Source organism: Dermacentor andersoni, chromosome 9, assembly GCF_023375885.2.
Source record: "Dermacentor andersoni chromosome 9, qqDerAnde1_hic_scaffold, whole genome shotgun sequence".
Classification (NCBI taxonomy): domain Eukaryota; kingdom Metazoa; phylum Arthropoda; class Arachnida; order Ixodida; family Ixodidae; genus Dermacentor; species Dermacentor andersoni.
The window spans coordinates 58,938,651-59,081,420 of NC_092822.1; the positions used below are offsets into that span (position 1 = coordinate 58,938,651).

The 142,770-nt window shown below is 47.4% G+C and overlaps 8 protein-coding genes across 12 annotated transcripts; all 8 read left to right on the forward strand.

The window, feature by feature from the left end:
• Positions 1 to 14,351: 14,351 nt before the first annotated feature.
• LOC126528068 (uncharacterized) lies at positions 14,352 to 27,341 on the forward strand. Its single transcript, XM_050175926.3, has 4 exons — positions 14,352 to 14,553; positions 15,348 to 15,541; positions 21,087 to 21,192; positions 24,275 to 27,341. The coding sequence occupies exons 1-4, from the start codon at positions 14,352 to 14,354 to the stop codon at positions 26,329 to 26,331; spliced, it is 2,559 nt and encodes an 852-aa protein (XP_050031883.1). The 3' UTR covers positions 26,332 to 27,341.
• Positions 27,342 to 40,091: 12,750 nt separating this feature from the next.
• Positions 40,092 to 41,799, forward strand: LOC126528076 (ATP-binding cassette sub-family A member 17-like). The gene is made up of 2 exons (XM_050175940.2): positions 40,092 to 40,320; positions 41,323 to 41,799. Exons 1-2 carry the CDS (start codon positions 40,095 to 40,097, stop codon positions 41,550 to 41,552), a joined length of 456 nt encoding a protein of 151 aa, XP_050031897.2. The 5' UTR covers positions 40,092 to 40,094; the 3' UTR covers positions 41,553 to 41,799.
• A 7,496-nt stretch (positions 41,800 to 49,295) lies between these two features.
• Positions 49,296 to 72,979, forward strand: LOC126528547 (phospholipid-transporting ATPase ABCA3-like). Its single transcript, XM_055069350.1, has 10 exons — positions 49,296 to 49,305; positions 50,555 to 50,709; positions 51,176 to 51,331; positions 52,624 to 52,796; positions 53,974 to 54,184; positions 58,822 to 58,987; positions 61,611 to 61,870; positions 67,000 to 67,199; positions 69,439 to 69,751; positions 72,971 to 72,979. Exons 1-10 carry the CDS (start codon positions 49,296 to 49,298, stop codon positions 72,977 to 72,979), a joined length of 1,653 nt encoding a protein of 550 aa, XP_054925325.1.
• On the forward strand, positions 72,854 to 80,183 carry LOC140213208 (uncharacterized). The gene is made up of 4 exons (XM_072284366.1): positions 72,854 to 73,525; positions 75,802 to 75,927; positions 77,331 to 77,588; positions 79,583 to 80,183. The coding sequence occupies exons 1-4, from the start codon at positions 73,387 to 73,389 to the stop codon at positions 80,002 to 80,004; spliced, it is 945 nt and encodes a 314-aa protein (XP_072140467.1). The 5' UTR covers positions 72,854 to 73,386; the 3' UTR covers positions 80,005 to 80,183.
• A 1,387-nt stretch (positions 80,184 to 81,570) lies between these two features.
• On the forward strand, positions 81,571 to 95,144 carry LOC126528079 (phospholipid-transporting ATPase ABCA3-like). Its single transcript, XM_072284537.1, has 7 exons — positions 81,571 to 81,684; positions 81,768 to 81,847; positions 82,853 to 83,069; positions 86,458 to 86,639; positions 87,365 to 87,538; positions 89,792 to 90,014; positions 94,435 to 95,144. Exons 1-7 carry the CDS (start codon positions 81,571 to 81,573, stop codon positions 94,675 to 94,677), a joined length of 1,233 nt encoding a protein of 410 aa, XP_072140638.1. The 3' UTR covers positions 94,678 to 95,144.
• A 2,491-nt stretch (positions 95,145 to 97,635) lies between these two features.
• On the forward strand, positions 97,636 to 100,566 carry LOC126528073 (neprilysin-2-like). Its single transcript, XM_050175936.3, has 2 exons — positions 97,636 to 98,162; positions 99,284 to 100,566. The coding sequence occupies exons 1-2, from the start codon at positions 97,917 to 97,919 to the stop codon at positions 99,893 to 99,895; spliced, it is 858 nt and encodes a 285-aa protein (XP_050031893.2). The 5' UTR covers positions 97,636 to 97,916; the 3' UTR covers positions 99,896 to 100,566.
• LOC129380158 (neprilysin-1-like) lies at positions 100,465 to 107,590 on the forward strand. Its single transcript, XM_055069357.2, has 4 exons — positions 100,465 to 100,488; positions 100,839 to 101,455; positions 105,060 to 105,375; positions 107,110 to 107,590. Exons 1-4 carry the CDS (start codon positions 100,465 to 100,467, stop codon positions 107,515 to 107,517), a joined length of 1,365 nt encoding a protein of 454 aa, XP_054925332.1. The 3' UTR covers positions 107,518 to 107,590.
• A 12,325-nt stretch (positions 107,591 to 119,915) lies between these two features.
• On the forward strand, positions 119,916 to 142,647 carry Strip (striatin interacting protein). Of its 5 annotated transcripts, none has more exons than XM_050175927.2 (17): positions 119,916 to 120,006; positions 120,365 to 120,455; positions 120,530 to 120,604; positions 121,246 to 121,501; positions 123,306 to 123,481; positions 124,531 to 124,658; positions 124,737 to 124,925; positions 127,243 to 127,353; positions 129,295 to 129,657; positions 131,161 to 131,232; positions 131,357 to 131,431; positions 134,027 to 134,124; positions 134,585 to 134,812; positions 135,981 to 136,047; positions 137,485 to 137,589; positions 140,057 to 140,261; positions 140,887 to 142,647. In XM_050175927.2, exons 1-17 carry the CDS (start codon positions 120,001 to 120,003, stop codon positions 141,183 to 141,185), a joined length of 2,544 nt encoding a protein of 847 aa, XP_050031884.1. In that variant the 5' UTR covers positions 119,916 to 120,000; the 3' UTR covers positions 141,186 to 142,647. The 5 variants fall into 5 exon arrangements, with proteins under 5 accessions (XP_050031884.1, XP_050031886.1, XP_050031885.1 ...); XM_050175929.2 differs by having other exon boundaries at positions 131,360 to 131,431; XM_050175928.2 differs by having other exon boundaries at positions 127,246 to 127,353.
• Positions 142,648 to 142,770: the final 123 nt, after the last annotated feature.

Consider the following 142,770-nt stretch of genomic DNA (forward strand, 5'->3'; position numbering starts at 1 on the left):
TTGGCGCCGTCAACCTTACGAAACTACGGTCGTTTAAATATACCTCCTTACAATCCTTTTGTGGAGGAGTGAGTACTCACCGCAGCACGAACATTTGATTCACCTTTTTGGTTTGAGCAACGACCACGATATCAATTAATGCATTGCTTATGCAAATATAAACAAAGTCACTCACCCGCAAGCCAAATGTTTACGGAAAAGGCAAGTAGCTTCATCTCGGGTTGATGCGTGCCACTTTTCTTGCTAAAATATATGGGCAACCACATGCAAGCTCACTTGCACCCGCCGTCGTTTACCTCAAGCTTGCGCGCTCGAATCTCCTAAATATATGCCGAGAAATAGTGGACCTGTGACGCCACCAACGTCAAAAATATGTCTGCTGTGATCACCTGTTTCACTACTTCAGATCACAAGTGTAGTGACAACTCGCTTCTGTCCTTGCCTGACCTTTATTCAAGAAAAAGTTTTAAGCTGTTCAACTTGTGTATTTTAAATGGAAAGGCTCTTTTTTTTCTGTGGTTCTGTCTTCTCGATGACAAGGTTGCTTCCTGAAAGACGTTTGCTTTAATTATTACACATACATTAAATTGTCCGATTGCAGGATTCAAACAGAGGACCCCTAGCACAGCAGCTCGTATTTACTTACTCAGCTTACGTTTACTTCATACTGCCATAACAGCTGTTACTTACTTAGTCCACGAGTCTTACGCTTCGCGTAATATACTAAGGTGTTGCTATCGTGTTCATTGCTTTGTCCTTATGGTGAAGCTGTGATCACGTTTATTAGACGTGTGACATCGCCCTTCTTACACTTCAGCTCTTTCTAATGGATATAAGGACATCGCCGTCATATCATTCAGCTACATGCTTCAAGTCGTGCGACATTTCACGGACACTCGGCATTTAGTCTATCAATCATCGTCACGTGACATGTCCTAGTTATGCGATACCTCTTATGCAGCACTTGCAACTTTCTGCGGTCGCTGAGAAAATGTCATATTTAGCGCAGCCTGCCACTGAAGGTTATGACAGTGCTAGAGACACTTTGCCTCACATCTAACGTTGCATGAAACGAATGTATCACTTGACCTTATAAAACACTGACCTTACAATTACTTGCCTGAAATGCTTGCCTAAAACACTTGTCAACACTCGTCAAATCTAATAAACTGTCACAGCAGGCTGTTCGAAGCACGCTCGGAGACAGAGAAATTCGCAAAAGCATAAAGGGTATTGCGCTCCGCTCACATGCTGTACTGATAATTAAAGTGAAAATTTGGGCGAGTTGCTGTGCATTCACAATGGTAACATCGAATGCATAGTAACATAACGGTGCTGTGTCCTTTCACTCCGTCGTCGTGCTGTTTGCGCTGTTACAATCATGACTGTATTGAGAACTTCCAGTACAATATGACTTTACTGTTGCATCCTCCTAGGTTGTCGCACGGGCATTAATATTGCAGAAAGATAAATTGATGGCGGCTGTTGTGAGAGTCTAGCACTGGATGCAACGGCCATGTCATGCGGGTAATAATATACTAGAAGCGACCTTACTCCGGATACACGTATACGTGGGTAAAATAAACGTCAACCCTTGCGTAACGCGAAGTCTAAGGTGTCTAGGATCCCTCTCGTCGGCGAAAAATTTACACCGGCCACACGGACCAACGTGTCAACGCTGCGCGCATAGTAACGCATTGTAGCGCATATAATCACTGAATAAAGAAATTGATGTAAAGGTAGAAAAACAGTTGCGAAAGTAGTCATCGTGAATTCGTCTTGCGCTATACGTCCATTTTGCAGACGCGTTAAAATGGACAAACATTCGTCCGTTCACAAACACGTGAACTGACCCGTTCCCATCTTTGATTTAACGAGGCGCACTCAGTACCGCCTAAGTGAACCTCACGTGACGCCATCCGATTGACGATTCTCCTTTTCTTAAACAACTTCCTTAGCCATCCATGTGCATTCATGTGCATCCTCTGCTTTGCGTCCCTATCTGTGGTCTCGTTGTCGTTGATAATGACGATGATGTGCCTTCAAAGTATGGCACGCACCCACAGCGGCAGATGGGACAAGAATTGGAGGGAGGGAGAGGATAAATAGATGGTTACAAATAAAAAAATTAACAAATTTAATCATAGCAACAGGGTTTCCTTAAGCATTTGTCTGATAGGATTTAGATGTACGTACAATAAGGACTAACGAAAACTGATCAGCATAATCACCATTTTGTAGCATGACTAACATAACAAAAGTCGTCAAATGCATCATTATGGCTATAACCCAGATCTGAAGCTACGATTGAGAGGAAGACCAAAGTAGTTAAATTTAATCCAATTTTACAATTTAAAGCGTCAAGTAATATTTTCTTTGTGTATTGACGCGACGCCAAAATAAAAAAAACGATCTATAGGTTCAATTTCTCCGCAAAACATGGCATGGCGGAGAGATAATTCGACCAGACCTATGTAAATATAAGTTTATAGAAGAGAGATGCGGCAAAGTTATTTTGTAGTTAACACCTCGAATTGTCGTGTTGGACAGAATTTTTTTTTTTCGCGAAAACCAGAGATGGTTGCAGTTTGTCAGCGGTGTTATTGATGTTTCGACAGAGACTCTATGGGCAGGAAATTTCAGATATCTTGTCGTCGTGGTATATATAAGCCAATACTGGAAGAGTAGAAATGAAAGGCCCATTCAGAGATTATCACGCCAACGAATCAGCCCATCTCATTTAAACATTATCCACTTTCACCTTGTACTCATTGTACTCTAACAACACTTTAGTGAACAAAACTAATTACAGGAACACTTTAAATACTGGTGATTTTTTTAGGGCAGTAGGAGAAGAACAAACTGAAAGACAATCTGTGGTAATAACAGCTGCGACTGCATTTAAAGGGAGCTTGCGCAGCGCAATAATCATCGCCAGCAGCTTAACTTCAAAAACAGGAATGAAATCCGGAAGTTATCAAGAAAATTACGATCTAAGGGAAGAGGAGAAAATACCTGCATCCCTCATTGAAACATCCGTTGCTATTATGTTAGCAGTTTGCACATGAGCAAGAGTATCTATCAACCAACTATATAATATTTATGTTTATTTATTTCACAATAACCCTAAAGGCCCTCTAGGGAGGGTATTACATAGCGTAAAGGTTAGATCGGTGAGGCAAAGAACAGTGCGTAAATGTAAATACAATATAAAAACAAACCTGGGACAAAATTAATCACAGTGCATCAACGTATAAACATAGAAAAAAAAACAAAAAATAAAAAATAAATATAGTTATCAGTACAGCAACATTAAAGGATTTGCACAACTATGAGAACGTCGAGGAGGCTTTGGTTATCGGCGCATGAAAAAGAAAATCAGTTTACGTACCAGAGAGTGATACGTTATATATTAGGTATGCAATGGCACTGCGTGGAGCGTATGTAAACTTCGAGGCTTTTGCTTCCGTGGCAATGTCCCCCCCCCGACGGCAGATTATTCCACTCTATCGCGGTGCGAGGTATAAATGACTGACTAAATGCGAGGGAACGACACATGATGCATTTGACTTTGCAAGAATGCTCCCGTCGCGGAAAAATGGCTGAGGGTTCACACATGAACTCGCTATGAAAAGATGCGTGATAGTAAAGCTTATGGAATAGTGTTAAACGAGATATATTACGATGAAGGGACAAGGCTTCAAGCTCGGCACAATTTTTTAATGTTGTTACACTGGTTTCATGTGAATAATCTGAAAAGATGAAGCGTACAGCACGGTTTGTAATATTGAAATTTACAAATTCTAGCCATGGAGTTTGCAAGGCGGATCCACTTGGAAAGGATTCTCAGGATGACACCAGTATCGAGATATTAATTCCCGAACTTTGCGGAGCAATACATTGGCATTCTAGTTAACTTGTTAACGAATGAACTAATGACTGGCGCATTGCTAAAATAATACCCATTTTCAAATCAGGTGATCATAATTCTCCGCTTAATTATCGACCCATCTCCTTAACCAGCACTATTTGTAAATTACTCGAACATATCATACACAGTCAAGTCATCAACTTCCTTGAAGACCATAACATTATTTTCAAGCATCAGCACGGTTTTCTCGCAAGGGTTACTCATGCGACACCCAACTTGCCGGATTTATTAACGACATCGACGCACTGATAGACGCTGGGTTTCAAGTGGACGCAATATTTTTAGATTTTTCTAAGGCATTCGATCGTGTTCCACACCATAGGTTGTTACTTAAGCTTTCACAGCTCACCATTCAAGCTACTATAATTGCATAGATCACCGATTTTCTCCCATCTGGAATTCAGTTTACATCAGTTAACAATTCCAACTCACGTTAAGCTGATATTACGTCTGGAGTTCCACAAGGCAGCGTACTTGGACCTTTACTCTTTCTAATTTATATTAATCATTTGCCCAGTTGCGTGTCATCCAAGATCAGACTATTTGCAGATGATTGTGTACTTTATCGATGTGTAACAAGTAACACCAATAGCCACTTACTACAAACTGACGTGGAGGCAGTAAGTGCATCGGGTTCTAATTGGTTAATGCCATTAACTATTTCCAAAACTAAACTCTTGTCTTTCACCGATCGGCCACGAATTCCAACCACCTACTCTCTTGATAACAACGCTGTGGAACTCGCCGCAACTTACAGGTACCTTGGCATCAATCTTCAGTCAACCTTCTCATAGATAATCATAGTAATCTTACCCTTGCTGCTTCAAACCGTGCTCTCGGACTTAATAAACATAACTTAAAAGAAGCCCCAATGCATGTTAAAAAGCTAGCGTACACAACATTAATCGGTCCTAAACTAGAATACGCGTCTGCCATTTGGGATCCCGAACAAACTTACATCCTCAGTAACATCAAAACCTTGAAAAACCGTGCTACGCGATTTATTTTTTCAGATTATTCACGTTACACGAGCGTCACCTTGTTAAAGAATAAAGCTGAGTTGGACAACTTAGCACTTCGTCGCAAAATTTCTTGCCTATCGATTTTCCATGAGCTTTATCACCATCCATCACTTCATGATGATTTCTTTTAGTCACCATTAGTTATCTTTCCACGTCGCGACCATCCATACAAAGTCAAGCTCATTAACTACCAGTCATCCCATTATGCATATTCGTTCTTACCGCGCACAATAACTGAATGAAACGCCTTACCATCAGATATTGCCACGGAACTAGACTTTACTAAGTTTCAAGATTCAGTTCGCTCACGACTTGTGAACCAATCTTATTATTATTATTTTGAGATTTTTACAGTGTTTTCTGTGTTTGTTGCTGTTTGCTTTTCATTGCAGTTGCCTTATGTTGTCCTAATATGCACTATATTTTCTCTGCAATAATTGTGACATCTTGTATATTACCTATGTTTCACTCTATTGTTACTTTTGTTATATTCTCCTTTTTTTTTAGTATTATGTGTAATCTATGACCAGTGCCTGTGATCGCCCCCGCATGTAGTACCCTCGAGGGCCCCTTGGGGGTATCGTTAAATAAATTTTCAATAGAAACGTCTTTATGCAGTGAAGAACGCAAGTAACTGGAAAGGCAATGCATTTCTCCGCAAAGTTTGGGAACTAATATCTCGAAACTGGTGTCGTCCTGAGAAACAGTTCCAAGTGGATCTGCCTCGCGGCTAGAGTTTGTAAATTGTAATATGTGTCTTAAGGTAATTAGATAAAAACTTAATTAGTGAATATCTGTTCATTAGTCGATCTTGCATTTCAATTTTTTTTTCTGCAAGCAGTATCCGCCTGTAAAACCTCTAAAATGTTCCGAAAGTGTTCGCTGAAACTCCCTGTATTACGGCCACCGCGGTGTAGCACGCAGCCCCAGATTATTTGCCTCTTTCTTCAGTTTCGGCTTCGTGTCTCGCCAAGTAGACGCTGCAAGTCATCTATCACGCATCTGCCACGCGCGCACGTAAGAATGGGGTGAAAAGAGATACACGCAGCTCGGCACTCAGAGGAACACTTGCATCGCCGAGCGTAAAGGGCGCCGAAATAAAAAAAAAAGCTGTGCTGTAGCGCGTCTGAAGAAAAGAAAAAGAAAGGAGTGAGATTAGAGCAGAGAAGCAGAGAAAGGAGGAGACGTCGGCCTGAAGAGCGTGTCTCTAGCCTACTACTCTGTACTGGGGCAAGGGGAAGTAGGAGATACAGGGAAAAGTAGGTGGCAGGTCATTAAGATATGGAACAACGAACTACTACATGCACGTTGTTCAATACGCGGAAGCGTGCTTTAGGCACAATACACGCAGGAGTAATCTTGTCCACACGAGACGTTATCGCGCAAACACATTTCTCACTGTCTTCACGTCTAACAGTTTCTAGAGACGACCATCCAAGCCAGTCTCACATAGAAAGTTAAAGAGTGATGTTATGGTTCGTTGGGCATGATGAACTCTTCTCCACGCGCCCACAATCTTTCGAAAAGGGGAGGCAGTCCAAGCAGTCGACACTAAACCTTAGTGTCCTTCGCTCCGCCGCCTATTGAGGGCACGCGCAAAGTATGTGAGCTATTGTCTCGGAAGTGTGACAGAGGCTAAAGTAAGGGCTCACTACTCGTCCAATCCTGTGAAGGCGTCGACAAGTCTACGCCACATCGAACCATATTCGATGGGTGATGCTTCCTGGCCTCTCCACAACCGAAGTGGAAGCCGGAATCTCAATACAGGGTCAAGTCCATGGAGGCACTATTCTCGATTTTCGGGGTTGTCCCATTGCCGTGCCATAGAGGTTTAGATGAAGTTATGGAACAGGGCGTCGATGTCATATCGGGAAAAATTAAGTCATAATCTTCCCGTCAGTGCGTGCTTTTCTTGCCTCTGTGTCAGCCTGTTCATTTCCAGCTATTCCACGATGGCTAGGAATCCACTACAGCACGATGGTACGCCCGCATTGAGACACCTCAGCAAGCAGATCCATGATGTCGTAAACCAGAGGACTATGTGTGGTTCTGTAAATCATATAATTCATATAGTTCTATGTCCTATCTTGAACCGTTGCGTTATCTCCATTCCAGGTACCATGTAAGCTGCCGCGGAAGGAGGAGTAGATTTTAATGAAGAGAAATGAGGAGAGGTTGGCCTGGAGAGCGTGTCTCTAGCCTGCTACTCCTCACTGGGGAAAGGGGATGTGGGAAATACAGGGAAAGTAGGTGGCGGGTGATTATGCTATTCTACAATGAGATACTATATACACGTTGTCCAATATGCGGATGCGCACTGTAGACGCAGTACACGCAGGAGTTCTCTTGTCCGCACAAAAAGTAATCTTGTCACAAAAAGTTATTGCGCAAACACATTTCGCACTAACTGCACGTCTCACAGGTTCTATAGGCGATCGTCTAAACCAGTCTCACTTAGAAAGTTCAAAAGTGATCTTATGGCCCCCCCACGTTGGGCACAGTCAACACTCCTCCATGCGCCCAAAAGCTTTTCTTCCTAAAATGGGCGGGAGTCGAAGCAGTCAACAGTATATTTGAGTGTCCTTCGTTCGGCCGCATATTGAGGGCCCACGCAAAGTACGAGAGATATTGTCTCGGGAGTGTGACAGATGCTACAGTCAGGGTCCCGTGCTTGTCCAATCTTGTGAAGGTATCGGTGGGTGTATTCCACACCCACCGGTACCTTCCGCGGAAGAGGTCTGTGTTACAAAATCACCTGCAAAAAACATGTCTGTTATATCCGTACATGTAAGCAATGTCGGGTAACGCGAAATGTTTGAGTCCAGCAAGCGGCATTTTCGACATCTTCGTTATTCCGGGCATTGACAGTCTGACCGTCGGCTTTGCCATCCTCCAGGAATTATGATAGGAAACACTAGTATAAGCGGCTCTGGTCTATGTGTCTCAGATTGCGTTCGTACCCAAACCCAAATGATGTATACCATTGGCTCAATTCGGGCATACAACTGATCACGTTGTTGCAAGGGGGTTCTGAAAGGTTAAACGTTCAGAGTTATGTTTTCTATTTCTCAGTACATGCACCTCTGCTCGCAGTTCTACACCTGCAACGCGACACCAACGACATCTAGGTATTCAGAGTGGGATCGAAGCTGTCGCGGTCATGTATATGATACAACGGGAAACAGTGACGATCATTCAATTCGTTAAGGGAATAAACAGGCGAACTTAATTCCTTCTCTTATATTTTTGTTCACCGCAAACAACGTCATGACACGCACATTAACAGTACCACTGCATAACGTAAACAATACTTCTAGACAGCGTAATACAGTTAGCATTAACGTAAGCATCTACACCAAAGAAATTTCGCGTCCCTATATTCCTACAGCGCAAGGGAACGGAATGTATTTTTTTTTTTACTTCTCTTATGCGTTACTGTCGTTGGCATCTAAACTCACCGTGTTTTCCGCCGTGGCTCTCAACGAAAGGACAGCAGCATGTAATTTCGTTATCGGAACCTAGTATCAACTCACTGTCAAAATGACAACGATACTTCAAAAAAAAGCACCGGTGTAGAAGCATATGCTGTGCAACGGGATGTGACCATTCATTTTTAAACTTCTCGGCCATGTTGAGAAAGTGTGAGCTACGATACAGCTTGGAAGACACACAAAAGACAATTGCCGAGCTTCTGGGCATCCAATCACGGATTGTCTTCCAGATCAAAAAAAAAAGGGAGGGACGGGTGGGTAAGACACAGACTGACGGAGTTTTACACTCGTGCATGAAGACTTCACACTATGTGCGCACCTTCTTTTGGCGCCGCTACACAGGCGAACAAGCAGCAAAAGTTAATGCTGTTTCGTGCCCACGAAAGCCTGTCTTCACTGCAACCGTGGTCTGTACGTTTTCTGCTATATAACATAGCTTTCTAAACAGGGGAAGGAAGCAGGTACTTGCTGCTTAACAGAGTGCGACGACATATTTAGTTGCCAGCAGAAGTACCTCTCAATCTGGCTTCTTACTGAGAAGGCACTCGAAAGGTGCGTTACCTTGACAGGACGTGGAAGTCGTCAAGAGACACTGTGTCGAACGTGCAGTTAAATACACCTGGTATACATGCGTGACATGACGTAGTCACACGTGACTTAACATGTTCGACTCAACCGTCGCAGAAAGGCCAGTGCGTGTTTGTGACCCGCTTTGGGAGCATCGACGGATGCGCTGGCGTATTGCCTGGCAAAAACAAAATCTGACTACGATGAAGAGCGGGACGGAAACCATTCTGAGACCGCACTCAAGCACGCTTTTCGGAAACTGCCGAAGGGTAATATTCTTGGCGCGGGCAATGCGCCGAGCATTGGCAAAATTTGAGCATCCTGCTAACAGTGGTGTGCGCGAGGAAGTTATCCAGCAGTGCGTGACATTAAAAAAACATTTTTAGCACTCTGGTGTCGGTAAAGGGACCTATCCTGTGCAATTGTACACACTCGGTGGCCAAGAGTTTCGGATGAAACAAGTATATGCCCCCTATACCTGCCACTGCGACAACTTTCAGTTCAACGCATTCGAGATCATCCGGGTACTCGACAAGAGCGACGTTGAAGCGAAGAAGACCAATTTCAAGACTGCTGACCTGGAGGCGCTAGTGAGGTGGCGAAATTCGTAACAAAAAAATTTCACCGACTACTACGATACTCCCTAATGCAAATTTTCAGCGCAGTTGTTTAGGTGCCTGGAATTCGCGATATACTGCCACAAATAATTTGATTCTGAATGGCAGGGTCCTTTCCGCGGCCGCAAGGTGAAATAGCGCATGCGCAGTGGGTCTGAAGCCCACGCCAGCGCTTTGTTTTCGCGCTGGCCTTATGCCTGGGCTAGGGTGCCTCGATGTAGCGCGCCGCCGTACAGGGTGGAGACACTGCCTTCGTGACCGCCATATTGGGGCGAGCCCAGATACGGCGGGCAATGGAGCGTCGGCAGATATTCTTGTTCAGCATGCGCTTGCGCCAGCAAATTCAGGTGCGTAAAGGTCTTGCACGTTTACTCGCAATCCTAGGCGCTTCTCGCACACAGAAACAAGATAGCGTGTGCTTGCATGCATAGATCTCAGAGGAAATGACTACTGTGCAGCTAGGTCCGCGTTGGCCAACTGGTATGCTCAAACCGATGAATTACCTGACTAGATTGACTGCTTTATAAAGGAATGCCTTTCGGTGCTGGCGGGCATGACAGTTTACAAGGTGCAAACATGCAGTAGGCCTCAATTGCATCTCTTGCTACAAATCAGCCATCAGTTGACGTTTAGTCGAGGCTCCTAAAAGAAACACTTTATTAGGCTGACTTGCGCCTACTAAAAACGGCACAACTTCGCGGCGGCGATAGCAGCAAACGTGCACGGCTGTTATCGATGAACAGGATGCCCGCCGCTCTCGGCCGAGCTCAATTTAAAGCTGGTAAGGAAACTTCTAGATACCATGCTAAAGACAACGACAAAATTCTGGAACCCGACATAGTCGCGCGTGGCTCGGATCAATCGAGATAAATCTGGTCGCATCTCTCGTCAAAGAAAAACTGATAATGCGGCGTGCCGGCCGCTTTGAGAATGATCAAACAAACAGAAGCAAGCTTCGCGACATTATTCTAACCACACAATGCTGGTACCTAAAACCGGACAGGTGCAACACTCTTATTAGAAGCAGCATAGGTGTTATGGCTTACCTCGCAGATCTTCGAGTTATCATTCGCATTCCAGTCTTCACGCTTCACTTTCGCCTCCCATACTTTTCTCCGTTCCTTAGCTCGTGGAAAGCGAAAACAGCGCATGCCTTTCGTTGTCGAGCCAGCACACAGCGGTACACAACACCCTGCCATTCTGGTTTTTGCGACTGAACGCAGTTCAATCGCCCAGCACCTTGGCGCACAACATAGCAGTTCCGCAAACTCTCCAACATTGCTGCTTTACCAACGCTGGAAGGAACCGGCGCAGCAAGTTACTCGCCCCAATATGGCGACTGCGAAGCAAAACGGCGGTGCGGCGCAGTCCAAAAGGTGTCGCCACTCTGTACGGCGGCGCGCTCCATCGAGGCACTCTAGCCTGGACACCGCCAGCGCTCCGCTTTTCTCCTCACCCTTGAGTCACATCCTCCTCCGCTTTCCGCCTCATGGTTCCGCTGTACCCTCCTCTCTGCTTTCCTCCTCGCGCCTCTTCCCCCTTGCCGCTCTTTTTATCCCCCGCTGCGCGCCACGTTCGCTCGGCTACAAGTGACGCCGATGCTCGCTGCAGGAACGGTCGCCTAAGAGCTGTGCCCTAAAGCTCGGTCAGTGCTGTGAAGTGTGTTGCCACCGAGAGCCAGCTCAGATTAGACACTGCCCGCTGCACCCATGCGTAGCCTATTATCATGCAAGACGAAGACACGACGAATGAGGAAATGTCTGCTATTGGGCCTCTCCACTAGAGATTGCGCTCAAACTCGGTCAAACTGAAGGTGCATGAAACTCGTGCATGATCACAATTCCACTTTCCAGAAACCGAAGCTGAAATCATTGCCCTCCTCAGGCTCACCTAAATATTACCGACTCATTCGCACATGCGACCCTCTGTAATAATGTTTCTGCACCTCTTGCATAGTTCTAAGCAATTAATTTTTACACAAGTTGCCAGAGCTAGGGTTCTATTTGGAGCGTGCAATGTCTTCCTTCGAATCACAAACATGAAAACAAGGCAGCATGCACTCGCATCACGAAATACTAATTTGATGCAGTGATATTTTAGGACAAGACAACGCTTCAAGTACTTGAGTCGTGAAAAGCACTACTGACGTCGTAAAAGGTGACACGTTCGCAGCACACTTAGAGAAAAAAAAAGCTACCGCTTTCCTAGCACTCTGTGAGATGCTTTGGCAAAGTTTCAACTCCTTCCAAGATATTTAGCCATGCGCTTTCGTCTTATTGTGTAGGTAAATGCAATAAAGAACTTGATAGTGCTACCAGTGAGGGTAGATCAGAACTGCGTAAAGGCAGCCCTAGATTACAAAATTCCATTTCCAAACATCGTTTTCATCGAGTGCAGAACCGCCAGCGCGATGGTAAAGAGAGATCAATTGATTCCGGCTGCTCATTGCAGAGGCAGCATAAAGGGGATACCGCCAGAGCACATTAGTGCAATTAAAAATTAAGTTGTGCAATACGGCAACGCAGCCTTGTAAATGAAACTTCGAATCGTCGAGGAGGACGCCATTGTCGGTTCCAAGAATAATTTAAATACATAAGGTCCGTATATTTCAGCCAATGAGTGGCTTTTTCTGTCTTCAAAGAAAGGTGCCTATATCTTGTCGCAGTGATGTGCGCAGTTGCCGAGAGCACAAATAAAACCGTTCCATTTAAAAAGGCCAGCGCTAGAGAATCAGTTATTTCATTCAGGAGAGTCTCTCGGTGGCCTTGTACCCATACTCAATGAACTACACTTAAGTGGAGTGGAGCTAACGCATAAGATGTGTTCAAAGCTACCGGAATGTGGACATGTTAGGGACGCTGCATACAGAAACAGAATGTGTGACAATAACTACCCTTGTAGCATGGAAGGCCAACTTTCTCAAAGTAGGGACCATTCCCAGGAGTTCAGCCTCAAAAACGGATGTGTAATCTGGCGCACAGTGAACAAGACGAGTTGAAGAATGGTGAGTAGATTCCCACGCCGGTCTTCTTTACCCAGGGAAGCATCAGTCGCTATAAGATTTATTGGTAAATGGACCAAATAGCCTTGCAAAAGAGCGTTCAAATATGATAGGGCAGAAATTTAGCGTTATCGGGAAAATTTTCTGCAAATTCAATTTTGAATGACGTCGTGTACCTATCGAGTGGAATGATCTCCCAGATACAAGCACATAAAGGGGTTAATTGTGCTTGCACGGGCACAAACTGCGTGGTTTGCGACCGTGGCCACGTGTTCTCAAAAAAATGAATTTGATTCACAAATAAATTGATATTTTTTGGGTATTAACCCACGTCCTTGTATGCAAAGACGTGCGTTTCTTTCCCACTGGCGGACAGTTGTTGTTTCAGCCACTTTCATTTCCGTGTACTTATTGTTACATTAATTCAATCAAGAAGTACGAGTAATTTCCCATATGCTGCCCTTGGTGTCATTGCTTCTTGGCTTCTTATGATTTGACTAGTAATAAAGGGGCCCCTCGGTTTCTTGTCTTCTGGATATTATGTATATAGCGAACCAACTCTTGCAAAAAAGATTTAAAGAATGATCTTGCAAAAAAGAAATAGTGGCTTTTACGAGGAGGATAGGTGTAGTTTTATTAAATGCATGAGAAAGGTCTATGCACAAATTACTCAAAAATTAGTGGCACTCGTAAGGGGAAGCGCTACGCTCTAATTAACGCATGACACGACCAGAGACAAACAAGAATTCCTATTCTAGCCACGTTTATCACGCGGGTAAATATATTATTTTATTTGTCGTTGGCTTGTATTCTTTCGCGACGAATCTATAAAAGAACACTAATCATCATCACCTTCGTCGTCAACCTATTTACGTTCGCTGCAAGATAAAGGCGTAACACAAAGTCAGGAACTCCTCACCCGATAGTGTTAATTACACGCTAGCCAGTTTAACTTCACATCATATTTTCAACAAATTAACATTCAAAGCCACCCTTACACATTGTTCATTCAATTCAATTCAATTATGGGGTTTTACGTGCCAAAACCACTTTCTGATTATGAGGCACGCCGTAGTGGATGACTCCGGAAATTTTGACCACCTGGGGATCTCTAACGTGCACCTAAATCTAAGTGCACGGGTGTGTTCGCATTTCGCCACCATCGAAATCCGGCCGCCGTGGCCGGTATTCGATCCCGCGAACTCGTGCTCAGCAGCCCAACACCATGGCCACTGAGCAACCACGGCGGGTAAACATTGTTTCTTCAAGCCCACCTTAGGTCACATTACATGCGAATGCGTTCAGAATCAACAATTCCTTCAAATAAAAGACCCGAGTGCGGAGCAGTGGGAGAGGGTGCTCGCCAGCAGCGACCCGAAAGTCCAGCATGGACTAGTAAGGCACGCTCGCCGAGTAGCCACCCTCAGTGGTGCCCTGGAATAGGGGCGTCGACCCTGCGCAGATGGGGAAGAAGACCGTGAAGACGGCCGACCGCATCTGCCACCGCTAATTTCTAACCAATTAGAGCAAATAAAGTTTTTCCTCCTCCTCAGGTAGCCCAGTTAAGAGGTATTCGTCTCCTCGTGACTTACAGAGAACGTGACCGAAGCGTAGCATGAGGCGCGTGCGCCCGTGCTCGCGCATAAGAAGAAGAAGCTACCGGCGATGGCGGCTCCACGAACCGACGGGCTCCGCCCAGATAGCGTCGCGAACTTGCCCTCGATGCCCCCGAATGCGACAGGCAGCGCGGATCAGGGCAAGCTGCACGCCAGCCACAAGAAGAAGCAGCAGCAGCACCAAAAGAAGAAGGCGAAGCCCGAGGACGCCAACAAGCCGGAGGCCGACGAAGAGCTCAGGCCCATACGGAAGGGGAGCAAAGCCCAAGTGCGAAGCCCATGGTCGCCCGACAAGCCTCCCCCCAAGGGTACGTGCGCTTTTTGTTTTTCACGCCTGCTGCATGCAGAACCAGCACTGGCCTTGAGATGATACGGCCGCTTGAGTCGTTGAGATTACAACAAAAAATTAATACACGGAATCAGATCGTGCAGGCTACCGTTAGAACGGTAGCTAGTACATGAGTTTGTTGAACATTGCAGTATTCAACAAACTCAGTATGAATCCATAAGCACCGTAGTGCTTATGGCTTTAACGTTACTGCGAGGTAGATCAATGCTCTGAAGTTCCAAGTGCTTATAGCTTTCCGTTTAAACACAAGACGAATCGTCTCAACACACGTACGTAACTACATTACGAATTCGCGTTGCGCCCTTGTCTACTGTACGTGTGCGTTGTACATTCACAAGAAATTGCTTTTAGCCTCTCCACAATGCTTTAACAAAGCCTTCTGTCTCACTTTGTGCGGGCATTCAATGAACACAAACTAGTGTCTGGACTCCTTCTGCACTCACACAAAGCTTCAGTGTAAGTAGATTCCAGCTCGTTGGATCTGCTGCTTTTTCTTTCTTTCTCTCTCTTGCTAGAGCGGCCCCTTGCACCCTTAACATGCATTTTCGGGTTCTTAACTTTTTTTCTATAGCCTTGTAAAACGCGCGACGCTTAGCACTAGTCTTCAACTACTGTAACTTATAACAAACGGAAGGAGCAGTCGCCGGGCTTGTGCGATGCCAATGCCACCTCTAACGCCAAAAACAAAAGAGTACGGCTGATAAAGGAAAATAATTTTTGCCGTCTTTCTTTTGACCGGGATGCTTGAAGCAGACGCAGAAAGAAATCAGGTGGCGTCCGACCCGCACAGCCCCGAAGAAGATGGCAATCAGGTGAACCGCCTCGCAGCAGTCACGGCCCCCAGGCGACCCTCGGCCCTCAGTCACGGAGCCAGGAAGCGGTCCATGTCCATGCCAGCCAACAAACAGCAAGCGCCATCCCACGTGACCATGGCAGCGACGTTCAACGTACGGCACCACCGCTATAGCCATGGCATATTCGAACGACTGGTTTCGTTATCTTTCTATTTGACAAATAGTGTAAGCCTTGCACAGGCTGTTACGTGGAAGTGGGTTATTAAGTGCACGCAGAAGGCACGTGTGGTACATATATTATTTATAAGCAGCGACAAACAACAGGTGCAGCAAACAAAGCATTAAGCCTCGTTAACCAAAAAACGCACGAGTAAAGCAATATGTAACGCTATTCTTACTATGTGAGAAACTACGACTCCACTTTCGACACAAAGTCATCTATAGACCAGATAGTCTCGAACCGGATGGGCTGAGCGCATACTCCGGTACACAGCGACCGGCCGCCATCTTCCCTGAGCTGCCAAGGCGCGTTCGCGTGCATGTAACGTGTGTGTGTTAAGGGGTGTTCAATGTGTAAATATGTCTGTGCCCGCAACATCCAAGTACAGAACATCATCGGGGCGTCACTGCGTCATATATGGAAGTGCAAATAACCAGCGAAAACGAAGCAGATTGCAGGGCACCGTTTGCGACGAACGCGATGTACGTCGAGAGCTGTGCTGATGTGGCATATTCAGCCGTGCATGTCCTTTTGTCTCTGTATGCGTGTATTTGTGCGTGTCTCTCTATGTGTATGTGTCTGTCTACGGACCTCGATTGCACAAAGGCCTCAGGTGGGCTTCGTACAGCGGCTCTCGCCATAGAACTCCGCACCTGATTCACAAGTAAATGCCGCGAAAGCGTTCGCACCGCTACAAAGTTCTGACACTCATGACAATCGAACTCATACACAACAGATTGAATTCCGTGCACTGGCGTTGCACAGTAGGTCCGACACTGTTGAACTAATGTTATTTCATCCTCCCCCCCCCCCCCCCCCCCGAGACAAAAACGCACACATCTGGGCATCCGCGGAAGTGCGATACGCTTACTCGAACCTACGGCATGCCGCCTGTTTTCAAGGTGCGGGCCGCGAGATTTTTCCAGGCACTACAGCGCGGAGGTAAAGTATATCGCGTACTGAAAGGGTTTTACTAGTTCATGACGTATTGTCAGACGTGCAAATGAAAGTGTAACAGCCGCAGAACCAATGTTTCCGCATGCAAAGGTAACGCGGACATAACCGAATGATCTGCTCCGTCTGGGGACGTTGCGCTTGCCACAGCCATACCGATTTGCAGCACAATCTTGCCGAGAATCTGAAGTTCAATAACCAAATTCGTTAGCTAAAATTCACCATCCCGTCCTTCGTGAGAACTTCAAAGAAATGTCAAAGCGCTAGCAGCGCAAGCACTGCTTCTACCTGCGGTCGCCTCGCTTGGCAGCTCGGAGCCGTTGGAGCAGCAGGTGGCGCCACCACGCTTTGAAAATGGCGCCACTCAATTTTTTTCTGTGTTCTGGTCTATACAGTCCGTTTCGACAGCTTCCTGCGGCAACTCATTCCATCTCTCTATACATCCGTGTGATGTATAGTTTCAGGTGCTTATTATGACAATTTCTACTATAACGACGATGAGGTGATTTCAAGTGCTCGTTTTATATATGCTTATATAATTCTCATACAGCACCAATAGAGACTATATTGGTTCCAGTCGTCATTGACAAGCAAGTGCAGGTATTTCTGCTGCATTCCGAAAAGCGTTACCGTGGTGAGAATAGGGAATAAATGAACCGTAGTTGTCTACTTTTGCATGCTTTCCAGCCAATCTACAAGATATACCTGATGAGAGTTCCAAAGTATACTACCATACTCGAGGATTGGTCGCACTGATCTTCTATAGGCCGTTAGCCTGACAGGAACAGGTGCCGAAGCCAACTTTCTTCGTAAAAAAACAAGTGTGTTCTGAATGTTTTCGCGCATACATTCTAGATGTGAACGTCCGTCCCACTTTAGCGTACGGGCGATGGTCACACCTAAATACGTTATAGCGTCTGTTCGCGTTATGTCAAATTGCATCCACTTATAACCTAATCTTACGAACGACTTCTTATGGCTTATGCTCCTGTACTTTGTTTTATTGGTGTTAATATCCGTACCCCACCTACTGCACCGATTTTGTCAAGTGACAAGTTCAGTTGCCTCTCGTCATCCGTACCGCGCCCACGTGGGTGCACCACGTGATGGCCGGCAAATAGCCGCACTATCACGCCGTCCTCGACCCAATGTAGCAAAGTCGTTAACATATGCAAGAAACCCTAACGGTCCTAACACTGGCCTCTCCTGATCCATGTGACACACATGAGTACAGGTCAAGCGAATCTGGTTTGATATTAATGGTGACAAATTGCGGACGATTCAAAGGATAGGCAGCAGTTCCTGCTATTAATTTTGGGTATATACCAACGTTATTGGAATGCATCATGTAACTGCACAAAAACAAGGGACAAAGAAGGAACACAAAGAAGGAACAAGTTTTTGTGCGGTTACATGATGTATTCCAATATCGACCACCAACTAACCTTCTTTGGCCCTTGTTTTTGTGCGGTTACATGATGCATTCCAATATCGACCACCAACTAGCCCGCCTATCCTTGTTAAATATATACCAACGTACCTAAGCTTTCTGAGTAGTTTGGAATGTACAGCGCGATCATCCGCATTCGAGAAAAAAAAATATAGCGGGACTTTGGAATCGAGAATTAATGAAGCGAAATCCTTTTTCATCTCTAAAAGTTGGCTTACTGCAGGGAGTCCTTTTCTAAAGCCATGTTGCATTGGACATAACAGATTATTTGTTCTAAACACGTCATGCTTGCTTTGCTAATGATGTTCTCCATCACTTTGTAACAGGACCTTGTTAGCGATATGGGCCGGTATTTTTCCACAAGCCTTTTGCTTCCTTCTGTATGAATGGGGGTCACTTTTGCGCATAACCAATCGGCAGCAACTGTAGCTGCCGATTGTAAAAATAATGTGCACGAAGAGAAGTTATTCGCTGTGCATATCGCCTCAGGAACATACTGTATACACTATCGAGCCCTGGCGTCTTTTTTTTTTTTTTCTATCTACTTGTAAAAATAGGTTCAACACACCTGCCTCTGTTACAACAATTGCTGGCATAGATACCGTGTCCTCCGCCAAAAGCATACTTTGCGGCAATGAGAGTGTGAGCGCTGATCGAAAATAATTGTTGAATGTATATTCGCTATAATGCGTTCATTTGTGACCACAGACCCCGCAATTTCTTAACAGCTAACACTATCCTCTGGTTTCAACAAGCATTTCCAAAACTTATGCGGTGGGTTCTTCATAAAGCTCGTTAAGGTATTCCAAAAGAAATTACTCCTTTCAATTTTATTTCCTTGCTTCAGATTTCGCGATAGCTCCAGTTATATATTCGCGGCAGTGCTTCTTCTTGCTTTACAGTTTCCGCTTAAGGTGAATTATACGGCGCATCATACAAGAGAACCATCGCCTAGTTCTCTAGAAGTTTAATGGTATAAAACTTTTTTCTTTGCAATGTATAAATCATTCTTTCAATTTCAACCATAGTTTGTTACCATTGCCACAAGGATAGAGTGAAAAAACACCTTCTCTAAATAGTCTATTATGCTCTCATCAGCAGCTCCGTTATAGCTTTTATTTAGGACACGCGAACGCTTATGGTTACGGTTAGTGCTCATATATAAGTTAAGAATTATCAGCGCTGAAATTTTATGATCTACGTTCTCCAGGCCACGAGAGCCATATCCTGCCCTGAAGAGGTGCTTCCCTGCACACGTGTTGGTTCTTTATCGATTTGGGCTAATCAAAAACTGAACATTATACTTAACAGTCGCTTACAGCCGTGGGTTTCCCTCGCACCAGCGGTGAGTTTTTCCCGGTTTATGTCAGATAAGGTAAAATCAACTGTTAAAAAGTATCTTATTAAAAGAATTCGGTCTACAGTGCAAGCAATAATGCACACGTAGTAGATTTATTCTTCAGGCGCTCCTGGGCATCTGTAAATAGCCTCTATTAAGAGCGAGCAGTGATTAAGCTAAGATGTACACCAGGCACACTTGAGGTTTGCTGTGCCAGTCCCTACCAGATAACCACTCCGCCTCCGCGCACGTTTCGATCAGCGCACAGCAATGTATACGACAGTGGCACTATTTATGAGTCATGATTTTCTGGATGGAGCCAAGTTTCAGCAACTACGTTAACATTCGAACAGTATACAGCAGTAAAATGTCTTCGAATTTATCAGTTTTATTAACAATGTGAAGGGGAATTAAAAGATTAACGATAGCGCTGCAGTATTTCAGTTACATCAGGCGGGTGAATGTTTGCTATATACAGGTAACAATGTCTCGCTGTACCTGTCCTATACTGTACCAGTCATCCATACGCACAGTTTCTTGTTCACCTTCAATTTGTCAAACACCAGGGTTACATTTCTTCGCATCGGACACGATCGTCTTATGGCTGACTGCCGCAGCTTTCTGCGCTTTTAACGAGCATCGTCCAAGTAATCTTCCCATATACGTACGTTTCTGTCTTTAAAGCTTTCCGCAAGACTGCCAACTTTTCTGCAAAATCGTAAAACTGTAACATCAAAGAATACTTTCGATTTCCTTCCTCAGGGCCAGCACGGTGAATACGCTCAACAGAACGTACTTCGGTGCCTGAAATGTCTATGATGAGGTCGTTTACGACTCTTTCTTCGATTGAACCCGTTATCTTCTGGACGAGTTTCCTTCAAACCATAGATAATGATACTATTTCTGGGACTGCGGTTATCTAAAGTAGGAATATCTTTTTAATTTGGTTAACCTCTGTATGCATTGCATTGACTTTTACTATGCACGCTCAGTTTTTTCGTGCTGCCGCCTTAACGTAGACAGTGCTGTGTCCACTTCCGGTAGCCTACGCCGCATACTGTGCAGTCCGTCTTCTAAAAACGTATGTCGTCTTAATAACAATGACTATTTCGATGATTTGGTCTCGCTTATCCTGATCTGGATCTCCTCGACATCACCGCTAATTTGCAATAGTAAGTGGCCAACTCGAAAGGACTCGCGAGAGGATAAAGGACACCGTGTGCTCGGCAGCACTATAAGGCCTACACAACTACTTTTTTACGCACTTGGCAAAGGATCATTTTTGGCTAACCTGGACAAAGAAGAGCACGAAGTTTAGCATCGTGCGCCGGACGGCGCCACCAAGCTTACTCACGATTCATTGATCGCTCGATAGAAAGTTTAATGTTTGAAATTTAAGTTTACTTAGCAGAACGTAGTCACGCATTTGCGAGGTAAGCACCTTGGGAATTAAACAAATTTGCTACAATGTATCTAAGCCACTCTGAGCTTCGAAGGCCGGCAAACGTTTGCTCGCTGGCCTATTCATCACATCCAGAACCGGTCGTCTAAGCATGCGCAAGGCGTCCGTCTGTGAGAGACAATGCGGCCTGAGCTCACTGCAACTATTCTGAAGGCGTAGGGATGAGCGATGGAAGCAGCGCAGCAAAAGTGCTTACGCGTGCAGCGCTGCAAGGAAACGTCGCATCGCGTGTCGTGCGGGCGATTGACGCAACCTCTTACTCGCGTCACGCAGGAAGCGAAATCGGGCGCCGACGCAGCGGCCGAGACCTCGGAGCCTTTGATACGGTCAAGTGAAATGGGACAGAAATCGCCGACGAGGAGGAAGTCATCAGTCCGCTGTGAGTACGCCACGCTCACGGCCATGTTTCTTCGGCAGTGAAGGCAAAGCTACGGGGCTGGAGCTTCTCCAGATGTGTTTGCGGCGTCAAGTATTCGGGCAGCGCTTGAGAGCGCTTTTTTTATTTCTTCGGACTGATGCTGGAAGGGAGGGGGGAGAGAGTTAGAATCAGTGCTGCTTCCACGTGCGACCGTTCTGCATTCGCCCAAGTAAGTAAGAGAAAAAAGCAGGGCCAATAAGTGAAATTAAACACTCGGTGCTGCATATGTAGTTTTTTTTTTTACTTTTTTGATATAAATTCGATGTTTTTCTCATCCTCAGCTTAAACTGCACGGCTGCAGCCATAGCAAGCGGTTGCCATGGGGTATTTCAATAGCAACTCCCTGTTTGTGCCCGGGCATTATGAACTCGTCACAAAAGTTCGTTATACCCGCGTTCGGTTTCAGCCGAACCCGGTTACAACGAGCAGGTTTTAATTCAACGTTCGACGAAAAGGCCTTAGGCGAGCGTGGCCCGTGATTAAAATTAAACGAGCATTATCCTAAGTTTCAAACAAAAACAAACGTATAACTGACGCTGTGGAGCCACCTGCGGGTCTTTTGTTCGAAATGAAGAGGCGTGCCAATGGGTAGGATTATTTATTTCTAAATAAATATGCTATAGTTGGTTCTAAATTAATAACTAGCAGTACTCCTAACTAAGTGAGCCCTCTCACGGTCTTGTTCATGTGAAGAGGGTAGCCACAGCGATCACGAAACTTCAGCTATATCTGGGTTTTCTTTCAACCCTAGGTGCGCGCTCCTTTTATTTGGATCAGCCAACAAAGTTATACGCTAAACATTTTCATGTATCGGGGATTCGATACTCCCAAAATCGCCTACAACAAATCTTGACGAACATCTGTGATGCGGTATATACGTATGCGTTATCGTCGGTGGGAAAAGAGGCAAGCAAAGATTGCTTGATTAGATGAACACTGACGAAAAGAAATGGGCGCCAGTGTGCACATATATAGGTAGCTCAAATGCGGGGGGACAAGGAATTGAGGAAGAGGTCAAGAAAGTTGGCAACCAAGCGCAGAGTAACTCAAAGCGTAAATATGCGGCCTCGAAGTCGTCGACGTGATAAGGAGAGAAGCAGAAACGGTAAATTGGGCCCAAATGGCGGAAACAAAGTCCACGGGGATGTAAAAACATTGCAAAAGAAAATCGCGAAGGAAAATCTGGACGATTGCAGAGAAAGCAGTGTCCTGCTATTTGCGGCCCCATCTGATGCCCAATAAAGCTACAACCGAGCGCGAAGGTCTCTTGGAGCAGGAAATTTCTGAAAAGGTTGAAATACCATCACGCATTTGGCATCACGTGCGGAATTTTGGTGAATTTGAATGTGATATGTGTCCGGGTGAGTACCTATTGCTTCCGCTTTAGATTCGGCAGCTATCGCTTTGGTTGAATCCATTCGTTTATTTTTTGTTTCGTGCTTCCTTTATTTTATTTTTGTGAGTCCCGCACTTCAAGAATTTCGGCGGTAGGAATTACTCTCTTTGGGACGCCTTGGAATTACTACTATCCGTTCAGTTGCACAACACGGCCATAGTTTTAGAGATTAGAATGCTTCGGTTGTGACAGCCGTGGCGCTGGTTCAGTCTCAGCTCGGATTTAATATTACTTGCGCAGGCAGGTTTACTGGGCTCACAATCATCCTGTTGACTGTGCGCAATTGAGTAACTAGTGTAGTTCTGTTTCGTGGTAGGGCAAGTTATCCGTTAGGACTATTCCGTCATCTCATGCACTACAACGTATTTCACCCACGCCGCAAGTCAACGTTACTCGGGTCCTTAAATCATTGTGGGATTTCCCACACGAAAAGGGAATCATGGGAAGTATGCAACTTTACCCGCTTTCCCATTCCGCATTTCCCTTAATCTACGTCATCAAGCCGTCAGCTCGCAGAATAAAGTTCTTCTATCGGTCCACCCGTTGTAGGCAGATCGGAGGCCAGTTAGTGTCTAGCAACTTGTCATCGCTCAGGTGAATTTGTTCACCTGAGTGATGGCATGGAGGACATCGTCCTCCATTTCCCTGTGCATTTGTGACGTCGGAAGGAGTTTGCAACAGTGGGTAGCACGAGCGTTGACAGTGACTCGGAGCAGCAGCAACGTATGGCGTACTTAAAAGCCAACTTCAACAAAATGTTGGACAACTTAATCAGCCTAGTTTCAAATGGCGTGCGTACAGAACTGCATCCATGCGAAATTGTGCGTTTAAATTACGATTGAGTGCGTTAAGATAAGCTCGCACAAAGACAAGTTTCTGCTGCGAAAATTGAAAAAAAAGGAAGGACGCCGCTATTACTTTTCGCCAGAAGGGACAACGATGTGTAAAATGTGTGCATCTTCGGCATGAACTCTGACATTTGGCTGCGCCCGTGGCTGCTAGAGGTGCGCTGAAAATTTTCGGAGGCGACGTTCTGGGACTTGACGCCATATCCGCTACCAGTTGTACCATTATCGGTCATGCGCATTTGCCAAGATTTATTCAATAGTTATAGGCTACTTATCAATAACTAACTTAGGTTAAAGTGAAATTTCGTTGCAGTTATCTTTTAGACACAATGGTGTCGGTTCACTCAGGGGTATCGATCGTCAAACTATAATATTTCTCTATCGCTATTGTACTCTTTCAGTTACTCTGTGTACAATTACGTCTCCTTGTTCTTAATCACGTCCTCTTTTTAATATCTTTACGACCACGTTTATTTCAAGTTTGCTCTCCTGTTTCTTTTCTGTAACCCTGCTCTTTTCTCTGGCCGCGATACGCTTTAGCGATCTGACGAAAAACGATGCAGTTCCCTGCATCGTTTTTCTGGCCTTTTCTTGTTTTCCATGAAATAGAATCTACTACTACTACTACTACTACTATCTACACAATACATTTCTATTACTGTGGAGTGTCAATGACAAGAGAACCTCATTACTGTTAAATTGCCACGCAATAATAAGATTAATTTCGAGGGACACGTTTCTCTTTCGTCTCATGCATTCCACTCATCTGGGACTCGGCGATCTTCTTCTTTCTTTGCAGTCGGCGCAACAATTCTTCAACCCATCACGCCCCAAAAGAGCGCCTCCAGGAGCCTGCCGCCCGAGGAGTACCGAAACTGGTGGCCGCTGGTCGCCGTCGGCGCCATCGTCGCGGCGGCTTCTTTCGGCGTCGTCATCACGTTTTACTTGCTACACTCTCGGAAGAACGTCATGGAACACTGCGCCAGCGTCGAGTGCAGGTTGGCCGCCGAAGACCTGGCGTCACTCGTCGACTCCCAGGTCAGCCCGTGCGACGACTTTCACACGCACGTGTGCGGCAGGGCGGCGGACAAGACCTTCGGCGGCGACGACCTGACCAAGAGGGCGCTCGACGACCTGCTCGTCTTAGTCCACCGCCACCTCCTGAACCGCAGCAACAAGAAAGACAAGAAGCATCCGGGTATCGTGCAGCTGGCCACCACGTTCAGCTCCTGCTACGCGTTCGCCGCGTTGGCCAAGCCGCTCGCCGAAGCGCCCCTCGCGGAAGCCGTAGCCGACGAGAGCGACATCCTGGCGGCCGCCGACGTCGAGTCGGTGCTGCGACGCGTCGTCCGGCTGTCCCTGCGCAGGGGAATCTCCACGCTGTTCAGCGCGAGCTTAGTCACCTACCTCGGCAGCGTGGCTCTGTACGTCTCGCGCGGGGAGTCGCTGAGCGAGAAACTGGGCGAGCAAGTCGACGGCCCGTCGCTGCAGGAATTCGTGGCCGGGCTTTTCGACGGCGCGTTCGCAGACGCGAAGAAGGTGCGGCGGCTCCGCGCCGCTGACGCCGTGATGCACCTACTGAAGTTCGACGAGAGTCTCCGCCCTCGAAGCGGTTATGCCGGAGACATGGAGTTGGCCGGTGCTTCCAGGCTCGAGTTCATGAGGCAGTACGTGGGTGGTCACGACTGGATGGGCTTCGTGAACTCGCTTTTGCCTGCCGAGTCGCAGCTGAAAGAATCGTCGCTCGTGCTCGTATCCGAAGCGGAGGCGATAAAAAAGCCCGTAGACGAGCTCCGCAAGGACATCGACTTGGGAGTCGTATACATCTTACTCCACGTTGCGATGGAGATCGGGCGCTTCTACGGCATTCCACTGCGGCAAGCGACGAAAACGTGCGTAGAGTTGGCGCAAGACGTTTTGCCACCGGTGTTGTCGAATGTCTTCAACAATTTGACGGCCAGCGCAATGTCGGACCCATCGAGGGCAGGCGCCATCTTCTTCAGAGTAGGGAAGGTCTTCGCCAGGCACCCGCTGAAGCAAGGCTTGAGCGAAGAAGACAGGAAGAGCGTGGTCTCTCTCCTCATCAACATCAACCTGCACGTCCACCGGACCACGCTCGGCGTCTGGCCAAACGGTTCCGGCTGGCAGCCGAGGGAAGTCGCCGAATTCGCTTCCGCAAACTTCCCCAAGATGTACGGCACTCTGAAGGTGCGCGAAGCCCTGAGACGTCTCAGCGCCCCGCCTTTGGTGGAACACGTGACCTTCAGGCGTCACCTGCTGGCCAGCGACGCGGCCTATTCGCCACTGCTGAACGAGATCTTCCTCCCGGCATCGCTCCGCCGAATGCCCGTGCTGTACTCGGGCGAGGTGCCCGCCGAATTCGACATGGCCACCGTCGGCGTCCTCCTGGCGATGCAGATGTTCCGCGCGGGCGAACCGTGGGAGAGTGGCGCCCAGGATTGGTACGACCAGAACGTCGGCGCCTTCGGACGCTGCGTGAAGCAGTCGAAAGCGATCGCCTCGCAAGTCGACGCGATGCCGCCGGACCGGCTCCTCGAACTGTTCGCGCGGACGTACTCGCTCAGGGTCGTCCACAGGGCGGTCAGCGATTACTACGACGGGTATCGTTACGCGAGCAACTTCGACGCCGTGTGGAGAGATGCCCAACGCACATTGTTCCGCAGGTTCTGCCTGCTGTCGTGCGGCGGTGGCGGCGGCAGCGGACGCAACAACACTACGGGCGAGTCTCAATTGGACTGCATCGTGCCGGTGTCCAGCATGGCCGAGTTCTACGAGGCCTTCGAATGCGTGGCAGACGAGGCACTGGGCGCGCGAAACTGCGCGAGCTTGTCCTAGACTGTACCGCGAGGTTCCGCATAATAAACAACACGAACGTCGATACCGTCACCACGGACGGTGCTGGTTCACGAACAGTTTAAGCCTTGGCGCCACCATCAAGTTTCTTTCGGAAATGGTTTTATCAACGACGCTTCATTTCGAACACTGAGCGGGTTTCGCACTGTGAAACATGACTATTTCTTTCTACTGTACAGTGACAACTGCAACACTGCCGGAAGCACTACTCTGCAAATGTTGTCTATCGGGTTTTACGGTGCCTATCGCGCATATTTTCTTTTAGTCACGGAGTTCCGCTTTGGTACAACTGTTCCACAGGCGTGACATTCCTGTTTGCTATCTATTGCTGCTCTTTTGCGCTATTTCAATTTATTTTCTTCAGTGTGTGTTAACGAACTGACCAGTACAATACCGGTTTCGACAGACTTTATTACTTGACTGATTACCGGTTATATTACTCGTATTTACTGATTTACCACTCCTACGTTGGTTGGTTGTACAGCTCGTTCTTTTACTAAGACTTGATTTTGAAATGAGACACACTTAAAAACAGTAAGCTTCAGGTATCGTAAAAGGCATACCAGCCTTCTACGAGCCGGCAAACATTGTGCGAAGCGTGAAAACGTATCGCTCCTAAGCTCTGCGCAGGATTCGCAGATCACACGTCGCCCTTGTTGCTAAGCCTGAAACATGGCATGGACGTAATACCGAGGTTTGCCAAGAAACTGGCCGAGCAAAAAAAAAAAGATAGAACTTAATAAATCCGTCAATAAAAAAAGTTTTAGTTTAGAAAACAAGCTATCTCTGTCATAATTTATTGCGCCAAAAATTTAGTATTCTTGTTTGCAAATAAACGCGAGTAGAGTAAGTGGTGCTAACATAGAGGTGCGTTCTTTATAAGCAGACATTGGAAAAACACTTCCCTGTTAGATGGCTTGCACGAACCGTTATCATTGCAGTTGAGTGCATTGTGTGTGTGCGCGCAGAATAATCAGCGTAGTTGTACACCATACAAGTGTGCAAACGTTTATGTGAGCTGAACACTGCATTAAACGTATGCATTTTTGTAAAAGAAACTTTCATTTTATACAAAAAGTGTTGTACAGCTTAGAGCACCCTAAATTACGAGCAAGTTTCAGTTGAAATGAATGAATGAATGAATGAATGAATGAATGAATGAATGAATGAATGAATGAATGAATGAATGAATGAATGAATGTTGAAATGAACTGAATGAAATTTATTCACTATCTTTCTCTTGTTGGTGCTCATTTAAGCTCGTTAAGAGGAGGGCGAATTTCCCTGTGGCTGCGGTCAATGTTTAAAGTTCCAAGCAGTTCCCTCTCATCGAAAATGAGAGGGAACGAAAAGGAACTCCCAGGAAAGGAGGTGAAAGCAGCAGGCGGTAATAAAGTAAACATTGCACACGCTTGTTTGAATTACCCGCTGGTCTCGGAGCTTCCAGCTACTGCTTGTACGCCTGGACAGAGGACAGTAGAAGTCACTAGTAAAATCTATAAAATGTCTGCACCTTCGTTACTGCTAAAACCACCATTAGTTTACTATCAAACTGTTGGGAGGTGGTGCCGTCCTATCCCGCGGCTTATTAATAACTTGCAGAGTCCCGGTCTGGCCGTATCTCCTATATGCTAGATCTAGAATGAGCTGGAATTTGTCGGTTACATTTTTTTATCGTACCGGGGGTTTTCCACGCAACGAAAACGACTTCTGGGATTCCGCTTAGTAATCTTAAGTTCAGCTTATTAACCACAGTTGCACTCTCACTTGGAACACCGGTGCTAGGCTACAAACAAACGAACGTTTACCCAAAGCTCAAAAAAAGCACAGGTCTTCACTTACAGACAGTCGCAGACTAGAACATACATCACACCAACGCAACTAAGCAGGACCAATCCAAACCTTTCTACTGAATGCCCACACTGCGGCCACAAATACAACAACTTCGAACACATGCTCTGGCTGTGCCCTGCCAATGCGGACACGGGCTTTACTGACCAGTCCTCCTGGGACTCAGCGCTCAGAAGCACAGAGCTCATCGCTCAGCTCAAGGCTGTCCAGAGGGCCTGGGCCATGGCCGAAGGACTCTGTCTACCGGCCCCGACCTGGGTGGAGCCGCCAGATTGATTTAATTCTTTCTCCTCAGGACCTAAATAAAGTTTGCACTCACTCACTTACTCACTCACCGAGCGATCTATGATTACATCTGCAAAGCAAAAGTCACTATGCTGATGTTTACCCTTTTATTATATTTATGCTATCTTGCCACGATTTATATCTGCTCTTAAAAATTGGGAAATTTAAATTCGAAAGAACAAATTCCAAACAAATTTAATTCAAAATGTTTACTGCACTCCTTTCCTTCCTTTTATATTACCGTTTTTTCAATTCTTTCAGTTTCCAAGGCTTACTGCTTAATTACGCAATACTTTATTCCATCACTAATCGGCTCTCTTATTTCTTTTTTTACTTTCGACTATATTTTGTCCTCATGATACCCCCTGGTTCATGCACTATCTGCCACGGTGCGGTTGTGCCATTCAAGGTATTTCTCTTTAGAACTGGTGTACCCACCGCACGTGTGCCGTAACGTAGCGGCTATGGCGTTCCACTTCTGAGGTCGGGGCTTCGATGCGACCGCATTTCGATGAGGGTCAAAGATGCAAGAACGCCAGGGATGCTCAGATATACGCGGACGTTAATGAACCCGTGCTGGTCGAAATCGAACCGGAGTTCCCCCGCCTCGGCGCACCCCATAATCGTACCGTGGTGCTCGCACGGTCGTAAAAACGCCAACCTAATTTTACTTCGTTTCATAAACTGCAGCGCAGCAAATAGACGTGCACAGCTTTCTTCTCTGTGCTTTTGCTCGTTTTACGCGCTTGTCCTTAGTTGAGCGTGAATGACAACTAACTAGCACGATTTTTAAAGCGAAAGCTTTACTCGCCGCGAAGTTGCCATTTCGCCGTGGCCGTGCTCCGAGAGGTACATGACGTCACACCGCGTTCCTCGTCGTTGCGCTTGCCTCCACTCGCTTCGCCAGCTGCGTCGCACGCCTGATAACACGTCGGAGGATTGAAAAGGAGAGCTCACGTGCGCCGCAACCACAATTGAGGCGGCAGTATGGACGGCGACAGTTCTGATAAGCAGGAGGAGGCCTGGAATCGACATCGGAACGAGACGAAGAGCAAACGAATCGCCCAGGAGACAGACGAACAGCGCGCCGAACGACTGGCTAAACGCCGCAACTTAGCTAGACAACCAGACTAACCTGGACTTGCAATCAATATTAACCAAGGCTAACGATGCCGTAGCTTTCGCTACGTATATCCTGGCATAGCCGAGCTAAGCCACTGCCATTTTTTTTTCTTGTGAACTTCATTCTTTGCTTGTAAGTACCATAACTGTGCATCACCATCGTCATCCTTCTTTATCGCGCGTTTCCCGCGCCCGTAACGGCCGAGAGCCCCGTCGACATTGCTCGTGACAATCGCGAGAGGAAGGATCCATGCGCTAAGCGCGCGACGGTCGGCTTCTAGATCGTTCTTCGTTACCAGCGCCGAGCAGTAGCACCGGCAACCGCAGCCCAGCCCGAAGATGCCGCCGCCAAGTGAGTGATCGCGTCTGTCTGTCTTTCTTTGTTTGCTTTTTCGTAGATCACTATAGCGCCGTTTGGCGTAGCTCAGGCAGATTTTCGACGCGTCCCAGGAAGCTCTGCGGCTTTGGCGTCGCTTTCGGGGGACACCTTACGAGTAGCGGTAACCGTTGCGGCTATGAGCCTCTCACGACCATTTGTTTGAAAGGATTCCACAGCAAGCAGCTCTTTTTTTCAACGATTCGGTTCCGCTGGGATTACTTCTGTGTAGTGTTTTACGCTAAACGGCAATGTTCTGACTGTTGCTGTATAAGTCGCGGGCCGCTTTTTCCGTCGCGACGATAGATTGATTTTTTTACACCCACGGCTCCAGAAGGTCACATGTAACCCGCAAGCGGAGGCCTCAGGAGAGCCCCTGATGTTATAATAAAGGAGGCGGCGCAGGATCTCCAGGGCCCCCAAGGGTTAGCGGGCGATCAAATCTGGAAGCAGGGTGGGCCATGGGTTGGGGCCGGGGAGGCCGCGTGGCAGGCGTGTATAAGATCGGCTGTCCGCTATCGCCGGCCGCCACTTTTTTATGAGAGCACCCCTTGGCACGCGCAGGCCTCGGCGAGCCCGAACCCACGGACCAGTCCGGGTTCCAGCTTTGGTGTCCCCGTTGCCGCTTTGGTGTTCTGGAGCCGCCGCCAATGCGAAATAACGACACGTCGTTTCAATTAGTACAAAACACGATTCAATAAGTATAATCACGTCCAGCCGCCAACCTGTGACGCTCTACCGCGCCCCGCGACTTCTGCAACACTAGTCTGAATTTGCCCGCTAAACTAAACTCGGGAAGTTATTCTTGCTGCACACTGTCCGTTGAGCCAGTTTCAGGATTATTAGGTTCGAGGAGAACAGCTGCCGGTACCGTAACTGAAGCTAACGTAGCGCCGCTCTTCGAGCCCTCGTATTCAGAGTCTTCAAAATTCGAGCTACAAGCTGCACGGACGGCGCAAATTGTGCTCGTACATGTGGTTTATTCGCTTTGACGGAAACGCTCGTTGCGAATAAGTAGTTAGCAAGTAGATCAATTATAAACATTACGAATTCTTGTTTTTTTTTTTATTTCGCGATTATGATAAGTCTATTTCAAACTTGGTTATCGTATTCTCGGACAACTCACTTTTATTACAAACTAATAAAGTGCGCGTTCCCAGATGTTCATCAAATTTAGGGCTCACATTTTCGCATTCAGTGCTGGGAGTTTCTATAAAACGGACCACCAAATGTGATAAGGACTACCAAATGTGATGCCGCCGATTGCGGAGGAACGGGCGAAACCCACTTTCTTTTTCTTTTTGCCTGCCCACATGAAGAACGCAGTCAGCCTGACGTGCTATGTGTAAGACGGGCTATATGGAATCAGCTAGGTTACGTGGGGAGACGGGTTTATCTTTGTGAAGGCACTCGCATCTCTTAGAACAATATTAGCGTAATTGATTAATATAAATTGATTATATAAATTGGCACAATCTACATTGTGCCAGTAGTTTGGCATGTTAGTGGACGCTGGCCTAACGTAATTGAACACCTACAACACGTGGTCATTGCCCCGACTACAGGCTGCCGCCGCTGCCGGGTGATAAAAAGCTAGAGCCGAATTAGTAATTTCTGTTTGTTATTGGTTAGTCGCCTTGACTGTCGCATCCAATGTCGTTATCGGTTGGCGTCTGCTCTCAGAAGCGATCGAACAGCTGGGTCCAAAGAGCAACGCACTTGTGACTAATTCCATTGAGGAAGTGATTAAAACGAAAAAAAAATCCGTTTGGGTGACGTGAAAACAAGATGAACCTTACCTGCAGAGGCAGAGGTGACAAGGATAAGACGAGCTCGTACAGGCCAGTTACACTTAAGTCGGTGGTATACAGAATGGCAACGCAAGCCACAAAATTACAGCTGCCGAATTGGGTAAAGAACAATGGTATACTGGGGGGAACTACGGAATGCGTTAAGACAAGGCAGGCGTTTAAAAGATATCTTTGTACTAACACAGCTAATAAAGATTTCAATAGCTCAAAATAGCTCCGTGGGTAGCATTTCTAGACATCAAGGGAGCTTACGACAACGCAGACGGGGAATTTCTATGGGATATTCTCAAGCACGAGGGCAAAGACCACGATTTCGCGGAGCTGCTCAGGGAAGATATATGGGGACAAGCGTATTCGTATGGGACAAGCGTTATTCGTATGGGAAAGCCGGAAATGCAATGAAGTTGTGGAAATTCACCGAGGACGGAAGCAAGGGTGTCCTCTGTCTCCTTTGTTGTTCACGCTTTATGTTACGGACATAGAAAGGCGACTGGAAGAAGTGAATCAGGTTTTGATCTAAATTACATCCGTAGTAGGCGAAAGCTGCAACAGAAGATGCCTGGACTGATTTATGCGGACGACATAGTGCTACTAGCAGACAATGTAAGGAATATACAGAGACGTCCAAATATAGGTGGCAAATATAGGTGGCAAATATAGGTGGCAAATCAGGAATATTGATTCTTATACAAGAGGCGACTCATAACGTGTTACCTTAACAGGAAGTCGTACCCATAATCACGCAATATGAATACCTGGGCTCATACATAAACGAAGAAAAGACTTACTCAAGCGTACACCAGTATAATCCAAAAAAATGAAATGGAAGCGGAATGCAGCAACAACGAAACATAGAGTAGTTTCGGGCCAAAATAAATATGAGGTGGTGCGAGGAAATTGGAAAAAGTGTAATTGCGACTGCTAACGTTCGCAAATTCAATTCTGTGCTTTATATCAGAAAGCTTCTCGAGGTTGTAGGTTAACGAGTAGTCGGTGGACCGAGTGGATTTGTGGGCTCATTGTGAAGCCACTAATGAGGCATTGCAAGGTGGCATTGGCTGCTTTTTATGAGGTAAGAGAAGCGCTGAGCAATATTACTTTTGAAGAAAGACGAACAAACATGAGTGAAAAGAAATAGGCGGATAAAGTGCACAAATATATGTACCCGAATCAACGAAGAGCTCAAGAAAGTTGTCAACCAAATACAGGGTAATTGGAAGTGTAAATAGACAACTAAGAGTCGCCAAAAAGAAAGTGAGAGTAACCGAAGGTAAATTGCATGCAAAGCATGGAAACAAAAGAAAACCATGGAGATTTACAAAATCGGCAAGAAATGAATGGGGTGGGAAAAGCTGTATGATAACGCCTAACTATTTGAGATCCGAGCTAACTGCCCGAGGACAATAATATACCGGAGCAAATATGCGCCACATGATAAAGTATGTGCGGGCTGCAAGAAAATCCCGAAAATGGCTCTGCGCATTGTAATAGAATGCTAAGATATCACCCAGCGAGACCTGCATAGAATGTCCATCTTCCAGAAGCCTCGGAATTCAAAGCAGATGGAAGGACTAACTGGGCAGCAGGCGAGATAAGTGAGACGATTAAACTGTCAGTGAAAAAAAAAACAGCAGATATTTATCGAAGCGGACTCGTTGCAAGCATAGGTAATGGTACAATACATGGATAGAGAAAGTAAGATCGAGATCAGATAGAGAAAAAACGCTAGATGGCGATAAATGCTGCAAAAGCTTGAATACCTCAAGCAGGCTTGGCAACCATTTGTCTCCACCCCGTTTCATCATTATCATCATCATCATCATCATCAGCCTGACTACGCCCACTGTAGGTCAAAGGCCCCTCCCATACTTCTCCAACTACCCCGGTCATGTGCTAATTGGGGCCATGTTGTCCCTGCAAACTTCTCATCCGCCCACCTAACTTTCTGCCGCCCCCTGCCACGCGTAGCGTAGCAGAAAGTTAGTAGTGGTAGTAGTGGTAGAATGTGTAGCAGGGGCGGCAGAATGTGTAGTGGTATCATGCCAGGTTCCCCGTTTCAAAGGGGATGTTTGAACTTTATTTTCTTCATTACAGAAAGAGGAAACAAGAGCTAAAGGCCATTTGGCCTGACAGGGGCTCTTGCTCCTAAGCGCGTTCGGCTTACATGATGATTCAATGTACGAGAAAAGCAAATATAGTAAGAAACAAGCAAGTACGATGTAGAAAATACAAATGAACAAGATAATGTGTACATTATACAATAACTTTGTGAAAAAGACATTTATGCTTCAATTTTTGTCTGAGCATTCACATTACAGCGCAGATTAAGGAATACATATACAGTGCATAAAAAATTTTATTGCGATAGCATTTTATATATAAATAATGTGATTGTCTATGAGAATGTTTTTTATACATTGCTTAAAGTTAGGCGCACAGAAATCAATTTTTTGCTCATCGATGTTCAGTAGCCTTGGTATTTGATAGTTTATATCCTGACGTCCGTAGTTACTACGCGTCAATGCAAAAGTCATCGTCGTTAAATCCGAGGCTTCCGACGCAGCCATCAGCCCCACCACCGGCCTAGATGGCCCCCTGGCCGGGTCGCGGTCCATGCGCGCCGTTCCCCTGCTGTGGTGCCGACAGCTGTACATCATCCTCTGGAAGAACGTGTACGTGAAGCGGATCAGCCGCCACTACCTGACCACGGTGCTCGAGGTGGCGCTCATGGTGACGCTGCTGCTGGGCATCCAGGAGGACTCGGTGGTCCGGGAGCCCATGCTGCGCCGGGGGGACACCGTGTTCGACCCGATCAAGACCGACGCCTTCTGGAACACGCAGCGGGACGTTGCCCACATAGACACGGTGAGCGCTGCACAGGATGTACATTCGCCCTTCGCGCTGCACGTCGGGTGTGGGGCCATATGGATTATTTTGAATGCACCGGTTCCCCGTAAAAAAAAAGAACACCGTATGCCCAAAATCTAGCAGCGCCGTGTGGACATCTAGGGATCCCTTATGTTCCCAGATACCACGTGGGACATGCTGCACATTATGCCCATTAGAACGAACATACTGGCATCCTATTTAAAAACCGGTATGTTACCGTATACCATATGGAGCATGTCTCATTTCAACCTGTGGAGGTCCTGCTTAAAAACCCGCGTGTTCCCCATATATCCCACCGGGGTATCTCATGCACGGAGCATGCACTATATGATATATGGCAACATACGGCATTTGATATGAAGTCCTTATACGTTGATATTGTACATACGTATTATTGGATGAAGGCGCATATAATTTTTTTTTCGATAGGTTTACCTCGAAGGCGGCGACAGTGAGCTCTAATAAACCAGAGGTGCTATAATGGACACTGTCAAATTCCGCCATGTTGTTAAATTCCGCCACGTTGGCACTTCGAAAAATTAGGAAGACCGCCGTAGTACCTCAGATCAATCACAATTGACGAGATGGGGAATACGATACCGCATCGCCATTTGAATATGTCCAGCAAAGCACCCCCCCTTTCCCGCCTCCCCACCCTTACCTTTTATGGTCTATAGCCCTGCAACTGGCACCCTCTCAGAACACCGACTGCTGATGTTTATAAACAGTTAGGATGTCCGCATTGTAGGAGCCATGTATGACGGCCATGACAAAGGGTCCTCCGTCCGTTCACTACAATCTCATCAACAACAAGTTTAACCTAGTGTAATATCCAAATCGACGCCATTCCGCCTCGCGCTTGTAATACACACTGTTGCCACCAGCGCGTCGACGATCATGATGCTGTGGTTCAGCATTGCCGCTCGTTCGGCAAGGACAGATGCGTTACATCGCCCGATCACAAAGATTGTGTGGCGCGCTTATTAAACAGAAATATGGCGGCGCTTTTCGGCCACTCTTGCTTCCGAAAACACGAAGGTGTTATCAGAACGGGCGACGTGTAATGACTTAAGTTCCGCGGCAACAGCGGTCGTTATCCTCTGGGTAAGTTCAATTCGCGAATAAAATGGAGCCGGTGTTCTAAGGCGAACCGCGCATTCGCTAACAAACCTCCAAGATGACCTGGTGGTAGCATGCACACTGAATTTAGGAGTCCGTCTCACAAGCGCCAGAACGTGGCCCAAAGCATAACGCTGGAGGCGCTGGAGACGCCAAGCGTGTGCTGATACCAGTGTCGCCGCACCTTTTCTCGGTAAAGGTATCTGGACCATTTCGCTCCAAGTCATGTCCAGCTGTCGCATTGCAGTCAGCCTGGACGTTGCCTTGTATTCCGCAGTGGGCTGGTGACCACTGCAGCACAAAGCTGTGATGCAGTTCGCAGTTATTGTGAGGAAGTTATTGCATAGACAGATGATGTCCATTACGAGTTCCACCGATGTGCCTGGCGACTTCAGGGACTGCCGGGCCGCTCTTGAGTCAAGGAAGATGGCCCAAGACTCAGCTGTCTGGTCTATAATGTGATTATAAAAGCTGGCCGCAGTGCTGCTAGTTCAGTGGCTGTAGCTGAAGTGCGCTGAGTGAGTGTGCCAGAGATGGTAACACTCGCTCACGGAATCCACACACCAATGGCATATGATGTAGACGTCACCAGTGTAATTATGACGGTGAGCCCTGTAGCTGGTGTTGACATGCTAGAGCAATATATGTCAGCGCTGGACCGGGTGTATTTCTTTGCTCTTGAACTCAGGCCCAGAACTGGCAATTGACTACGAACAAATTTTCCACGGTGGCTACGTCGGCATAGATGCTGTTTGATAATGAAACGGGAGCAAAGTCCGCACCACAGGACCGCTGTTTGAAGCAAACGGCCAACCCGGCACTCTGGTAGCAAATCGCATGTGGGCTCGGGGAAAGCACGTGCAAAGTACCTTGTCTTAAGAAATGAGCATTCTCTACACAATTCTGAAGCCAGAAAGCGAGTGTACGTTGTAAATAACGAAATATACTTCTTTCATTCCTTTGTTTATTCGATAAAGGCTATTGGCTAAAGCTGCCCTGTAGGTCTTCGCCCATACAATTACACAAGCGCATATATTTTCCTTCAGAAATTACTATACCAGGGAGAATTCTGGCGCTGTGGTCGTTAAATTATGATGGAAATGATGCGTAGTGCATAGGCTGGCTTAATCTGCCTGTTCGTGACTTCAGACCATATCAGCACCATACTGACCTATTACGCTTTTCGCTTTCTAAAATTCCAAATACTTAATACTTTCCTATGCACAGCGAGGCACCTAGTCTATGTAACACATGCAATGTCACTGCAACATGTTCCACTTAAAACGTAAGTATTTGCCCGCAAGGGATCAGCTTACAATCGCAAAGCGGTTCGAAGCCGTAAAGGACCGAGTTTCGGCCAAACTCACACACTGCATGCACTTCGTGGCCGATGCTAATTGAAAATGCCATGCTTCCAGCTCCCGCGGACATTAGCGCTCGAGTTCCTTCTCGTAATAGAGAGCTTTAGATCAGGGCACGCAAGCGGCTTGGGTACGCAACTAGGGGCCACGGTACTGCGTATGCGCGGACCCCTACGTCACGGTACTGCGCATGCGCAGACTCCTACGTCAGGGTCTGCGCATGCGCAGTGCCGTCACCCCTAGTTCTTGAGTACGCAAGCCGCTTGCGTTCCCTAAACTAAAGCTCTCCAATATTCGCGCGACACCGCGTGCGGCACAAACGGAACTCGTGCAAAGAGTGCCACCGCATCCGTTTGCCCCGCGCAGGTGTATTTCGCGCCGAAGAGCAAGTACCTCTCGGCGCTGACGCGCTCGGCTTTCGACACGCTCCGCGTGAGCAAGGTGATCGAGGTGCCGACGGAGCAGCAGCTGATCGAGCGCGCCCGCGAGGACGCCAACTACGCCAACGGCACGCTGCCGGCCACCAGCGTGCTCATCTTGTACACCAACCACGTGGGCGCGAACGACACGGTGGCGCCCGTGAGCCTGCACGTGCGCATGTACGCCGGACGCCTGCCGTTCGACCTGCAGGTGGGAAGGCGCCACGTCGCCACTTGCTTGCGCTCGATGACGACGCGCTGTGTGCGTGATTTTTCCGCCTCGTCTGTAACATTGCGCGGTGCGTTATACACGACGTCCTATCCGGTTTGCGCGACATATCTCCTCGAGGTTTCGTACTCTTTTTTACTTGAGCGTCCCTGCTGCTTTGTACGTACATACTGGCTCCTTCAGCTGGATCGAAATAATGGAATGATAGTATTTTAATTCTGTGTACTATGCACGCTTCGTCGGTGGTCCGAGAGTCGCTCCGCGCGCGTTATCACCGGAATCGACGGGCATTTAACGGTAGTTGGTAAGAACGAGCAAGGATCACGAGCGGTGCATCCTTACATTAAGCAATTCTGGCTGCTTTTGACGAGATGCTTGACACATGGGAAACACGAGCCCGAACTCACCGCTAACTGAAATTTTATCTTGAATATAAAAAGAAACTTAAGGGGCTGGCGAAAAGGCAAAAAAGCAGCTTGCCTGCTAAAGTAAGTCTTCGCCTAACAGACACAGAATGAAGGCGAAAATAAAAATGTAGTAAAAGCATAAAGCACAATATCAAGCTGATATTTTTCACGCTTAATTGAATATTCTGAAAGTCATGTGACATGCTAAAAAAGAAACTAGGTAACTGACGAAAATGTAGCCGTGGAACGGCAACCGATCACGGGGTGCTGCTACACCAAAGCAGCAGCTCAGTCGTTTAACTTTAACAGGGTGGCTGGCCGTCGCCCTGGCGGAACAGTACAAAGTCACCAGTGCGAAGCATTGCAAAAGCGACTTTACCACTGTCACCCATTTCTCAGACGGATACTTCTTAGCTACGCTGACTTGACAAATCACCTAGGCTTCACGAGGTATGGAGTGAGCGTCACGTTGCAGGGTCACGTTTCAGGTATCGGCGGAAGGTGACAGCGCGGAACACGTAATTTACGAGTATATTCGGTGTGGCACAGACGTTGAAACACGATCGCATATACCGACGCTTTGGGCATGAGCTAAATATACCGCGATAATTGACTACCATACATCGATACATGTCCATAGGCGTTTACAACGCAGTAAGAGTGTTTCCCGACTAAACCGACAACGACCGGTAGTGCCTATGACGCCACCACATAGAGGTCCATCGACATCGTCCTCCGTCTCAGTACCGTCTTTGAGAGACCTAGCAGGCGCGGAAGCTACCAGTAATGAGTCCACAAAATTCGTTCACCTTGCAAGCAAGTTACGCTGTATAGCGAGTAGTAAGGATAGCTATAAATCCAAACAAGAGAGAAGTTCCCAAGAATATAGATATTTGAAGTGATGAAAAGCGTCGAACAAGGAACGTCGCTGCGGCCAACATTACTACAAGAGGATTCGACAAAGGAACTGACGAAGACAAATAGCCTTTCTCGAAACTTTGGCTACCGCAACATTAATTGTTCAACCACTGCTGATCCCCCACAGTTATTTAGTGAGTGTGGGGACAGCATTCACAGCTGTTTCATTTTTGAAACGGTGTACCGTAGCAATGTACGTGGGGCTGTCTTTTGAATAACTGTGTGTCTTAAGGTTATGCGCAGCGCAAGTACGCCCTTACGGGGCAAACTACCAACAATCCTTCGCACAACCTTTCACTTGCCTGCTGGCTGCGAGCAGGTCTTATATCAGCAGAGGCTCATCTCACAGCCCGAGGGACCCGTGGCCGAGGAACGGTTCCCCGAGATGAACACCATGCTGCCGGTGATGGCGGCGCTGCAGCAGCGCCACCTGGAGTTGCAGGCTGAGCGTTTCGGCTACGAGCACACCGTGGAGCAGCTGACGCTGCAGCGCTTTCCTTTTCCGAGCTACCTCGAATACAAGGACACCAAGAACTACGCGCTGGTGCTCACCCGGTTCTGCATCGGCATGCTCATCCCCTTCTCCTTCTTCGTCGCTCGACTCAGCGACGAGAAGGCGTCCGGTGAGCGCGGCGCGTACCATACGCTCCACCGACTATAAACAGGGCTACTCGTAAAAATGCGGACTACGAAAACTGCAAGCCCTCCATCCGCCAAGGCAACGTGAACACGGCATTAGCGCCGAGAGGATTAATGACGTGGTGTTATGGTAGTCTAAAATATGCATGCTTAGGATAAGGTTCCGTTGACGCAGCGTATTGGCCTGGAAGAATTCTGGCAGAAGAATTTGTGCATACATATAATAGATCACTGAAGACGACATCTCCTGCTTCGAGTCAAAATTGACAGCTCGTCCGCTCGCTGCTGCGCCGCAGGCATGAAGGAGATGCTTCGGGTGATGGGGCTGAGCGATTGGGTGTACTGGGTGAGCCACTACCTGAGCGGCTTCTTCATGCACCTGATCACCGTCACCCTCATGATGCTCTTCGTGAGCGTCAAGAGGAACGAAGAAGATCGCTCGTTCATCCAGTTCAGCGACCCGTTTCTGCTCTTCACCATTCTCATGTGCTTCTGCAGCAACTGCCAGATGCACGCCATACTGATCTCCATGTTCTTCACCAGCTGTGAGTGCCCTCTCCCAGCGCTTAACTCTGCCAGTCAGTTGTGCGGTGAAAGCCTTCGCTGTGGCGTAGTGGCTAAGGTATGTCGCTTCTGAGCACGGGGTTCGATCGCAGATTACGGCGGACGCGATAAAACGCCTCTGTACGGTGATTATAGAGTGCGCGTCGTAAACTGCGGGTGCGTTTTCAGAGCCCATCAATCCGATTCCCGTTTCTCTGTATGACCAACTATCTCTTATTAATTTGTTCTCAAGATCAGAAGCTGCATCCTGAAATTTTATATACGCTAGAACGGTTCCTAAGAAGTGTTAGCCGAGCGTGATGCTATTAGCAAAGACAACCAGCTCGCATCACGTTCAGATCTGAATGAGAAAGTGTTGAGCGTCGATGCCGCTTGTCTGTTCTCCAGAAAACCACCCCTGCATGTACTTCGGGTCCTGCGGTTTTGCAGCCGCAAGAATTAGTCCCTTTTCGCTGGGGCGCGTTATGTTGGCGAGCGCGTGTGCGTGTGTGTGGGCGTGTGCTTCAGGGGCGCTTTCAAGCTGCCTAGGGTGTCTTTAAAACGCTAAGCATTTCTTTGCCTAGTCGGAGCCAAGGTTAAACGCGAGGCCGTCAAGAAGCAAGAAGAGAAACTACCAAGATCAAAGATGCCGACTGGAGGATCACCACTTAACGGGACGCAGACGCGTACTTTCAGAAGCACGTTGCCCAAGACGAACTTGGTGCGGCGTGTATCGTCCACGACCACCTGTCGCTGCCATAGCGCGTCGTCAGGATGTCGCGTCCCACGCATGTGGTGGTCCTCGAGCGAGTACTTCCCCGGGAAATGCTTCAGTTAGCTAGGGCTTTGCGCCACTTGCAGGGGGGACAAATGCTTCTCCTTCACATATGTAATCTTCAAGGCTGGAATTTGCCGTTATCGTCTCATCCCTGAACACCTTCTAGTGTTTGTTCCGGAGAAATTAAAGTTGACCTAACGCCCCCGTGTACTCTCGCCTCTTGCAGCCCAGTACGCCATCGCCGGAGCCATGCTGTACTGGACTTTCAGCTGCGTGATGCCCTTCCTCACGCTGGAACAGGCTGGCGGCCAAGGCTACTACTATATACAACGCAAGCACAAGCTGTGGACATCAATCTTTCCCGGCATGAGCCTCCACTGGAGCTTCCGGGTCCTGGAGCGCTTCGAGAAGTTCGGTACGACACCGCCAGGAGCAAAGCGCTACCGCGGAGACTAATCGACATGGCGCCCTCTGGGTAGTGCCTCGGTTATAGGTTCGGTTATAGGCGCCACTAATTTTGATAGTCGAAGTAGACCGAGCACAAGGACAGTGGCTGCAAGGTTATCTTGGCGTACTAATTCTGACTAATAACACGGAAACGAATTACTGGAATAATTCTTTCATAAAAACAAAAACGTAGTTCTCGAAAGTGGATGTGCGAAAGGCAGTGTTCCGGTGATGGAGAAGAATACTCTGTATTATACAAGGCTAGTAAATAAACGCTGTTGTTCGATGTACCATGTCGTTATGTCTTTGAGGTGGTGGAGAACGTAACTTCTGCCGTGTGTAACCAAAGGCTGGGCAGTATCAAATAGGGGCCCTAGATAACGTGCGCGTGCCTCGTGCTTGATAAATTTGCGCTCTGTGTTCAGATGGCGATATTCCTACTGTGCCATCTCTTTTTCCCTACGGGTTGAAAGTTTAGCCCCGTTCCCCAGTTTTATCGCCATGTCCGCCATTGCTGCACCTGTTGCACTCCTCTTGCAACTGCTGTAAATGCTTTACATACGACAATTTCTCGAGCAGATGTGGAATTCGCAATGCTCTGACACCGAAACGGCCAGCCTTAACGTTATCTTTCTTAAGATATATTTCTTAAGATATATATATTTCTGCCCTGCGAATAATTTTCAATTAAGTCACGACTTTCGGCGATATTTTTCGTTTCCCTAACATTAAAGCTCAGCTCACCAGGCCTTTCCACTTTTTCAGACGCGATTTTCTTCTCTTGATACTGTAATTATGTCATGCCCTTCCCCCTCCCCTCCTTGTACACCACCATAAACGGCAGCGGAGAATTAAGGTGATACTCTCGTGACTGTTAGGACAGCGCTGCACGAACTATTATGTACTTAAACTTACGGATTCATGTACACTGTAATTAGAAAAAAAGCTCAGCCAGTTTACAACCACGCCTTATGTAAATCCCTACTGTAAAATCAACAACGCAACAATATCCGCTCCGCGGCTGCATATTGGCACCGTCGGCAACCATTAAGACGTTTATGTTCCGGTGCCTTTTTAATGCATCTGCATTAGGAATGTCAAAGTGGAGAAAATAGTATGTGTGAGAGGTATGGGGAGTCGGTTACGTGGTAGAGGTAGAGAGAATTGCTCTGGCATTTGCCGATAAATCGCCGCTGAATTTTTTTCTTCTAACGCGCCTTGAGCATGCTAAGATTTTGAAGCACAAGCATGTACAGAAATTGTCGTTACTTAGCATTACACAAAATACTAGTTTTACTTCGACTTTATAGTGTTGAAGAAATTTAGGCGAGTAGATTTCTACGCTTCTGACGAGTCAAGTGGATCCTTTGATAAAGGCGCGCGTATATTTCGTGTTTTCAGCTGCTTTCGCGCTACACATTTGTGTAATACTTTTAAGACACGATCGTTACGGCGTGTACAATACGCAGTTAAAGAACGAGTGGATGCGCACAAACACTCCACTAGGAAACGTAGGACATTTCTACGTAGGACATTTGCTTCTTCCCAAATGTTTGGGTGTTTGTTCTCTCCATTAACATTGTCAAAGGCGGCAGATTGACGAAGCGCGAAGCAGCAATAGAAGCAACTACAGCAAATAAAGCACACGATGGAGACTCTACCCTTGGCAACAGCAATAAGCCCCTAGATGGTACGACAGCTATGTATGGTGAGGCCATTTTAAAGAAACAGCTGGAAAGTACAAGGACGTACGTTGTCGCTGAAAAACGTTTTTTGGCCTACCTCTGCTCCGTTCTCGCTCCAAATTTCGCTGAAAAATCACATTGTGTGGTTTGGGTTCCTTAACGTTACTTGCCTAATGGTTAAGAAAAAAGAAATGTATAGTTGGCTTCCAAGTTGACGCTATCGTAAATTTCTGCTGCCGCCTTTTGGCAGCTGCCGAAAGCAACCGTATAGGGAGATGTTTTTTGCTTGTTCAGAAAAGCGGGCAAGACGCGAATACCCTCTGGGAATCGTTAAAACTGAGAGCTCGGCGAGTTTGGTGTGGTTCCATCTTAACGAAAAAGTGCGCGAAAAGGACGTTGACGAGAAAGAGAGAAACGACAAACACGGACGCTACTCGCAACTAACAGTTTAGTTCCATAGAAACAGAATAACTGGAAAACTGTGCCGAAAGCACAACAACCACCCTCTCAAGTGTGCACGAGAAAACGAAAATAACATAGACGTGGCAGCAGCAAAGCCGGCTAATCAAGAACTGATTTGCACAAACCCCCGAAGGTAAGACACTTCTGCCTGTGACAAAGCTATCGAGGGTTAACTGATGCATCTGTCGCCCTCCGAAAACATGTAAGAGGCTTCCACTATTTCCCTTTCTTTTTCGCACTATGCCTGTACAAAATATCGGTTTTATCAAAAACGGGCTTACGCAATCTTCAGCGGCAATGAACCGCCAAATGTGAACCAGTGTCATTCTTTTCTTTGATCGCATGTTCCTGGATCCTGATATTTAAACCTAGATTTCTTTGCCCTACGTAAACCTTTCCACTAGAGCACGGTATCTTATAAACAACTTGATTTTTGCAATCCACGTACTTCGTCTTATGATTGGCAGTGCTTTCATGACCAGCGCTTCGCCTTTCGGACGAAACTGCGATCTTGTTCTTAATAACCAGGTGGTGGGTAACTGTGCCAAGCGTTGCATTAAACGATCCGGATCATAAAATGCAACCTTTCTGTGAAATTCGAGCGAGTACAAAGCAGCGGCAAGCGCCAGGCCTTTTTTCTACACAAATTTCCAGCGAAAAGCGCACGTCTCCCTATATAAGAAAGTATATATGTAGTATCAGTATAGAACGGGTGTGTAATCGAGAGAAGATACCTGCTCTCGTAGCGTCTTTGTGCGAGCAATCGGCCACACGCTTGCGTCTGCGCGCACAGTCCCCAACGGGGCAAACTGGAGCAACTTCTACGACCGTGCCGCGACGCCGGACAACATCACGTTGGCCGAGCTCTTGTTCGTGGGCCTCATGTGCGACTGCACCATCATCTTCCTGGTGTGGTACTTGGACAACGCTCTGCACGTGGGCCCCGGAATCTCAAAGCCGTATCTATTTCCCTTTCAGGTAATCGCGATTCGCAGGTGCGATAGCAGCATCGTTCACCTTACGAGGAAGTGACGTATTTTTCTCCGTCCAGCCATAAGCGGCACGTTATGGCCGATATTTCACGTTTTCGCTTATTGCACGTTTCGGTTTCAGCCTCCGGGCAATTGAAAACGGGAGAAAAGCGAAACCGCAGTCAACGCTAACGGGGAACTGCGATGGTCACTGAGCGCAGAATTGGCACAGCTAGCAACGTTCGGATATACAATGTTTGATGGGCCACCAACCAGTAGCTGCTGAAGCTTGCCCTTGTAGTAATAAATTTGGACATCTGGTAGGTTCCCTATAGATTTATTTTATGCATGCAATATTGGAGACTGTCTAGTGTTTCAAGATTCAAGAAACTCGTCCGAAGTTTCTTAAAGATAGAGAAGGTGCAGTAATTGAGCGATATTCATTACTTTCACTACAGAGCTACATAATCCAGGAACACTCGAGGTAGGAGGTAGGACTTCGAATTATGAAGATATAACCAATAAGCTTTTTAACTTAGAGGCAGACGATTTGTCGTCATGCAATGCTTTTATTTCGTCATCCTAGAAGTTGATTACTACTTCCGGAAAGGCACGATGCTTACGCTGCTTATTTCTTGAGAATAATTAATTCCCACATATTTCACTCACAAAACTTAAGTGCCGAAGAGCACAACTGCCATGCTCTGAGCAGATGTCCATGAGTGACGTTTCTTCCTTTCACCATTTGCATGCATGAAGCGAGCAATATCCAGCTTATATATGCACTCGCTTCGTGCTAGTCAAATGGTCAGGCGTAAGCATTAGAATAGAATAAAGAATATAGCTAAACAATTTATGATAGGTGAGAACAAATTGTTCGGATTTTTCAGTTAAACTGTAGTTTAATTTTCACTATAACTTGACTGAATATTCCCTAGAATTATTTCCCTTTGTCTCCTTCTGTGGTGAAATGAGTTCTGAGGAAATCGCTTCATCGCTTCTTCCCTATATTGCAGGAATTTCAAATGCATTCTTTTTTTCAAACACTCTGTATGAACAAGTCAACACGTCTGTATGGTCAACTAGCGGCGCACGAACTTCCCATCAGATTGCTTTCAGTAATCTCGTAGGCAATAGTGTGCACTATGTAAGGTCATGAGTACGTAAGCTTTCATTAAAAGAAATACGTCTAATCCTTTCTAGTGACCATCTAGAGAGGCACTAAATAAGTTTTTTTGTTGAGGAGAAAGCCTGCAGCCAAAGTTGAAAGCCATAAAGTCACGCAAGTTAGAGGCAGACCTTGGTAATCGGCGCATAACGACATGAAGAGATGAGCGTTTGTGGTGCAGCGCGTTTAGAAGCAAACTTTCCCGCATTTACCTATATGTTTCCTGTGGCATGCAATTAACGGTTCACTGTCAGCACATTTGCGGTCGCGTGACCAGCACGTACGTACTGCGGAAACGCTTATTCAAAAAGACGTCAGTTCGCAAGCGAATTCACCTACCGAACTAACGAGTTTACGGGCTTGCTTACCCTTTTAGGAGTATACCAACTCTATTCACAGTAGCATAATAGCTGTGATATGGTCTGCGCACCGTGTATTGAATGCCGGAGTCAATTTCGGGTAAGCACAGCGGGAAGTAACCGCTACCGATGGAACTTGTTTCGGTTTTGAAATATCTCGTAACGAAAACGTTTCATCCGCATTCAATCTATAAGGGCAGTCCAGCGTAGAACTTACTGTAGGCCTCGTTATAAATGTTTCACTCTGTAGTACAGTGGCTAATTAAGCCTGCTATATTACGAAGGCATTGGCGACGTACATAGTTGACGAAAATGCGCTTCGAAATATTCTACGAATGTTGAAAGTTGGAACCGGTAAGCACGAGTACAGCCAGTTGCGTCTCGCCCCGTCACGCACGCTCAGAGCACCTACTGGATTCCGAGGATGTCTAGCCTCCGAGCGCCAGCCAAGTCGGCCGACGATCAGGTGAACTTCGAGCAAGAGCCGATGAACCAGCTGGTCGCCATCGAAATCATCAACGCCAGCAAGGTAAGTGCGGATTTGGACCGGAGCAGCCTTTCGTTTATTCCGTATCTCCAAATCAAAATTTCGAACCTAGTTAGCCAGATGCGAGACAGCAGGCAGGCCACCCACTCGTGGAAGCAGGCACAAAATGCCGAAATATTTTGCACGTCAGGCTCCAGTCCCCCGTTTCCTGAGTTCGTGTTTTTCTTCACGTGGGATGGGGATGTGCTGCACGTTTTCTGTAATGTCACGCCGGAGGGGGGTTACATCATCGGGCCACCACAACTCAAGTAATTTTAACTGCCAAAGCTCGCTCTAATCGCTCGTAGCGAAGCGCCCCGTGGTTCCGCACTTCAAAAATACATTTGACAACCCTCTTCTCTCAAATGCAGCGATGCTTCTGCCCCCTCTAGCTTGATCTCGCGCCGAATGCCGGTTTGAGGCGCTTTAAGGACAAACGTTTCTCTTCGGCCAGGGCCGATTCTCTGGCGAAACTTCTCTCCTGAGAAACATTCTTTTTCGTCTGGATGAAGAGATTTCAGTCGCCGGCAAGTCTGAAATTAATTTGTCTTCATACGTATCTTTTTACGGAGAAAAAAAAATGTGCGAATGAAATACCTTTTTTTTTTTTTTTGCAATAGTCGCCCCAAATCCCTCACAGCTAAGTTGCTAAGACACAAGAGTACTTCAAAAATTGTTCACGGGGCGCCTCTCGTAACAAACTAGCTTGCCAGACATTAGTTCGTCCACAACTAGAGTTCGCATTGCCCGTCTAGTCAAGGTCATCAACCTAATCAATTCTGCAGAATCAGTACAAAACTAAGCAGCGTGTTTTACCGTCATGGATTATTATAATCGCTCCAGTGGGACTAACACAAGATGCTGCTTCTCCCTTTCGTCATTCCAAGCGCGATGAAAGACAGTACCTGTTGGTTTATTCCATTCAACAGTTTACTACACACATCGAAGTATTTTACATTACAGTAGCACAGCCTCATCGTACGTCATGCCGGCTGCACAATCAACAGAGCTGTTGCGCGTCTGTTGGGCCTTGCTCAAGCATTCGTGTGTCTGCGCTGCCAAAAGCAATCAATTACTGGAACGCTCACCCTGACAGCACTGTTAACGTCCGCGAGCATGTTGCGTTTAGAAAGGCAATACATCAACCTCGCGGGAAACTACGTGGTACTGGTTATGCTAGGAGAATGGCAGCAAATTTGGAAGTATTAAAAGTCGAGAAGCAGGCATAGACAAAGCGACCGGAAGGGGACTGGGCTAACAACTGAACTTCATTCATGAAAACGACGTCCCCCACGTGGTACTGATTGATGAAACCAAGTTTATTACAAGATAACCACATTTTCTCTCTGGTATCGCAACCTTTTCTGTGCAATTAAAAAAGCAATGTTTAGTAATGGTTTGTTCTTAATTTAGATTTTCTGTAATGCGTGGCGTTGCTCTATGTATATATATTAATAATAATCGATCCACTATCACTCACTACTCCAATTAGGAGGACGCGAGAAATGAATAATTAAGTAAATAAATGATCTTGCAAAGTCCATGACCGTCGTAGGGTTGTCATTCTCATAAGAAATTTCGATTCGCGAAATCTATACAACTGAAAGAAATGACGGCGTTTCCCTTTGGTGTGTCCGATCTCAAGCTTTAAATCCTGCATGACAAAAATCGATCGGCTGTTCGCCCTCGACTTTGTTGTAGTTTTTCCCATTCGTTTTCAGCCTTCAGAGTTTTCATCACGTGGAGAGGACCTACGAAGAGGGCGAATGCCTCTGAACAGTGGTCGGACAAAACGCCTGTCTCGGGAGCCGACGTTTCGGCAAGAAGCCTTGTTTTCGTCGAAATCTTGACTCAGCAAACAGTGCCTCGTTCGAACGCTGTTCATCCTGTCGTCTCCGTTTGACTGCGAACGTCTGTGTTGTTTCTCCGTTCACACTGAAGCTCTTTACTCCAATCAAACTTAGTGTTAACGGCAATTTGCTAATACATTAAGGCCCTCTAACCCGCCTCCACCCTCTACTCCCCTTCCCTTCGTATTCATTATTTAACCGACCATGTATTAACAATGAATCGGGAGCAAGAAAAAAAAACTGGACAGTGAACAGTGCAAACGTTCTTTCTTGTGCTGTTCCCTGTTTTATCTGTCTTACTTTTTTCGTTCTTTTAATTGACTCCTTGACATGAACCAACTCGCCAACAAGTCTTAGGCATGTTAACTGTCCTTCGCATCACGTGGCTACCAGAACACACCTGCAGAGGCATTCGCCTTTCTTCGTGAGCGTTCAGCCTAGACAGCTTCCCTCACTCACATGTTATCCAGTCAGACCCTTCGGACTCTTTAGGACAAGGCCGTTATCTCGTCGTAAAACTATCCCTTTAATCACAATGAGACTGTTTTCAGATTGTTCCTATATCTGTACGCTTGTCAGGGTCGTTCAGCTGTCCCATGCTTCCGTCATTGTTGTGCCTGCAGGACTACGATGGCGTGGTGGCCGTGCAAGACGTCTCCATGCGCGTCTTCGAGAACCAGATCACCGTGCTTCTCGGACACAACGGCGCAGGGAAAACAACTCTGCTCAACATGATCACCGGTGAGAATAATGGCACTTGTTGGTCACATAGCCGACTCGACAGCCTTGGAATGCAGCCGTAAATACTCTGTTGTCCGAGTCGGTAGAATGCTCGCGCCGCCCTGTGGCAGGCACGGTGACACGAAGTTGGCACGACAAGTGAAGAATAGTGGATCAGTAATGCCCGAGGCACGCGTAATGAAAGTAAGCGGAGCTTGAAAAAGGCCCAGCTGGTGTAGCTTTATTGTTGCGTTGTGCGGTAGCAGACACGCCGCCTCACGAAGTTAGTACAAAACAAGGAACACGCGACAAGGGAGTACGCGACTTGTTGCATTTTCCTTGACTTTATTGCAATAGTAATTATTATGAGCACCCCAGAAGCATTTTTGCTGTCGACGTTGACGTCGCCGAAGCCGTGATGTTCAATATAAAGTACAAGTGCGATAACATCGCTGCCGTATGCTGTGGGTGGGAGTAAAAGCGCGCGAGTGGGAGCCGAAAAGGGTGGAGGCTTGATCTAGCGGGCTAGGGAAAAATGCGGGGAGGAAGCGCGCCGTCTTCCATCGCGCGCAAGGCAACAGCGGGGACGGGAGGGGAGGAGGCGTACTACTACGGCGGCGTCTGCGTATGGCATGGCCGAGCGTGGTCGCGCGGTTCCTACCTTGAAAGCCGTGTACGGTGGGTATAGAATCTAGGCCCACCGAGGGCTGGTGGCTTCGCGTGCCCTGGGTTGAAACGAGATACAGCACGAAGGGCAACTCACTCCTGCCGCGCTTCCCCACGCCATCGTTTCAACAATGCTCTTAATTTTTATACAGCCGATAAAACTACTATTCTTAGTTAGTATTGCTGTCTAATAATTTGCTGTCGCTATTAGATGTTTCGCCTTTCGGGCAAGACTGCGGCATTCTTTTAATAGCTTTGTATGTCACTGTGACTGCCATAGAGCAACAGAACGATGAAGCTTGTGTGCTTTCTTTTTCAGGGCTGATGACAACAAAAATCAGTCAACAAAATTTGTTGCTGGGCTAGTTAGTTCATACTTGTTGGTTTGTACTATGTCCATCCTCTGTCCCGTCTTGGAATTACGCTTACCAGTATTCAGCTGCTAAAAATCAGTCACTTGACCACTCTATGCAAACTTGATTCACGATGTCGGCAGTCTTCCCGCGAATCTCGTTTGCCCTAACACTTTAGCATATAGGGCTGTAAGCTACGGCGCGACCAGTGCCACATGACACTCACAGATGTGCGTGCTTCTCTCGTCCAGGCTTCCTGGACTCAAGCTCTGGCGTCGTGCTTGTAGGTGGCTACGACGTCAAGACCTGCACAAGAGATGCGCGCGACAGTCTCGGATACTGTGCGCAGTACAACATCCTCATCGACGACCTTAGCGTCGAGGAACATCTGATGTACTTCGCTATCGTACGGAACTTTGTTTCCTTGCTTTCTAGCGATGCTGAAGATAGTCTGTCAACACTGTGATTTCTGTATTTCTTTACTTAAACTTTATAGGTTGAATTGGTATGCTGTACACCTTAGAATTTTAGTTTGAAATACGTTGGTGCAGAGTTAGAATGGTGAGCACTAGTGTCACACGAATTGCTAGTTCTTGGAGGAAACTTGTAGGTGCGCAAAGAAAAACTGAAGTTAGCGTCTGGCACGAAGAAAAGCATTTATGTCCGCACATTTTCGCGCTTCATACAAATATCTGAATTGGTAGGCTAAGAATCCCTTATCTTATGGCAGCCTGCGAAATAGTATTACAGAGATGACGGCGCCAGTTGCCGCGCGCAAATGGACCCAAAGAAATTTATTTTGCTTTTGTTTACGTCACCCATGCCTATAACTTGGATTATTTGCCATTGTCACCCCCTTGTTTCGCATCCAGATCAAAGGCGTTCGCCTAGAGAAGGCGCGCGGCGAGGTGATCAACCTTCTGCATGACGTGGCCCTCCTGGACCAACGCGCCACGCTCGCCGTAGACCTGTCACTGGGGCAACAACGACGGCTTTGCACCGCAATGGCCATCATAGCCATGCCGAAGGTGAGCTCGCTAAGAGGACGTTCACGTACGACAAAGCCAAGTAAGGCACAGAGCAAAGAAACGCGCCCGTAATCGCAGGAAGTTAGTTTCTCCCTACAGGCGAAGTATTAATGGCGTTAGCGAATTATTGGACAGCTGTGCGAGGTTACTAGTTTTATCGGCTGCGTAAACTGCTGTAGACGTTCGTTTACTAACTAAATTAAAAAGCACCTTGTCACGCGCACACAGGCAAAAGATGGACACATGTAAGTCGATGACTGCGGACACTAGTTGTCAGAACGCTGGCGTGAGGAAAAGCGGCAGCAGTGGCGAGCAAATTCCCCTTCGCGCTGCCTCTCGCTTCAGAACGAACTAGGAGGGCGAGACCACCGCGCACATGAAGCCCTCAGCCATGTCCGTTCGGCTAGCCTTCGAATCCAGCGCAGATTGCCTCCAAGATAGGGCGCGAGCGGCCGCGCTCAGCCGCCGCAGCTGGAGTAAAAAGAGGAGATGCGCGCAAACCTGCCCCTCCCACCCTCCCTCTTCTTCCTCCCTTGCGAGCACTAGAAGACGCCACCGCATCAAGCCACCGTACTTCTCGGCTCCTCCTAAGCTTTCGCTCGAACCTACAGCATAAGGTGCGCGGCCGCGATGTATGGACTTTATGCTGAACATCATGGCGAAGTAGACGTCGACGGCGACGACGATGGCGCAAATTTAGCTTGAGCGTCACTTAATTGCTATCGCAATAAAGAAAACTATCACGCCGGAAATGTCATTAAGGAACAATTCCGGCGAATCCTGATGGACGGACGGCCACTGGCAAATTGCGCTTAGGAAAAAAAAGAAAGCTTTGCGAATTGGGTTCCGGCTTTATTTTTAAATTCTGAGGTATTGCGTGCAAGAACCACGATATTATTACGAGGCAGGCCGTACTATGGTACGGCGGATTAATTTAGACCAGCCGGTGTTCTTTGAGGTGCAACTAAATCTAACTTCATGATCGTTTTCTTGCACTGCGCCCCCATCTATACATGTGGCCACCACGGCCGGGATATGGGACCCGCGACTTCGAGCTCAGCAGAGCAACGCCATAGCCCCTAAGCTGCAGAGCAGCGGGTTATCTATTCATTGAGTTTCCTCGTATTTACCAGCACACCGTCTTCTCCCGTTTATCTTGCGAGAACGCTGCCTTTCCGACCGTCCGATGTATGCGAAGTAGGCGAGAGAGCTGTCCCTTAAATAGACAAATTTAGTGCAAGACTGAGCCACGGCGAGCGTTTTGCCACCTTTCCCCGCGTTTATCCGTTCAGGTGATCATACTCGACGAGCCGACGGCAAACATGGACCCGGACGGCCGCCGCGAGATGTGGGAGTTGCTGCTCAAGGTTCGCCGAACCTGCTCCATCTTCCTCACCACTCAGCACCTGGACGAAGCCGACATTCTCGGCGATCGAATCGTCATCATGGCCAACGGACAGATCAGGTGCGAGCTCGCGTTGACGCGAGTCTCCTACGAAAATTACTCGAGGCACATCGGGGCTAGACACGAGGCTTGAAGGCGCAAGGAGGGACAGGTTCGCGACAAGAAACGACGAGGCCAGTAAAGGAATTCTGCGGTAATTGTTAAAATCAGGAGAAAGCGACTTGATTTAAAACGTTAATGGACCAGCAGATGATTCGTTTAAATAGCGAGCTTCGTTTTGTTTAATAATGTTGACGATTGGGCAAGCTTTACGAACGTGACAGCTTCAAACGATCGAGATTTCTTCAGCACAGGCACAATGTGTTGACGCTATTATGAACGATGTACCTACCTACCTTGCATATAATCAACGCAGCATGCACAGGCTTGACCTAAAGGCAACATCGACTGATATGCAAAGTTTTTCCCAAAAATCTCAAAGCCAATGCTGTTCTGTGCAAAATTTAGACCACGCCTTGTTCTGGGGTCCCTTGTGTATGCAGATGCGACTGTAGAGAACCGATCAACCGACCGAATCATTCATTCCTTCATCTGGTAGGCTCAACTTAGAGCAATGCAACGCCCATTACAATCGGTCTTAAACAAACATGCGCACTAAGAAGCATTCCATGTCCCACGAATAGCACCGTACAAACAACAAAAAAACCAGTCGCGTTGTATTAGTCTATAAGGCATCGGTATGCGCCATGTAATGCTTCATATTTGCGTCGCAATAAATAACATAATTATCAATGTAGCGCGTCGCAGATTTGCACCTATTTACTATGGAGCGAGTGGAGTTACACGTTTCTGCGGGCAGTGGCTACAGCACAACACATGCGCTCGCAAACAATACATAGCAGATCGCATACTGGTAGCACTATGTTGCACGAAGAATGCCCAATTTGACGTACCTTCATGCCCACAACATTGGACGGAACTTCCTGCCCACAATATGCAAAGTATACTCCCGTATAAAGCGCTGTACATCAAAGACAAGCGCACTGCTAACGCGTAGGGAGAGAATGCTATGACAGCACTGCCTCCGTAGCTTTCGCCGCGTCGCCTCATAAGTATCAGACAGATGATAGCGTTGAAAAGTTCAGTGTGTAACATTACTGAGCCCAGGAGGGATTAAGATCCACAATAGCGCGTCATGTCGTCGCAGCGTCAAAGTAATTTTGGCCACGTCGCGCAGGTGCGGTGGCTCGCCGACTTTCTTGAAGCACCGATATGGTGCGGGCTACCACATGAAAATCAACAAGCTTCAGAGGTGCAACGTGCCAGCGATCGAGGACCTGTTGCACAAGTACGCGCCCAAGGCTAAGCTGCAGAGCAACTCGGACAACGAGGCAGTCTTCATCTTGGGGCAGATCATCGCGACGCGGAAGATCGTCAGCATGTTCAAGGTACACGCTCGGCGCACATTCGCGCCTGTCCACATAAAGCCCGACCCCACGTGCTGTCAAGCGGTCAGGTGATACAACACAGGCAGTAGAGTGCTTGATTTTATTGCGATAGCAATTGTACGGGCACTCGAAGGGTGTTTGCGCCGTCGCCATCGCCGTGCTGATCCGAGTGCGACTGTGCTTGAGTGGCTCGCAAGGTAAATGTACCTGGTAGCGAAGCTTCCATAGAAGCACATACGTTCAAAACATGGCGGTTCATCGGTGGTTCACGGGGCTTAGCGTCGTCTGTGGGATGAGGGAACACTTCCGGTGGAAGAAAATATGTGATGACATATCCGTTGAAAACAGAAGTGACGTCGTTTTGTTCGCAAAGGGGTGAAATTCGTTATGGTGGCGTTCCATTAGAGCTCTATGTCCAAATGCCCCGCCATTCCACTGGATGGGTGTTTCGAGCTTTCAGCGCGCAAAGCGATGAAGGAAAATGTCAGCCGTACGAGTGTCGAAATCGCACCCATGCACAGAGTATACCTTCTTTGACGGCCGACGAAAGCTTTAGGTATAGAGCGCTGGTCCTATCGTCGGACGCTAGGTCCGTCGGCATGCGTGCAGTCGCATGAAAAAGGTAAACAATTATTTGGCCGTTGTAACCCACTACTTTTGACTGAACGGGTTAAGGAAAGATGAAGCTGCCTGCGTCACCAAATCTAGACAAACGTCGACAAAGAAAACAACCCAACGTGTGAAGGGGGCTTATTGTAACAGGTGAACTTTACGAGCACGCCTTTCTGCAAACTTCAAGAGCTTCGTCGCTTTGCAAGTGATAGCGGCGTCAACGCTCCCTCTTACGATGGGCACTGAAAAAAACTATTTATTGGTAATGATAAAATAAGATAGTTTTCTTTTCTGCACTCGTCGAGTATATATAAAATTGATCAGGAATTTTATTTTCGTTGAATGAATCTGTCTCGCTCTAATTAAAAAACGCTTTTTTTCTTTCTCAATGTTTGTACCCTCCAAACATTGTCGCGCTTCAATCGCTGCTCCCATAACCACCCTTCCTTAAGTCGGTGACAATTAGTTCTGAACCGCGTTTGGCGCGAAACTTCGCGACCTATTTGCATCGACCTTGTGGCCCGCGCGCAGTAAGCAGGAGTTCACGTGATCTGCTGCGTAGGTGCAAAAGTCGATCATGCGAGGACAAGCCAAGAAAGCCAGCACCTTAATTTACGCTATCTTCCCGCGCTCCAAGTGGCGGAAGTCAGGTTATCTGGCGAGTTTCGGAGGTGCGGAACATCTGAAATACCGAATCGAACGGCAGTACCGAACATTCACTTCGGCGCAAGCACGAGTGTCCACCTCTGTCGGTGTTCGCCCTCAAGTACAGCTATCGACTTTAAGTGCCTGCGATCATCGAGTGAACTCTGTTCATATCCATGGCTAATAACACCAGCACCAATACCAACTTGCCAAGTTGGGCGCTTAAGACACATGAACATGACGCTTTAGTAAGCGATGGTTTTTATACTGCCCATAAATATATACGAGCCTTACATCACGTAACAGTTCGATACTTCAATATCCTCATCAGTGATTCGCCTTCAGGATGAAACTGCGACTTTTCTTTTTCTAAAAAGCCCGATCTATATATCGGCAAGCGAACAGCTGCTGGCACGTACCCGCAAGGAATCTCAACGCGATTAGCATTCTTCGATAACTTCACGCAGTCTGCGTATACATGTATGTATGTCTGTATCTCTGTCTTCGGCTAACGTCTTCATCGTCGGTCATCGTCGGTCATCGTCGGTCATCGTCGGGTCGGTCATCGTGCTGCTGTGCTGAGGGAACTACGTTCGCAACCAACCGTTGAACTAATCCGTTGTATCCAGTGCGTCGTACGTATCCAGTACAAAGCACTGGATACGTGCCGCTCTTCAATGAAGCGCTGAAGCTCTTTCACGAAAATTCGGTCACTGGCTGGTATGTGCCACTCGGTATGTGCGCATTTCGATGAAATTCTTCCGACGCCACGGAACTTGGGTCCCTGAGTATGAGTCGCTCTTGAATGATCCTCTTTCTGGCCAACTGTGGACAGACACTGGTGATTTTGCCACTCCTCAATGTCGAAAATACAACTTTCAGTTTTTCTTCCTTTCTTCCGTGCCGTGAGCAATCCAACCCGCGTGGTGAATATCCAGGCAATCCTGTATATATTCACACACGCTCCACGAGCGGAGTTCGAGGCGGCACTGCTAGGTGGCGCAGCGTGTCCACGGAGACGCGCGAGAGGGGAGCCCAGCTGCACACGCGCCTCATACGTGACGCATTTCGGCGGTGGCGCAGGACTGTGCGTCGCCACATCGCTGCAATGCTAATCGCGTTAACGTAGTCTTTTCATTGGGAGAAGGGCTCTGCGGGAATTTCTTTTCTTTTTTTACTTGGAAAAGAAGTTTCTCGTTAGTGTTTGTTAATTAGTCTAAATTGCGAAAATTTTGTGTCTCTTGTTCGAGGAACTGAGTAGTGTCTGCTGTCTCAACAGTAAATAATTTAATTCGCAGTACGTCCTCTTTCCTTTTTGCTGTGTTCATTTGGGGTTAATCGCAATATCTCATTTGCCCAAAAGAACCAGATATACAGACTCCCCTCTTAATTTATTGACTACAATTGACCACGTTACCGAGGAAGGGGCAGCAAAAGGGTTTGTTTTAACTGAAACCACATGGCTGATGAAAACGGCGTAAAAAGTTTTATGCCCGGCTACAGCGGCCTCATTGTTCCGCGGTCAATTGTCCAGTAATACCTGCGCTCACGCCAGACAACCCCAGCAGGCGGCAATCGAACATTAGGTTTCTTTATTAATGCGATTAGCATTCTTAGGGATCTTCGAGTTTTCTATATGTCTGTACGTCTGTCCTCGGTTAACGTCTTTGACGCCAGCTTGAGTCACTGCATTAATGTCGACAAGTCATACCGAAATGGTTTTTGTGGGAATTTGTAGCACGAGTAACGCTGTCAGCCGCCTTTTCATGTGGCCATTTTAGTCACAAGGTCGTGTGCTAACGTCCCCGCAATGTAAACGTCTTCGTCTTAGCATCTTCGAGAGTAAGACGTGTTTCTCGTCAAATGAGAATGCTACGTGGTTCAAATGGGCCTTGCACTTACACCACTGGGCCGAAAAAAACGCGCCGAATTTCCCGTGACCTGCACGCAATGAAAGCCGCTGCAAACCTCCATGCGGGAAAATTGGCTGAATTTCATGCAGTACCGCAGCGAGAGCAAGAAAGAGTGTCCAAAAGTAAATTTTGGTCGACATCCTTTTTTTTCAGCGCGATTTATCATTTCGAGCAGTTCTTCAGCGCAATACCGGCGACCATGCATTGTAACTCTGGCGCTAGTGTGTACAGCATGTGCAAGCCAGGTGGTTCATACAGCGTCGATGGGATCGCCAGTGCACCGTCTCGCCTAAACTTTGTCCTTCAGACTTCGAACGGCTTTGCGACATCGCAAATTGAATATTTTCAACAAAATATTTGCGTGGTAAATGCAACATCTCGCGACGATTACGAATACGCGCACCGAGTGAAATGCCCTTGCTTTGAAAAAAACAACGATTCCTTGGGAAACTGAGAAAAATCAAGCTAAACAAACGTCGCGAGAACGTCTGAAGCCACAAGAACAATGAACAGGCAAATCCACGTATAGTAATCAACATTCCCGTGGTCGCCGAGTGATCACAGTTCGAGCATTTCCTCTAGCAATTCTTGTAATGCAGCGGTGATGTGTTCAACGCTCGCCGCCACCCTTACTCGCACCCACCGGTACCCGAATTTCAAAAGCTACTGGCACGTTACCTATGTGTTCATTTGCTCATCATAAGTTTTGGCGTCTTGTTCACGCTATGCCCTGATAATCTATTGCGGCGCACCGTAAAGCTCGCGTTCCAGCTGCAGCCTCCTCAATCACGGACATATCTCAAGGAGACACAATCACTCTTCGAGTCTGTTTTTATTACCGACTCGTATGCCACTAAGGAGCAAAGGCTATTATTTGTAAGATACCATGGTTAGATGCGGAAGGAAGTAGGTCCAGGCACGTGGGGGAAAAGGTAAGCCTCTCCTCCAGTCGTCAAAGCCCCTTCTCTCTGCTTAAACACCAATGAGATATAGTGTAACATCATCTATAGCACGTTGGCATTTCGGCACCACATCCCACATTTTAATGCGAACTCGCGATATTGGAAACGTACTCTACGGGCGTTTTTACTTCGTCTGGGACAGCACCATGGCCCACATCGAGTCATTGTCAATAGTTTTTTTTTTTTTTTCGAAAACTGGCGATAACAGCACGATTAAAACGCTGTCATATAAGTTCCGCACGCTCGCGAGCTTATGTACAGGATGAATACATTACCAGTCGCTTCCCAGTTACTTTCTACAAGGCTTGCAGGCAAATGTGCATTTTTAATGCACAATGAAGTAACGCGAGGGCAGCCATACGGTAGCTTCGCTGACGGAATAACTGTGGATTAAAGTGCGATGACGAGGCTGCGTTTTTCTTTCTTCCTTTTTTTTTCTTCCTTTCTTTCTTTCTTTCTTTTCTCTTTTTTTGACTGCTAATCTCCGCGATCCGGCCTTTTCCAGGCTCTCGAGAACCGCAGCGCCGAGCTCGGCATCGTCTCTGTGGGCATGACGGTGACCTCCCTGGAGGACGTGTTGGTACGGGTGGCCGAAGAGCAGCACATCCACCGCAGGGCCCACAACCTGGCGCCCGTGGCAAGCGAGGAGCCCTCGCTCGTCGATGGCAAGCGTAAGCCGTGGCCCGTTATTCCCCCCGCTGCTGTATATATATGAGCCACGCGGAGAGTCACCGAGGCCTCCGAGATCGGGCCTCGCGCGCTTAGGATTTCGGAGGCTGTAGGCGTCAGTATATACGCTCCCGCACGGAAACACGTGAGGGAAGTTCGACGCTATAGCGTCTGCGAACACCCCCATCAGTGTTCAGTCTCTGTGGGGAATTGTGGGAATCGCGCCTGTATATACTTTAATATCAGCCCTCCTGTATTCGACGGACCTTCTGGACTCTCGCATTAACCACCCTCCGGAACGTCATTTAATGTAAAAAAAATTGCTGTACGGCAATAACTAAGGCTCTACATTTCTGCCATACAATGGTTCCCGTAATATCAAAAGCAAAAATAATTGTACAGATTACGAAATAGGATTACGCATTGCTTAGCACGACGAATGTCACTTAACCAAACGTCATCTATATTTAGCGACATGCAGTGCCCGCGAGTCTCGCGATCTATTTGTACGCCGAATTGGGCGCCATCTACAGTCATCAACGCGAAACTTTACTTTAAGGAGATTTTGTTAAGCAGCACGGAGTACTCCTGAAACACGGCAAACAATAGAAGAAGCTGCCGTATGCTTTTTCAACGAATCCGTGTGAAATCGGTCAAAAAAATCCTCTAATCGCTCGCCGTTACCGTGGGGTCTGAAAGATAGCACGAAACGTCCGATGTCACTTTATCAAGCGTGAAAGCCCGCGTGGGCGTAAGTACTTTTATAACACCTAAATAGAGCATTGCGGCCTAAGTTGTACTGCGGGCTACAATAGACATCGCAGTGGGTCACTCCATTAGAATTTATTGCCTCTTGACCTCTTTGCCATGTAAGATATATATATATATATATATATATATATATATATATATATATATATATATATATAAAGAGAGAGAGAGAGGGAGGGAGGGAGAGGGAGGGAGAGAGAGAGACCTTTCTTGCATTCTTACCCCATAATATTTTACTTGTCCTAGCAGGATTTGGCGCACTGCACGTTTAAGATTCCGCCATCAGCGACCTCCAGTAGACTCTGTGTTGCGTTCTCATTCTATACTAATCTCATCGCACCGTCTAAACTGCTACTGCTCCTCAACACGTTTTCTTTATCCTGTTGCCCATTCCTCGACTCCGGAGCAAGCAGTTATCTGGGCCATGTGTTACGTGTTCTGTCCAACTCCGTGCGCTTTAGTGTATGGTTCTTTCCTGCAGGCCTGTTCAAAAAGACGCACTGCAGTGACTCTGTTGCTACACGGCTGTTAGATACAGAGCGCGAGTCGATGGTGATTGTTTATTGGAATCCTCCTGTGCAGCGGGGCAGGGACAAGTAATCACCTAGCTTCCTTTATTTACTCAGGTGTTACATTTATCGCAATCTAGCCTTTTTCCTCTCTGATCTCGATCTTAGCTTTCGTATTTAAAACCTCTATCCCTACATTCTCCATTAACGACTCCGGCGGCTCTATCAATATCTTATCTGTTCTTTTTCCATCAATACTCTAATCATATCTTACTTATCTCGATAGCTCACCAGTTAATTCCATCTTCTCTGAATCCCAATGTTTCTGGAAGGTGGACACGCCCTACGGGTCTTGCTGGGTGAATATCTTGGCTTCCTATCGCGATGTGCCCAGTCATTTCCTGGGTTTTATTTTATTTTTATTTATTTTTTCTTTTGGTAGCACACACATGCCTAATCCAGCGGCGCATATTCTCCAGCATGCTTTTGTCGTCAGGCAGCCAGCTCAAGCCTCAGACAGCAAGGCACTGCCATTTGAGGTCTGGGGGTTTGAAACCAGCCAGGAATTGGGTGAGGGTTCGAACCGCCAGGCCAAGTGTTCGAACCCCGATTCCTGGCGGGCAGAATAGTAAGGAGGCCAGAATGTAAGGATGTTCATAAACCGTACTTTGGGTGCACGTTTCAGAACTCCAGATGGGACGTGGTATAAATTAATCCGGTGCTCACCTTAGTAAGGCCTCCCTCGTAATCGTGTGTTGCCTTCGGGACGTTAAAACTCGTAACAAAACATGGCCTGTTATTAAGCTTACGCATGCTCCGCGATTCCTGCAGCTGAGAAGATGCTCTACATCGGCCCCCGTGCTCGGGAGTAGTGCTGGCTAACAATCCTACGGCTCCAGATTAGTACACATACAGAAATACCCAAGAAAGTGGGCGGGCAAATGGACGTCGTTGTCGCTCTATGGTAGAGCCCCGCAGCCGTAATGATGGAAGATGTGGGTACGGCTCCCAGGACAGTTAATTTTACCCATGCATCCCTTCGCTTCATTGTCTGTTGGCTTCACGTAGTCGTAACGAATATAAAAATCAAGCCCCTCGACTTCCCTTCTCATACAGGGCATGGTCAAATGGCTTGCGCCAGGCAAGAACTTTCTTTTCGGCCGGAAACAGCGGTGAGGACCAAGAAAAATGGACACGTGAAACAGACGAGACGCTGCGCTGATGTGTTCCATCACTTTGTCCTTGGCCCTGTTCCTACCAGAAAAAAAAAATGAATAAGCAACTAGGCTTATGCCTGCACGTTAACGAACTGACGACCACCGTGCCCCCTCCGTCCCTCCCACAGTGTCCATCATTCGGATCATGGCCAGCGCCACGGCCACGGAACCCTCGCCCTTGTCGTGTGTCTGGGCCGTGCTTAACAAGCGAGCCACGTACATGTGGCGCGAGAAGAAGATGCCCCTGTTCAGCTGGATGCTGCCGCCACTGCTCCTCCTGCTGCTCTTCTTCCTGGAGGACGTGGGCCTACGCGGCAGCGGCTACGACGTCGAACATGAAGGCGGACACGTCGGGTACACCTTTCCCGAAGTGGTCGGAACCGCCCAGGTGAGCGAGTTCGCGCACACCTGGTCCGATATTTCTGTTTGCCGAATGATGAAATTGTCGCCCGCGCGACTGCTGCGAGAAGTTACCGTATACGGAGTCACCTCTTGGAAAGAAATTACCTCTCGGAAAGAAAAGAATTCGCTGTAGACCCGGGGGATTGAACCCGGCACCGGCGCCTTTGCGGAGTTGTCACTGCACATCTGAGCTAACCAGCAGGCTAGAAGATCGTCACAGCGAGTCCAATTTGTTCGACGATTTCTTGCATGGGGCACACAGAATGTGGTAAATCATTTGTGCGAAAGCCGAGAAGGGGAAGGAAGGTTTCCTGAAATGGAAAACTGAAAATGAGGAAGGCTCCTGAAATGAAGTAATTTTCTCTGTCACGAAGCTTCCTCCACCTTTCGCAGAACTTATTTGTAATATACGTATTTATTTTACCCGTTTCTTTTCATTCTACTTATTGTATACTGCAACGGATTTTTCCTGGAGATTACATTTCTGACGTTAAGTTCTGAAATAATGTAGTTCTTGTCGCTGTTTCGGTTGTCAGGTTTCTTAGCCAGCTATACCAGTTATTCTTTTTTATATATATATAGTTTACAGTATTTCGGTATCTGACATGCTGCTTTGCTGCATCTTTCTTGTAGCAGCTACCAGGAACTCAGTCAAGCAGTTCATACAAGTGCTAGCTCAGGTAGCTAGACAGAAGTATCTGGTTATTGATGTGCGCTGAAAAAAAAATTACTTATAGAAATGCCTACGGCGCTCAAATTGGGCATTATTGTATTGGGAAATAAATCAATACGTTACAAGTTAAGTGCGGTCAGAATATGTACATGAACAATATTGTTTGACAGAACCCAAGTAATCAGCTCTTATTTAAACATGCGCGTTCTTGCAGCAGTGTGATAAAATAAAGTGCTGTGACATGACTTCTGGCAATAAATTCCACTCTTTTACTGCACGAGGGAAAACCATGTTTGAAAACATTATTGTGACTGTTACACTGACGTACCTTCACGACGTACCTTACGTGTACCGACTTCTTCGGGACACGTAAGTTGGTCTTTGAAGTAGTTTCGTTAACTTAATAATAATGTTTATTCCCATCAACACATGCATTTTGAGTGAGGAGGCAGAAATAAAAGGGAGATAAGGCTTTACACAATTTTCGCCTCCTTCACGGAGGAGGCAACGACAGGAGTGGTCTACGAGAGATAAATCCCACGCACACGATAGTGGAACATGTAACTTGCAGCTTATGTGAATACTTCATCATATGTACTAAATATAAATAATAATAACAGATACACGTGTGCGGAAGGCTACTGCGATGACAGTAAAAAAAATACGAAGCCCATCCTACGCGTATACGAAACACCTAATTAAACTAATTCAGCACAAGGCCCAATCATACCGTCATAAGTACGAAACTAACAACTCACGGCGTCGCTGAAAAAGAGGAAAAGAAAGATTGAAAATCGATCAAGTCAAGGTTAAAAATACAGGTAGTAGCTGGTTAGGCAAGATCACATTGTGTGGATATAAAATAATTAGATTACTTAGCTGGGGTCTCACGTGACAAAACCACAATTTGATTATGAAGCACGCCGTTGGGACGGACTCCGGATTAATTTTGACCACCTGGATTTCTTTAACGTGCACCCAATGCATGGTACACGGTCCTTTGTTTGCATTTCAACCGCATCGAAATGCGGCCACCACGGCCGGGCCCTCGGACATAGTGGCACAACGTCATATTCACTACGCCTCCACGGCGGGTTGCGGATATAAAATAGTCTCCAACAGTGGAATAACTTATGTTGTGCACGCTAGCATTGCCATTAACCGGGTTATTAAAGGTGAGTGGCAGTTTACATTTGCAGAATTTGGCAACCATCATCATCATCATTATCAGCCTGGTTACGCCCACTGCAGGGCAAAGGCCTCTCCCAAATTTCTCCAACTACCCCAGTCATGCACTAATTGTGGCCATGTTGTCCCTGCAAACTTCTTTATCCCATCCGCCCACCTAACTTTCTGCCGCCCCAGCTACGCTTCCCTTCCTTTGGAATCCAGTCTGTAACCCTTAATGACCATCGGTTATCTTCCCTCCTCACTACATGTCCTGCCTATGCCCATTTCTTTTTCTTGATTTCAACTAAGATGTCACTAACTCGCGTTTTCCCCCCAACCAATCTGCTCTCTTCTTATCTCTTAACGTTACACCCATCATTCTTCTTTCCATCGTTCGTTGCGTCGTCCTCAATTTAAGTAGAACCCTTTTCGTAAGCCTCCAGGTTTCTGCCCCGTGAGTGAGTACTCTTAAGACACAGCTGTTGCACACATTTCTCTTGAGGGATAACGGCGACCTGCTGTTCATGATCTGAGAATGACTGCCAAACGCACCCCAGCCCATTCTTATTCTTCTGATTATTTCCGTCTCATGATCCGGATCCGCAGTCACTACCTGTCCTAAGTAGATGTATTCCCTTACCACTTCCAGTGCCTCACTACCTATTGTAAACTGCTGTTCCCTTCCGAGACTGTTAAACATTACTTTAGTTTTCTGCAGATTAATTTTTAGACCCACCCTTCGGCTTTGCCTCTCCAGGTCAGTGAGCATGCATTGCAGTTGGTCCCCTGAGTTACTAAGCAAGGCAATATCATCAGCGAATCGCAAGTTACTAAGGTATTCTCCATTAACTCTTATCCCCAATTCTTCCCAATCCAGGTCTCTGAATACTTCCTGTAAACACGCTGTGAATAGCATTGGAGAGATGGTATCTCCCTGTCTGACGCCTTTCTTTATTGGGATTTTGTTGCTTTCTTTATGGAGGACTACGGTGGCTGTGGAGCCGCTATAGATATCTTTCAGTATTTTTACATATGGCTCGTCTACACCCTGATTCCGTAATGCCTGCATGACTGCTGAGGTTTCAATTGAATCAAACGCTTTCTCGTAATCAATGAAAGCTATATATAAGGATTGGTTATATTTCGCACATTTCTCTATCACCTGATTGATAGTGTGAATATGGTCTATTGTTGAGTAGCCTTTACGGAATCCTGCCTGGTCCTTTGGTTGACGGAAGTCTTAGGTGTTCCTGATTCTATTTGCAATTACCTTAGTAAATACTTTGTAGACGACGGATAGTAAGCTGATCGGTCTATAATTTTTCAAGTCTTTGGCGTCCCCTTTCTTATGGATTAGGATTATGTTAGCGTTCTTCCAAGATTCCGGTACGCTCGAAGTCATGAGGCATTGCGTATACTGGGTGGCCAGTTTTTCTAGAACAATCTGCCCACCATCCTTCAACAAATCTGCTGTTACCTTATCCTCCCCAGCTGCCTTCCCCCTTTGCATAGCTCCCAAGGCTTTCTTTACTTCTTCCGACGTTACTTGTGGGATTTCAAATTCTTCTAGACTATTCTCTCTTCCATTATCGTCGTGGGTGCCACTGGTACTGTATAAATCTCTATAGAACTCCTCAGCCACTTGAATGATCTCATCCATATTAGTAATGATATTGCCGGCTTTGTCTCTTAAAGCATACATCTGATTCTTGCCTATTCCTGATTTCTTCTTCACTGATGTTAGGCTTCCGCCGTTCCTGAGAGCATGTTCAATTCTATCCATATTATATTTCCTTATGTCAGCTGTCTTGCGCTTGTTGATTAACTTCTAAAGTTCTGCCAGTTCTATTTTACCTGTAGGGTTAGAGGCGTTCATACATTGGCGTTTCTTGATCAGATCTTTCATCTCCTGCGATAGCTTACTGGAATCCTGTCAAATGCAACCGACTTCTATTGCACATTCCTTAATGATGCCCGTAAGATTGTCGTTCATATCTTCAACTCTAAAGTCCTCTTCCTGAGTTAAGGCCGAATACTTGTTCTGTAGCTGGACCCGGAATTCCTCCATTTTCCCTCTTACCGCTAACTCATTGATCGGCTTCTTATGTACCAGTTTCTTCCGTTCCCTCCTCAAGTCTAGGCTAATTCGAGTTCTTACCATCCTATGGTCACTGCAGCGCACCTTGCCGAGCACGTCCACATCTTCTATGATGCTAGGGTCAGCGCAGAGTGTAAAGTCCATTTCATTTCTAGTCTCGCCATTCAGGCTCCTCCACGTCCACTTTCGGCTCTCTAGCTTGCGGAAGAAGGTTTTCATTATCCGCATATTATTCTGTTCTGCAAACTCTACTAATAACTCTCCCTTGCTATTCCTACAGCCTATGCCATATTCCCCCACTGACTTGTCTCCAGCCTGCTTTTTGCCTACCCTAGCCTTTAAGTCGCCCATCAGTATAGTGTAGTTTGTTTTGACTTTACCCATCGCCGATTCCACGTCTTCATAGAAGCTTTCGACTTCCTGGTCGTCATGGCTAGATTTAGGGGCGTAGACCTGTACGACCTTCAATTTGTACCTCTTAAGTTTCACAACAAGACCTGCCACCCTCTCGTTAATGCTATATAATTCTTGTCTGTTACCAGCTATATCCTTATGAATCAGGAATCCGACTCCTAGTTCTCGTCTCTCTGCTAAGCCCCGGTAGCACAGGACGTGCCCGCTTTTTAGCACTGTATATGCTTCTTTCGTCCTCCTAACTTCGCTGAGTCCTATTATATCCCATTTACTGCCCTCTAATTCCTCCAATAGCACTGCTAGACTCGCCTCACTAGATAACGTTCTAGCGTTAAACGTTGCCAGGTTCAGATTCCAATGGCGGCCTGTCTGGCTAACTAACTGACTAACTATGTAACCATAGTTAGTCCTTACAGTGGGTAACAGCGAAAAAATGTTGCAAGACAGTGAAACACGCAGATATTTTCGTGATGTCCACCCCCATTCCAGAAAACTGGACAAATGTTTTCTTCGACTGCAAAGGCTCTTTCTTTCTCTTCTGTGATACCGCTACGAGATTACTTTGTGCGTGTTACTTTTAGTTGCATGAAAATTTTCTATTGATCTAATATAGGCACCGCTATACTGTAGCGTAATGTAACATTGCACTGTTGCATCAATAAAAATACCTTGATTCATTGCTTCGACGGCTGACTGAAAATGCAACAGCTGCTATATAACTACAGTGACAATTACTAAAGTTTAACGGGCTACCGTGTAGGGGTTCTACGCCGTGGATACGGACAAGTCGTTCACCGACAAGTGGCTGCGCCCGTTGACCAGCGACGCGAGCGAGTACTCCATGGAGGAAGAGGACGCGTCCACCGACCTCGGGAAATATCTCCTCGACATTGCCAAGGAGACGTTGCGCAAATATGTCTTCAACATGCACTTCGGCGTGCAGACGACCAAACGTACAGGGTGAGCGTGTGGCTACAAGAATTTAACCTCTAAGGTGCTCAGTAGAAAATCTGGAAAGCAAACTCTATGTACCGCAAGAAAGCAAAAAACTGGCGCGCTAGGCGCAGAATTTCTTTAAGGTGACACCGCACCACAGAGACACGATGTAGCCACACCAGAGAGACACGATGTCTGTGAGAGAGCCAAAATAGGTCTTTCATAACTACTTTGTTAGTTTTGAGTGCTTTCGCAGTAAAGAAATGTGTAGCCAACCTTTTCAACTATACTGCCCCCTGACAGCAGTGCCTGTGACGTCAGTACGGCGTCAGAAACTTAACGGCATTATCGCGCAATCTAGTATTTTTTATTATAAAATGCAGGAAAAATCAAAAGGTGTTAGGTGAACTCTTCGCTTCTGTTCACGTGGCTATTTAATCGTTTATTTATAGGAGTGAGCGAATATACAAAATTTCGAATACGAATCCAATAGTCTCTGCTATTCGGTTCGTTTTCGAATCGAGAATCCGCTATTCAGAGTTGTCGAGTATTCGTTTCTTGCGGACATAACGGATTTTAAGAAATGCTGAAGACTCGAAGGAGACAGAAGGATGAAAGTGAGAACTGTTCCGACTAATTCCGGTACAGGATAACAGCGGTTTGGACGGAAAACCGCCACTTCGAACATAACTACGTTTGTATGAAAAATATTTTACCCTGCGATCAGCAAAATGGCGGATGCGTAGGCTAGCGCGATGCTGCCACAACGTTCAGCAATGTCATATTTTAGTGAATATTCAGGACTCCGAAAAGCTAAAAAGCACTATAAAGCCACATCTTCGGCTGCAAAAGGAAAAAAACACTTTCTGAACTTTCTGCATGTTTCTAGTTCTCTTAAAGAAGCAGTTGTGTCAAACTTCTATATAAGGCCAAGCTGATTCTTATAGGTACGTGCACCTGTCGACATGCTGTTCTCTCGTTTGATTACATTCACTGACTCAGACAATTCAAAGCAGTTCATCGTTTATAACCTCCTCAGCTATGCAGGTGTATTATTGTACAATTACAAATACGTATACAGATCACGACGGAGAACAAAAAACAAACAAGAGAATATTAAGATTGCAGCTCATCATTGGACGAACTTATGCGCAGAAGCACACGAAGCACTCAAGTCACTGCGATAGCGACGAGCCCAATCATCGGTCGTTGAATCTATTCGCACGGGTCGAATTCGTCCGTTATTTATACATGTCTAGGCGTAAATTCCAGGCTAATATCACTGGCGCTTGCCTCATTAAGTGATTATCCTGATCAGAAAAACACGAATGAAATAAATAAAAATGTCGCTGCTTCGTACGAAAGGCGAAGCATCGATTGCGAGAATAAAGTAGTAGTAGTCATCGGCAGTGTAAACTTGCAAACATTCACTTACTAAATTAACAAGCATGGTGTCACGCGCACCCAAGCAAACACGAACACATTTCACTGTGAGACCACGGACAGTCGCTGTCGGAACACTGGCCAGAGGAAGCGCGGCAGCTGCAGCGAGCGAAGTGACCTTCGTGCTGCCTATCGATTCAACGCAAACTGAGCGGCCAGAACACAGCGCACGCGAAGTTACGAGCCATCGGCGCACCTATAATACACCTAGAATAGCAACTGTGCGGCCGCGGCATACGCAGTTGCCGCTGGAGTACAATGCTCCTCCCCTCCCTCCGTTGTCTTTCGCGCGACAGAAGACGGTGCGCTTGCTTCCCGCTCTCCTCACTTGTGCGCCCGAGATCGAACCACCATCGTCGGCTCACCTTCGCACGCTTCCACTCGCACATACAGCATACGGTGCGCAGCGACGATGTTATCGGCCTAGGACTTTATATGGAACATCACGGCGACGGTGACGCAGAAAGGCACCTGGAGTGTCCATATTATTACTATCGGAATAATACGTTAAACAATAAAGGAAGTAAGACAGCAAAACATGCGCTCGGTCGCGCGGGTTCTACAGGTTGAGCCGCGCATGCGCCGTCACACCCAGCACAAGATGGCGGCGACTACCACGAAAACGCGCCTCGAAGGTCCCCATATAGTCGCAATAAAAAAAAAACGCTGACACACACATAAATGGCTTTGCACGTTCCTGGCGCTCTTTCTTTACTTTTCCGCGTTTTTTTTTTTTTTCGTTCCTCATTTAGTTAAAAGTGAAGTCGCAGACATTGGGCACACAACATCGTTCTCACTTTCCTTGACATCCATCTCGCAGGAATGTGCTCTGGTACAACGGTCAGATCCAGCACACGGCGCCCCTGGTGGTCACGCTTTACAACATGGCGCGGCTCCGGAACGTCACCAAGGAGGCCGCGGCCAGCCTCACCTTCGAACTGACGGCTCGCGGCTCAGAGGAACTTCGCGCGGTGGCGGGAAGCGGAACCGGCGTCCTCGATGAGGACATCCGCAGCCAGAACACCTACCGCACCCTCCTGCCCAAGGTCCTGCGTTCCATCTTCTTCCCCCTCGTGACCAGCCTCATGTGCAGCAACTTCGTCATCTTCCCGACCGCCGAGAGGACGCTCAAGGTGAGAGGGTCCCAAGTGGGAACAGTTTCTCGACTTGTGTTCCGTGATGCACGTAATCGAAATCTCTTGCGAAGCGTGCCAATGCGAAATCGTTGGGACTTTCCTGTGGAGAGAACGTTCACGAAAACTCGCTACGGTGTAAAAAGGTGTCGCTGTAAATTACAGGAAATATCTTGGCAGATCTATTTCCAAGCATTTAACAGTCAAAATGACGGCAGGCTGTCATTTTTTGGAAGGCGTACCACCACGACGTACCGCACACGGCAGCCAATCGAATCGCCTTAATGTTACGAGCAATTTCACTATTTAGTCGGAGTGGTATTCGCGTCTCTCTCTCTTATCTCCTTGTTCACGGCGATAAAAAAAAACGCTTTGTTAGGATTACGCCGGTGGCCTGTCAAAAAGGATAAAGCATGGCCGTTAAGGTGACGGCTGGTTTTTAGAGTGCCCGTTGAAGCCTTTGGTTATCTTACAATGTAAAATAATTCTTGTTTATCAAAGAAAAATACAGTTTATAAGACCAGAGCAGAGGCTGGTAAATTCCACCATAGCATGAGCAGCTAATGCGAGAACTTCAAGGTGACGTCGCCTGTGATCTTTCATTTCCTGAGCCCTTCCCGTGGCTTATAAGCTCGCCCCGCGTAAGAAGACTAAAGTTTTCTGGCTTCAGAAGCGTAATTTCCGAACCTTGATAATAATGACAGTATCCTTTAGTGTCCATTAAACGTACGGTGGGTTCGAAGACGAGCTTGCACCCAATGCGCGAAAGGCGGCGTAATACAGTGATCATTTCTGTCGTTATTTTCTGTCAAGTTAGTCTGTGAACTACTTCAGCGAAATCGAGGGAAAACACGGGGAATGCGGGAGATGAAAATTCAAGACGATGAGCAAAACGAAAACAAGGTGTTAAGCAGGAGCCAACGTTTCCACAAGTGGACTTGTCTTCTTCAAGGCTACGTATGCCATCCTCGCCACAGTATATATAGGTGGGGGTTCTTCTAAAGGGGAGAGGGTGTAAGCAGGGTGGCTGGGTCAACGAGGGAAGGTGTGTTAGCGTGCGAATTGAGAATAAAGGAATGCTGTGCACAAGGCCAAGGCCAACACCCTCCCCCCCCCCCCCCCCCCCCTGTCCGTCAACCACGTGTCAACGCACGCGTGTTTGCCGGGGTGTCAACGTCGTCTGACACGCCGGCTGTAAAAAAAATAATAATAAGAGGAAAGGAAAGGAAAACAAAAAAAAAGGATACGCCAAGAAACCAAACTAACTGTTGTTGCCTATAGCTTGAAATTTAGCATAGCGAATAGATTCTAAAGCTCCCTTTGAAACGTTTATGCCTATTGGCATAAACGTTTATGTCTTGAGCTTATGGATAAGGTATGATTCTCTGTATTTCCTTTCTCGTTCAGAGCGGAAATTCGGCAGTAAGATGTAGAGTTTAAGTTCATCAAAGTTTTGACCTGGTTGGTAGAAATGCTCGGCGACTTCTTTGGGAAGTTCTTTAGCTGTGTCCACGCGATGTCCGTTTAATCTGACGTTCATTGATTGTCCTGTTTCACCGATATATTGTTTCTTATAGAAGGAACATTCAAGCCCATAAATCACATCCGAACTTGTATACGTGAAGCTAGATTTGACTTCATGTGTATAACTATTGGCGGTGCTTTTAATTTTAATGTCACTTTGAAGGTGCCTGCAGGTTTTGCAGCTAGGGTGACAACATGCTTTTATTACGGGGAAATGCTGTTGGCTGACTTTTGCGTGCACTAACATGTCTTTAAAGTTCCTATTTCGGCGATAGGTAACCCTAGGTACATCCGGGAACGCTTTTCTCAGACGCTCGTTGCTTGATAATATTGGGTGGTATTTTCGCAGGATGTTGTTTATGCTTGGGAGTACATTAGAATATTTTGTTATAAAGGCAGGCGGTCTGTCAGATTCTAGTGTGGGCTGTTTCTTCGCCAATTCCAACTGTCTCTCCAATCTTGACGCGGCATCATAAGCTCTATCGAGAGCAGCTTGGGGGTAGTTCTTTTCTGCTAGCGTTGTTTTAAGGTCATTTAGGTGGTAGATATAATCGTGGTCTTCGCTGCAGATTCTTCTTATTCGTTTCGCTTGTCCGGCAAAAATTCCTTGCTTGCAATGTCGCGGGTGATGACTGTTGTAGTCTAAATATTGCTGGCTATCCGTCGGCTTCCGATAAAGTGTCGTTCTCAGTTTTCCATTTTCTATGTAGACCGTCGTGTCGAGGAAGTTTGTCTGACTAGGAGAGTGGTGAGCAGTAAATTTAATACTCGGGTGAAAGCGATTGAAATGGCTAATTAAGTCGGTTAAGGCGCTTGTGCCGTGTTCCCATATCATAAATATGTCATCAATGTAACGGATATAGGTGTGGGGATTTAAAGGGCGGGATTTCAACAGGTTTGCTTCAAGCTGTTGTTCGCATACGTGGGAGCGAATGGCGTACCCATGCTAGTGCCGAAAGTTTGCAGGTAGTGAATATAATCGAATTCGAAATAGTTGAGCGTGAGAACTAACCTAAGGAGCGATAAGTAAACTTCAGGAGCGTGCGCTTGGAGTTGAGTGCGAGGCATCTAGAAACGGCTTCAATTCCTTCACTCATGGGAATATTGGTGTAAAGGGCAGAAACATCCAAAGTGAGTAAAATAGCGCGGTCGGAAAGGATTTGGTTGGCGTTGATGCCGTCGATAATTCGAAGGAAGTGCGGCGTGTCTTGAATGAAAGATGGGAGGGTGGTGGGGATGTTTGACAGGTGGCGATTTAAGAATTTAGATAGTGACTCAGTAGGCGTGTTGTTATTAGACTCCGGGATATGTCTACCACATTGCTGCAGTGCTCTGGATGCTCGCCTGTAGGACTGTCGGTGGAGCTACGTGCTGCAGGGGCTACATTAGTTTCTTTGGGTGGATCTGCAGCTCTAATGTCATTGCGCTGGTACTTATCTAGTAATTTTTCCTCCTTAGTTTGGACGAATTGTTCAAGTTCTTTTCTTTCCGGTTAAGATAACTTTATGCTGTCGAGTTGATCAGCAATTTTCATAAGTTGTTCCTTCCGGTGTTCTTCTAGAATGTCATTAAGGGAGAGCCATGCCTTTTCTAGGACAGCATTCCACTTTATTAATAGCCTGGAGGGTAAAGAACCGAGGGCGCATCTAACCTTAATTCTGAGACCTTTTCGGAATTTGCTTCTGTTTAATGCAGCTAGTGTAAGTTTTTAGGTGAAATCTATAATTTGTTTGTTTGGCGACGAGTTTGCGGGATTGGAGGAAAGGGCGAGATTTGTTGTTGCGTGTGCTATCCCTAGTGCGGGGTAGTCATTTCTGTTTGGTTCGGGCAGACTTCCGGGGCGGGTCACTTTTCGACCTTTTCTTTTTTTCTTTTTTTTTTCTTTTTTTTTTTTTGCTAGCGTCGCTTTGCAACCAATTCACTCTCGCGAACTCTGCGACTCACCAATACATCAATGCCGGCTTCGACAAAACCCGATCATTAGCCAACGTCGCTTTGCGACCAAAACTTGCCGGGCTACCTCCGTGACACGATCGCTAGAATGCGCCCCTAAACCGTACGCGCTTGTTCTCTGCGCGGCACACCTCTTTCGGCAGGTGAAGCACCTGCACATGATCGCCGGCATGGGCCCCGTGCTCTACTGGCTCACGAACTACGCCTTCGACTTCATGTTCTACATGGGCACGGCGCTGATCGTGCTGCTTCCGCTGCCACTCGTCCCCCACACGATGCTGTCCACCGAAGACTTCCGTAAGTGTCCAGAAGAGGTGTCGCTCGCAGTGCCGTCTCCCCTACCATTCAAGGTTATGGACTTCGCAGTGTTACGGCGAAAACTTAGACGAAATAGGCCGCTTACGTGTGTGCGAACATGCACATTAGTATGCAGAAAACAAAGATAACGTTCAATAGCCCGGCAAGGAAGCAAGAATTCATGATCGCCAGCCAGCCTCTGTAGCGTGTGCAGGAGCACGTTTATGTAGGTCAATTGCTCACCGAGGACCCTGATCAGGAGAAGAAAATTTGCAGAAGAAATGAAATGGGTTGGAATGCATACAGTACGCATTACCAAATCCTGACTGGGAGCTTAACACTCTCGTCGAGAAGCGCACAATTACATTCTACCTGTGCTAAAATATGGGCCAGTAACTTAGAGACTAACAGATAACCTCTAGAACAAATTCAGGACCATGCAAAGAGCGATAGAAGCAAAAATATTAGCCGTAACATTAAGAGACAGGAAAACAGCGCAGTGTATCGGAAAGCAAACGGGCATAGCCGATATCCTAGTAGACATTGAGAGAAGAAAGTGGAGCTGGGTAGGCCATGTAATACGAAGTGCACAAGGTGGACCATTAGAGTTACAAAATGGGTGTCAAGCGAAGCCATGTGCAGTCTAGGGCGGAGGAAAATTAGGTAGAGCGACGAAAAATTAAGAATTTGCGGCGCAAGCTCGAATGAGCTAACGCAAGACAGGGATAAGCCTATCGCTTATCAGGGACGACAGCGCTTTCTTTCCGTGTGCCACAGTCAAAGTTGCTGACGCACTGTGAAGCTGATGCCTAGAGCCGCGGTCGCTCACTTCGCCACGGTCCGTGCGCACGGTTCTTTCGCACGAAGCGCGTTTGAGAGCGCTGCAATGCGACAGCGCAGTCACGTGATATCATTTCATATTCCGCGGGCTCTCTTTAACCGCCGAAACAAATCACCACGCAGAATGCACGTTGGCACAAAAATTTGGATTGGTCGTTTCTGGATCCCGTCTACAACGCAACGAAACGCACTTGGCCTTAAAGTGAATATTAAAAATTTCCCTTAATTTGTCTTAGTTTATTAACTAATTAAGTGTAATATAAGGTATACTCTAAGCAGCGCCACCTGACGGCAAGCCATGTGTCGTTGGTTTCGTTCAGCTGCGGTTAAGCTCTTTCTTGTTATTTCTTGGTTAAAGTAACATGAAACACCATGTATGGTGTGGTTTGGTTAAACACGCTATGGTTTAACTTATCGGTCAACGATTTATTCATTTGGATAATAAACCATAAAAATTAGTTTTGCGGCCAATGTGCCAAGGTGTTTTTCGCTTCTACGAAACTGCAGTCGGTTAAAGATATCTTGTCGTGCTTTACGTTCTCAGAGGAAGATTTGCAGTGAAGCAGCTATTTTATACCTGTACTTTCCGCAACATAAGAATATGTGTTTACATGGCAGACTTTCTTGGTTAATCAGCCCGACTGCGCGCGCAATCAACTTTGATTATGCATACGCACAAGCCATGACGTCAGCTCCTGTTGATAAAATGCGCATTACCGTGCGCGAAATCTTCGTTGTAAGCGGTGTGTAGGTATCTGAGTGCTTCATGGATTCCTGACTTTCTAAAAAATGTCAAGTGCACTACTTTCACGACACTCTTCTCAGCTAGGACACTGCAGCGCCGGATCTCTTCCGACACAATGAGTTCGAGAAAATGTTCCGATCAGCACGCATGCTTCGGAAAAGCTGATTCCAGAAATTCTGCAGCCTGTTGCTTGACAAGGTTTGAACCGCTCGTCCTACTGACCTTATTGCACCGAATGTTTTGACCGTATTCTCTCGGTTAAGAGCATTTCCCTATGCGTTGTGTGAGTAGCACTGTCTGAAACAATCTCTCTGCTTGCTCCGCTAAACTGTTATACGAAGGACGAAAGAAGAGAGACACACTAGTGCGCAATCTTTCAACTGTTTATTGTTCGCTAGCGCACGTCAAATACACACATGAAGGGTGACTAACACAAACATATAACACGGAATGAAAGACGAAAAAGAAGCCAAACTACGCACATCTGATTTAACAATGAGAAGTGTGGCTTGATCTAAACTTTAATACTTCTCTAACGTTTCTAATAATACACTTCTAACACTTGTCTAACTTCGTACAACAGTATAGCGCGGCAAGCAGAAAGGGTGCCACACCAACTAGCCCCAGTCGAAGCTTTATTCAAACAATAAAGCCTACCCTAAATCGCTACGTACCTCGTTTTGACTGGCAGAGCTGATCTTCGTGCTCAACCTGCTACACGGCTACGCCGCTCTACCAGCAATCTACATCTGCTCCTTCCTGTTCGACAGCCCCATCGTAGCATACTCGGCGCTCGTCATCTTCACGTTCATCATCTGTGAGTATGCTCGTTGCCCGTCAAAGCCGGAGACATCGCCATACATGGGCCGTGTAACTGGATTGGCAAAGAGCGCCGGTATATTTACCAGCATTTTCGCACTGAGGACGGAGTAATATCCACAGCAATATCTAGCTGATAAAATTTATATATCGAAGCAACATAGTCCACAATATGCATGTATTCCAAAAAGTAAAGCGCTGTTCGTTAGGCGTTTATAAACGGCGCAGAAAACACAAGGGGGGGGGGGGGGGGGGGGCGTACGAAAAGCACCGGACACACAAATGTGTCATGCCGAGTGAAACATAAGTATTATTACGCGGCATATAAACCAGCGTATAAAACCAGGCAAGTAGAAGCAACGAAGATCGACATGATTCTCCTTGTCCAGTGTTTCAAATTTTTCTATTACGTGATTCCTTTTCGTAGTCCCAAACCTACAATGACACCCGCCCTTCCCCCCCCCTATTTTTATAAGCTTTCTGAAATTTTTTTTTCAATGACGCAGATATTTACATGTTGATTTATTTAAAACACATTAACCACAGCAGAGATATCTACCAATAATACTAGGTAATATTTTAACAAGGATTGATTTAATTATGTAGTTTGATATGAGGAATGTATTTCCTTTCTTGATACAACCATATCTGCCGAACCCCAATTCTACAGTTTTCGACGAGACAAAACTGATTGGGGGACTGTGTTCGTTGAAGTTTTCTTTGTGGTGACCGAAGGTTGAGATCAACCGTGTGCTTGCCTTGCCGTTTCACCGTTCATTCTGTGACAAACATTAAGACTACACTCTGCATAATAAACATAATTTCAGGTGCAATATGCATGGGCAATATATGTGGGCACCGAGACTGAAAACGCATCGCTGTTCCGGCAAGCAGAACGCACATGTAATTGGACGCTCCCTGAACCCAGAAAAATGCTCACGATCCATTTGGGGGTCATGACCCGCAGCTTGAGAAACACTGATCCCCAAGATTCTGGAGTGACACGGATGGAGCCCTGACATAAAAATCTGACATGCACTGTATGTGGAAGGCCTCAGCAACTTCTCTCGTGAAATTAATCCGTACTATTCGATAACCGCTTGGTTTCTCTGGAAGTGCGCATTTGTGCGTCCTGTCTTTGTCGTTGTCCCGTGTTCTTGTGCGATCGACACCAACTTGCCTGGAGTATCTTCCCGCACACACACACACACGCGCGCGCACACACGCACACGCACGCACACAACACACCACACACACATACACACAATGAGCTGTACTTAAGCTTAGTGTTACACAAATCATATCATTGACATTACAACAGTATAACGGAAACAAGAGTGATCACGCGAACTAAAACAGCGGCAACAAGCAGATACGAATCGATCGAAATTCTTCGCCCAGCTTCGGGAGGTTCCTTGGCCGCGGTGTTCATGGAGCACTACGGCGAGGATCTAAACAACGCCTTGCTGACCACGGTCATCGAAGTGACGCTGCAGGTGCTGAGGCTGCTGCCCTCGCAGTCCTACTCTCGCGGTATGACCAAGATCCTCCAGCTGGCCAGGGAGAATTGGCTGTGTCGCCGAGGAGGACTGCAGCTCGAAAGCCGCTGCCACACCAAGCAGGCACAGGGCCGACTGTCCTTGCTGCAATGCTGCTTGCGTGAGTTCGGTGTTGTCGGCTTTGAGAACCCGTAAATGAAAAAAGCGTCCGCTGTATTCATTGGACAACGGTTTCTTGGGTGCTACGGTTATGCGCAAGCAGCTTTCCACCGCAGAAACTCGTCTATCAGCGAGTACTAGGACCTGGGGTTCGATGTCGAGAGCATACGGTCAAAGTCTCATTGTTTCATGGCTCACACAGGGACTCTCGAAGTATAGGCGTTTGTGTGAGCGTGTTCGACGATGCCTGTCGGAAAACCAAGCAGATCAACGCGTATTTACGCAGGCATTCTTCCAACGCGTGAAAGCGTTTTGAAACAACATATCCCACAGAGTGCATATATACTTTAGCACAGAATGCCACTGAACGCCTTTCTTCACAACGTCTCAGCCGACAAGCTACCATGACATAACTGGTAAGCGAAAAATTGTCAACAAAAGTTCAAGAGGTTAAACGTTCTCAGTCACGCGTACACTAACGTCAAATAAAGGGATCTTCCTCGAGTAGTTCGGACTCGCCTAAAGAACTGCGCACAGCCCAAACTACCATGGCCGCAGATGGAGCCATGGACACAAGTAAACAACGTTAACGAAAGGCGATGTCAACTTTCTGTCGGTATTCGATACAAAAGACAAGCATACCGTGACGGCCGTAGCTACAAGCAAACACCGCATCAACGCTCGACTCCACCGAGTCGACTGAACTAGTCGTTCCGCTTCACTATCACCACCAAGAAACGCGTGCTGTGTCAAAGCAGTTCTCCGTCTCGCTTAAGACAAGTCATGAAACGTTGGTTAATTTAAACGTTCAAAACAAACGGTTCCTACTTGAGGACCTCAGCGGGAAATTGCGCTTGCTACAATCAGAATAATAGTTTCTTTTTCCTATTGAACACAGCAGATCTATTGTCTCATGAAAGTGCCGTTGTCAATGCTGTGTCCCACTTGTGTTTGCATAGGGAAATCTGACTTCACTGCGAGCGAGGCTGCCCCCTTAAAGACAACTTGGCCAAACTCGCGGACAAGGACACAATAGGTAGCGTCCAACTCAAGTGCACAGCGGCCGCTTCCTTGGAGTAACAGACGCAAATCTTGAAGGCTATGTCCTTGCGGATTGTGGATGCGCCGGAAGCGATTGCAGAGCCGGCAACACGTCATAGCCGCACACATACATTAAGCAGCACCTTATAGCACGGCACAAGCAGGGCTAGTGTGCTGTGTTCGTATCACTGTTCACGACGTCTCCGCTGTTCGCCATGTTGAACCAACTATCCCAGCTTAGAACCTCTTAAGCATACTTCCCTACAACATTTAATAGGGGGAACTCTCGTGAATGTGATTGCTCTATCGCCATGGAAATTATAGGTAGCGCTCGAATTTGTCCAATCTTCGTGCATGTCTGGACAGATGGTCTCGCTTCATTGTTATTTTAAGCTCTGCCTTTCTAAATTACCAAGTAATCGTAGTTTTCTAAACATGGAAAGGCAATACGTATCTTCGCACATGTAAAATCACGACATATTTTGCATTCATAACGCAATATTTTGTTTAATGTGACCGATGGGCGGTGTCCAAATCTACGCTCCACCGACTGCCTCCTTCGGACAACAAATACAGATCTCAATGGCTATGCTTTTTGCTGGCTGAATGCGGCGGTCGCGATTGCAGGAGCATGTCAAAGACGCCAGGCCTTCGACACCACCTGTTTGCAAAGTCACGCAGCAGTTTCAAGTCACCACAAACAAAAGTTTAGGTGAATCCACGTGCTACCCGTCGGTCCGAATGCTGACTAAATAAAAATGCTCCTGTATTTATTTTAGGCGCGCAATAAAGAACCCAGGTGGCAAGGAAAAAGGCTTCTGGACGTTAAATTGCACAATTTAATTTTCACACGAATCCTTCCCTTTTAAGGACGCTCGCTCGTTAGTGATGCGACAGGCGGTGCGCATGCGCGACTGAGGCGCTCCCCCCCGCGTGACGGCTTGCGCTGCACAGACCTCCACACGCCGGACCCATCCGAGTACCTCATCCACCCGCTGGACGTGAACCCGTACTCCGCCTTCTACGAGTTCCTCACGCTCTCCATCGAGGGAGTGGTGCTGTTCGTGATCCTGGTGTGCATCGAGGTGTGGCTCCCCTCGGTGGACAAGTCGCTGAGCGCGCTTAAACCCAGTGCCTACGGGGAGAGATACCCAGTGGCCAAGCCTTCCCACGCCGTGGGGAAGGCGCTGACTGGCACCAAGAAGGTGAGCGCTATCGCTTCTGGCTGGGATGCTGCCCGCTGGCAGAGCCGAATCAATCACGCCTCAAACTTCATTTTTTTTTTTTCAATTGCAACTTGCGTTTCGATCAACGATGGGCGAACAATATGGAGCCTCAGTTTGGAGCATTCAGCATGGAGCCTGGGAGGGAGGTGAGGGATGTAGAGAAACATGAAGAATACAGCGAGATAGAAAGGAACTGCTCACACATACGTCGCATTGTAGCGACTAGATCGGGGAGCATTTATAGTTCACCTGTAAAGCTACTTCCTTGCTGAGAGAACTGTGAAAACTCCGTGACCTGGAAGCTGCATTTGTATAGGAGCGCCTAGCTGAGGTGCCTGCATAGGAGACACACCGTTATGCGCAAGAAAGAGAGAAAGTGGTAATCTTAAAAGATGCCACAAAGAATATGTGAAGTCGCTCTGCGTCAAGAAGAAACAGCGGCGACTCAGCTGCAGTGTTTTGGCAACGCCTTTGAATAGTCACTCGCGGGCGGGGTCTGCCAAATTCATCTGCAGTGTCTATAGCGCGCTCACATATTCTGGGTCAACCAGCCACAACCATCTTGATCGCCCTCTTGCGGTAAATGCAGAATCTTAGATTACTGATAATCTGAAAGGCGCGGCGCAATATCGCTCGATAGCAAGCCGCGCGTTTGCCTCCACTGGACAAATAATACGAGCACTGTTTGTGTTTTTTATATTTTTTACAGCGCGCTTCATAGATTCCGTTGAAGTGCTCCGTCCACAAAAACCCCAAGACACCGTCTAATAACACTTTCATTACGAAAGGCAGTAAGAATCAAACCCATTTTGCGTGACCCAGCTGCAGGACCCCGATGCACTAACCATTACGACCATTTTCAGATTTCTCGCGGAACTGTACACCGACAGCAAAGAATGACAGGAAGTGATCCTAGAGTAGGAGGAAAGGAACTATTTACACAATGTGGTAGAAAATAAAAATAATAAAGCGTCTACATCAACATAAGCAATCATAGTTCACTCGCGTTGTCACTTTATTGAAGTGTTCGTAAACATGCCCCCCCCCCCACGCCGGCACTGTTTGGTTCAGGCGGAGCAGCCGGGAGCTGACGTCCGACATGTAAAAAAAACTGTATTTTTGTAGGCTGCCTGATACGCGTGCGACTCTTTATGCTTCTTTTTTTCCTCTGAGGGGGGGGGGAGGGGGGGGGGGAGTCGGTTCTACGGCATTTTCATGCAGAAAAAGAAAACTAGAACTTAGCGCCGGTATTTCTGTAAGTACGTGATATATACTTACGATTGGCATGAGGGGGCTCCTTGAAACGTCTCGCGCCATCTAGATGGACCGGCGTTTTTCTTTTTTCGTTTTTTGGGGGGAAAGGGGGGGGGGGGGGGCAGACGATACCTTAAAAGTGGGTGAAGCCCGAATATCACAGTGAAACACCCTAACCGAACACTTAGCTCTATGCGTGTGCCACATATACGGTTAGCACTTGTTTTAACGTAGAAGGATCGAGATTTGGGCGAGTTTGTACTGGTTGAACATCTTGAAGGGGCAGCGCAACAAGACGGAAGACAGAAGCCAGGAACACACAGGACAGCGCTGTCCTGTGTGTTCCTGCCTTCTGTCTTCGTCTTATTGCGCTGCCCCTTCAACTTGTTTTAACGATTGCGCACTGTTTGCCTCGGTTTCTGCGAGAAGCCGGAAGACACGGACGTGGTGATCGAGAACAAGATGATCGTGGGGCTCGTGAAAAATCCGACGGTGGCGTCCACACCGGGACCTCTCATGGTCGTGAATCGCCTCTTCAAGTCCTACGGCTACGTCGAGAGCAATCCCGTGCTGCAGGCAAGTTGCTCGCGCACGCTGGCACTGTTGCACTGTGGCGCTTTAAAGACCTGGATGTGATTTCCCCGATTCTACCCGGACAGAATTTGGGAGACAATTTTTGCGAACACGTCGAGAAGGCGTTAGTGGGGGAGGTCCAACTGATGAGCGACTTTGCATCTGCGTGACTAAGCAATGTATAGCAATTTCGTACACTGCACGAGCTTAGGTAACTAAAGCAGGCAAAACTGATTTACTGTATACCGACAGCGGAGAATGACAGGAAGTGATCCTAGAGTAGGAGGAAGGGAACTATTTACACAATGTGGTAGAAAATAACAATAAGTAATAAAGCGTCTACATCAACATAAGCAATCATAGTTCACTCGCGTTGTCACTTTGTTGAAGTGTTCGTAAACATGGCCCCCTACGCCGGCACTGTTTGGTTCATGCGGAGCAGCCGGGAGCTGACGTCCTACATGTAAAAAAAAAACGGTATTTTTATAGGCTGCCTGACACGCGTGAGATGGACCGCGTGGCCAAACTTCTTGCGGCGTGGTCGGAATCGAGAAAGCGCAGGCGCATTGTCCACAAATAAGCCGGCGTAGTAAAGCCGACGCATCGTATACGAATATAGCGAAGCGTATGAAAAAGGCTCGAGTTACAGCGAGGAAATCGCAGCGGATGTGGTAAAGGCGCTCGCAAAAGCCTTCGGCAGATTTCGGGCAGTGACCGAACAAGACCCCTAAAACTTGCCAAGGCTGTCAGAACATCTTTTGCATGTAGCCTCGATGTCTTTGGTGTACGAGTTGCTCGGATTTGCTTCCATCCGCGAAGGCTTCCTTTTTTTTTTTATCGGGTGCTCGGTGGGGACGGCGATATTGACCTTGGGACACTATGGTGGCGCGTCAGTCGATTAACTCCCAAACGAAGGTGCCAGGGTGTTCACGGAGTTTTTATTAAAGACGCAGTTTCAGATACGGTACGATCGAAGAACTGGTGAGACTGAAATGTCATCCCGCGTTTGTTTGTTTGTTTGTTTGTTTGTTTGTTTGTTTGTTTGTTTGTTTGTTTGTTTGTTTGTTTGTTTGTTTGTTTGTTTGTTTGTTTGTTTGTTTGTTTGTTTGTTTGTTTGTTTGTTTGTTTGTTTTCTGCGGCGTCGTTTCAAAGAAACGAACGATTGAACAAGTCGCGGTCCTTCAACGTCGCCGTGCATTGGCCTTTCCCGCACTGCATTTCGCGCGCAGGGGCTGAGCTTCACCGTGCGCTCCGGCGAGTGCTTCGGCCTGCTGGGCGTTAACGGCGTGGGAAAGACCACCACCTTCCGCGTGCTGACAAGCGACATTCTGCCCCACGACGGGGACGCCCTGATCTCCGGCTTCTCCGTCGTCAATGACACGCACATGGTGAGCTGCCCCCGAACGAGGGCGCACTTACCGGGCACGGCGGCCTTGCGGGGAAAGCCACCGCCCGCGTGGCCGTGGCTGCCGTATACCGAAGGGAAGGTGTTGCCAGTGCAGCGACGATGAAATACCGATATCGTGTGCTTTCCGACCATATTGTTCGGGGTATCGACAGCTGTGTACGATAAGCGAGTATTTTTCGACGAGCTCGCTGTACCCACATAATCCGTGGAGCAAGGAATTTGAACTGAGAGAGAGAGAGAGAGAGAAAGTCACGCGTTTTAAAAAGCGCAATCCTGAGAAAGTCGGCCCAGAATGTGATCGTGGCACGGTAAGTCTTCATTTTCCGCCCTAGCCGGGCTCAGCGCACGCTGTGGAGTTGTCTTTTTTGGACTGTCCATTATGACACACTTTCTCGTAAAATCTTTCTCGTGAAAGTTGTTCGCGCTTAATTTAAAGCGGCTTCTGGAGAACGTTCCCGTCACCTATGGGCAACAAAGCTATCTGTAAAACGGAACTTTTTGGGCATAACAAAGTATCTCGAAAGACACTATAAGCAAAGCAAACGGTATTTTCAGTCAGCATTTTCTTTTTCTTTTAATCAAATGAACTAGCTCAACAGTTTGCTAGTGAAGGTTCATAAGGGATTTCCCCAATTGTTTACGTGGCGATAAAAATATTGCAGACATAAAATGGGATGATTTGCTTGAAACGTATGCTGCGTCACCGACCTCAGAAAGGCGGCCATGCCAGTCAACCTAGAACACTTTATGAGCACAGTTTTACTCCTTCACTTGCATGACAACTATACGCGCTCAGCTAATTAAAGCAACACCACAGGAAAACGTAATGTGACAGTCTAGTTCTCCAGGAAATACAAAGCGCGACATCCAGGGAGAACAGCTTTCCTAAGAAACAAAATTCCGTAAGCATAAGGCAGGGTCAGCGGCCAACAATGTCAAACACGTGCACACACGAACACCTGGAAAGTAAACTCCGACAATGTATTTATCCGTGTTTAGCGTCCCTACTCAATGAAGAAAAAGAAAGACAAAATCTTCACGGATATCATAATAATGAACTTAATATACGAACAATAGCCTACCGTTCTCGCACGTTTACCATCGGGCCTCGACTTTTACCCCATCGCTTATTTCTCAGCGTTCAATTTACGGTGACGATGCAATGTACGGCTTAAGTATCTCTATGCCCGGCCGTCTACCGTGTAGCTTCGCTGCGACCTCTGGCAAAAGTAGCGCGACTCATCCTGACGCAGGAATGGGCCTCGGAGATCCCCGTTGTGGAGCAACCGATTAGTGTATGCATGAGCAAAGCGTCACGCGCCAGAGGCGATGTCGCAGGCGCGAGCTACGCTACGTCGCGTGGCCCTGCCCGAACTAAGTATACTTGTTAGAAAGTTCACTTCCCACGCGGAGGACTAGGGTTCGATTCCCGAACAATAAAATAGTTTAGCACGCAGCTGATATCGTGAACGTACCAATGTTCCGCAAGACAAAGCATCCGGTGCTATCAGTAAATACGGTAACGTTTATTGGTTGTGTGATAATTGTGAATTTCTATTTCCATTTTTTCTTGTTTGTGCGGTAATGCTTGTGCTGTCTTGTGCTGTTCGTTCTATATTACTATAAATGCAACAAAATAACTATTAGCGTTTGCAGGAAGAACCTAGAAATATGGGGTCACCCAAGTACATCTTCGTATGTTTCTGTTTCGCTTTATGTCTAGGCTTTTCTTTTTTCTTTATTAGGATGATCATATCGGACGAGTTCTCGTCTTTAGGTGGCAGTGACTACTCTTTGTTGTATATTAGACTAAATGAAATGCCAATATCCAGCGAAGAGCATTGAGTACAGGCAATAAACGCAAACACAAAGCTCTTGACACTAGTCCAATAAATCACAGAGGAAAGTACAGGAACATGCGCACACATTTATCAACACGCGCAGTTTCAAAAATAAAGTACTTGAAGTTGTGCGTGAAAAACACAGTTAATATTTTTCAGATGAGTGGGCCATAACTACTCAGCATATTACATAACTAAATAATATCGCTTAACACTCGCGACACAGATGTAATCGTTGTATACCTGCACGCAATACTTTTGTATTAAAGAACAAATATTTAGTGTAAGCCTAAGGTGTTTGTGTTTTCAAAAAAAGTTTCGAAGCACCTGCCGAGGTAGTTGAGTGGCTATGGAGTTGCGCTGCCAAGCACGAGGTCGCGGGTTCGATCCCGTCCGCGGCTGCCGTCTTGCGATGGCGGTGGAGTGCAAGAAAACCCTCGTGTGTGCCCATGAGGTGCACGTTAAAGAACCACTGACGATCAAAATTAATCCAGAGCACTCAACTACGTCCCGCCTCATAGCTGGCCCCTGGATCGTGGCATTGGGACCCTAAATCCCTAGATTTTAGAATTTTAAAGCGACAAGCGTTTTTCTCCGCAACCCCGCTTATAGTATTTGAAACAGAACAGCACTGTTTTGACGGGGACAAGCAGGGAGAAACGACACGGACGAGCGCCGTCCGTGTCGCATCACAGCGCTCGTCCGTGTCGTTTCTCCCTGCTTGTCCCCGTCAAAACCGTGGTGTTCTGTTTCAAATATGGCTTACCAACTCGCCCAAACGTCCGTTTTAACCCGCTTATAGCCCAGGGCCAATATTTTTTTTCTTTTTCGTGGTAAATGTTGGCGATTTATTGACATCAAATATGTCCTCAGAGTCCGCCTTGCAGTTTCGGTATTTTAACACTCGATAAGTAGGCGGTGCACAGTATATACTGTGTGATTAGGGCGACCTGAACATTAATTGACACACATCTACTCGTAAAAAAAAAAAACTTACGCTGCAAACCACCTCAGGATGACTGTTAACGTTAATGCGCTTAACATTGAAGCACCATGGAGACACACACCGTATATTGCTACCGCCAAAACGCGTCACGTATGAGACCTGTACTGCAGCCGCGCTCCTCTCTCGCACTTCCCTCTGAACACATTGCGACATCTAGCGCCGCCGCCGCGAAGTTCGCACTTGCCTCGAGTCTGAATGTCTATATTCACGCAAGATTGCCTGAATATATAAGACGCAGGTTCAACGGCGCCCGGCGCCGTATAAAAATTTAAAGGGTTATTTTCTTTTTATCGTTTAAGAGCTGCTCATACCCAGTGGCACATGCCCGGTGAACCAAGTTGGCGTGAAGGACGTTAGACGCGGACACAGACAGACAAACAGACAGACAAGCCGTAAACTGGTTGAAGTTCCCAAAGAATGCTAATCGCATCGTTAAATCATCATCAATAAAAGAAACATCCTATGCTTAAGGACATCCTGCAAGTTCGTAACACGGCCTCCTCTCGCCTCGCGTCTCGCAGTATCGGCGCTACGTCGGCTACTGCCCGCAGCGAGACGGCGTGCTCGACATGCTGACTGGCACCGAGACGCTGCAGTTGTTCGGGCGCCTCAAGGGCATCACCATCACGCCGCAGTACCTGCACGTGTTGCTGCACATCTTCCGCCTGCAGGAGATCGCCGAACAGCTCGTCATCACATTCAGGTGAGCTGCCAATGACATATACCCGGTGAGGTCGTTGAGACTGAATTACCGTTCTCAGTGTCGATATCCATACGAATCCTTGTTCACAATAGAACAAGGACTCATTGTGTGTATCGAAACGTCACTTCGTTTAGACTGTACGGTCAGTGACTTCTTTCCTAACATTAAGACAGATTGAAGTCTAGCAGACTGACCTTTTCATGGTCAGGAGCTCAAAGGAAGCCATGCGCCTGCTCGCCCAATATCTTCGTAATGCCACAAGGGCCTTTTTCAGCGGATGTGATAAGAAAGAACGGTTTTTACTCTATCCGTCGCGACAAACTATTCAGCGCAGCGCGGGTACGATTGATACGAGAGGTTCATTGGACAGCTGGCTGCTCCTAAAGTTCACGTACTACGCCATGCCAGCGGTCAAGAGGATTCGCCACATTGGCCGCCAGGGCCATGAGGGGCGCTGACCAGCACTTCCAGTGTCAGATTTAGTATACCTGCATAAACGCAAGAAAAAAAATGTGAACGCGGGAACAGCCAATGCCTTAACTGAATTGCTTCAGCATCGCAAGCCTAATCTGGGCTCTGCTCCCACCGGCTGGCCAGTTGTTCTTTCGTCCACTTTCACGCGGTTCTGACTGACAAAAAAAAAAAAATGTGCTCTCTGGTTCCTGGTTCCTCTTATTCTCGTTCATCTCGATGACCTATTGTGTTTCACGACGGATCTTGCGCAGTGCTGGCAACCGGCGCAAGCTCTCCCTCTGCGTCTCGATGATGGGAATGCCCCGGATGCTGCTGTTGGACGAGCCGTACGCCACAATCGCTCCGGCGGCGCGAAAGCGCATCGTCAACTACATCAACGCCCTGCAGCAAGTCAGCAAGATGTCCATACTGCTCAGCTCGCACAGGTTGGTGCAGTGCTGCTTCCAATCAGCGGCGCCCAAATCCACGCCCCCAAAGATGGGTCTCTCTGGCCGACAGGCATAGATCTCGAAGTTAAAGCCCCTAAACTTCGTAAAGTAGCGCCACGCTTTGAAGAATGCCGCCTCCTCCTCGCGCGCTCTGGTCGAGGCCAACGCCGCGTCGCTATTGGCCTAATAGCATCATGTGCGCCCTAGCGCCAAGCTTCAGGGCCATTTTCGCTCGAGAAGCGTCTACGGAGTGGCGAGAAACGCATGATGGCGCCGTTGCTACGCTCTAGCGGTCTAGGCGGCGCCACAGTCGAGGAGGGAGCGTGAAAGAGAAGAGAAACTAGGAGTAGTGAAGGCGGAGGAGGAGAGTGTCGCTACTTTACGAAGTTTAAGGGACGTTACTCGAAGATTGTGCATGCGCCCCCAAGCGACTACGGGAGCCGGAAACAGGTCATATAGACGCCATGTTCCGTATACCACCTATACTCAGTGTAGACGGCTATTTAAATAAACGGCAGATCAGGTAGCGGCTGTCTTAACATTGTGTAGGAGTACGACGCAATGGTGACTGATCGAGTCCTGTAGTCGTCCCTGCATTTATATGGGAAGGTGGACAGCAGAGCGGCGGCTACGGCGACCACAGCCCTGTCTAGGAGGAGAGCGCCTTTTTTTTTTATGCTCGTGGCCCGAGTCACGTGATATGCAAGGCTCGGTGATAGCAGAGGATCATGCGCAATGAAGATGATGATGCTACAACTGTAGAGCTTAATCACAGTTCCACATTAAAAAAAGGTTAGAACAACTTCTTTCCCCTTTATTTCTCCGAGGAGCTTGCATTGGTACAGAAAAATAGGGAAATGTTATTTGAGTTACAACTTATTTAGTATATTATTATTTACGAATCGGTTTGCTAAGCCATCTACAAATGACAACTCACTCCAGAGTGTCACGAACTCTACTACAAGCTGTGCGTTAAGTTTTTCCGCGCCTAAGACCGCATTTTTGAGGTATCAAAACTGCATAGAGTACTTACGCAGGGCATTGCAATGTTACGTCTCCCATCACGCAAGAAAATAAGACAATTTTGCGAATAGAGCATCGTAGGCAAAAGAAATGTGCAGGATGATTTGTTCAAACAAGATGGCGGCTGAGAAGCCTCCCCGAAAGTTCGGCAGAAAGTTCGCCTGCGCAGGAAGATCGCTACAGCGCCCATAGGGAGACTATATAATTTCACTGTTCGAATTTGCGACCAAAAATAAAGTGTGCAAAGCGTATGGAAGAAATACATATATGCAAGTGTAGCGTCCTGAGACTCGACGCAACATTAGGTTCCACACTTTCACGTAATAATAGGAGGCGTTTACTGCGCGGAAGGCGACGCAGGTCCGGACGTGTTTACCGCCGCACGAGCGGAGTGACACAAACAGCCGCAGTTGGCGCTTCAATCTTGCCAAAATGTAGTGCGTCGCGTGAACTTGATGCACAACGCGTGCAGCCCCAAATACGCGTGATCTGACGTAACCTTACATCCACAATATGCAGTTGCAGTTGTAAATCTCACCGCGCGTTTCCCAGTGCAGTTCCTGATATGCGATGCTTTTTGTACTGAATAACTACTTTATATAAAGTAGTTATTCAGTACAAAAAGCATCGCATATCAGGAACTGCACTGGGAAACGCGCGGTGAGATTTCTATGAACGGCACTACTTTACTTGCCTCCACAGCCTTGTTTGCCGTATGGAAAAAGAACGTCTCATATTCGGTAGTACCATGCGAATATATGGGTATTCCACATAAAGCTCCGTGTGTTTTCATATGCTATATGGGACAGCCTATTAAGAAAGAAAGCTATAAGAACCTTAATTCTCATCTCCAATGTATTAACATGTGCGAATCTCGCATAAGAAATTCTATGTCCTCATTCTATGGCACGCATGCCGCGTGTGATAAATAGGAATATAAGGGCATGTCCCGCAAAAAAAGATATACAAATGCCCCGTATTATAGATAGACGGGAACAGAGGGGTTCTCATATGATCTTCATATGTTCAAATATTGAACATAGAGGTATTCAGCATATAGTTGTTTTTTTTTTTTCGATAGTGTATCCCAAGCCATATATGGGAACAAAGGGATTTTTGGACGGGGTCCCAATATTCTTATTTCAGGTTTTGGATGTGGGTTTCTTTTTCGACAAGGAACTAAGCTGTACGAAGCGGCGCACACAATCCGTCAATTCATTGCCGCAGCCTGTCGGACGTCGAATTCCTGTGCAACCGGATCGCCATCATGGGCGAAGGGCGTCTCCAGTGCCTCGGCTCGCTCGCGCACCTCAAGGAGAAGTTCGGCAAGGGTTACACCATCAGCGTCAAGACGTACCCGGACAGGAAGCAGGACTTCGGGTACCAGCAGGAAGTCGCCGAAGCGGTGTGCAAGGCCTTCCCGGAAGCCGAAATGGTGCACACTTGCGAGGTACAGTCCTGCGCCTTCGTAACCGAAGCACTTGGGGGGGGGGGGGGGGGGGGGGGCTTCGAAATAATTCGCTATAGAGGTGACTTCGTTGTAAAGGAAGCGCACCACGCCGTTCACAAGAGAAGCGGGCCAGAATTATTTCTTCATTATACAGGTCATTGCGTTGTAGGGGGCGTTCGTTGCAGAATCGCGTGAGTATGCTTGGCCTCCCATTGCACCGTTTGAAGAAACGGCCATCGAATCCTTCCGGCGTGTATAAAAAACAATTTTCTCTATTTCACTTATTGCGTGTCCCTCAGTGCCATAAGCAACGCGCTTTACCATGGTGCCTGTGTACGTTGCTATATAAAATTGCAAGAAACGGAACAGGAACACAGTGTCACGTAAACGAATAGTCCCACATACGTACACGATGTCAAAAAAAAAACTTTTACGTGCCAAAACCACTTTCTGATCATGAGGCACCCTGTAGTAGGGTACTCCGCGTTAAGTTGACCACCTGGGGTTCTTTAACCGGCTAAACCTAAGTACACGGGTGTTTTCGCATTTCGCCCCCATCGAAATGCGGCTGCCGTGGCCGGGATTCGTTCCCGCGACCTCGCGCTCAGCAGCCCAACACCACAACCACGGCGGGTACGTACACGATGTTGAATGTATACGTAAACACACATGAAGATTGCGTACAGTTTACGATCGAAAAAACAGAAGCTAAAGTGGAAGGAGAAGCGCAAGATAAACCAACAGGTTCGAGCTTATCGTAACCTTATCAATCAATTTTGCAGTTAAGCATGCGAAATAATAAAAAAACTTGTCCCAGTTAAGTAGCCAAGTTGCTAAAAAAAAACTAGGAATATAAGGTTTTGTGCTCTCATTATCCGGCTAATTAGAGAAAATTAATCTTTTTTTTTTTGTATTAAGCACACGCGGCTTCCGATGGGAAACCTGCTGTTGCGTCCAAAAACAACCCATTGAGTCGCTTTTCGGATGTCACGTCCGGCGTATAATGATTTCCTCCACGCATTACTCGTACAACCCTTGTAACCTGCCGCAGCAAGAAAAAACGCTGCCGCGCGGCAGCTTCCGCGGCACGCGTTTTTGCGGTAACGTGGTTAGGAGGGCTTAATACGAAAAGCGCGGCGTGATTGTGCGACCGCGCACGGCCACACCAGCGGTCCCAAGCGCGGTTTGAAGGAACTAACTCCGCCGACTGCCTGAATCGGCACCCGACCACCTGGTCATTGCGACAGGCTGCGATATTAGTCACACGGAACACGCAGCTCGCGATAACCGGAAGCCAAACACATTAGAGACTTTTAGCGTGTCCGCTATTCCGGCAAATCGGGGCGGTTTGGGCGGATTACCGGATGGTCGGGGGCGTAAACGTGAGCGGCCAGATTGGTGGCGCCAGCTGGTGGTGCAAAGCTCAACCACCTAAACACAGAGCCAATTACTGTATTCTTTTTAGCTGGGGTGTAAATTTTCGACGGCGGCACAATTGTGAACACAATTACGCCGCTGCTGAAAATTTGCACCAGCAGCGAAGCAGAATAAAGTAGGTTACTGCAATTTTAGTTCTGTGTTTGTCTCATTGAGCACTACAACACCAGGCGGCTGCACCGCTCCGGCCGCTCACGTTTACGCCCCCGACCATATGGTAATCCGCCCAAACCGCGCTTTTTCGGTTTGCCGGAATAGCTATTTCGGTTTGCCGGAATAGCGGACAAGCTAAAAGTCTCTATTAGAGAGTTTTAGTTTAGGCAACGCAAGCGGCTTGCGTACCCCTAAACTAAAACTCTCTATTAGCTTGCCATGTCCAGACGGTTGCCTAGTCGGGTAGTGAGTGGAGTTAACGAGTTCTTTCAAATCACTTTTGGGGAACATTGGCGTGTGCGTGCGTGCGCGCGCAGTCACACGATACTTATGGTATTTTCGCGCGCTACGACTACCGCGCGGGGAAAAAGAAACAATGATTAAGCACGACATAGTGCGGTAAAAAGGAGTGAGTGGGTTGTTTTAGGACGCAATAAGTTTTCCCATCAAAATCCACGCCCTGAATTCGAGAAAAATTATGCACTTAAAAGGGCACTGACAATGAGGACAAGCAAGTGGACACACACATAGCGCTATACTGCGAGTTCGTTTGCTTGTGCGCGTTGTCGGTGCGCCTAAACAATCCTAAATTTGTCTTGCCAACGAGGCCGAACGTGAACGCGAGTCAAAGATTAGCCGGATAATGAGCACACACAAATTTTCTCGGTGGCGGAAGAGGAAATATGGACCGGAACACCCTTAGGTGTCTTTTATTGGAAAGTATAAAGAGGCGTTCATTAGATTTAAGTCTCTAAGAAGCATTCCATTCAGCAGTCTTCAGCACATTCCAGCAAAGTGTGGTGCGCGTCTAACGTTAAAATGCTATGCTACATCTCCCTAATTAGACCTACGCTGGAATAAGCTTGCATAGTTTTGCATAGTTTGGGATCCATACACAAAAACTAATATCAATAGTCTTGAGAGAATTCAAAGCGGTCGGATTTATATTTAACAAATTTTCCAAATGTGATTCCCCCACCGAACTTATGGAAATTAACAACCTTGAACCACTCGAACATAGAAGAAGAAAACAGAGACTTGAATTCCTTAAACTACTCACGCTAGCAATTTATCCCTTGACCCATCTGAACATTTATCGCAGCTCTCGACCAGAACTACATGCCATCGCAGACATGATGCATTAGCCCCTTACTTTGCAAGAACAAACACATATAAGTTTTCTTTTTTTTCCTCGAACTGTAACCGAATGGAATTGTATAAATTGAATCCATTTCCTTATCTGGTTTTTCATGGTTCTGTTTGTTTTGTCAATCTGATTTTCTTGGTATGTACCATATGTCGCCCTCCCTGCTTGGGCCACGTGTCCGCAGTATTCAATAAATGCAATAAAATAAATAAATAAATAAATAATAAAATAAACAAGCCCAGCCGCCGCTCTGTGCACTTTTAGCGTTGCGTCTCGTTTTCTTTAGCGTTATGAACATTTCACCAGACAGAAAGATTCGTGACCTGTCAGTTTTATTTTTATTTATTTATTTATTTATTTATTTATTTATTTATTTATTTATTTATTTATTTATTAGGAGGCAAGTGGTGGAGGGGGTGTAATTGCTCTATTGGCCAGTGCTATTTCGCCTAACCGCATGTAGGAACAGTGCACCGAATAGAACGTGCGCTGCGACTATCTGGCCCTTTCACCAGCCTTGCGGACGTCAGCCGCGAGAGTATTGCTGTGCCTCAGTGGGCTGTAGCTTACTGATGCGGCGCGTCAAGTCGCGGGGTCGATTCCTGCTGACGCGATAGCTCCATTCCGGTTGGCTGTAATCTCACAACGTGCCAAGTAAGACCAACCACTTCCAAGTTATAATTTTCAGCACGCTACGGCTTGTGGTTCCATTCGGAGAAATTCACACCTTGCGCTTACGCCCTGGAACGATTCTCATCAGAGCAACAACCCCGCTGTAAAACTATGCTATAGTTGTGTGCAGCTTGCGCTTCGATGGAGTGTTGCGAAGAGCCCTTTGACAGAAGCCGAAATGTGCGCGAGTCGCTTCCTTGCACGTCGCACTACCGCGAGAATTACGCCGAGCGGCCGCTCGCAGCTGCAAATGCATTTTCCAGCCATTTTTAATTCTACGCTTTGGGACTTCGTTATCGCGTAACCGCGATCCGGTAATCCGCTCGCTGCACTTCAGAACACCACAAACAACACACTCGCACTTTTTTTTCTCTCTTTTTTTTTTTTAGAGGCGTAAGCCTTTAGTGGCTCATGAGTGTCCGGGCGCAGTCCATGGTGGACGCAGGAAAGCAGTGTTCACCGGCGAGGGGAGCAAGGAGAGGAGGCGCCATGCCAGTAGCGCTGTGCGAGTGGACGCGTGGGAGAGGGCAGACATGCGCGTGGGGGTGCGCGCACATCGGCGACAAACCTTGCAGCCATATGGCTGTGATTGCCTCCCATGCTCGGCGGCGTCCGTTCGCAGAACAGTTCATACAACAGCAACAGAGACAGTCACAGATAGGTAAAGGGAAAATCAGACACCCACCCGTTCATAGCAATTGCTACAAAAGAAACCCATACGGGTTCCTCGAAAGAAAAGCCTCACAGTTGAAGAAGAATTCGGCCTGGTCCGGGACTCGAACCCGGGACCACCGCCTTTCCGGGGCAGCCAAAAGGAAACCCGTATGTGTGTTTCCTTTGTAGCAATTGCTACGAACGGGTGGATGTCTGATTTTCCCTATACTAATTCTCTCCCCCTTGCTGGTCTCCGCAGAACTAGTACGTCAGTCATAGATAGGCTTTCGCCTATCGCAGGTTAGCTCAGCAAAGTACCCACATATATACTTTTTCTTTTCTTTCAACGACTCGCAGGGTCTGTTGGAGTTCCGGATGTCGCGGGTGCAGATGCAGTGGAGCGAGATGTTCATGCGCATGGGGCGCATCAAGCAGCGCTTCAAGCTGCAGGACTTCTTCATCTCGGACACCTCGCTCGAGCAGATCTTCACGAGCGTGACGCGAAAGGAAGCGTTCGAGGCTGCCGCCGCGGCCGCCGCCGCCGCGCCGCCAGCCACCGGCGCGCTGCCGCCCGTCCTGGGCACCACGCTGGGACTCTGATGAAAGCGGCTGCCGCCCCTCTGCCGTGTTGCGCGCACTCTCGCCTGGACACTGTGGCGCCTCGCGCAAGCGCTGTGCCCGCGCACCAAGGAGCTTGGCCGTGTACGCTGCCGTCGGGTCGAACAGATATACTTGTCGGCTGACCGTTAAAGAAAACCAAAAAAATACGTGCCGGCGCGCCGGAATTGCCACTTTTCTCTGTCCGTGTATACATGCAATCTTAACCACTAAACAGACAGCCGGCTTGTACATCTGGTGCTGTGGCGCTATGCCAGCACGGTTAGGAAAGTGCGAGGACGACAGATGGAAAGATGGACGAGCGTCTTGCTGTCGTCTTTCGCTCTTCGAGCTTTCCTAAGCCTGAATTCACACCAACTCGCCCGCTTCCCCGTGCGTCGAAGTGCGGGTCAGCGTTGGTGCTGTTGAACCGCTCCGTGGGCTCTCTCTCATTGACACTGTCTTCCTTGTTTCTGTTCGGCGACTGTCTTAACTCCGTACAACGTGGTGAAGGCTCGCGTCAGCCAATCAGTAACGAGGGCGTTCCGAGAAGGGGGGGGGGGGGGGGCGGCGGCTCGCTCATTGTGCACTCCTAATACTTCCGACAAGCTTCCATTCCATCTGCATCGCGCGGATGGCGATTACAGGTGGGCAATGGACGAGCGTTTCATTGTGGTTCCCTATTACGGTTGGCTGGCGCGACCCGTGACGTTCGCAGATACAACACCGTAAAGTATCTAAGAAGTTAGCGTAATAATGGTAATTATTCAAATAAAGATTGTATTTCTCGGTAGAAGTAACGGCCGCCTCATCCAGTAATTCAGATCAGGGGTTAGAATTGTGCTGTCTACTCCAGGTAATTTGTTAAAATTTGGTGCAGCTAAAGGTAAAGTACCCATTTTAAGCAATGTATGGTAATAAAGCTGGGCTTCTTTCGCCACCAGGCAGCATGGCGTCTGTGCTACTGCTTTCGAGAGCGCATATATAGGCGCGCTACTCTGCGACACCTCGTACGACACCGAGGAGGCACGAAAGACATTTCGAGCTTGCTGTTGTGCGTCCCCGGCAGTCTCTGAGAGCGGTTTATCGGCCGTATGCAAGTATTTCGGAGGGCACAGCGAGCAACGTCTGTGCCGGACAAAGACGATGCTGCGAGCATAAACTTCGCAAGAAAAATTTTAAAGAAACTTCGCAATTTCGATTGGAGGGCGAATCATACACAGCGACAGCCTGGTTTAGGGTTGGCGCCTGTGCTTCTCGGATGGCCTTCTAAATACAAGCGGGTTCGACGTACCAGCGCGACCAAGCGCGCCGGCCAACTGCTGTCGGGCATGACGAATGGCGCCCTGGCAGCTACCGGGCGTCTCTCGCAACGCTGGCGGGCTTTTCTGAAAAGCGCCGTCAGTAGCGTCCAAGCAGTGTTACACCGACGGTGCACGATGCAAATGTACACATGCGATGCAAATATGTAGCACATGACCTACCCTTCCTTTTTAACCGGGCCAAAACCCGCGTATGCCACCTCACGGCTTCAAAAAACTGCCGAATTCTGGTATAGTGTTGTGCTTCGCACCCCGCCCCCTACCTCCCTTCGCCAAACGAAACCACCACCGCACCTCAAGTTCACAAAACCCCCGGCAAATCGTGTCGCGCAGCCTCCGGACCCATTCGTTCATTTGTCCGCAAATGTACAGTTACATATATCCCGAACTCTTTTAGCGCACTCTGTTCACAGTGCGGCACGACCGCCAGCCTTGCGCACATAAAGCATCGGACTAGACTCGAGATTTTAGAAAAGCCACTGTCTTTGCGTGGTTATTTGTATATACTCGTTCCTTCTTCCTGCCGTCATCGCCTTTCGTTGCTCCTTCTTTATTTTTGTTCTAGAATTCATCCACTAGTATTTATAGATTTGTCTTATGTGTAGGCATCTATACAGCCCCTATTTTAAGTCATAGCACTAAACCCACAATTTCACTGAACCAAAACACATGTCCTGGCGCGCTTTGGCTTTAGATGCCCTTGCGCCAATAAACTTCAATCATCATCATCATCATTTTTATTTTCCCCTTCTTCCATTCCCTGTGCAAGGCAGCAGGCCAGCGCATACTAGCCCAGGCTGACCTCCTTGCCGATACGCCTCTCTCTCCACGCCTTGACCGCGAGTGGCGCTTATATAAGAATTCTCCATGAACGACAATGCCTGAGGAAGCTTCTATCGCTAAAATTCTCTGGATATATCCATCCTGCTATCCTTAGCCAACATTCAGCATGTTCTGAGGCAATAACAACAACATGTGCGTTACCCATTGGATCCGGATCAATGCCTCTCACGTCAATGCTAGGTTACATCGACCAGCTTACGATGGGGAGAGACTCCCCTAAATGTTGGCCGTTGAATCGGTCCGACACCTCTTATTCCAAACTTTCCTTCTTATAATAAAGAAGAAGCACTGATCACTTGCTTGTTTCTTGCCGCCGTGCCGTCCCCTTGCTCAAAATTTTTCCTTCGAATACCTCTTCCGCACCCTGCGTTTTTTATAACCACCAAATTTGCTTTCGTTCGGAGCTGTGCAGTTGGGCATTAGCCTCAGGGTAATTGCAAGGCATTTCATAAATTTAAAAAAGCATCTAGCAAGTTACGCTTCTGGGACGCCATCTCTACTGCGATGTTTATCACAAGCCGTTTTCTTTAATTATTCGCTAATTTTTAATTTCCTTACGCTTTTTCTCAAACCCCTTCGTTTGTTGCCCCTTTTATTTTGTTATCTTTAGGCAATTATTTCATTTCTTTTTTTGTGTGTGGTCATTCCCACTCGTGGGCACGTTCCACGAATCAAGGCATCAACATCGACGACGTTCTGCACGGAAGGCCCGTGGCCGGTGCGCACGAGACAAAAGAAGAAGCGAAGCGCGAGGACGCGAGCCCACGCTCATCCCTTCCTATCCGAGTCCGCCGATTCACAGCCGACCCGAAGGCCTCCTCCCTGCTCTGGGCTCGACTCGCACTAGCTGCTCGTCGAGACGACACGGCACAGAGAACGTGTGAGTCCAAGCCACCGGCCACTCTGCTGCCTCGTCCTGGTACTTTGCTTTCCACTGCCTCCCGCCACCCATTCGGGAAGCCCATACCAGGACGACCGCAGTGACCGCGCTACGGGGCTTGGGACTCGGGAGCACTCTCCTTCGCCGTCGGGTGGGCCACGGAGCAAGCAGCCACGCTGGAGGAAGACGGGGACGACATGCAGGCGGCCAGCGCGCTGTCGTGGTGCGCGACCAACGTGAGTCCGTACGTGGCGACGCTGGTGGCGAGCCTGGCGTACGCCAGCCTGTACGCGCTGGTGCCGCACCTGGTGACCACGGTGGTGGCGCCGCGCTGCTTCGCGCCCGACTGCTACGACTTCCCCAACGAGCTGGCCATGGCCATGGACGCCAGCGTGGACCCGTGCACCGACTTCTACCAGTTCTCGTGCGGCCGATGGAGCAAGGTAGGTCTCGCCCATACGCTGCTGGATATGGTTTGGATATGACCGGTGGGTATGCTAAGTAACTTCGCTGTCGTAATAAGTTTCGTGCCGTCTGAGGGTGGAACAGCGTGCACCTGCCCTAATTGCGGCATCTTAAATGTCGTTGCGTCTCACGGTGTTTTCTGTCTTCGTTTAGGGTATACAGAACACGTACAAAGAAAACGCGACTTGTAAGCAGCAAACTTATTTGTTTTTCTAAACGGGATGACAGTTTCAGTGTATGAAAGGATAGTGTTCTTTCCCTGTCGTCGTCCATTGAGAGCCATCGAGAGAGAGAAACAACTTCGTGTAGTCGCCTGCAGAACGACACATGACTAAATGGCGCCGTGACGCGGGCCCTGACGTCTTCTCGGCGGGTGGTCTCTTCCATGCAAGAGCCATTCAAGTAATTGAAGAACGAGTGTGAATTCTCGCGGAACACCCCTCGATTCTGAACGCTCGCGATAGATTGTGTGAAATGCCGATCAGTGGGTCCTGTCTAGTTGCGGCCTCGTACGATAGGTTCTCGGCAAAATTTCCGTTTCCGAGCTAGTACAGTACTTTACAAATAACTACTATTGAATTCCCCATCCTGCGCGGCAACTTGTACCTCTGCAACTTGTTTGTACGAGTATGTCCAGACAGCGGCAGTCAGGAAAATCTAATAGGGCTGCGGCTTCATCAAGCTGCCAATAGTGTTATCTGCAGGTACCCTGTCTGTATATGCGAAATACAAGTAAAAATAGGTGCTTTTATATTATTTTATTTCATTTTCTTGGTTAAAAGCTGACATTTGAAGTGTTCTCAGGCACTAAAAAAATTCATCAGCATTTGGCGTCTGCTAGAGATCTATACCAATGCTGATTAACATAAGTTCTCCACGACAGAACGGATGGCTGCTTCAGTCTGAAGGCAATCGTGACGTGGCTTAGTTCCGCCGGATCACTCCGCAGATGAGCTTCCAGCTGCGCTATATTGGCATCTATCTCGGCCACGTCATGGTCTTCCTCTAGAATGATTCAGCGATCCGTTCCTACACCTGACTACCAAACATCGTTTCACGTGACTGAGAACACCGGCGTGTTGGCGGCGCACGTTTCCAGGTGCACCCGGTGGACACGAACCAGTTCACGAGCCTGCAGCGCAAGATCTTCTTCAGCCTGTACACAGACATCCGGCGCCAGCCGAGCTTGGCGCAGAGCCGCTCGGGCGAGAAGTCGGCGCAGGCTCTGCGCATGTGCGAGGACATCTTCGCGAACCGCGAGGAGAACCTCGAAGGGCTGCGCGCGTTCCTCGGCGACCACGGCCTGGGCTGGCCCGACGCGCCGCTCGAGTCGGCTGAGTTCAACGTGCTCGACACGCTCGTCGGGCTCAGCCTGGAGTCCGACGTGCACGTCTTGTTCCAGGTGAAACTGGTGCCCAACTTCAGGCAGGACGACCGCCTCATCCTGTCGCTGAGCCAGAACCAGGGGCTCATGCTCTGGTTCCAGCACCGGGCGCTGCACCTGCCGGGCGCCGCCCTGGGCAAGATGCTGCTGCAGCTCGCCGCCGCGCTGGGCACCGCGGGACAGGACTACACGTCGCTGGTCGAGGACATGGTCCAGATGGACACCGACCTCATGTCCATGTACTTCGAGTACAAAGAGAAGGACCTCATCGGCTACTCGCAGTTCCAGGTGTGGCATCCCCGTCGCTGTCAAAGACGTCATCTCTAGAGCCAGCTAAGAACGCCAGAGACCAGTTGAGAGGTTGTGCCGGATCACGCCTCACAAAAAAGCTTTCTTCAGCGCAAGACTGAAACAGGCATCACACTCAGGAGAACGGCCAACTTTGAGCAGTTCATGTTATTCGAAACTAGACTTCTTGGCAGAAATCAGGACGTCTTTCTTTCTTTTTTGCTCAGTAAATAAATATTGCTACTAAAGTCACAGATCCGAACACCACAGCGAAATATAAAGAACGGGCGCCATTTTACAATGTCGCAGTTACTAGCTGCCACATTGCCTTGCGCCATCTTAAAGTTTGAGAAGAGCCAGCTTGCTCAACAGTGCGAGTTGCTAAAATACAAGCACTGATATAAATTTTCATACGCACACGGCTTGCAAATGCCCTAGCGTTCTCTTAGTAGTGCGAATGCCTCCAGAGCGCTTTCAATCTACCAGTGAGTGTATACCGCGCATAGGTACTGGCATTGTTCAGAACCACCGCTTAGAAGCATGAATTACACCGACTGCACTGCGGAAAACTATGTCGTTTGAAGATCTCTTTTGCGGTTCAGGTAAGAATGAGCACACTTAAGCAGGCACAGGTTTGCTGCTTCGAATGTATTTTGACTAGCGCTCACACAAGCATAGAGCCTCCATGCGTTTGTGCTGTTTACAGCACGGCTACCGTGACTCCGTGGTAGCACTACACCCTCGCTGTCAGCGGCGTGTCCTATCATCAGCGATAGCTGTTGAGATGTTTCTGAAGGAATCGGCTGCTCAAATTCCAGCAGTCCAGCAATCGCCTACAACATATCCCTTTTGTAAGCAGGTCTGCATGCACATAAGTTTAGCCGTACGCGGCGAGTGTCTACCACAGGCGTCTCGCGTGCCCCAGCGACTCTGACATTGCACTCTTTGTGGAAATCCGCTTAGAAACAAATGTTACACACAGGCCTCGCGCCAAGATCAACTTGTACGGTATGCAACGCAGGAGCTGGGCGACCTGAGCGCGGGCCGCGTCTCGTCCGAGCGCTGGCTGGAGTCCATCAACCGGCACCTTCCGGAGGAGGCGCAGATGGGCGCGCTCAACGAGCTGTACATCATCGGCACCGCCTACCTGGGGGTCGCCGGTCGCTTCCTGGGCAAGTACGCGCGCGAACTCGACCGGCTGCGGCTCTTCGTCGGCTGGCACGTGACCCGCTCGCTGCTGCCGCTGGCCTCGTACGAGCTCGCCAAGGCCCTGCTGGCCGAGACGAGCGAGGCCCAGATGGCCGTCGCCTACCTGGAGTCGTGCATCGGCCGCGTGTCCGAGATGGCGCCCTTCGCGCTGGCGCACTTCTTCTTCGCCAAGTTCCTGCCCGCGGGCGCGCTCAAGACGGCCGACCACATGGTGAACGCGATCCGCGACTCGTCGCTGCTCGCGTTCCGCAACCTGTCCTGGATGGAGGACGCGACTCGGCGCGAGGCCGTCAACAAGCTCTCCTCGCTGCACGAGATCGTCGCGTTCCCCAAGGAGCTGTCGTCGGCCGAGGCCATTGACGCCCACTACTCCTATCTGCCAAAGCTCAGGTCAGGACGCGCATCAAAGGAGTCTTTTTGGTACTCCCTGCGCAGAAACATAGAAAACGGGATATCTATATAGTCTCCTATCAATATAACTAAACTCCGGCGCTAGTGTCTATGCGAGCTTCAAGCAGGCCGGTTAAGCCAAGGATGCCATTTTGGTGGGCGATCTTGTAGCGCTTCGGAAGGCGAACCATTTGCTTGCCCTCGTATGATTGGTCAGAATGGCGATTTCTCTGACGAAACGTAGCAAGACAGCAAGTCTCTGCAAGTATGCGTAATTATTACGAATTGTTGTATTTGTAGCGCAATATTTCGGTGAAAAAAAATTTTACTCGTCATTTCCGCCCTGCGAAGGTGGACGTCCAACGAAGCTGTTGCAAAACCATCACCACAACTGCTGGGGAGGTATGCAAGGCTTTAATGATGGTTCAGATGCCTGCGCCTACCTTGTTCTTTATTGAAACGTACGCTGTTCTGCGGGTTGTATGCGTGATTTCAATGAATATACGCACTGTTCGCCTCACTTTGCTGGGTGCTTGTAGCCTCTGCAATACGATGGGGGTGAGCCATTGCATGAGTCATTGCTGATGATAATTTCTGCTCAGGGGCGGAAACGAATCATGCTGACCACCAAAAGTCTAACAGCTTCGCTGTAATCTTTTCAGTTTGCGAAGTCACAAGGCTGCCTGAAGCCAGGAGGGCCAAATTTAGGCAAAGCTTCGTCTAATGTGTACTCCGATATGTGTGTTGGAAAGAAACTACAAGATCTTTCTCTTGCATTCGTCTGTCCCCTTTTATAGTTATTTCTCGCTTGTGGCTGACTTCGAACGGATATGCTACTTTGTATATTTATTGAATTACATTATGTACGCATCGCCAGTAAAAAAACACGGTTGCAACCAACGCTCTGAATGTGTCTAAACAGCGGTTCACCTACGTGTTAAAACTAAGCGCCCTTGGAAGGACATACATACTCGTTGGAATGAAAATTCACCCACCTACACCTTTGGCCCACCTGAATATTTATCCTAGGACCCTATAACGTAAAACTATTCCAATATGGTTTTATTCCAATCTCCTTACGTCAAATTTGCGTAACCGCCGACGCAAGCATCGGGCGCTCATCCGCATGGTTGTCTGAACAAACCAATCAAACGCTCTCCTCGTTTATAGGCGGTCACTTTTGTTTGCTTTAAAAACGAATAACAATGCCTACATTGAGCGGCTTGTCTTATCTAATTGGCTGACAAGAGGCAAGGAGCCACGCTCAAGTGAAGGAATCGACGGGGTCGAGCCACTGCGTCCGCTTTCCCTTACTTAGCTTGCGGGGGCTGGCCAAAAATCGCGGCGGCATACAACGGAAGCATAAGAATGACGCTAAAACGGATCCTCAGCAAACGAGGTCTTAAACGTGCCGAAAGTGCAAGAAAACGTTACACGGCCACGCAAAAAAAAAATAAACCCATGCTCTGTGGCAGGTGCGAGTAGCCAGTGCCTGAGCGATCGGCGGCAGCCATTTTTTATTCCTTTCTGAACGGGGCAGCTTGTGGCTATTTAGAAGAAAATTCAGTTTTGATCGGCATATTAATGCATCTATAACGGGTACACGTCACTTTGACGCCACGAGTTCTTGCGGTCTTGTGACGTCGCGTGACAGGCAGGTGAAGTGGGTGTCGCCCGAAAACTTTTGACCAATAGCCTAGGGCTAATGGTGAAAAGGCGCCGAATCAAAAGTAACTATGTTTCTTTTTTTTTCGGTCAGCTCATGCATGATCAGTGTGTTCACATCATATCAGATGGGGAGCTGTCGAGGTTTTCGTGACGTCGCATGACAGACAGGTGAAGTGCGAGTGGTCCAAAAAAGTGTTTGACCAATCGCAGAGGGCTGATTGCAGAATGGGATTAGAAAAGTTTGGAATAGTTTTACGTTATAGCGCCACTGCCTACGCATTAACCCCGAAGACGATCTGCAAGTGCGCTGCTATCGCTGTTCGCGTGACGTTAGCGCAAGGACTTGCGCCTGTCGTCTGCTACAGTCCGGGCTGTGTCCGGGCGCTTCCTGCAGTGTTTCCGCTTGTTCGCTTTCGCTCTCTATGCTAGTACACTTATGACACTCCTGTGAAATATACTATCACAATGGCGTTTGTCAAAATTTATTCAAATAGCCTAAAAATAGGCAACGTTACAATGCCGGCTGATTGAGCTCAGTCCAGCGCGGTACGGATTATTTATGCATGGTTCTACACTCTGCAGCAGTAACTCGTCTGGATAATAGCAGCATAAACACCGAAAAAGTTGGATAGAACAACCCAGTTATGCGACCATACTTGCCATGGTACAACAAGCATGTAACAAACGATGGCTATGTATGTCTTCTGGGGCGTTTACCTTAAACCCGCTAAATCTTGTTTGCTCACGACGAGTTAGTGGTGGTTAAATATAGCATTCTTTTTTTCATTTTTTAACAAACATTCGTCGGTATCACGAGGACTGAACTAATGCGAAAGTCAAAAATAATTCCGCCAGCGCTGTTTGTTCTTCAAAGTGCTTCTCAAAATTGGGTCGTTCTTTGCCAGTTAACGTTAAGCGCCGGTTATTTGAAGTAAAACTGATTGAGGCTTTCAGCGGTTTGCAGCGCATGAAAATGCATGGACCAATCTTTGTTATCTTCTTCAGTGATGCACGTTCAACTCCGACCGGCAATTAATATAGCGGACCTTGTTTAGTGAGGAGCAGTTATGATGTATTTGTTTGGTGAAACTGACGCAGCCACTCCGCCAATTTTTTTTTTTTTTAATATGGCTTTTCGACCATATGGTTGCTGCCAGCGAGTAGCCGAAGCGTCATTCATTCTCACTCCGGTGGTGCTCAAAAATCAAGTGAATTCACATAACGAGGCTTGTGGTGTCTTCTTTATGAGGCGCGTATACGGGTGGTCTTTCCGTGGGCTGCCCAAACGAGCAGTTCTCGCTATGTATAATCAAACCACGGAAGTTAGAGACATCGTGATACGGAAGGTGCTTACATTTTCCTCTTCAAGGCACCCTGTAAGCTGCGCTCTAATGCCATACGTGTATAGGTTAGGCTTTGCGATTGGCGCTGTAAATAACTGCTCGGTAGTTTTGACTTCGAAGTTGTAGTTAACGGTTCTGGTTTTAGTGAACAATGCGTGCCTCGCCATGACGCCATAACAAATCGTCATTCTAAGCACATTTTTTCACATCTGGACCGCGTATAGGCTCAGCAAAAGTTCTGGAAACTTGCCACGATCAACCTCTCGCTTTAAAACGCAATGCATTCCTTTTTTACCCCCAAATTAATAACGAGGCGCCAGTAGACGCCTGCAAAACTCATGATGTCACAGCCAGCTGGTGCGAGAGACCTCAAAGCGGCGGCGTTTCCAGCAGTCTTCCCGTTTTGCGCCCCTTTTCCGGGTCGACCAACCTTCTTGGTCGCGGCGAGGCTGGAGCTTTCGCTATCGTAGAAAGGCCCGTTACTAACACAGATGAGGTTTCTCTTTTCTCTAGAGCCCCTTTAGTATTGGCCGACCTGCGTGCAGAGAATGCAAAACGAGGCTGCTCAACATCGCGCTCGCATGACGACGCAGGCGCCCGTTCCTGCGCGCCTACACCGAGTCCCTGCGCGCCGCCCTGGCGCAGTCCAAGCCGCTGCTGCGCGGCGGGCGCGGCAACCGGTCCATCAACCGCGAGCTGTACCTGCACGCGCAGCCGATACCGGTGAACGCGTTCTACATGTTCGTCTACCACGTGATGTTCATCATGCCGTCCATCCAGTTCCCGCCCTACTTCGCGCGCTCCCTGCCGGCCGCCGCGCGCTTCGGGGGCCTCGGTCACGTGGTCGGTCACGAGATCACGCACGTGTTCGACCCCTTCATGGGAAACATGGACCAGACCGGAGTCAAGGTATACCGCACGTACGCGCTCCCGTTTGGGGGCCTATTATTCATTTTGGTAAGAAAAAAGAAATTGTGGGGTTTTACGTGCCGAAACCACTTTCTGATTATGAGGCACGCCGTAGTGGGAGACTCCGGAAATTTGGACCGCCTGGGGTTCATTAATGTGCACCTGAATCTAAGAACACGGGTGTTTTCGCACTTCACCTCCATCGAAATGCGGCCGCCGTGGCCTCACTTTGGTCAGACTGCAAAGTAAAGATAAGTATTTGGCTGGATTTTTTTATTACACACCTTTTGTAATAGCAGTTAGCTCCGCCTTACCGAAAGCCAACGTTTGATTAAGCAGGAAAGGATTGGAAAACGAAAGACGCCACTTCACTGATTCGCCGTCAGCTCTTTCTGAAGTCAGCAGATATCGACAGTGCCTCTTAGGGCCTACTTAACTATCTATCAATAAATATTACAGTATCTTTCAAATAAGATAGAGGTTCAACCTATAGTAACTGGGTGGTTTTCGCGCAAGAAAACGGTCCTAATAGGACAAAGTTTCGTGAGACCTGTGACGCCACGCTGACGTCAGAGCGATTGTTTTGGCTTTCATTGTCTCTTTTTTGTGATGAATATTTCACCGCTAAAGAGGAGGAGGAGGAATGAACGTTTATTGTGAGAAACAGTGAGAAAGTGTTATTTCTTCGCCCTAGGTGGGCGGCTGTCTTAGTTCAGAAAGCCTTTCGCTAATGCCGCAGCCCGTGCCCGGTCCACCAGACTTCGCTGATCTTCCAGGCTCAGTGCCTTTAACAGTGCCTCCCACGCTTCTTCGATCGCTTGTAGCGGTTCTGAGGCATCATAGAGATGCTAAAAAATCGTTTTGTATAAATTTTCTAGTTTTAATTTAGTACATCTCTTTAGTTTGCCGTTCCAGGAGAGGACTTTTTTCGAAGATTCTGCGACTGTTGCGTAATCGATTAGGGTAACAAATCAGACAGTGAGGAAAATGTTACGTACCTTGCGCGAGAACAGTTCGTCAAGCAGGAACGTGCTGCGGGTCTGCGACTAAGCGGGAAATGCATACGAACTGTCAATGTGCGTCGCCACAGAAAATACCTTACGAAAGACCGCTATATATAGCTGTGCGCGGTTACACCGACGTCACTTCAAGGTGAAGAAAGGTGCTAAGTAGCAGTAATTTTTACAGCTGCTCTTAAGAGTGCGGCACTGTGCTTCGCACCGCGACACGTCGGATCATAGAAATGCTGATTTGTGGTTACGCAAAATCCCGCGACAGTAATCGTATCCATGAAAGTGATAGCTCGAGAATACCGCCCCTGCTTGAACCTAGTCAAATTGTTGAAAAGCTCCTTCATCTAAAGGCAGGAATACGTCAACGCTAAAGACATCTGAAAAAAAAAAAAAATATCGTTCACTTTTCGCGTTTTCCTGCGCCAACTGCATTTCCCTCCCCACCCTTCCCACCAACTCGCAGGGCACACAATAACGTTATTTTAAATTAAATTATGGGCACGCCTAGTGGAGGACTCTGGAAATTTCGACCACCTGGGGTTCTTTAACGTGCACCTAAATCGACCGCATTTCGCCCCCATCGAAATGCGGCCGCCGTGGCCGAGATTCGACTCCGCGACCTCGTGCTCAGCAGCCCAATGCCATAGCCATTGAGCAACCACGGCGGGTGGCAAATTTCATCCTCCTCCTCCTCCTCCTCCTCCTCCTCCTCCCCGAACAGGTGAACTGGTTCTCTGAGGCGTCGCGGCTGAGCTTCATCGGCCGCCTCGAGTGCCTCGTGCAGCAGTACAGCGAGGCGTCGAACCGCTACCGCGAGCCGACCTCGCTGACGCTGTCCGAGGACTTCGCCGACAACAGCGGCCTGGAGCACACGTTCGCCGCCTACCGGCGCGCCGTGGGCCGCGGGGCCGACGCCTCCGGGGTGGGCGGCTTCGGCAACGACCAGCTCTTCTTCCTCGCCTCGTGCCACAAGTGGTGCTCGGCGAGGGCCGAGCTCAACTCGCCCTACTACTCGCCCAAGAACCTGCGCTGCAACGTGCCGCTCATGAACAACGCCGAGTTCGCCGCCGCCTACGGCTGCCGGCCCGGGGCGCCCATGAACCCCGTCAAGAAGTGCACCTTCAAGTGAAGAGAGGCGACGGTGCGGGGGAGGGGGGGCGTATTATTTATAGAAAGATAAAAGCGATTACGTGTGGCTAGACGGAGGCTTTATACTTCAGTCAATGTTACGGCGAGTAGTCTTTTGGTGTTCGCGCGTAATCAATTCGTTTTTGCTTGTCTTGCGTTGTTTTGTACCGTTGCAGAAAGAAATCAGCTTCGTTGGTCTGACACAGTGGAGACCATATATCCATATATCTCTCGTGAATCGCATCTCGCTAAACGCCTTATTGATTGGTAACAAAAACAACCCAGTATGGAATCGAAAATCGGTATGAGAGACCAGCCGTTTACCGCGAAGCTGATATTTATTTAGTAAAGCGTCTTATTTTTAATACAGGTAGCGTTGTGACGCGTTGCTCCTACGTTTTTCGTTTTTACATATATTTTTCTGTGTAAGTTAATAAAGCGGCACGCCTTAGAACTGAAGATAGGTTCTCCGTGGAGGATATGAGCTCTCTCTCGTTAGGCTAATAAAGGATATTCTGTAGCTCCCCATCAGTATTTACAGCCAGTGGTGAGACGCCTCGCTTCCCACTAGAAAACGGGGGGGGGGGGGGGGGGGGATTTCTGCTTTGGTGCAAATCGCACAGCGCTCGGTGTAGATGTCAAGGCGACGCCAAACTCGCGAGATACTAATAAAGACACTAATGCCCCAGTTTTGCCGTCACCTCCGTGATGTCAGCAACGTATTTCATTGAGCAAAGCCTCGGGAACAAGACAATTGGTTTGGGGGTACTGATGACGTTTTGGGGCTGAGAGAACGCGGCCCCATGCCCATTGGTTGCTGAAAGCGTTTATTTTTGTGCGTGCGTGCGTGCGTGTGAGGGGTGGAATAAAAATATATTACCACCAGAGAACCTTCGGTTCCCGGATGTAACCTGTTCATGCACTTGCGTCACGCCGAACGCAAGCTCACCAGTTCTCACAGAGCTTGTGATCTGCGCGACTTCTTTTTAATCGCATTCTCACGTCCTCCCTCAACGTCCTGTTTCAGTAAACAGGGGAATCCAGAATGTTAATGGCAGCCAACTTTCGTTAGGACTAGTAGCACGACCTTTTAACACGCCACCGACCAAATGTCCACTTCCATACCTGTTAACATTCTTTATTCCAGTGTTTACTGAAGCAGGACGTTGGTATAGTGCATTTATCAAAGCTTTCCTGTCCAGCCAGGTCACATCGAGGCCACGAGACGCCACAAAAGATGGACCACGTGAACATTGTTGCATGCACGAATTGAGCAGATGTCTTTACATCTGGCTTCTCCTCAACAGTACCCATTATGTGGATAAGCCTGCATTATGTATGTACTATGTATGTACAGTAGCAGAGACAAAAAGATTAGCACAAGTGATTAGTGGCCAGAGCGGCACAGTCGCGACACGCGGTGCTGTTGTTCCCGAGCGCGCCGATAGAGAGAGAGAGACTTCATGAAATAAAACAATTTGAGATCCCGTGGTTGGGACCTCTAGTTTAGGACTTCACTGGCGCGAGTGGTTCGCTAAGCTTGCCTCGTCCGCGAGTGCCAGGCACATTTCATTTTCCAAAGCAGGGGTGGCCGGCAGGAACCGACCCATCTTAGATCCCGCATTTCAAAAGGTATCGTATGCCTCACTTTTCGGCCAAGCTATGCGCAAACGAGGCGGCGCGCGTGAGCCCGTTTATTTGTTTTTCATGCGCGAGCGTTATCAGCGATGGAAGTTTCTTTGTCGCAGCTTTCCCCGAATTAGACGGTTTGCTGGACGACAGACTGTAGCGCGAAAGTAAAAATAGAAGGCACCGTTAAGGAACCTGCGCATTGCAAAGTTCGGTTTCTTACCCTGCAACAAATAAACGCAGCACACTTTAAATTCTCCAGTTTCGCTTTAACGATAAACAATTCACAAAACATAATAGCACTACACGTGAAATAAATTCATCGATGATTACTATACTATCTCTTGTAAATCTTGAGCGCAGCTGCTTAGGTGTTTTGAATACGCGATGTATTGCGGCAAAGAATTTCATTCCGAACGACAGGGTCCTCTCGGCGGCTGCACTGAGCCTCTGCTCGGGCAGCTCGTTTAGCGGCAGACGAAGCACCTCCACCGGTTGCGTCGCTCATTGTTCAGCAAGAAAGCGTGATCACGAGAACACGTGGCTCGCGCGGTGCGCATCCGTTACCGGCGGCGGCGGCGCGGGCGAACTAGCGCATGCGCAGTGGGTCCGAAGCCCACGCCTTTGCTTCTGGATTCTCCTATATGCGATCCACAATGTGGAGAAGCCCACTCGTGTTATTCCTCTATACTTTAGGCAGTGTCTCCTATCGGTCGTAGCACTTACGCATGCGTGTTCAATCTCATGCATGTTTCTGGCTCGTCGGAAACTCTCTCAAAGTTTTCGCAGAAAGCCACATGGAAGCAACCAGAATAAACGCACCACGGAGCGGAGCCCGTACTCACAGGAAAGTTTTACGTTGCAATTCTTCGTAAATAAAATATCAGCAAATCGTGATGGATGGATAGATGGATGAAAAACTTTATTATGCCGGACATAATAGTAGCAGAGGTGGCCAGCAAACTGCAAACAACACTTATGAATGTAAAGCTTTGTGAATTCGACCTTATATTTCTAAGCGCACGAATTTTGAAAAGGTGTCTTTACATCTGGCTTCTCCTCAAGGGTACTCTTAACGTGGAGAAGCCTACTTAGGTTTATCCCTTTGTACTTGAGCAACGTCTACTGTCGTTGCTCCGAGCGCTTGTGCACATGTGTTCAAACTAAATAAGCCTGCAAATATGTTCAATGTAAATAGCCCTGTTTTTATGGGTGGAGCCGTTTCGCTATCTCGTACAAGAAGCTTGTTTAAATCACAAAATAGTCGAGTGTCTTGGATACAAACAAAACGGTCGTATACTTGACATCTACTTCCTCGGATCTTGGAGAGACAGAGAGAGAGAGTACAAATTATCTACCTGTAGCAAAAGCGCTCCTGTCAGCGTTGTCCAAGAGCCCCTCTAGCGAAAAGTTGTCCTTCCTAGTTCTCCCATGACAACGTCCACCACTATTTCTTTTCTTTAATTATTATTTCAAATTTGCCCTTTCCACACTCACGCAACATCGTCAGCTCTAACGAGCTTATGCACGCTCGTGAAGCACTGGCTTGATGTTACTTAAAAGGAAGAGGTCCGGAGACCAACCAAAATGGTTTAAAATAGGGTAAAATAGTTGATCGTCAAATAATTGCCACAGGCAGCAGATTAGGCGCTGTGTACGCATGAACGCCTCTAAAATCCAGGCCTACAAAGCCGCAGCCATAAACCGCCTTTCATTGAGGTATACACAAAAGGCAGCAGCTAGGATGCATCGACTTTCATAACAGACATGTGCTTTTCGACGATTTGCTGTGGCAAGAAAAAAAATACCATGCATGAAGCTATTGTACTAGAAAGAGCTTAACAAAGTGTCAACAAAAAAAAGAAAAGCGATCACGGGAACTTTTATTGAGTGGTATACGAAAATTGCACTCCCGCATGTCCACACGTAGGGCACTATCAACGTGAAGAACCTCTTTCTCGTCACACACACTCCGAAAACCCTAAACACTTGTTTAAGGTTTTCGGAACCCCTAACCATGTTTTGAGGCAACCAACAACAACACTGAGAAAGAAAAAGCGCCACGGCGAAAGAAGCAAATGGAAGGATGACTTGTTAAAGATTAACAGGACGCTTTAGTTCGGGTGCTCCTAACTTAACACATGGGAAAGGAGAAATCAGTTTTTTCTCGGCAACCACTGCACCAAATTTGATGAGGTTTGTTGCATTTAAAAGAAAAAATTATGATATAGTTACTGTTTGTACCGAACTCTAACAAAGCAATGATTAACGATATCGACAATTCTGTGAATTCCACCTCGTATAGCACATCTAAAACGCACAAGATTTGTTTATTATACATGGCTCTAAAGTAAGCCACTAATATGTGAGTAAGACTTTTGCAAGCCCCTTGCAAACGATGTAACAAATTGACGTAGGATATAAATTGATATACTAAATTTGTCCGCTTTGGATGCTCTAACGGACGCAGTTTACAGAGCTGTGACATTTATTCTTGGTACAGAGCTCCAAATCTGTCAATGCGTTCCCATATTTCTAACCTACCAATTTCTAAAAATTCCTTTAAAATGATTCAGGGCTTAAATCAAAATTACACTTCAACAGTCACTACAATTTAACTTTCTTTCTCAAGTGCAACAAAATTCATTAAAATCTGCCCAGTGGCTATCTCAGAAAAGCGTTCGGCGTTTTACATGTATTGAATAGGCGGCATCTGAGTAAGGCCCGAGCTAAAGTTTCCTTTTAAATACGCAGTTCTGGGGAACCCAAGACGCCCGACATTTGCACACCCAGTAACAGTGCTTCCATCTGCAGATGCGTCAGCCTCGATCGGATGGACAATGATATCAAGGTCTTGCGCTGTGTAAACGTCTGCGCATACAAAGAGTGCAAGTAGCTCCGAAAACTCGTCTGATCGTTTTTACTATACCGCGCCTCATCCACCTTGTGCAGTAAAGCAAAAGCTACGGGTCACGTCAGCCAATCGAAGTATAGAGAACCTATGTAAGGGCTGCTATAACGTCCGCCTGTGCTAACCGTCAACGTGATATTGACTGAATAAAGGCGTCACGTAAATAGTACTAAGACGCGATCAGTGAGCACTTCTCCCTTCTATATAACGTGCCGCCTGCTCTCACGCGCAAGTGATACATCGTCATGTCCCGGGCTGGCCTCCTGCAGCTAACGCAGGAGCATTCGCTTGGTGTTACTCCCTATTGCCGCAAAAACGTGGAACGGACATTTCACCCTCTCTCAGCAGGACGGAGCATAAAGAACATTTCGTCGTTTCTTAGGAAGTGAACAATGTATTTCACTTCATCCGCAGGTAAAGCAGTGCTTTGAAAAGTAGCTCGGCCCCCTTTACTCCTCGGATACTCCCCCGAGTATTTTAGGGTGTACTGAGTGGGCCGATTCGAGCCCTGTCCTTCGCTACATGAGACGGCGCCTGCAACTGCATCTGCAACTACTCCGACTGCAACTGCACGTGTGGCGGCTGCGCGTGATCGTGCGGCCCTATCTTGACAGCGATCTGCAAGGTCGATCCAAATAGGTCGCGAAGCTTCGGGCGAAAAGAGGTCCAGAACAAATTGGCACCGACATCAGCAAGAGTGGTTATATGAGCAGCGATTGAAGCGCCACTATGTGACGGGGGAATAAACATTGGGGAAAGAAAAAAGCGTTTTTCAATTAATGCGGGACACAGTTTCATTCCCGCAAGGAAAAAAAATTCCTAATCAACTTTATACACGCGTGGCGAGAAAAGAAAAGACAACCCTATTTTAATTTATCATTATCAAATAATACATTTTTTCAGCGCCCACCATAAGAGGGGGGCAAAGACGCCGTTATCAGTTGCAACGCAATGCAGCTCTTGAAGGGCGCAGAAAGGCGCGCTCGTAAAATTTACCTGTTACAACACGCCCCCCTCACACGTTGTGATGTTTTGCTTGCCGACGCTTGTCTGAACGCGGACAGTTTCATCATTGCTTAACCTGTTCAGTCGAAAGTAGAGAGTTACGATCAGGAGATAATTGTTTACTTTAGCTGTTTTCATGTAGTTGCGCTGGCCGACGGGCTTCGCGACCGACGATGGGGCCAGCGCTCTACACCTAAAGCTTTCGTCGCCCTCCAAAGAAAGTATGTTCGGTGCAGGGGTGCGATTTGGACACCCGTAGGGCTGGCCTTTTGCTGCATCACTTTCCGCGCTGAAATCTCGACACGCCCATCAAGTAGAATGACGCGACACTTGAATATACACCTCTACAGGCAGCGGACTACCCGAGACAAATTCCGCGTCTTTGAGAACAACACGGCGCCACTTCTGTTTTTAATGGATATGGCGTCACATTAATTTTTCTACCACCAAAAGTGTTCCGTCGTCACACAGATGGTGCTAAGCCCCATGAATCGCTGCTGCACCGCCATATTTTGTATGGGCTTCTATGGAAGCTTCGCTACCAGGTATATTTACCTTGCGATCTGCGTTGGAGGCAGAGTCTGGGTGCGTCGGCGGCTCGTAGCTTTGTGCGTGATGTGTTTTCTCGGCACTCAATTTGCGTTGAAGTGATAGACAGCACGAAGATTACTTCGCTCGCTGCTGCTGCCGCGTTTCCTCGCGCCAGCGTTTTGACAGTAAGTGCCCGCGGTCGTCGAGTGTGATGTGTTCGTGTTTGCTGTGTGTGCTGACGCAATGCTTGTTAATTTAGTTAGCAAGCGAATGTTTACAAGTTAAGACAGCCGATAAGAGTACTATCCTTACTTCGTATTGCTGTCTGTTAATATGCTATCGCAATCGTTGTTCCGCCTTTCGGGCGAAACTGCAACTTTATTTTGAATTTCAATTTAATAAATTAAAACCGAAACTATTAGTCGGAAGAATTACTACTGATGATTAAATGAGTTTGTTACACAACCTAAATCCAACTTCCTCAAGAGGAGCATACCCATTCATAAAGATCAATAACATCATGCACTATTCATGTCAAAGGAATAAATAAAACATATAATAACGGACTAAAACAAGAATATTAATATCACTTCAAAAATCATAAAAGAGATTTTCCACGTACTTACAGTAAAGTGGAAAAAATATATATTTTCTAATCGTGATGAGGTTTATTGGAGACTTCGATCGGCAGCCATGGAAACGCAGCGGCAGCAACGGAAGCGCAGATGTTTCCGATCACGTATGTGGCTCCTACCCACTATGGAGGGTTGACCCAGAAATGGATGGGTTATTCCAATTTATAACGGATAAGCTTCCAAATATATATGGACATAGTGCTGTATAGCCTAGAATTATCTATTAAAATATCTCAGCTGGATGGTGAAAATAGCCGCGAGACACGCGATGGCGCTTTCTAGAGTGCCGACCTTCTTCCTTACATAATATGCACGACAAAAATGAATACATTTTGATACGTTAGCATTATTTGGCTACTTCACGCATCTTCAGGCGGGTATGTATCTATTCATGTTTGTACGTAACCGTTTTCCCGACTACCTGAGTCACTGGGTGGCCCTTGGTCGAATGAGCGCTGCATGGAGCTGTTGTGCTTAGGTAACGGTTCGAAACCAACCGTCCGACCAAGTTGGGACACTGAGTACGTGGCACGGTGTACATACGTGTCGCTCTTCGACGAGCCTCTTTCACGTTGACGTCGGTCACTAGATGAGAGACTGGGCAAGCGCCGCTCTTCAGTGAACCTCTTTGATGCCTACTTGTGGGTCACTGGCTAGGTGCCAGTTTCCATGTGCTGCTCTACAATGACGACTTGGGTTACCAAGTATGTGCCACTGGGAATGTGCCGCTTTACAAATGACGAAAAAGATCCCTCAAATTTCTCCCTTGCCGAGCGGAATCGAGCCCACGTAACAACGTTTCCCCAAGGACAGCAACCCGACGCTTTAGCAGGCTGCGCCACAAGTACACTGGCTACGTTCAGCTTTTCAACGAACGCCTTTCACGCCAACACTTTAGCCAGATACGCCACGAATGCACTGGATGTGTGTCGCTCTTCAAAGAACATCTCGCCAACTTGAGTCACTGAATGTGTGCCCCTGGGTGTGCGGCAAGCGAGGGAACAATCCTCAGCGTACGCAGGCACCGGCGCGCCACGCTTCCCGTCTCGGAGGCCAGGCGCGGACTTCTCGGCGGCGCCACTAGATGGCGCAGCGAGTCCAGAAAGACGTGCGAGAGGGGAGCCCGGTTGCCGCATGACGCGTTTTTAAGCGATCGCACGCACCGGCGCGCCATGCATTTCGGAGGCCACGCCCAGGCTTCGCGGTGGCGGTGCTACATGGCGCCGTGTTAGTGTTCTTGGAGAAGTGCGAAAGAGGAGTCCCGTTGCAGTACACGCCTCGTACTGAACTCGTTTCAGAGCTGGGAATACGTCGTGTCACTATATTGACTGAATGTTAAACACATCCCCATTGGCAGTCATCGTGCGATGGGTTGTGCTGAATTTTAAGAGAGAAATTCACGAAAGAGACACACCACCTGTATTGGTAAATAAAGGAGGGAACCATAAAGCAGGTAAACAAGTAAAAAACTTTTTATTTAGTATTTTTCGTCACAATGTGCGTAAATGATACGTTGCAATGTCTTCTCGCTGAAACATTGTGACGGTGTTCCCAGTATTTTTCAGTTATCTGAAAAATACTGGGAACACCGTCACAATGTTTCAGCGAGAAGACATTGCAACGTATCATTTACGCATATATACACAGATCAGAACGAAATCTTAAAATATTTTTTAAGGCAAACGCACGCCGCTGATATGTGTTTGCTTTCTCCCTTGACTGTGGTCTGGCTGAGTAGCCGATTTCGTGTTTGCTGTTTTCTTGTTTTGGGGTTGTTGATTTTCTCTTTGTTCTTTAGCTTTATACCCCACCGAATGTAAGGCGATGCTCGAGTCCACAGTCTGCCCATCTTGTGGAGTCTTGTTCAATGTCCCGGAAAGCTTGCGGGTGTGACGTAATTTCCGTCAAAGACGACGTTGCCCTTCCACACTATCCGCGTCGATTTCCTCAGGCCATGCCGCTGCGACCACCGCTTACATTTCGGTGGCATTGACCGCCACTGCGTATACGCCGGCCCGAGGCTGTGTGCATAGTAGTATGATTATCAGGACAAGGTCCACATAGTATCTCACAGCCATCCACCGAAAACCTTAAGGGCGCCTCTCACACGAGGGCGCCTCTCTGTCTAAAAAAAAACACATATGCACCACATCCAATAACCGCATATGGTCATATGAGGTGTGCCTCCATATTTGATCCCCACATGAACATATGTGGCTCTCATTCAAAAACCAATATGTTCCCGTATATCTTACGGGACACACCATATAACGTACATCATATGGTACTTTCCCCGCATAAAATATGGGAACGTATGGGTTTTATATATGGGATCCTCAGATGCTCATACGGAATTGTCGTATATGAGTTTCTTCCTACAGGATTAATTGGCAGGTCTCGCCGACGTGACCCTCCAAAGTGCACCGCGAGACAGACGCGACAAATTCCTTGATGCCACATTACGCGCTTCCCGAATGGGAAGGAAGCTTGGGATTTGCTTCAATGGACATTTCGACGCGAACTATGCTCACAGCCCGCATCCAACGCTAGAGCACTTAAAGCGAGACTCCTGGACGGCATCTTTCCGAATGGCGCAAGGGCCGCACTTGGTCTCCAACAGCGAAACACGGGACAGCGTGTATATAAACGGCCTATAGGTCCGAGCTGCGTGGAGAAGGACTAGTTGTCCATCGCAAAGGATGAATCCACCTGAAGCAATTGCTTTTCGCCAGCGTTAGTGATCAAAGCGGCCGCGAAGTAGCTGTTATCTCCCTGGTGCTGGGGACTCAAGAATCCTTGAGACCCTACGACATTCTCGATGGCAGCAGTGACGTCCGTACCTCCTTGCACAGCAACGAACTGAAAGTACCTTTGCTCGGTTGGCGTAGCTCGTCGGCCCATTCCCTCAAGCCGCGCGATGATAAACGCGAAGTCCTGGGTAAGGGTGGACTACCCAACCAGTTCTGCAAGACTCCTTGTAGGGTGGATATATCCAAAGACGTCGGAAACCAAATGTCAGGAGAATTATTCCAACGTAGGTAGTGCGTATTAGAATGTACAAGAGACAAATTACTACGAAGGACAGTATACAGACAAGGAGAAACCGACGTTCGTGTGTTTAGAAAAAATATTTTTTAGAAGACGTTGGGCGTGGGGCGATCGCCTAACCACGTTCAGAGACCTCACCCAACACTACAGACTCGAAAGAAGCACATTCCCGCCACCGCACGATAAATTGAACAGGAACGAGGCCGTAACTTTACGCTTGCTCCAGACACACACCTACCCTAGCCCCGCTATCTTACACCACTGCTATCCGCGTTTGTATCCAACAGACGCGTGTAAAACATGCGGACACAGAGCAACGCTGCGACACATGCTCTGGGAGTGTGCCGGCAACAACGGTAATCAAAGCAGCTCCGTTGGCGACGCGTCCATAATCGCGGCTGTTGCCAGAGTAGGAGAAGGCTCGGGCTCCGTTCTTCCCGACGCCGCCCCGGATGCGGGAGCCGCCGGGGACCTTCTCCGTAGGCGTCGCCGCCGCTGGGAGGCGGCTATCAGAAGTTCAGAGCTGGCAGACCAGCTCTGGGCCGTCCGGCAAGCCGAAGATGCCGCTCGAGTCCAAGAACTTCGAGCCGTCACCTGAGGCCACTACATCAAGAACTGCCGGACTATTCTTTACTAAAGTTTCTTCTTCTTCTTCTTCTTCTTCAAGAAGACGTTTATTCACAATATGTACAAAAAATAATAGTGCACGTTTATCAAGACAATGTACGCAGATACTACGTATGAGTACACTATTAAACAGACGTTACATATAATGTAGCAAAAGGGTATTAAAAAGTGAGTACCCGAGAGGGGCGTTTATGGCCGCTCTGGGCGGAAAGCTGGATGAACTTGACCGTTGTGCACCCGAACTAAAGGGCATTACCAGTGGCGGAGATATTCATGCTCTCCCAGTAGCTCGCCCGAGAGAAAGTGCAAATCTCCAGCCTCATGCGGCCATACTGCATGACGGCGATAATTGCCTGTCACAACTCCGCAACGACTGCGCCAAAGGCTAAACAGGTCTGCGACTGTCAGAAGGCCCGCCAAACACCCGCGCAAGAACCTTATGAGCGAAGCAGAGTCCCTTATACCGTGGCCCCGTAACCCTTCATGGACGACGCGCCAAAATCCGCCTGTCGTTGGATGAAGTCCTCAGTGGGGCCTCCAAATAATATCACGGAGGTGGACAGGCAGCGCAGTCGTGGCGATCCGCTTCGTTGAAATCGGTGCGCGCGCTATGGGACTCCGGTCAGGGGTCACCAAGGGTAGCATGAGAGCGCCCATTAATTCGACACCCTGATCAGAACTGATGTCGACATCCGGGGATGTAGCTGAGAGATTCTAATCGAAGGCTACGCTTGCCCTGTTTGCTGAAGGTGCATCCGTCCACTGAGGTCCGCGATTCGCCAGGCTTGTCGGGACCAAAACCCACGAAGACATGCCATGAACGTTCAAAAGAAAAAAATAAAGTTTTCACCACCACCACCAAGTAAACACCTTGCAGGGGTTTGCGCGGGAGTTTTATCATTCGCCAGTGTCGGTGTTAAAGCACATAGTAACAGTCAACCTTCTTAGACGTACCTGTAACAGTATACAAACTGCGAGCGAAAAAGAGAAGGCACGTTCCCGGCGTGCCCTCCTCCCCCTTCCCTGGCTACCCCCCTGATACTTAGTTAGCGGCATCAGTGGTGCTAAACGTTATAAGAGGGTAAGTGCTGCTCAGTGGGCGTCAGCAGAAATTTTCGAAAGCGCCACATAATATTGCGATGCATTTAGGCTTAGCGACAGACAGCTCGAGCTGTTAGCTGGTGATCGCCGGGCTGTTAGTTTGTCCTTAATAATGTCACTTACGGTATCTTGCTCTGCAGGGGAAATGCGCAAAATATGTTTTGGAGCTACAGACAATCCCACTATTCCGATCGTTGAGCGCGCTCTTTTAAGAATAAAGTACATTTTCCAATCCGTTCAAAAGCAGCAGCAGGAGTGTCACCCACCTACCGACATTCCAGCCATCGAGCAAATTAGTAAATATATATTCTTCAGGAAAGGCCACTTACTCATTCTGCAGAAAAGGGGCATAGTTCCACCACTTAGAAGTTCTTCGTTGCGTGAAGTCCTACATGGTGTAAGTTCAAATTCACGAACAAGTTACCTGTGAAAGCTGCACAGTTGCTGCCTGTGAAAAATGGCAGTGGACCGGGGAGTCGTCTGCTGTTTGCCATTGCCAATGGACTTTGCCTTTCACCGATTTTGTGTGTGTGTGTGTGCGTGTGTGTGTGTGCGTGATCCTCTTTTTCTTTTGATATAACCTATAATAATATCTTACAATGTATATCTTTTATAGGGCGTGTACGCCAATATCGAGCTCAATCTCGAAGGCCACGCTTTTGCTTTTCTACGGGTGGTCGAAAGCGGTCGTTTTCAAATCGTTTTGAATGATTTGAAACCTGTGAAAAAGAAGACGATGACATCATGAACGCCATGTGTTTGAACCACGAGGTTTGAACCACGTTTCAACGAACGTTGGTTTGAACTAGAGTATACTCTACAGCTTGAACGGCTACATTCCTGTCTGCTTGTATGGATATCTGGATACGACTCCGTTTCGTTTTGAGTGTTCCGCTTCCGGCGCTTTTGGTTCTCTGCATCATCGAGCGAGCAGTTCTGCGGCTGCTTGGGCTTTGGTTGTATCTCAAGTAGATGCAGTTGAAACCTCATAAACACAATGGAGGTGAGCTTTCTGATTGCTTTTTATATATCCCTATATAAAGGCGCTGTTTCTTGGTTGCGGTGCGTTAATCCCGTTGGGCCATTTAGCAGTTTAAAGCATATGAAGGCCTACGCTAAAGTTGACACTTGCACAGTACGGTTGCGATGTTTTGTCGAGCTGCTTGCCTCGTGTTCGTTGTGGTCGTCAGTTGTTCGACATATGAAAAATTGTATGTGTCGAGTTTCACGGCCCATGGTAGGTCCAGCGGTATGTTTACCGCAGCGCAGCATTGGGCAGTGAATGACACGATCGATCGTCTCATGCGCACGGAAGTCCATTTCCTCAACTAACGTGTTTCACTGTTGAATCCCAAATTCAGATAGACAACTACTGTTTTCAGCAGTCCGGGGATTCGCCCGATCTGGAGTTTGTTTATGATGACGCCGACTCGCACGAGAACGAGATCGCAGGTGAGTCTACCGCGTCCGAGCTCTGCTTTGCGCCCGTCAATCGCCGTTTACACCCATGGACTGTTCCCTTTCAGAGCTCTACACGTACACAGAAGAAGCCGAATTTTTTCTCAACATGAAAGCGTTTGAGGATACTATGACGGAATATGGTATGTACAGCAGCCGTGGCTATGTTCTCATAAGCTGGCGTACGGTTCCGTGAATAGCTCGGCTTCCCGACAGTGCCTTCATTCATTCGTCTAGCCGAAACAGCGCATAGGATGTATTCTTTGTCTTAGCATGCAATATCCTACACGTTTGGTTCTTTTGGCAGTCAAATGGTATTACTGGTTGATGCGACTTGGATGCGCCTTTTTGTCGTAATGGTATGTGAAATCATTTGGATCCTGAAAGTAACCGCAGCTTGTCATACAAACCTGCATTAAAGCAACACTGCCGCAGCGGTCGTGGTGGCATGACCGAAAGACAGTACACTTCGAAGTGTCCCTTTGATTTCAGTTCCCCTTCTTATGGCCAACATGCTGCCACAGGTTGGCCAACTAATGGGTTAATGGAAGGGACTAAAACCTGCCCACTTTGAAGTCTCCCTTTTATGTGAGCTCCCATTGTGTTTGCCAACGTGAGGCCAGATGTTAGCTGGTTGGCCACTTGTTTACCACTGGTTAGCCGTCGAGTGTCCAAGTGGACACGTCACTGAAACGGTTCACTTTGAAGTGTCCCTTTGATTTCAGTGACAATTAGCTGATTTTAGCTTCTTTACCCAACATCACATCATATGCATCTGTTCCAGGATTTGAACCAAAATGGTACACACTAGACGAAACAACTCGACAAGATGTTGCACTGCGGCTGATGGATGGCGTTGATGTCAGCCCCCGCACTGCACGGATGCAGGCCGTACGTGCCGTTCTCTATGTCATGCAAGGGGCCTTCGGGGAGTGCACAACGCTCGAGGAACAACCACAGAGGGCACGACAAAACGTTTTTCTTCTATATCGTCATGGCTTCTTCCATGTCTTTCTGCAGCTGCTAAACATGGAAATCGAGTAAGTCAGAGCATGCGTCTCTTATCCCTTTACACTGGTAAGGAAAACCAGCAGTCACGCACTTTTTACCATGACAAAAAGTGCTTTAACTTTTGGCATTCATGTTTGCAGTGCAGATTTAATACACACTCATGGATAAAAACTTAATACACACGCACAAGCGCTGGACATCAACTGAGTTTATTTCCCTGTTACACAAATATATATAGGTAAAACTATCATAAAACATATGTAAGTAAAGCTATCACCACTGCACACATGCTAAGTTTTTGTTCAGGTATTTGAGCTCTTTTTGTGACAGTACTGTGTACGGGACGCTGACACATTTGTCTTGGTTATTGCTAATAGCTATTGCTTCAAAAATTTATCTGCTGGACTGGTCTTTGCCCCTTACCTAACGCATGTGTAGCATTGAATGCCGCAGTGCAGAGGCACCTGCGGCAGTGGTCTGCGGAATGTCTCCCCCACTACCTGCGCATCTACTGGTGCCCGAATTTACCATGTGACCAATGGGTGCAAGTGAAACAGCGCGGGCCAAGAGAAACACGTGACTTGCTTTGTTCCTTGCACAGTAGCCGTCGTGTCCTGCAGGAGAAGCAGCGCCGGCCAAACTGGGCACTGTCTTAATCGCAGATTGCGGAAGCACCATGCAATTGTGTACCTAAGTCTACCTAAGTTGAGTACCTCTTATGTGCTCAATCGATAAGTCCTGCTTGCTTTCTGGGGAGTTTTATGGGACATAACTTGTTCACTGTGCGTCTCACTTTTTGTAATTCCCTGTTGTTCTCATTTGACTTCACTTCAGGAACAGCTGTGTACTAGCCTGTTAAAGAGACACTAAAGTCAAATACTGAGTTGACGTGAACTGTTTAAGTACCATTCCAGAAACCTCGCAACACTTGTTTTGCGCTAGTAGAAGGCTTAGTTCACGAGAAAATTGCATCAAAGGGTCTGTATACCTTTATCGCAAGTCAAATCTCCCACCACCTAACTGGGGGAGTGGTGACGTTGCATAAGTCATCACCGCCATTTGCTGCCGTTGGTAAGTAGAAAGACACCTGACAGATGGCGGTACAGTTTTTTGCACAAAACGTAAACTCGCGGTCATGTAAAAAACAAGCCAGGACAGAGTGGTGGATTCGCCGCTGCAGCTGCTTTTAGTGAGCTGGCATGGACCGTTTGGGAATCCCGTAACATTACATGGAAGTGGAAGTCTCTGCTGCTTGCAATTTGTGCGGGTTTCGCGAGCCAGCAAAACCATCGCAGCATTACACGATAACGAAACTACTGAAATGCGAAAGCGCCGGCGACGTAGAGTCAAGCGAAAATGCAACCTTTCGGCCGGCCATGTCTTTGTCAAGGGTAATGTCAGTGAGTTCTTTTTCTAAAGATGAAATGGAACTGGACAAGCAGCATTTTCTTTTGTCTTATAATGTGATACAATGATGTTTTTATAACAACTGGTTGAGTACTAGTGGCAGAATTTAAAGGAGGAGTGCTTTCGTAATCGGGCAAGCACTTGAAGGGCCCAGGGGAGTCTAATCGTGTCCTGCATTTACCTCAACTTCTCGATTACTAAGGCTCTATTCATGATAATATTGATGCCTTAGAAATTCTCGAGCACTAATCTACCGCTTCAGCTTGACTTAATATTTGCCTTCAGTGTCGCCTTAAGCTTTATACTTACGTATTCCACCGATAAGGCTTGAATTATATTCTGGGGAATTTTAGGGAACATAGTGTGGCTTTTTTGTGCCCTTCACTTTTCATAATTTCCTATTGGTTTCATTTGGCATCACTTCAGGAACAGCTCCGCTGCCACGTCCGCCCTAAGGAAGCCAGCCGTGTCATTGGGCGACAGTACAGACCTGAGAGCAATCCTGAATGCCCTGTACATATTCGTCGAAGTGATGCGCGTCTCCTCAGAGACTGACACTGACGACATGAAACGAGATCGCGCGAATTTCGCCAGTGAACTGGGTAAGCAATGCCTCTGGTATCTTTCTGTCTTGCCCACACACCGTCCTAGAAGGCTTTTACATTGCACAGCTCACGAATGTGAGCAGGGCGAGTTGCTGCTAAGCACGTCATTGTAAGTTAGCTTCCTGACAACAGTATCTAGATTTTGATGGAGGCAGAAGGCAGAAATGCTTGTGTACGTAGATCTATGTGCATATAAAACCCTGCTTGTCAACCAGTCATTACCAGAAGGGAAAACTTAAGCTCATGTCAAGCAGTGAAACTGTGTTTTAGAAGATCAATAAACTTGTGCGAGTAATTAGTTGTGTAAGATTCAGGTGTAACAGACTTCAATGAAATGCTCTAGGGCAGCCTGCAGTAATTGAAGGAGACAGAAGGAGGATGGTGCTAGCTAGAAACAGATCTAGCCTTGCAAAATAATGCCAGCAATTGCTCTGCTCAAGCATCTCATATTTAACTTGTGCAAGGTAAGTATATCACGGAGTTACATGCAGTATAAGCGTGTCACTTATCATGCTTGCTATACTCTACAAACTGAAGTGACAAAAGCTACTGGTACTATCACACCGGATTGAAATGTGGACATGAAAAACAAAGTATAAGGTACATTTCTCTTTCCATATTGGATGGTAAGTGTGATACACTAGAATGATTCATTCAGAGACACCTGGTTTATGCCTTTAATGCTTTTTTTTTCCCCACTTACGTTATGATTGCTCATCACAATTTCAAGTCGCAATACTTCAAAGGCATTCTACTTCATATCTGTGCATTTGCATTTATTTTAGCAGTATGTAAGGAATTGTTTCACGCAGATAACAAACATTCTGATGCTTATTGGGGGCTCACTAAGCACTTTCATTCTCATACAAAAAAAAACCCACCTTGCTCTTGTTTTGCTTCCATTGACATCATATTATCAATCACCGTTTTAGCTAATACTAGGTATCTGGCAAGCATCAACAAGTATGTGATTGGTTGTCTGTCTTGTTCTGTGTGACTGTCAAGCTTCATTTTTAAGTTGCTCTGCTTCCACACACTTCCTGCAGCCCAACCGATCCTGGGTGAAGAGCTGCTGGCCATCACTCTGTTCCAGATGATCATAAAGTTCTGCAGTGGTGCGACCCCTCACTTCCCGATCAAGAAAGTTCTACTGTTGCTCTGGAAAACCATTCTGGTCAGCCTCTCTCCTGTAGACGTGTAATCTGTGTCGCAGTCGAGGCTGCCGGCCTACATCAACGCAATGTGTGTACAGGTTTCCCTAGGTGGGACGCCGCAGCTGCGGGCAATGAAGGCCCAGTACCGGGCAGCTCACCAGCTGCCGCCCGCGCCCGAGGACACGGTGGAAGTGGCGCGCACCATGCGTGCCTCTTCGCCTCCGACCTCGGCTGCCGACCTCATTGAAGCCCAGCAGCAGCGAAAGACCAGCCGGCCTTTCAAGCGGGTTCGTATTCCCTCACGGGCCTCTGTTTGTGGCAGCCATCCCCACTGCCGCTGATGCTGCTGTCACTACCTGTCTTTTGCCTGGTGTATCCCTTTATAAGAGCGCTGGCAACCACAGTGATAGCCCAGTGGCTATGACACCACTCAAGCTGCTCAAGCTAGAGGTAGCGGATTAGATTGCAGCTGCGGCAGCCGCATTTCCATGATGACGAAATGCAATAACACTCTTGTACTTAGATATAGGGGAACATTAGAAAACCCCAAGAAGTCAAAATTAATCCAGAGTCACTGTGGCTCTTTTTCTCTTTTTAAAGTGAAGCTTTCTTTGCCTCTTCCTTCGACTTTCCCACTGCTGCTGCTGCTGCTGCTGCTGCAGCCGCCGCCGCCGCCGCCGTGCACGCCCTGTCAGGAGTCTGGGGATGATTCAGAGCATGTATATACATGACAGGCGCCAGTAAGAGAGGGAAGGCCACAGGAGAAACTCATTTTCGCTCCACCGCGTCGAATGTGCACAATGCCCTCTGGAGCTCCATGGCCATCGCCACATTAGCCACTTGACAACTGTAATTATCCGTGACTCCCCTCAGAAGCATTGCAGAAACTGCAGCTCTTCCCTTTCTACTAACATGCCAGGCCAAAGGCAAGCAGATATAACTGTAGAGAGTAGGGAGGAGAAGAGGCAGTTCCCATACAAGAAAAGGGGGGGTGGGGAGGTGAAGTGAGACAGCAAGGAAACCCTACACACAGCTACAGAGGTTGCGGGGAAGCTGGATAAGTTTAAGTTCAAGGTACAATACAGTACGTTGCTGCTATTTCGCCATGCAAATATGTCAAGTGAGGAACTTATGTAGGGCATGCAGAAGTAGAGCCACATTAATTGAAGCGCACCGCAGGGTCCAGGATACGCTACGGAAGCGGTCGACCATCAAATCGACACTTCTGTGCCCACCACAGTAGATCTGCGGCTATGGCATTGCTAGAGGTCATGGATTGTATCCCAACCGCAGCAGCCGCATTTCAACGGGGGCGAAATAGAAAACGCATGTGCACTTAGATTTTGGGCATGTTAAAGAACATCACGGTGTCAAAATTAATCTGGAGTTCGCCACTATGGTTTGCCTCATAATCCAGTTGTGGTTTTGGCACATACAGCCCCATAATCAATTTAAGTTTAATACTTCTGTCACAATGCAGTGTTCCATGTGAGGTAATGACAACGCTCAACCCTTTCAGAGGTTATAAAGTATGGCGCACAACAATACCTCAGGCAAACACCCCCCCCGTGTGTTCTGTGTACTATGCAGACAAACAGCAGTGATGCCCGCAAGGTAACGTTTAACATCAACTCACCACTGTAGTGTTAGCCTAAAGAAATTAAGCTTTAGCCGTCAACATCACCGCTAATTATCATCAACCAAAGCATCCAGCACAGAAAGCTTCACTTACATTGATTCCCACAGTGCGTGGGATCTGCCTAATATTTCCTTTTTTTTAGGGAGGGCTGAAACATACTTTTGATGGTGTACAAACTGTAGTATACACTTCTCACGCAAAAAATAATGGCGCTTAACTACTATGAAGGTTGCAAAATATTTCCAAAATGTTTTAATTTGATATGAAATTGATGTCGAAATGCTGAACCTGGCATCATCTACATTGTCATGACAGCGCAGGATATGTTGTTGCTGTGTAGCAGTAAGGCCAAGTATGGCGATGTTGTTCGCAGCAAAAATAAATCAAAGGTGCTGTGTGCAGTTCTTTCAGCTATGCCATTGCAGCCGCAGTTATCACAGGAGTGTATTGTGCCAGCGTATTGCGACATCATGACCCGTACACTTTCTGAGCACTAAAGCCGAGACTGGGTCGTAGAAACAAGTATTGGACTCAACCATTTAGAGTTCTCCGATGCTTGTCAGTATATTTTCTTGCGTTTTGAGGGCTCGGCGTTTGTTTAATGATTCTGTTCAGTGTTCCTCTAAAGGTGTTCAGCTCGGGTTGTGATGAGCTTGGGAAATAAAGCTCAGTTGTTAAGAAGTAGCTCCACTGGTGAAGTGCCTTCTGTATTATAGAACTTAAATGGCGGGAAAACCAACCTGTGTTGCACGTTTATGTTCCACTCTATCGACATGATATGATGATGTGTCCTGACATTGCAAAGCATTGTATCAACTCTGTTGTGACTATGAACTACCTACCACTAGAAGGTGGCAGCTAGAGGGCTGTACTAGTTGCTTCTGCTGTCATACGCGTCTTCGGAGTGGATCACTTGGTGACGAGATGACACCTGCATGTGAATGTTGTCTACTCCTCCTTCCCAGCAGCAAAGCCTGGTGAAGCAGAGCAGCATGGATGACTTTCAAGACCTGGAGGGGGACTCAGGCGCCGACGAGGAACTCAGAGATATGGAGGAGCGACAGTTGATACCCATGGTAAGAGCTGCTGTTGCAAATCTAAGAGAGAAAGTGAGAGAGAGAGAGAGAGAAGGTCAGTCTGAGGAGGGTGCCCCGTGCCTGATGCTCCGCACAGGCGTAAAGGGAAAAGAGAGAAAGGGGAAGGAAAAAAACGGGAAAGTAGAGAAGGACAAGGAACGCTGGTGCTGTCCGATAACCTAAATGATCAGTGTACCTGACTATTTCACAAGAAGGCACACACATATGCAGGGTGTTTTATTTTAACATTGACAGCATTTTTAAAAATTACCCCAGCGTTTAGCACAAATATACTAAGTGAGCTGGAATACTCGAAGAGGTGTACTTTACTTACACTAGAAATCAATACACGTAATATACTAATTATCAATGCCTGAGAAATGAACTTTTCCACTAATTACTTTAGCAAATATGCAATACAGGAATTGAAGCCAGTGATTTTGCAAGGCATATCCACTTGGAACAGATTTTGAAACTAGCACCAGTTTTGTGATAGGCACAGTCAGAACACTCAGTGAAGGGATGCTGGAGATATCTGTGCAGTGTGCCGGGTAATGGCTGTCCGTCGTTCCTGCAGCGTGCGAGGATTGTTCCTCATACAACCATCCTTTGAGTGCACCCCACAGACATCAGACAAACAAGAGGTCATGTGCTGTCATATTGCGCATGAAATTGCAATGTCATTCACAGTTATCATCGTAGTTCATTTTCTCACTGCACGGTTACTTTATGGACACCCAGTATATATGTATGTACAGTGCTCAGCGATTCAAATGTGATACTAACTTGGTCACATGGTGCTCGGCACTTCCTGCGCCATTGATGAGCGCTGGGTTGACCACTGGAAGGGGCAAGTTCGGTCAGAAGATGCAAAAAATTATTTCGCTTTAATTGTATGCCACAATGCATCATCTCGGTGACCCCAGCAACCACCAGCAGCACATAGTGCGCGGGCAGCCGTGCACTCCAAGTATCTCATTTGAATTGCTGATCACTGTACGTACACAAACTATACACCCGTATCATATTTTGAAGTAGCAGGGCACACAGTAGTCGATGCTAGCGATCGTGGGACTAGAGCAAGCCAATGTATCACGACATAACGACGCATGCGCTTCCTCGTATGTGAAACCAAAACTTTATAGAAGCGAGGTCATAATTGTAAATTTAGCTTTTCTCTGAGCCAATTTACCCAACTAATCCAAACAGCGTTGCAAACAATGTGTACAAGCAGTGTTTACCTTTATTATTGACATGAAAGATGGAGGCGTGACACTCGTGACAAAACCATGCTCAAAGACGAGCCCCGTCATGTGCAGCGAGCACTTCATTTTCATTTGAATGGCGATTGGTAACATGCAATGCAGGGAAGCACACCTGCAAATTGGGAAGAGGGCTTGCTGTAGTAAACCATTCTGGGCGTCCTGACGCTCACCAGTATCTTTTATACATGTTAAAAGTTTCAAACCTTCGCCCTTACGTAAGAGAATGGCAAGCCAAAAATGCTATGTCAATACTTCTTTAAGCACAGCAGATTTTGCGGCTCCCTTTATTGTATGAATTAGGTTTTCTGCCTCCTGTGTGTGACACATTCCTGAAAACAATCAAGTACTGTGACACTGAATTTGGTCTTTCAGCTGCTGTCATTGTTCGTAAAGGGGGCAAAGGACCCCTCAAGCCATCATTGTACAGCACAAGACCTCTTAGCTGGGCAAGTTTGTTAATGTTAAGGGGAAGAGCTCTTCAGCGATGAACAAGACGAACAGCACAGATGATGGGACAAGACAGGGCTGTCCTGTCTGTATCACTTGTCCCATCGTCTGCACTGTTGGTCATGGTGATTATTGAACAGCTTGTCCTTTCACCACCTGTTACAATGTACTGTGGTGAACCAAGCGAAGAAGTCGGTTTAATTCAGTTCAATTCCAACTTCCCGCACAGGACACCCCAGCCCCTGGTTTGCCAGAGGACCCTGAAGCGGCGGCGGCTGCCCTGCGACCATCGACCCCGGCACCGGGATCCGCAGAGGGTCAAGGAGGGGAAGTGCCGTCCCAGCAGCCGACAGGCTCCAGCACGAACGAACAGCCGCAGCAGGGCGAGGAGACCGGTGGCTTTCCCTCAGTGCTCTCGCAGGCCAGTGCGGCTCTGGGGCTGCCCTGGGTGCCCAAGGTGCGACCCAAGGACATTAAGGAGTTTCTAGACGCGACGCGGCTCAAATTTGTTGGCTACCAACTGCCCGATGACCAGACCTCCCTGGCGGGCCTGCCGGAACCTATCCACGAGGGACTGCGGGTGCTCAAGCAGGTGCAGTGATGCCTCTCGTAATTGTGAATAATGTAACTGTGTTGCTATGGTAACTGCATGTGCCGTAACTGTGTTGCCATGGTAACCTTCTGTGTACCGGCTACAGTGGCTCAGTGGCTATGGCATTGTCATGCTGTGCACAAGGTAGGGGGTTGGATTCCCGGCCATGGTGGCTGCATTGTGATGTGGGCACGATGCAAAAAACACTCAAGCACCGTGCTTCGTGCGAAAGTTAAAAAACAAAAAAAAAGGTGGTCAAAATTATTCCACCGCAGCTTCCCTCCTTGCCCAATGTGCAGCTTTGGGACGTTGAATCCGACAATTTAATTTGCCTAATTTAGATTTAACCCTGCTTGCGCCTTATAGCCAGGCAAGGAAAACAGCTTCCATTGTTAATGGCGGCACTGGGTTTCAACTTTGGTGGCTGTTTGTATATTTTCTTTCATATTGGCATTGAACAGTGTGTGTATCCGGTACGACCACGTGCCCTTCTAGATCGCTGTAGTATAGTCTCATTGCTTATAAGATGTATACACTATGTTCCACTCTTCAAAGGTACAGATAGCTTGTTTTCAACCATTAGCTACATTTGAGACATGCGATCAAGGCCTGCAAATTATTTTTTATACATGGATGTCTGCTTAATGCGTCATTTCAATCGCTTTTTCTCAACGTAATGAAAGAAATTTTGCAGTTATAAATTGCCACTTGAATTTTCCTTTTAAGACTGGACCATGCATTCCGTTAGGATCACTTTTGGGCCTCATTACTTTGGTGCCGTTTGAGATCTCTTACTAAAATGACACTTTACATTACGAATTGTATAACCCCGCTTGTCATATTAGCTGTGCTTAGTGGTGTAGCACTGTTAATTGACTTGACGAAATATTTGGACAACCTCCATGCAGACACCCAAAGCAACTTGAGAGGTTATGTGAGCTAGCGAGTTTTGAGTCTTGTCCTGTACAGACCTTTTTTATGCTTGTTTTATAAACAGAGTTCCTGAAAAAGTTGAAACAGTTCTGGTTAAGCCCTATGGAGCAACATAAATTACAATATCCTATAAGTATATAAAACCTTACAGCTGGCACCAGTTCTGCTGTATAGTGAGATAGTATGACAACTGAATTTTGTTGCTGTGTAGAACAAGAAAGCTGCGTACATGGATGCGTTGGGCATATCTGTTACATCTGAACACATCAAGAACATGGGCCCATAATATATACTATGGGACAAAATACTTACTTTCCCTTGGCTAACTTGACTGTAAAAAATGCATGACTTTTCTGGGATCGTAAACACACTAGTGCCAAAACATGGATAAAAGGGTCTGTTTAGATATACATCGAGTCATTAGAGCTGGGAGAACCAATGACAGCTGCCTGTATAAAAACAATAGTCCTTCGGCTGCAAACATAGGTACATTGAGTTAGCGTATGATCTTGACGTTTCGAACACACTTGTTGCATGTAAAATGAGCCCACCAATTTTTATTTCTAATAGCACATGTACACGTCACTGGCCGAGGTTCAGATGAAGAAGGAAGAGGACATCGCAAAGCATCCCCTGTCGATGGTGAGCGGAAAGATATGATTCTGATGTGCCATGCCACCCAACTTGACACCAGTGGTCTACTTCCTGACAAAACGTATTTGTTCTTTTTTTTTTCCTGTTTTTGCTTTCTTTGCTTTATTTCTAGAAGGAGCAGGAAATACCAGCTACTCCAACTGAAATTCTGTACCAAGCCATGCTACCTAGCATGCCGCAGTACATGGTAAGCTCAAGAGAACCGTGCATTTAATATTGGAATCACACCTTCATATACTATATCTATTCAATTCTAGCAAGCTGCCAAATCGTAACGTACTCTCAGTTTTGATAGGTTCAAAGTAACGAAAATGATTTGTGCCCCATTGATGTGCACCCCAGTCACACAGGACACTTCCGATGAGCTCAGTCAGGATTGAATTTCTTAATTGTGATTGGTTCCCTTTCACAGCTTGCACACAAAGGAGTCTATCGCAATTGAAAATGCCCCTGCAACTGGGGTATGATGCGCATCTGATTTTATGGCATGTTAAAAGTTGTGTGCCGCCGATTCCCGCAATCAAAACAAGACGAAACCTGCACCTCCAGAGAACGGGCGCCTGTGCAAAGTGTTATTGGCCCTGACAATCAACTATTGCAGCAGTTTACAAATGTGAGCTGCAGAAAAATGCCACAGCATTGAAAAACATCTGCTCGGGTCTGTTTCCCACCACTGCTCGAGCGAATGAATCGCCTTCTGCTCAAAGAAAACAGCTAGCATGATGTTCATAGCAAAACATAGGTTCCTTATTAGCTCATAATGTCAATAATACTGTTACGAGAGGCATACCACAATTAATTGCACTTGTGAATCTCCGCACCGCATGGGTTGCACCTTTCTGTCACCATTGCTGTCGCAAGTATTGGAGAGTTTGTTTGAGCACCAGCCGGCGACACAGGTCGGCAGCGTCCATTTTGTAGTCACCAGCGCCCATGTTCCCCTGCACGCGTCAGCGGCCGAGCAGGCAGCTTGCAGAGCAACCAGCAGGGGCATTTGCTGGACGTTGCGGTCTTTGTGGAAGGAGGGCATGAGCACTGCAGAGATGCACCAGCGACTTGTAGCAGTGTGTGACGAGCAGGCAGCATACCAAAGATCTGTCTACAATTGGGTGGATGGCTGGAAAGCGGGCCGCGTGTCACAGGCAAAAGGGACCAGTCCCGGACAGCCGCCAAATGTGATGACGACACCCAACATCACACAGGTGGAAGGCACCACTATGGAGGACAAGTGCATCACATTCTCTGCATTGCCCTGACTTTGGTCTCTTCCGACTATCACCTCTTCAAAGCTATAAAGAGACTCCTGTAGGGTCAGCATTTCACTAACATATGCAGGGGCTGCAAGATGCTACCCGGGCATGGGTGTACAGGGTGTTCAATGGGGCTGGTTGATTCATCTTTAGAATAAAAACAGGAACAGCACAACGCAGGACTAGCGAGAAAAGAGCACAGGGCAGAGCGCTGACTAGTCAGCGCTCTGTCCTGTGCTCTTTACTAGCTCGTCCTGTGTTGTGCTGATTCTGTTTTTACTCTATGGGTGTGCAGCAGTCCAGAAAATTGGTTCCATGAGCGCCAAGCAGGACTCCCTCACCGGTGGGAGAAGTGCATTGCTCTTCCGGGTGATTACACTGAGAAAGTGGACATTCGGACAGATGTGTAACACCTTTCCCCCTTGCCAGAAAAGAAAAATAAAATGCAGTTCATTGTGGTACGCCCATGATAGTATGCAACAGAAGGGACAGTATCATTCATACACTACAGTCGAGTAACTCTACAACAAATGACCTGTATAACGAAGGAGTGACTATGTCCCGGTTCTATTGTGAGCTGTGTGGTGCGCAACTTTAACAGCGAAGTGACCTGCATAACGAATGATTCCGGAGGCCCCAAGCAATTTGTTATGAAGTCCTTCTACTGTAATCACTATTGTATGCCAGTCGACCCCTGTTCTTAGCCGGTGGCTTATCACTGTGTGACATTCCTCTTCTAGTAATTACATTTTCAAACTGTGCAGACATAAAAGATTTGTTTTATTATATTATAACCAGAGCTGCTGCAAGTTCTGCATCTTTGGTTATAAATCTCTTATAAAGGTTGAGCTATTGCATCATAGTAGTAGAACTACCACTTCAGTAATTCATGATCACCCTAAAGCTTTGATGTATGCCTTGTTTTATTCAAGTAGGTGCTGCAAAAGCCTTCGATGGGGGCAGAGCAACTTCCACAAAAGGAGATATTGCAATCAACCCGACTGTAGCGAAATGCTGCCAAAGGACCCGTTTCAGTGCCTTCAAAAAGCACACTTTGAAGATAATGTAATCGAAGGCCATATTTTGTAAACATTGTTTTCACTGGAAGCCACGACACCACAGTCCCTAGGATTGGTTCACCAGAAGCGGCAGGACAGACGATAAGAAATGAAAATAATACTTCCAAAATGTGGCCATTTGTCCGTGAATTGAATGTGGACTTGCCAAGGCAGTTGTACTACCATCACTAACCACAAGGCCAGCAGAAGTCAGAATGAGGTCAAATTAACTGACAACATAAACCACTAAAAGCTATACGCATAGATTTTTCAAATAGGTTGCATTTAAATTTGCAGTTTCTTTCATTTCACTGCGTAGGTACAGATAGAAGGCAATTTTTTTCCCTTACATCGTATTCAAGAATTCTTTATATCGACATTAACTGTAACAAAGTTGAAATGCGTAAGGCACTGCTTGACTTGCGAATGGCACAGAATTTTCTTCACAGCCCTGTGCTCTCGTTACCTGTCCAGATTGCGCTGCTGAAGATCCTTCTCGCTGCCGCACCGACATCCAAGGCCAAGACAGAATCTGTGAACATCATGTCTGACGTGCTGCCCGAAGAAATGCCGTAAGGGTCCCAGTACTTGGCATTCCCACGAGGCAATAGTTACGAAGTGTGCTGACAAAAGCAGCTCATAACAAGCACAGTGCTTGCATATTACTATGTCAGCTCACGTGAATTGCAAGAGAGCTCTCAATTTTTAGGGCAATAGCTTTCGTTAGCTATTTGCCTGGGTTTTTTTGGTTGGCAGATGGCAGTCTAACATGATAGAGAGTAACAAGAATGAGGAGAGCAAAGAATTGAAAAGAAAGTGCGTGTGCAGAAGATCAGATAGAGGGAGGTACCTGATTGGTTGGTGCAGGTAATGATGTCGCGCACGGAGGAGGAGGAGAGAGGTGTGAGCATCAGGCTGCATCCTCTCCTCATGAGAAACGCCAGCAGGTTAACCGGAAAGCCATCGCCGACTTTGACTGTCACCTTCGATGGTTCCTGCAGGAATGTTTTTGTTTTCTCGCCCCTTTTGCAGCGTCACTGTTCTGCAGTCGATGAAGCTGGGCATAGATGTGAACCGACACAAAGAGATCATCATCAAGGCCATCTCGGCCATCCTGCTGCTCCTGTTCAAGCACCTCAAGATCAACCATGTGCTCCAGTTTGAGTACATGGGCCAGCAGCTCATGTTTGCCAACTGCATTCCCCTGGTGCTGAAATTCTTCAACCAGAACATCAACTCCTACATTGCGGCGAAGAACACGTGTGTATAGTGTTGCTGCTGCCCTTGCGTTCCCGACTGTGGTGTGGCTTTTTTTTTTTTTTTTTTTTTTTTGCCTTTCCGCTTATTGTTAACATTGAAACTTGAAAGATTTGTTTGGTCCAAAATTTTAATGCTATCCTTTTTCTTCTGTGCCGTGTACCAATCACTCGTGAAAGAAAACACAAAATCTGTGCACGCTTGATGATTAAGTTAACATTTCTTTCATTGTCTTGTTTCTGGTGCTTGAAGCACCTCGTACGTTGCTGTTGGACATTGACTTGGCTTGTCCGACAATATCATCGGCTGAATAAGTTTTCCTGTGGGAATAAGAGCAGCAAACTGTCGGTGAAGCATTGCTTTTGTTTTTCCTGGAAATTGGGGTCGGCTCACAGAACCTTTTACTAGAAGCATCTGTAGGATGTCAAGTTGTGAGCAGTTGCTTGTGTGACAAAAGCCATAGGGCATGTCATGCTGAGTACGTTGGCTTGGCATGGACCTAGTAGTGCACTATGATGCGTCAGGTCGTAAGTACTGCACGGGCAGTGATTTTGCGCAACCTCTGAGATCACACTGCTCTGTTGGCTGTAGAACATGTGAAATGATCTCTGAGGCCATGATTTTGGCATGCTGCAGTCGTCACCAGCTTGACATCAGAGATGTGGAGTACATTGAACTGACATTTATCACAAAAGCACAAAGCTTCACAAAGTTTTTCTCCTCAGAGTTCTGACATAACACGAACAAACATTACAACACTCATTGACATTTGCATACCAAAGCAATGATATACATGACAGGGGGCTTAAAATACCTAAGAAGCCTTTAGAAATATCATAGGATGTCGTACATGAATATATGCAAAACCCAAGTCATCACAAAAGCCATAACTAGGAAGCTTTGTTGCATTAGTTCTCTACATCGCAGGTGAAGGCAAAGTCAACCTAAACACTTGCACTTTCAGCTTCCTGTCATTCTCTTGTTGGTTGCCATTGTCATGGTGGTTGAGATGTATGAATGATGGCATTGCCAGATTGCCTTTTTATTGTGCTAAACTGTTTTTGTGAGATTATGAGATTATGCAAAACCCAAGCCATTTCAAAAGCCGTTACCAAGAAGCATCAGAAACGCTGATGGTCTCCTCCCCGCTATCCTTTCTTTCTCTGAACAGGGTATCCGTGATCGACTTTGCAGCATGTGTAATCGGGGAACAGCCAGAGTTGACAGCAGAGACACTGGTTTGTACTCACTCTTAACCTTTGAAATCTGCATGAACATATCAGTTTATGGCATTTATAACAAGAAGAATGCATGGTGTTGCTACATGGCAAAAATCGGTAACCTGCTGGATTCACGGTTACTAGCTGTATCAGCATTGGCATGAGATTTGCGCAGTATCATTCTGTTCATGTGCTCGTGTCGTACTATTGCTTGTCCTTCTGTCTGAACGTACTGCATTAAACTCGTGTAAGGCCCACTCTAGTGCAACGCCTGCAAGCCCCCTTTAGAGCTGAAGAAAGAAAAAAAGTTTCACTGGGCATCAGGCAGATGCTGGTTAATTTCCACAATTCACCACTAGATGGCACGGTTACTGTCCTGCCAGCAATGGCATCATCATAATCACTGCATCCCACCAGATCATAGAGCATAGATCCAGTGCACTTCATTCAATGGCATCGGCTGTGCTGTAGCACGTTGTTTAGCGGCATCGTGCTTTCAGGCACATTCTGCTGGTGAAAATGGAGAAGCACCTTAGCGTACGCTGCAGCCTTATGACTCTAGGAGATTACGTTCACAGAACAACATGGTAAATGTGCTGCTGGGCGGAAGCTGAAAGTGGGCGAAAAATGTGTGCCTTGCTTTGCGAGGGCGCCAGTGACACGAGTTCGCCATGCTATGATGGTAGCACAAATGACAAAAATGACTGAATAAATGTTTTCATAGTCGGCTGCTAGCGGTTGCATTATTCTACACCGCAGTTTGACCGCAGTTCGAGGCTTCAGTGAGTAGCCATAAGCTCGCCTCATGCAAGGCCCCACACCCCGTCAGATATCTGGAAAAGAGGCGCTGGCCTTACACGAGTAAATACGGTATTCGTACAAGTTGCTCGTAAGGTCCCACTCTGCCGTTACGTTATGGAACCTCAGCCTGTATACAGTAGAACCTTACTGATGTTTCTTGTGGTGCCACGAAAGATAAAGCTAAAGAAAAAAAATGAATGCTACCCAAATAAATTAATGCAGCATAGTTTTCCTTCAAGATGGTTTATTTGGTTGAACTTTTCCTTTGCAGGTCTGGAAGAAAACAAAATCTCTGTTGTTGTGAGAGGCATTACTGTGAAACTTTATCGCAGCTGGTTAACTTGGGCTTCAGACTCTTGCGCACATTTGTCGTGACAGCTCACAGGGTCTGTGTCGCTAACAATGCTCACTACTACAGTCAAACCTACAGTTGACACGGAAATAGGAAATTATCAGATATAAGGAAGTAAATCTAAAATTTGGTGGGCCAGTCATTGGCGTTTATTTGAATGTGTTCTCCTACTATAACAAAACTGAAGATGGAGAATCTGACACGATATCAGTTTCACATTTTTTTCCTTTTCTCTTGGGGCCGCAGCGTTTGTGTCTTGTTTGTATTCGACATGGAATGTTTCCTGTCACGGTCTTGCGCAGGAGATTGGTGAGCAGCAGCCATACTGTTGGCGCAACATGTTCTCCTGCATCAACCTCCTGCGAGTGCTCAACAAGTTGACCAAGTGGAAGCACTCGCGAATCATGGTCAGTTGCCAAGTCATGGTTGTCTGCGTTGCTGTGTGCAGTTACGCTTGAACCACATTATAACGAGACGGGGAATAACAAAATAATGGATATAACAAAGTTAATGTAATTCCCCTTGAAATCCCCGTAGAGACCCACGTTATTTAAAGCCTCGTTTTAACAAAGTAAAATGGTTCTGCCAATGGATATAACAAAGTAGACTCGTCTCAGAAACCTAAAGTGCCGACCGTGGTGCACTGAGCAGATCAATTTCCGCCCCATTCTGCACTCGTTTGGCTCAGCAGTTCAAGCTCCACATGTCCATGATGATACTTGCACACGGCATGCAAAAAAACCAGCATTTTCGCTTCTCTTTGTCTCACTATGGCGCACCACGCTGGCTGACACTGCTAGGTGTGACCTCCTAGATTGTGCGAAACCAGCACGAGGCGGCGAAGCCAAGTAGGTGCGCACACAGAGCAGTAGAGCCACCCTACACAGTAGACATGGAGTAAACTCCGACAGCGAAGCCGCGACAGTGGCAAGGCCATGAGAGAGAGGCGTATCACAGTTTCGCTTTCACGGGCCGAAAGTGTTTCTGGTGCTGTGCCAGGCTCTGTCGGCCGCACGCTTTGACGGGTTCGCAACATCACGCAAAAGTGAAACTGTCTCCGAAAGTCACTTAGGTCGCCCGAGAATACCTCCTTAGCTGCGCGCTTAGGGCACCATGATATGTGCCAAGTTCTGCTCGAGTACAACAGACCTCGTTCACATCACACCGTGTTAGCTGTTCTCGTCGACCGCGTCGCTGTTTCGCCAGTTTCACGACATATGAGCGAGCCAAGTGGAAAGCGGAAGCGAAAGACCATCACATTGGAACATAAGGATGCTATTGTAAAGGCTGTCGTGTCAGGTGCAACCGCGTAGCGGTTCGGCAGGTCACAGAGCCGTAGCATTCTTTGCAGGTTAAATGTTGTACACAAAAGTGGGTATATACTGCAGTAAAGGGCAATAGTCAGTATAACAAAGTAATTTCTGCTTCCCCTTCAACTTCATTATAATGAGGTTAGAGAGTATATTTTAATCTTTACTGTAAACTAAGTTTTGCAGATATCAACCTGACAATCCCTTTAGAGGTTGCTTTTCGCATTAAGGGTAGTAATTGCTTCTCTGAACACAGCTTCCATTCGGAGAGCACGAAGCGAAACCATGGAACCTCTTCTACAAATTTTCAGCATTACATAATTAATTACATGCCAATGTAGCCTTCCAGGCGCTGCAGTTGCTAAGGACACAGTAACTCCCTAATTTATCTTGCGCACGGAATGTGTGTGAACGCACACCATGTGGACGTTTGATGACACTCACTTATCAACTCTTTTTATTCACGTGCCATATAGACTCGTGTAAGAGCCAGACTTTTTTTTTTTTCAGAATTTTGATGAGGTGCAACTTGCATGGGACCAAACCTTCTGGTCAAAATGGTGCCAGCGCAGTCGGTGACTACACCGCACCCTAGATCCCCGAATGTACCATTGCATCAAAGTTCAACGTGCAGCTCTTGCCATCTAGTATAGGCACGAAGTGTACAGCGCGTGAAAATTTGCCGACGCACGCATGTGTCATCGGGTCACCGAACGCAGTTGCCTGTGCGATTGAAGGTCTTCTTTTTTTTTTCTTTTCTTTTTTCCCTTCAAAATTTTGGGCTGCCAAGTTGGGGGTGCTATGCTTACACGGGTGCATCCCTTACATGAGTCTATACGGTATATATCCACGTTGCCACAGTCACACTCCCACACACTCGCTCACATTCACCAGCATTCAAGCTTCTGTCTGACCATGCTCCTGTCCACCTGTGCTCATAAATATGCAGTATGTGTAAGTGAGTGTGCCAAGTCGTGGCACTTAAAATGGCCATTACCAGAACCCTCATACTTGCTCAGTTTCACACTCACAACCGGGCACATCCCCTGGCATCCATTCACGTTCGTGCCAGCAGACACAGCTCTGGAGTGAGTGCGAGGCTTGCATTCGCAACCAGGTTAGCCGACTTTGGCGAAAGGGTTCCCCACATCAGCCACCGTCACGTTATCCCTATCGTTGTGTATAAAGTACCGACATCACATCTGGCAAATTTCATCGTTTCCTAATTTACCACTTTAATTTCTGTTCCGGCAAAGGCAAAGACCCATGCAAGACAAACGCAGACTGTGAACACTACAAACAATCCACGCTCTACCAACAGCAAAACTTGTAAGGCACCATCGGGGTGTGACTGGCTGCTACCTCAGCTGGAAACCATGGGAACGCTCCCCCGAAGTGGTATGCAGCTCCCATTCACCATGTGCGCACATGTTCCAACTTTGCTGCGGTGCTTTAACAAAACAAGCAGGCACCACTTATGGGACGGTGCACTCCTACAAGTTCGGTTCGACACTTGAGAGCAGGCAGGACCGTACACGGCTCTCCTGACCCGCTTCATTTCCAGATGCTGGTGGTGTTCAAGTCGGCACCCATCCTGAAGCGGGCGCTGAAGGTGCGCCACGCGACCCTGCAACTGTACGTACTCAAGCTGCTCAAGATGCAGACCAAGTACCTGGGTCGCCAGTGGCGCAAGTCCAACATGAAGACCATGTCTGCCATCTACCAGAAGGTCAGGCACCGCCTCAACGACGACTGGGCTTATGGAAATGGTTCGTGCTGCTCCGTCTCTCTCTCCACTTTTTGAAGGCCAACTGCTATGAAATTTTGGACCGTGTAAAAAGCCTTGTTCCAGGCAGTGTTGATGTAGAGCACCCTCTATCCAAATGTTTAAGTGCAAGTGAATGTTTTATGAAAAGCTAGTAAAATAAGATGTTTTGATACCAAAAAAATCTGAAGAAAATACCGCCGTTATGGCTCGCTGGAATTGACAAAGAGCCCAGAACATTTGAGAACTGGTATGGTGCCTCTACATGGCCTCTCAGATCAGGCTGTGCTTATTGTGCACTGGAAATCTTGAAGGCAATGTGCTGGTATATTTGGATCCTATCTGCTAACCACCTGGTGCATTTGTTGTCTGCTTAGGCGCTATTTAAAGTCTGTTAACAAGAAAATTATACATTTACCAGCCCTGCACCTTTGTCAAGGTTGCTTCGATAGTAACGTATACACTACTCATTTATACCCAATTCAGCCAAAATAATATTTCATTGCAGTTAGCATCTTTGATCTTGCTTCACTGTATGATTTCCTGCCTGCATATTTCACGGAACAAGAACAGCCTATATGTGTTTTGGATGTTAAACCCCACAGTCTTTTCTTGTTTTTTTACTTCAGACCTCGACGCGCGCCCATGGGACTTCCAAGCCGAGGAGTTTTCACTCCAGGCCAACATCAACAACTTCCACACCCGCCGCTATGACAAGCCCTCTTCTGCCTCCCACCAGCAGCAACAGCAGCAACAACAGGACCTCATCGGCGACTTCCAGCCTGTGGACAACAGCTTCCTCTCGGTGCTCGGGCGGGAGGTGGAGCTGAGCCCCGAGTTCAAGCTCCACTACCAGCAGTGGCTGCAAGGTGATGTGTTCCGCACCAACGTCGACTGGGACCTGCTGCTGTGCCCAGGATACCTGTGAACGTGCTTGCTTTTTAGCATCGTCCACTTTCCTTTTCCTTTACACTCATCATCGTGATACCTTGATTAGTCATTCTGCTCAACCCAAGCATCACTCATTGGCTTTTTACTTGTCTTGCAGTGAAGCAAAATGTGCAGGTTTATTGTTTTTAGTATTTTAGTCTCTGGCATTGTTTCCATTGGACATTCTGTGCATCTCACCAAAAGCGTCCAGTGAAGGTCAAACAAGCTGAAACAAACACAGCCCCTTGTGGCAGGCAAACCCATGTGTCATGTGCGAGAGTTCTCTGGCCTACATGTGGGTATTGTAGGCAGTTGGAGCACAAGCTTCATCAGTACCGTTCATTGTACTGTGTGCACAACAAACACACTAGAAAAGCAGTGACACTGGTACTTGTGTGCTGCCATCTTTATCTCTAGCCCAAAGAGAACATAGGAGAAGCGCTGAAATGGTGGGTATTGTTGAGCAGTTCTCAACCCCCCGCCGCACACACACACACACACACACACTTTGGGTATTGGCTAGGGCACGTTGGCGAGATAGCTGGTTTGGATTCATAATAGACACGGAGCAGTGCAATACGACAGAGACCAAGAATAAGAAAGATGCAAGCACATCGCTAACTTTCAACAACATTTTATTTGATCACACATGTTATTTCTTATTCTTGGTCCCGGTTGTATTGCGCTGCTCCGCATCTATTATGGACACTTGGTATACTCTGGAATTGCTTTGCACAAGGTTCATTCTGGCTTAATGCTATGGTTTTGTCCTGCTGTAAAGGCCAGCTGCAACAAAATTTCATTTTGGCTAAATATATCGGTTACATATGAGTACAGTCAACGACCGATTTTTCGGCCATGCCCGATAATTCGGACATCTTCGCTGCACCGCCACGTGCTCCATAGAGTCAATGTATAAGAATGTCTGAAATTTCGAACGCAAAAGAAAGAACTTGCGTCTTCCGATTTTTCGGACATTTTGTCATGACCACAGGTCCGAAACGGCATTAATCGAAGCCACCACCGCCGCCCTTTTGATTATCTCGCCGCCTCGAATCGGTGCTCCCGCACGTAGAACCGCTGGCATCTGTAGCCACCACCATAGAGTTTCAACTCTATGGCCACCACCTCGGTTACACTAGGCCTAGCTATTTCGACGTTCGCTACCAAATTTCTTGCTGTTCAGTGCTGTGTTTTTTTTATTGAAACAATTAGCCGGCTGTTAGCAATGGCGCCGACTCCGACTTTTTAATCCTCGCTCTGATGGCTTCGCAGCTCAGAGAGCACGGCGCGTTGCATAATACCGGTTCTTGAAAGTCAGCTTCGTCTCAATACAGCACCTTTAAGTTGCATAAGCGAAGTATTGCGGTGAAGCATATCATGATTGGGTAGGGGCAATTCTCATGGGACACGGCATGTATTCCTTGCTTTACTGTGTCGGAACAGAAAGAAAACGAAAACGAAAAAAGAAACGATAGCCTTGCCCGGAACGAAAATGTAACCGAAAAGTTATACATTATTTTGTTTCGGATTGAAACCGAAATATCTTTATCGGTTTGCGGTTCGAGCGGAAAGTCTGCAAT

Coding starts and splice junctions, on each gene's coding strand:
- LOC126528073 (XM_050175936.3), top strand. CDS start 97,917: ATGCAGGCGGCCAGCGCGCTGTCGTGGTGCGCGACCAACGTGAGTCCG. Junction 98,163..99,283: donor CGTGCGGCCGATGGAGCAAG/GTAGGTCTCGCC, acceptor GCACGTTTCCAG/GTGCACCCGGTGGACACGAA.
- LOC126528079 (XM_072284537.1), top strand. CDS start 81,571: ATGATCGTGGGGCTCGTGAAAAATCCGACGGTGGCGTCCACACCGGGA. Junction 81,685..81,767: donor AGAGCAATCCCGTGCTGCAG/GCAAGTTGCTCG, acceptor CTACCCGGACAG/AATTTGGGAGACAATTTTTG. Junction 81,848..82,852: donor ATGAGCGACTTTGCATCTGC/GTGACTAAGCAA, acceptor CGATTGAACAAG/TCGCGGTCCTTCAACGTCGC.
- Strip (XM_050175927.2), top strand. Junction 124,926..127,242: donor CCAGCCGGCCTTTCAAGCGG/GTTCGTATTCCC, acceptor CCTCCTTCCCAG/CAGCAAAGCCTGGTGAAGCA. Junction 131,432..134,026: donor CTAGCATGCCGCAGTACATG/GTAAGCTCAAGA, acceptor TTACCTGTCCAG/ATTGCGCTGCTGAAGATCCT.
- LOC126528076 (XM_050175940.2), top strand. CDS start 40,095: ATGGGGCTGAGCGATTGGGTGTACTGGGTGAGCCACTACCTGAGCGGC. Junction 40,321..41,322: donor CTCCATGTTCTTCACCAGCT/GTGAGTGCCCTC, acceptor CGCCTCTTGCAG/CCCAGTACGCCATCGCCGGA.
- LOC126528068 (XM_050175926.3), top strand. CDS start 14,352: ATGCCCCCGAATGCGACAGGCAGCGCGGATCAGGGCAAGCTGCACGCC. Junction 15,542..21,086: donor CCATGGCAGCGACGTTCAAC/GTACGGCACCAC, acceptor CGCGTCACGCAG/GAAGCGAAATCGGGCGCCGA. Junction 21,193..24,274: donor GAGGAAGTCATCAGTCCGCT/GTGAGTACGCCA, acceptor CTTTCTTTGCAG/TCGGCGCAACAATTCTTCAA.
- LOC126528547 (XM_055069350.1), top strand. Junction 51,332..52,623: donor CCATCATAGCCATGCCGAAG/GTGAGCTCGCTA, acceptor TTATCCGTTCAG/GTGATCATACTCGACGAGCC. Junction 67,200..69,438: donor CAGACGACCAAACGTACAGG/GTGAGCGTGTGG, acceptor TCCATCTCGCAG/GAATGTGCTCTGGTACAACG.
- LOC140213208 (XM_072284366.1), top strand. CDS start 73,387: ATGATCGCCGGCATGGGCCCCGTGCTCTACTGGCTCACGAACTACGCC. Junction 75,928..77,330: donor CATCTTCACGTTCATCATCT/GTGAGTATGCTC, acceptor TTCTTCGCCCAG/CTTCGGGAGGTTCCTTGGCC. Junction 77,589..79,582: donor CTTGCTGCAATGCTGCTTGC/GTGAGTTCGGTG, acceptor TGCGCTGCACAG/ACCTCCACACGCCGGACCCA.
- LOC129380158 (XM_055069357.2), top strand. CDS start 100,465: ATGAGCACACTTAAGCAGGCACAG. Junction 101,456..105,059: donor TCCTATCTGCCAAAGCTCAG/GTCAGGACGCGC, acceptor ATGACGACGCAG/GCGCCCGTTCCTGCGCGCCT. Junction 105,376..107,109: donor TGGACCAGACCGGAGTCAAG/GTATACCGCACG, acceptor CTCCCCGAACAG/GTGAACTGGTTCTCTGAGGC.